General features: G+C 41.8%; 2 protein-coding genes across 3 annotated transcripts; one reads left to right on the top strand and one right to left on the bottom strand.

Annotated features, from left to right (window-relative positions):
* Positions 1–9,135: 9,135 nt before the first annotated feature.
* On the bottom strand, positions 9,136–71,714 carry STIL (STIL, centriolar assembly protein). The gene is made up of 18 exons (XM_025394708.1): positions 71,497–71,714; positions 67,736–67,822; positions 64,068–64,175; positions 61,409–61,521; positions 60,736–60,923; positions 59,332–59,374; positions 59,127–59,190; positions 54,999–55,082; positions 52,380–52,466; positions 48,048–48,198; positions 46,155–46,264; positions 41,457–41,571; positions 39,096–40,064; positions 30,304–30,469; positions 27,896–28,127; positions 21,059–21,272; positions 18,453–18,703; positions 9,136–10,251 (listed from the first exon to the last, which is right to left on the bottom strand). The coding sequence occupies exons 2-18, from the start codon at positions 67,777–67,779 to the stop codon at positions 9,465–9,467; spliced, it is 3,726 nt and encodes a 1,241-aa protein (XP_025250493.1). The 5' UTR covers positions 67,780–67,822; positions 71,497–71,714; the 3' UTR covers positions 9,136–9,464.
* A 16,756-nt stretch (positions 71,715–88,470) lies between these two features.
* On the top strand, positions 88,471–132,198 carry CMPK1 (cytidine/uridine monophosphate kinase 1). Of its 2 annotated transcripts, XM_025389129.1 has the most exons (6): positions 88,471–88,784; positions 120,599–120,745; positions 126,255–126,407; positions 128,314–128,390; positions 128,598–128,694; positions 130,062–132,198. In XM_025389129.1, exons 1-6 carry the CDS (start codon positions 88,614–88,616, stop codon positions 130,101–130,103), a joined length of 687 nt encoding a protein of 228 aa, XP_025244914.1. In that variant the 5' UTR covers positions 88,471–88,613; the 3' UTR covers positions 130,104–132,198. The 2 variants fall into 2 exon arrangements, with proteins under 2 accessions (XP_025244914.1, XP_025244921.1); XM_025389136.1 differs by lacking the exon at positions 120,599–120,745.
* Positions 132,199–144,179: the final 11,981 nt, after the last annotated feature.

The following is a 144,179-nucleotide window of genomic DNA, read 5'->3' on the forward strand; positions in this document are numbered from 1 at the left end:
AAAAACTGGGACCACGTCTATGGTTTGTCTATACCCCAGCATATCATGGAGGCAGAGTAGGAGCAAATATATGTATGTTTTAAAAATAAGAGGAGCAGAGACAGAGCTGGAGAAAGAAATTGAGAGAAAGGGAAATCACCCAGCAGGAACCTGGGCCATGAACTTGAAGGAAGCGGGACTGGCTAGCCCTCCTGGCCCTAGAAACCAGCCACAGGGAAATGTGAAAGTATATCCTGTATGTCCTTGTGAGGAGAGATAAATATTTCCATGATTGCATGAACTGTGAGTCCCAGCCCCTTCCTGGGACAGCCCAGGAAATGCAGGCCTTAATGGGGGTTTGGGGATGGGTAGACTCTCCGTATCTCCACAGAGGGTCTCTGTGCTGGGTGGGGAGGTGAGGGCAAGCAGAGGTCTTGGAGAGTCACAGCACAGGCCCCTCCATGGTGGTTTTGGGGGTTTGGAGCAAGTCACTCACAGGAGTGACTCAGCTATGAAACATGAACCTGCTCCCCTTCCAACCAACATCTAAGACCTAGTGTCACTTTATCAAGGTAGGACCAACAGTTTTAGGGAACTGAAGCACATGCTTATTTCAACCTGCTGCTCCCAAGGGATAAGGAGGAGAAAAAGAAGGAGAACATAGGCTCTGAAGCCATACATACCAGAGTTCAAATCCTGACTTCACCACTTACTTCATCTGTGTGGCTTGGGCACGTCATTTTACGTTTGAGTCTCCATTTCCTCAAAGGGATAATCCCAATCTGATGGTCAGGTTAAGAGCATGAGATCTGGGCCGGGTGTGGGGGCCCACACCTGTAATCCTAGCACTTTGGGAGTCTGAGGTGGGCGGATCACTTGAACCCAGTAGTTCAAGACCAACCTGGGCAACATGGCGAAACCCCGTCTCTATCAAAAAAAAAAAGAGCGTGAGATCTGGAACCAGACTGCCAAGATTTGAATCCTTATATTGGCTGTGTGAACTTGGGCCACATTACTTAACCTGTCTGTTCCTATTTCTAGCCTGCTAAATGGGAGATTAGAATAGTATCGACTTCATGCAGTTGTAAGGAATAAATGAGTTAACAAATGTAACAGACTTAAGACATAGCAGATGTGTTCAGTAAAGGTTAAATACTGTTATTACTGCACCAAATTGTGATGATTAGATGAAGGAATATGTGTAATAATGCTTTCCTTTAAACCCTACTGATCCCCAATGTGGCAAGCAAATAGTATTGGTTCCGTAGCAGGCAGTTTCTGGTCTTTAAAAAGATCTCTAAGAATAGTTTCATTTTCCTTCCCTCAATCTCATTCTTATTCCACCATCCTGAACCAGGAGTTTGTCTCTTGTTGCAGGTGGTTTCTTCTGATTTGTCCCAATTCTTGGTAATTCTGAATACTTCTGAGTGTCTGCATGTGAAGCTGCATGTCTGCTTCCTCTTACCAGGAAAGGCTATTGTGAGGTCTAAATGAGATACTGAGTAGGACTCTGATCAGTGTTAGACGAAGGTGATTCTGCATATATGTGTCCGAGCATGCATACATGCACACCTACAACAGTAGGATCTAACAGCACCTTCTCTTTCTTTGTTATGCTCCCCAGAGTCTAGCACAAGGCCCCTGACATAGCAGGAGCATTTGGCAGATCTTTTCCATGTAGCTCTTCCTTGGACAAGGGAATCACACACAGTCCCTGCTCTTGAGGAGCTTCCAAGCTGGTTGTAATGAATTTTGTGAGAGGACAAGAAAAGGACCAGAGAAAGGGCTATGGAATTTCTTTTCTTTTCTTTCTTTCTTTCGTTTTTTTTTTTTTTTTTTCAGCCTTGATCTCCTGGACTCAAGTGCCTCAGTCTCTCGAGCAGCTGGGACTACAGGTGCATGTGGCATCATACTCAGCTAATTATTTTGTTTTTATTTTTTTGTAGAGACGGAGCCTCCCTATGGTGCCCAGGATGGTCTCAAACTCCTGAGCTTAAGTGACCCTCCCTCTCAGAATGTTGGGATTATAAGGCATGAGCCACCGTGCCTGGCCTGCTATGAAATCTCAAAGAGGGATAATATCACTTCCACATGAGGATTACAGGAAGATTCTTTTAGGATGGGAGGGGAGGCAGAGATTTTCAGGGGTCCACAGGACTTTGAACCTGTAGAGAGTTTGGAGGCATAGGAGAAATGTAAGCAAAGGTAAGAAAGCTGAAGAGTGTCTGTGCGCGTGGGGGATGCCTTCCTTTTCTGTCCTTTGTGCTATGTCCAGGAGAACAGAGAGGCCTGGGTTTGATTGCTCAGTACCTAACTTTCTGACTTACATGCCATGGTATATGGTAGTAAAACCTGGAAGGCTGGAGTCCTGAATTCCAGCCCCAGCTCTTGCTTACAACACGGTGTGAAGTTGAGCAGGTCCCATCTCTTCTTTGGACCCCGGGGTCCTCACGCATAGGAGGACTAAGTGATTGCTTAAGGCCCTCAGGCTCTCACACTCTTGGATACCTGATGTCATCTTCCCATTGTGTTTGTGATTAGCCCCTCCCTCACCCCTTTGTGGCCCCAGACCTCCCATGAAGAGGCAGGACACAGAGCTCTCCCCAAATCCATCCTTTTCCTGGAGTTCAGCCTCTGACCAGGAAGTGGGAAAACAGGATTTCCTCTGAGGATGTTCTCTGTGACCCAGACAGTTCCGGTATGGGGAGTGGGGAGGAAGAGATAGGGAGCATCGTCCAGGATTCCAAACCTTGAAGCACCTTTTCATGGGCTTTATGTTTTGAGCTCCTTAGAAACTGAATGCTTAATGCAGAGCTGAAGAAAGACATGTTGGTACTTTGAACAGATATTACTTAACATTGTTGTGGGGAATTACAGAATTTCCTTTTAAATTATGAAATATATTAAACACTATATTAAATAAAAAGTGAGGAAATCTCACTTCTGCCTGTGGAAATCCTTCAAAATCTTTCAAAGCCCAACCCCAGTGCTTTCTCTTGCAGGAAGCCTTTCTCTCCTCTGGATTTTCAAATAACTGCTCACATACGATTTCCACACCATCATTTCATGCAATCACAGCATATCAGAGACACTCAGGGTTAACCGCTTCATCTCAAAAACTGGGAAACTAAAAACCAGTGCCTTGTCCATTGTCACAGAGTTTGGGGCAGAGCAACAGGAACCCAATTGTTGCTGACTCCTAATTTGGTGTTTTATCTACTTGTGTGTCTTTTCTTTCCTATGTTTGGTTCCCTTCCCCAGATCCCCTGTTCCAAATGCTATACCTATTTATAGCTCCCTGCTTTTGCAGAAGTGGTTCCCTCCATCAGAAATATCCCTGACTCCTCTTTTCTTTCCTATTGCTCCTGATTCTAGGAAAATGTCACCGCCCCTCTAGAATATTCTCAAAATAACCTCCCAGCTTCTCTCATATTCTCACATGTTGTGTAGTTTCATTATAAGCACTTATCTAATGGTATTGCGAATGTTTGCATGTCTCTCCCTCATTAGACTGAATTCCTATAGGATACATTTTGTTCATCATCTTATGCTCAGCTTCTAGCTCACTGTCCAGCAGGATCAACATTATTTATCTGTTGAGTGACTAGGTGCAAAAATGATACTTGTGTGGAGAGGAAAGGTGGAGGGAGTGGCTGCATTGGGCTAGATGCTGTGGAGGGACACTAGGCTGGTGTCCTGGTTAACTATAAGTGTATGATTTTACCCTGTTATACTTTGTGTCTGTCTCATCATTGGTAAAAAGGGATCAATTTTGCCTGTCATACATATTTCAGTAGGGTTTTGTTGTGAGAATTCTGTGTAAAAAATATGTGGAAAAGCACTTTGCAAAGTGTGAAGGAATTTGCAAACGCCAGACATTATCAGGAAATTTATATTGCTGGTATAAGGGCCTCTCAGTTAATCTAGGAGGCTAGGAAAGGTTCTGCCTTCATGAGCAATGCCTAGAAAACAAGGGCACAGAAGGAACTTTTTGTTCCTTCAATTTCCTAGAGCCCTTATAGTACAGACTCAGTACTAGTTTATCACATTGTAAAATCAATGGAAGTGAACACTTTAACATTAACAGAGCTGGGGTTGCTTACTTCAGAACACATGAGTAAAAAATGATTGTCTCTGGTCTTGGCTAACAGGCAAGAGACTCCTTCCTGAAGAAAATGAAAGTGGGGCAGCTTGGAGGACAGCACAGTATTTAAAGACAGCATTGGCTGTAGTATTTGAAATAATTTATTCAGCTTAAGATCTATTTCTTGCAGAAAGCTCTTCCTGAATTCCTCAGGCCTGAGAGGTTGTATTTCTCAATGGCTTAGTAAGACCTTGAGCTCTAGAGTTATACTGAAACTTGAATCTCTGGTAGCAACTTACTTGGGTGAATTACTTCCCTGAAGCTCTTCCCTCAACTATGAAGATAACAATCACTGTCTTAGTCTGTTTTTATTGCCTATAACAAAAATATCTGAAACTGAGTAATTTATAAAAAGGAATTTATTCTTACAGTGATGGAGGCTGAGAAGTTGAAAGTTGAGGGGCTGCATCTTGTGAGGGTCTTCTTGCTGGTGGGGACTCTGCAGAATCCCAAGGTGGCACAGGGCATCCAAGGTGAGGGATGCATCCAAGAGCATGCTAGCTCGGGTCTCTCTACCTTTCTTTTTTTTTTTTTTTTTTTTTTTTTTTTGTGAGACAGGGTCTCACTCTGTTGCCAGGCTGCAGTGCAGTGGCGCAATCTGGACTCACTGCAACCTCCGCCTCTGAGGTTCAAGTGATTCTCCTGCCTCAGTTTCCCGAGTTGCTGGGACTATAGGTACGCACCACCATGCCCATTCACCATGTTGGCCAGGATGGTTTCAATCTCTTGACCTCGTGATCCGCCCGCCTCAGCCTCCCAAAGTGCTGGGATTACAGGCATGAGCCACCAGGCCTGGCCTTCCTTTTCTTATAAAGCCACCATTAATCTATGAATCTATGAACGGATTAACCCATTTAAGAGGGCAGAAGGCTCATCACCCAATCGCCTCTTAAAGTCCCCACATCTCAACACTGCCACATTGAAGATTAAGTTTCAACATGAGGTTTAGAGGGGACAGATATTCAAACCATAGCTATCACCAACTGGGGTCAGCCAGGAGGCTTAAATGAACTAATGCATGTGAAGTGCTCTGCACAATGACCCGTGAGCACACAGTAAGTCTTAAAAAGACGGACATGATCACCAGTACATTGTTGTGGCTCCTTAGAGTCTAGATCACTCATGCTGGCTTTTCGTCACACTCTCATAACTCTTGTGACTATTTCCTGGGTATATCTGTTTTCCGTGGAATCTTTACAGCTGGTAAAGGTAAAGATTTAAACAGTATCCTTGCTGTTACTGTTTAAAATGTCTACATTTTAAAGGATACTGTTTAAAATTTCTACATCCACTTCTGGGGGGCTTAGCACAGGGCAGGATAAGGCAGAGGACAAAAGTGGAGCATGGAGTAGTTATTGATTTAAACTAATCGGCAAGGGGATTAGAGGTTGAGTGAGGAGACTTTTGGCGAAGTGGGATAAGAGTGGTTGCCAACTGGCCAGGACTCGCACTAATGGGTTTGTTACCCAGAAGTTAGGTAATATAAGTTCCATCATTTTCCTATGCCATTTTGAAGTAGCATCCATGTTATCTTATAAACAGTATGTTGCAGGACTGGAGGAAAGAAATTCAGAGATATGTCACTTGAGAGGCAAGTATCTCCAAAGTTTTTTTTTTTTTTTTCTTTTTTGAGAACAGAGTCTAACTCTGTTGCCCAGGCTGGAGTGCAGTGGCACAATCTCGACTCACGGCAATCTCTGCCTCCCAGGTTCTAGTGATTCTCCTGCCTCAGCCTCCCAAGTAGCTGGGACTATAGGGGTGTGGCACCACACCTAGCTAATTTTTGTATTTTTAGTAGAGGCAGGGTTTCACCATGTTGGCCAGGCAGGTCTTGAACTCCTGACCTGGGGTGATCCACCCACCTTGGCCTCCCAAAGTGTTGGTATTACAGGCGTGAGCCACCGCGCCCAGCCTAAAATTTTAAAATCCAATTTTCGCAGTACTAATGCTTTCTCTAAAGATGCCTAAAAGTTATCATAGCAACTAATTTACCAAATAACTTGTGTTAGGCCATTTTTGCATTGCTCTAAAGAAACATCTGAGACTGGGTAATTTATAAAGAAAGGAGGTTTGAAGTGGTGGGGAGGGGGGTAGGCGCCATACACTTTTTAAGCTTTTAAACGACTAGATCTCACCTGAACTCACTATCTTGAAGATAACACCAAACCATGAGGGACCCGCCCCTGTGACCCAAACACCTCCCACCAGGCCCCACCTCCAGCATTAGGGATTACAATTCAACATGAGATTTGGGTGGGAACAAACATCCAAACTCTATCAACCTTCTCATAGTAGAACACCTTCTAGAGTAGGCTTTCGTAATGGTTCCTCTTCTCTTGGCACATGTTTAGTAGAAAGAGACATTGTTTTGTTGAATTAATCTGCAGTCTAAATTCAGGCTCCAAAACTCCTTAGACATTTTAATTAGATGTGGCCTTGGCCAGGTGCAGTGGCTCACGCCTGTAATCCCAGCACTTTGGGAGGTCAAGGTTGGTGGATCACCTGAGGTCAGGAGTTCGAGACCAGCCTGGCCAACACAGTGAAACCGTGTCTCTACTAAAAATACAAAAATTAGCTGGGCGTGGTGCCACACCCCTGTAGTCCCAGCTACTCAGGAGGCTGAGGCAGGAGAATCACTTGAACCCGGGAGGTGGAGGTCGCAGTGAGCCGAGATCATGCCACTGCATTCCAGCCAGGGTGAAAAAGTAAGACTCTGTCTCAAAAAAAATTAGATATGGCCTTAAATTAGATGTGGTAATAAGTGATCAAATTAGACTTTGCCTAAAAAGCTTAGGCTCCATTTTTTAAGATAGCTTCTTGTTTGGTATAAACATTACAGGACTCCCAGTGATAAAGGTACTTGATGAGGCTGTCAGTTAATTCACTTTCTCTGCTTCAATAGTGTGCAATATAAATCGTACCTACATTCGTTGAGTGAAACTGAGGGCTAAACAGAAGACACTTGAAGTGGCATTGACAATTCCATTATGTAAACTTACCCCAATAAAACATGTAAGCGAATTTTTATGCTATTTATTAAAATAACTAAAACCCCAAACAATGTGCATGGAAACACAGGGCAAGACATTGCCATTTACATGTCTTAATTTTAATCATCATTGCCATTTACATGTCTTAATTTTAACTTGAAAGAGCAATGATGTAGGGAAAGATGCACTAACTGGTCCGTGGCTCCAGTGGGGAACAGTAGGGAGCCACCATGTTGCTATACTTGGGCTTGCTACTATAAAGCGGTATCAGGTTGTCTTGGAAAGCCACAGCTGGGTTGAAAATGGATCCAAAGTCTATGTATTTCCAGTTTACATATCAACTTTGATATGAAACGACATCTCAATTTAACTTCATCAGAAAAGCTTTATCTTTCAAGTCAATGAAGACTCTTTCATCTATATTCAAATATAACAATTTAAGACCTTTTAAAAAAGGTTGCGGGGGATGCACCAGGAAAGAACTGATACACTCAACGACTTGGATGTATCTTAGGACATCATGCCAAGTGAAAACAGCCAATTTTAAAAAGGTACACACTGTATGATTCCTTTTATATAAAACATTCTTAAAATGCCAACATTCTAGTGGTGGAGAACAGATCACTGGCTGTTGGAGGTTAGGGTTGGAGAGACCGTGTTTCAAAAGGCTAGCACTAGGGAGTTTGTGGTGATGGAATAGTTCTGTATGCTGACTATGGTAGTAGTTATGTGATTCTATAAAAGACAAAATTTCAGCCAGGCGCAGTGGCTCACGCCTATAACCAGCACTTTGGGAGGCTGAGGTGGGCAGATCACGAGGTCAGGAGTTAGAGACCAGTCTGGCCAACAAGGTGAAACCCCGTCTCTACTAAAACTACAAAAATTAGCCAGGCGTGGTGGTGTATGCCTGTAATCCAAGCTACTCGGGAGGCTGAGGCAGAAGAATCACTTGAACCCAGGAGACAGAGGCTGCCGTAAGCCAAGATCACGCCACTGTACTGCATCCCGGGAAACAGAGCAAGATTCCATCTTGAAAAAAAAAAAAGGTAAAATTTCATACGGCTATACACCAAAAAGTAAATAAATGAGTGCGTGTAAACACTTGTGAAACCTGAGAGGTCTGTGGTTCAGTTATTAGCATTATAGCCAATGTCAATTGCTTGCTTTTGTTCATTTACTATGCTTATGCATGATATTATCACTGGAGGACACTGGAAGACGAGTATATGGGAACTCTGTATTATTTTTGTAATTTGGGGGCAGGCTAAGAGTTTTTTAAAAAGTGGGGAATAAACTATAACAGAGAACAAAGGAAAATAGTCAATCTAGACATTTTTATTAAGTTCTATTAAAAAATATTAAGACATTTGAAAAACTCAGAAAGTTTATAAAACATACTCATACTCAATAATTTTCTTATTCTTTGATAGCCAGCGTGACATGTTGAAGATGTTACACTAAAACCAACCCACCACACTGCAAAAAGTTGTATCTCCAGAGTTTACTAAACATGTATCCTAATTAAGAGGAAATACTCTTGTATAAAAGAGTGTTATTTTTATTATTTTCAAAAATAACTTTTCCCTTAAACTCAGAAAGGGCTGATTTCGCTAATTTACCCAATACCATGATAACTTATGTTCTTGTAGTGATATGGGATAAATGCAGAGATGAAACTTGCTAGAACTTCTTAAAATGTACAGTATAGCTGGGCGCAGTAGCTCATACCTGTAATCCCAGCACTCTGGGAGGCCGAGGCGGGCAGATCACCTGAGGTCGGGAGTTTGAGACCAGCCTGACCAACATGGAGAAAATCCGTCTCTACTAAAAATACAAAATTAGCCAGGCGTTGTGGCACATGCCTATAATCCCAGCTACTTGGGAGGCTGAGGCAGGAAAATCACTTGAACCTAGGAGGCAGAGGTTGCAGTGAGCCGAGATCGTGCCACTGCACTCCAACCTGGGCTACAAGAGCAAAACTCCATCTCAAAAAAAAAAAAAAAAAAAAAGAAAAAAAAAAGTAAAAAAAGTACAGTATAAAAGAGCAGTTGAGACTCAGAGCTGGATAGTATTTATCTACTTAAATTTGTAGGAATAACTGATCTCAGGGTTTGTTTTTCTTAAAGGTTTCAGTGATGTTGAACAACTCTATTTGAATAATGAGAACTTAGTCCTATCACTAGTCAGCCATCTCACAGAAAAAGTCACTCTTCCCAGTTGGCTGCTACCAAGAAACAGACTGACTCCAAAATGATCAGGAAATCCCAAAACTACCACAAGGCTCTCTGGCTTCCCTAAGTATCTTCAGGAGACACCCTGTCCCTGTATTAAAAGAGCAGGGAGTTAAAAGGTTAAAATAATTTTGGTAACTGTCTGAGATGTTTTACATCTAAGAAGGTGCCTACTGAATTCATGCTATTCATCTGCTTTAGAGTTTCAGAAGGTTGCAGACTTTCAGGAAAAATTGCAATGTCCCTTTCATTTTCTTTCTCAAGATGTTGAGTGAACTCTGCTTTCCCGGTTCGAAGGTTCACTGCAGGACTTGGTTTAAGGTTCTTTAATAAGAAAGCTGGCTTTTCAGTCAACTGCTGTTTTGCTTTTGTCTGCAAAACTTCATTTGTAATATTTCTTAATACTGGCATATCTGCGTTGGTGCCCACAGATTCACAGTTAGAACAATTAATTATTTCATGGTCATTCTTAGAAGGCTCTTTCTGACCACCAAGCTGTTCAGGTATGGACGTATGGTTCTGATTCAATAAATGTTCACTCTTGCTATCTGCATTGTCGGGAGGCTCCTCTTCATCTTCACTATTGTCACTGCTTTGTAGGAGTCCATATCTCTTCATATATTTTTTGGTTGCAAATGACATGTTGTTTGGTGAAATTAAACTAAGCCCTACTGTGCTTCTGTCTGTATTAATATGGAGAAGGCTGAATGGGTCACAATTATTTTGGTTTGATCGAGTGACAGACAGTTGTGACAGCTGTTTTTCATTTAAATATTTCAGAGCTATAGCATTTGCCTCCATGCTCAAATCCACACCATTGGGGCTTAAGCCACTCATGCCAACATTAGCAAATGACATGCAGTTTAATCCAGAGATCACTGCTTCTGGGCTGATGCATGCCAACACACTGAAAGACACAAAGCAGTAAACCATCATTTACCATATTCTAAGTAATACCTAGTTCTCAATGTGTTCCATTCTATACAAGCAACAAAAGATCTTCAGCTTTAAGTTCATGGTCCTTTTATCTAAGCACTCAGACATCTAAGTCTTGATGATCCAGATACACAAAGGATAGATATGGGCTGGGTACTGTGGCCCAAGCCTGTAATCCCAGCAGACTGGGACACTGAGGTGGGAGGATTGCTTAAAGCCAGGAGTTCAAGATCAGCCTAGGCAATATAGCCAGATCTTGTCTCTACAAAAAAATTTAAAAATTGGCCAGGCATGGTGGTGCACATTTATAGTCCCAACTACTCAAGAAGCTGGAGGATTGTGTGAGCTCAAGAGTTCAAAGTTACAGTGAGCCATGATCATGCCACTGTACTCCAGCCTGGGCAACCGAACAAGACTCTGTCTCTTAAAAAATAAAAAATAAATAAAAAATTTAAAAAGGGATAAAAATAATAGCCTAGAAGGTAATCCATGATTTACAGGTAGAAAGTGGAATACAAATTAATTTTCCTAAATCTGTATATCAGTCATGGTTTTAACAACAAATACAAGGCCTCAAATGTAAAAGTCATTCAACATAGCTATGAGTCATTTAATTTATGACTATTAACCCAAACAGCACAAGAGATCAGCTAATGTTTAATGTAAAGTAAAACATAAAAATAAAATCAAACACAAAACACATTTGATTATATAACAGTACAAGCTTTGGTAAGTAGCTCAGAAAATTAAATTGTTCATAGTTGAGGAGATTCCATTTGCAATGAATAAAAAACATAAACCAGTCTCTGGATATGGGCTTATACACACACACATACACGAATACTTTTTTCATTAGTCATAATCTTCAACTTACTTTGATTAGTGTTAAGTCAACTGACTTACCTTTTCCTTAGTATCACATATATAATAAATAGCTGCTATTTTTTTTTTTTTGAGACAGGGTCTTGCTCTGTTGCCCAGTCTGGAGTGCAGTGGCAACTGCATGTCATTTGCTAATGCTGGCACAATTACAGACTCAGGCTGGTCTCAAACTCCTGAGGTCAAGCGAGCCTCCCTCCTCAAACTCCCAAAAGTGATGGGATTATAGGCATGAGCCACTGCACCCAGCCTGCTAATTATTGAGTCCTTATATATGCCAGGTACTCTGCTAAATGCTTTACATGCATTATTCATATACATTCCTCACAGTAACCTTTCTCAGGGAGGTATTCCCTATTGAATATTTCTATTTTATTCTCCATTTCAACACCTTACATTCCCTTTCCACTACTTTTGTTTTCTTTTTGGCACTTATCACAGTCTATACATTGAATACACATATCTACATATTCAATCAATGCTTGATTCTTATTTACTGTCTAGCACCCTCATGAAAGCCAATGAGGGCAGAGTTTTGTCTGCTCCCCCGGCCCCCACTGCAGTATCTTTGATGCCTGGGACACGTAGTAGGCACTCAGTAAGTACTTGTTGAATGAATAAAAGAAGTAGGTACTATTGTTATATTTATTCTCAGTTGAGAAAGCTGAGGAATAGAGATTTGAGCTAATTTTCTCAAGCTAAATAGTACATAGCAAGCTGAGATAAACCATGACTGCCTTACTCTCTGGGGCTCTGTAACCACTGTTTTACTGTACTATATTCAGTAACTTGGATTTTTTCCATCAGAGTCCTTTGTGCACTATTTGTTGTGGTGAACATTATATTCTAGTCAAATATGCTATGGCTTTCTACATTATCCCATGAAGAAATTCAGCTGTTTTATATGTGCTAGCCACTGCTTGCATTCACAGACCCACAAAAATCAAACAACCATTATGTATTTTCATTCTTATAAGCACCTGAAATTTGCAAAAAAACTGTTTCCAACCATTAATAATCCCTGAAACCAGGCTGGGCATGGTGGCTTATGCCTGTAATCCCAGCACTTTGGGAGGCCGAGGTGGGCAGATCACCTGAGGTCAGGAGTTCGAGACCAGCTTGGCCAACATGGCGAAACCCCATTCTACCAAAAATACAAAAAAATTAGCCAGGTGTGGTGGCGGGCGCTGTAATCCAGCTACTCTGTAGCCTGAGACAGGAGAATCGGTTGAAGCCAGGAGGTGGAGGCTGCAGTGAGCCGAGACTGCGCCACTGCACTCCAGCCTAGGCGACAGTGAGACTCTGTCTCAAAAAAAAAAAAAAATTCCCTGAAACCAGTGATGCCATCACCAAACAATGGAACAGTGTGCTCAATAATGCTGGTCTTTATAACCTTGAAATTCTTCCTTAACCTTCTTGGCATTTAATGCTTTGAAGACTATTTTAATAAGATTAAAGAGATACTACTAATTTATCCAGACATTATTCTTTCATTCATAGTGACAATACTTTTGGAAGTCTTTTTCTACTTTGCCTGTTTCCTCAGTCTATAGATAATATTAATGTAAATAATATGATAAAAGCAAAGAAAACTTCTAATTCAAAATGTTAAATATTTAAAGAAAGCAGATCTAATTTGGGTGTTTTTTTTTAAATTAATTAATTTTTTTTTTTTGAGATAAGGTCTCACTCTGCCACTAAGGCTGGAGTGCAGTGTCGCAATAATGGCTCACTGTGGCATCGACCTCCCAGACTCAAGTGACCCTCCTACTAAAGCCTCGCAAGTAGCTGGGACTATAGGGGCATACCACCATGCCCAGCTAATCAAAAATTTTTCTTTTTGTAAAGATGGGGTCTCACTATGTTGTTCAGGCTGGTCTTGAACTCCTGAGCTCCAGTGATCCTCCCAAAGTGCTAGGATTACAGGCGTGAGCCACCATGCCCAGCCTCTAATTTTAAGTAGAGCTTCTTTTATAGAATGGTTAAAAGATCCATAAAGTAGTTAATATCAGTTTAGAAGGCTATTCAAGTTTCGATGCCTGACACAAGCTAGCCAATTTCAATTTGGAGGGTGGGGCAGGGGCAATGAGATATCATTACTTTAATAGCAAAACAAATCAAGACAGGCACAGTGGTATGCACACCTGTAGTCCTAGCTTCTCAGGAGCCTGAGGCAGGAGGATTGCTTGAGCCCAGGAGTTCAAGGGGCCAGCCTAGGCAAAATAGAGACCACATCGCTAAAAAAACAAATCAATAATACTCAGAACCAAAGCATATAAACACTAGGGTAATTAAGACGAAAAGCAAAAAGGAATCCGCTCCACTAATCAAATCCTAAAAGCCTAAGCACAAATATATTCCTATGTTAAAATCTCATTAGATGTGCAGCTACAAGGAATGATGAAAGTCCATGAATAAATCTGAGTAAGAGAGCCACATGCCAACAATTTATGGGAAGCTCTAAAATTATTCCAACTCAGATGAAAATCAAGACTGCCATCTCTACAAATAAAAATAAGCCGGGTGTGCTGCTGCACACCTGTAGTCCCAGTTACTCAGGAAGCTAAGGTGGGAGGATCACTTGAGCCCAGGAGATTGAGGCTGCAGTGAGCCATGATTGTGCCACTGCACTCCAGCCTGGGCAATAGAGCGAGACCCTGTCTCTCAAAAAAAAAAAAAAAAAAAAAAAAAAAATCAACTTTGATACATGATCCTATTTGAATCCAGATTAGTTATCTACTACTTATCCTAAACAGAGTTTTTCAACTACTAACCAGATAGCCAGGAAGCAAGGAAAAGAAGCAACTAGAGAGACTGCTTGAGACAGGTTTTGAATTCAAAAAGTCGCTCCAATTGGGAACCTATGTGTAGAGGTTGCTTCTAGACCTCGAACCCACAATCTCCATTCCCTGCACAATTTCTAGGTTTGTCTGGCACCCTCTTTCCCTGCCTTCCTGCCTTTAGACTCTCTTAATCTCTGCGGGATTCTATTAACAGGAAAATAGAAAGCAGGTCTTCTTTCCCCTGCCTTAGCCACTCTTCTGGTGGAATGATGTGCTCCTGGAGTCCAGAATTGGAACATGAAATGAGTTTTCACATCAATAGAATGATGAAAGATGTCTGGTTTACAGAGCTAGAGGAACAGTATGGATTATAAGGATTAGTTTCCTAGAATATTTAACCTATAATTTGTAATAGTTTCTATAGAAAAATGTGTCTTAAATTCTAAACAACTGCCTTATAAACTTTTAGTATACCAGTTATATTATACCTACACACGTTAAAAAGATAACAATATAAGGTCTTAAATACTGACAGTAAATACTACAAAGACACTAAAAATGAACCTTCACTGTACGCTTCAGTGATGACCTGAGTAGGAGGAATGTTGTTTGTTCAGCAAATGACTCATTGAAGGCCCACTAAGTTAGTGGTAGAGGCAATGAGGATTTAGAACTATGCAAAATCTTCGCCGGATGTGGTGGCTCATGCCTGTAATCCCAGCACTTTGGGAGGCTGAGGCTGGCAGATCACAAGGTCAGGAGTTCGAGACCAGCCTGGCCAATATAGTGAAATCCCATCTCTACTAAAAATACAAAAATTAGCCGGGCGTGGTGGTGCGCACCTGTAGTCCCAGCTACTCGGGAGGAAGGCTAAGGCAGAAGAACTGCTTGAACCTGGGAGGCAGAGGTTGCAGTGAGCCAAGATCATGCCACTGCACTCCAGCCTGGGCGACAGAGTGAGACTCTGCTCAAAAAAAACAAAAAAAACAAAAAAAACTTGCTGAAAATGCTGTCACAAGTACATGCTACAATTTACTGAGAACAAGGTAATTTAAGAGTACAAAACATCGGCCAGGTGCAGTGGCTCACACACGTAATCCCAGCACTTTCGGAGGCCGAGGCAGGTGGATCATCTGAGGTTGGGAGTTCAAGACCAGCCTGACCAACATGGAGAAACCCTGTCTCGACTAAAAGTACAAAATTAGCCGAGCATGGTGGCGCATGCCTGTAATCCCAGCTACTCAGGAAGGCTGAGGAAGAAGAATTGCTTGAACCCGGGAGGCGAAGGTTGTGGTGAGCCGAGATCACGCCATTGCACTCCAGCCTGGGCAATACAAAAGAAACTCCATCTCAAAAAAAAAAAAAGAGTACAAAACATCAATACACTCTGAGAGGTCCAAAGAGGTGACATCTGAGTTCAGCTTTGAAAGATAAGAAGGATTTTGGCAAGGAGAAAGGTAAAAAAGAGCATCTCAGATAAAAGTAACATCAAGGAGTCTTGCAAGTGCCAATGGCAAGTAGGCTGGAACTTGGTAGAGAGTGGTAGGCCATTATACTCAAAAACTAAGTTTAAGTCAAACTGAAACAATGCGAATTAATCAGGTAGGCCTCAGATAGGCTGGGAGGACATTCCAGACGTAAGCCTAAGATAACTGGGAAACAAAATTTGACTCTTATGTTGGAGAAACTATTGCAGTACAGTTTCATATTTAATCAAAATGACATAGAGATGATGGCACATGCCTCTGGTCCCAGTTACTCAAAACGCTGAGGCAGGAGGATTGGCTTGAGCCCAGGAGTTTGAGGTTATCTAAATTATGATTGTACCATTGTATTCCATTGTATTCCAGGGTGACAGGCCTGGGTGACAGAGCAAGATCCTATTTTTAAAAACTAAAAAAAAAAAAAATTTAAATATACAGAAATTGCATCAATAATAAAATATAACTTTTAAAACTTTAAGGTATTTTTGGTCTTAATTAGTACAGATCTTTAAAAGGGACCATTTTGATGTAATTACAACACAGTATGAAAATACTCTTAAAGTTAGCTACCTCTCCTATGTGATTCCATGGCATTCTCTATCCTTCCATTTCACAGCAGGTATAAAAGATATTGACTATCTGTGTCTTCCCCACTGAACTGTAAACTCTATGAGAACAAAGATGTCTTTCTTTACCAGGTTATTTTGTGTATTATGATATCTCTTATAAGCTGGCTCACAGTAGAAACTCAGTATGCATTTGTTGAAGTTAATGTATTGGTGAAATGGTAGCTGGCATACATGTATACATGTAGCTGGTAATAATACTTACTCTTTCAGAAAGCAACTTAGCAACGGCTTTAAAATTTTTGTATCATTTTACCTTAGTCTTTCCATTTCCAAGATTCTATTCTAAAACTGAAAAGCAATATTTGCAAAAGATCATCATAGCAACATTTAAAATAGTAAGAAACTGCAACTAACGTGACAAGTTCGTTCGCAGTTCTGACAAGAGGGGAAGGGTTAGGATACATAGCCTCTATCTTACAACATGGATAAAAAACTCCAAAAATGCTAGCCTCGCTCTTCTACACTATTGGCAGGAATATAAACTGGTACAACTATTTGGTGAGCAATGGTACTAGTATCTACTAAGACTATTCAGGAATTTATCTTACAAAGATACTTGTACCTGTAGAATGATGTTCACTTAGGATTGTTTGAAATAACAAATAAGAGATTTGGCTTAAAGGTCCATTAATAGAGCACTGGGATTCAATATATTCTAGTACAAGGGTACAAAAGAATATTATGCATCTGTTTAAATACATGAGAAAGAACTGTATATCCCTATAAGGAAAAGTATCCAAGATATTATAATACCATGTTTAAAACAAAAACAAAAACAAAAAAACAGACCAGGTGCAGTGGCTCACGGCTATAATCCTAGCACTTTGGGAGGCCAAGGTGGGAACATTGCTTGAGTCTAGGAGTTTGAGACCAGACTGGGCAAAACAGCAAGACTCCATCTCTGCAAAATATAAAAAATTAGCCAAGTAGTGGTGTATGCCTGTAGTGCCAGCTACTCAAAAGGCTGAGATGGGAGGATCACTTGAGTCCAGGAGGTTGAGGCTGAAGTGAGCTGTGATCACGCCACTGCACTCCAGTCTGGGTGACACAGCGAGACTGTCTCAAAATTAAAACAAAAAAATCAAATCACAAAGTTTATCACATACACATATACGTGAACATGCATGGAACATTTCTACAATACAAAAGAAATGGTTAAGAGAAGTAACTTTTTAAAAATTTTTGTGAGACAGTCTTGCTCTGTCGCCCAGGCTGGGTGCAGTGGCGCAGTCTTGACTCACTGCAAGCTCCGCCTCCGGGGTTCATGCCATTCTCCTGCCTCAGCCTCCCAAGTAGCTGGGACTACAGGTGCCTGGCACCCAGCTTGGCTATGTGTTTTTAGTAGAGACAGGGTTTCACTGTGTTAGCCAGGATGGTCTCGATCTCCTGACCTCGTGATCTGCCCACTTCGGCCTCCCAAAGTGCTGGGGATTACAGGTGTGAGCCACCGAGCCCGGCCTTTTTTTTTTTTTTTTTTTGAGACTGAGTCTTGCTCTGTCGTCCAGACTAGAGTACAGTGGCGCGATCTCGGCTCACTGCAACCTCCACCTCCCAGGTTCAGGCGATTCTCCTGCCTCAGTCTCCTGAGTAGCTGGGATCACAGGCTCCTGCCACCGCGCCCAGCTAATTTTTGTATTTTTAGTAGAGACAGGGTTTCACCATCTTGGCCAGGCTGGTCTCAAACTCCTGACCTCGTGATCCACCTGCCTGGCCTAAGAGAAGTAACTTTGGAATAGTCAGGCAGGAATGTGAGGAGTTGTGGCTTTTGCATTTTATCTTACACTCTCTTCTGTATTGTTTGTTTTTTAAAACCATCAATTTTTATTACTTTTTAAATTAGAAAACAAAAAATAATTAACAGAAAATATGCTAGCCTTAATAATGTAATCTCCAGACTTTATTTTTTTTTAAATAAGTTATGTGCTGAGGTCATCTTTGGTAGAAAGGAATCTGAACAGAAGGACATGACCAGTTGGGCACATTCCTAGAAAAAAGAAATGGTTTTGTTTTTTAGACAGCACGATTGTGTAACTGTACATCCAGTAGCTGGCACAGACCTTATCACCTCCAGAAAGACTTTTCAGATGCTACGAAGCGAAACTCCTTTCTCTTTCCTCAAGTCTCCTATTTTGTTGGCCTATCCAGCCAGGAGTCATCCCATAATATCTCTCAAATTACTTATGTATGTAACCCTCTCTCCCACAAAAATGAAGAATCTCTTATTCATCATGCATATGGTAGGCCCTGAATAAATGGTGAATCAACTGAATTGAGGCACAAACATAACTTTTCTGATGAGATTGCCACAATACATCTAGCCAATGATGGGCAAAAATAAATAAACATTTTTTAAAAATAAAATTTATTCTCCCTTTAAAACAAAATTGTAAAAGTTACCTGGCGTGATCCACGTTATGTGCATTTTTCTTCACTTTAGTGGGAGAATCAATTTTTACTCCAAGGCTTCTTAGTTGCTTAAGAGTTGCATTAAGAACACAATCTTTGTCCACCAGTCTTGAATGATGTGTGTTTTTCTTTGTATGGTAAACGTTTTGGGTTCTGGTGCATTCATGACTGATAATTACTGCTTTGGTAGATGGCTGCTCAGTTTCCTTGGAGGAACTACTCAATAGGTGGTTTACTTGACCCTGACAAAAAGAAAAAAAAATTTTTTTTGAAAAATCACTATTAACAATGTTAGGGCTGGGTGTGGTAGTTCACGCCTATAATCCCAGCACTTTGGGAAGCCGAGGCAGGAGGATCGCTTGAGCCCAGGAGTTCAAGACCCTGGGCAACACAGTGAGATCCTGTCTCTACAAAAAACTAAAAATTAGCTGGGCATGCTGGCACATGCCTGTAGTTCCAGCTACTAAGGAGGTTGAAGTAGGAGGACCACTTGAGTCACAAGGCTGAGGCTGCAGTTAGCCGTGATTGTGCCACTATATGCTGCGTGACAAAGTAAGACTCTGTCTCTAAAAAAAAGAAAAATTTAAAAAAAGTTAAAAAACAATTTTACAATAAGACCTTAATGATACAATAAGGCCAGGGAAAATCAGTATCTTGTCAAATTCCACAAAGTATCAAGTAGGCAGGTATTATGTATTATTTGCAGGTATTACGGAGTTTTTATAGAAGCACATCCTAATGAACAATTTCATCAGACCCTAGAGAAAACAGAATGTTTGTTCAGACTTCATTCACTCAAAAACCAACGTAGGCTGGGCACGGTGGCTCACACCTGTAATCCCAGTCCTTTGGGAGGCCAAGGTGGGCAGATCACTTTAGGTCAGGAGTTCAAGACCAGCCTAGCCAACATGGTGAAACCCTGTCTCTAACAAAAATACAAAAATTAGCCAGGTGTGGTGGCATGTGCCTGCGGTCCCAGCTATTCGGGAGGCTGAGGCATGGGAATCACTTGAACTCAGAAGGCCCAGGTTGCAGAGAGCTGAGATGGCGCCACTGCCATTGTACTCCAGCCTGGGTGACAGACAGACTTTGTTTTTTTAAAAAAAAAAAAAAAAGAAAATAAATAAATAAAAATAAAAACCATCATATTTAAAAATCATTTGAGTACAGGCGCATGGCTCAAACCTGTAATCCCAGCACTTTGGGAGGCCAAGGCGGGCCAGGAGTTCAAGACCAGCCTGACCAACATAGTGAAACCCTGTCTCTGCTAAAAATACAAAAATTAGCCGGGTGTGGTAGCGTGCACCTGTGGTCCCAGCCTCTTGAAAGGCCGAGGCAGGAGAATCACTTGAACCTGGGAGGGATAAGCTGCAGTGAGCTGAGATCATGTCACTGTACTCCAGCCTGGGCAACAGAGTGAGACTCTGTCTCAAAAGAAAAAAAAAAAAAAAAGCCAGGTGTGGTAGCAGGTGCCTGTTAGTTCCAGCTACCTGGAAGGCACGAGAATCGCTTGAACCCGGGAGGCAGAGGTTACAGTGAGCTGAGATCATGTCACTGCACTCCAGCCTGGGCGACACAGCAAGACCCTGTCTCAAAAAACAAACAAACAAAAAAACCTCTTTTGAGTAATTCTCCAAGTATTTTCGAAGATTTATGCTAAATTTTTTATAAAGAACTTTTAAATAATGCTTTCATTTGAAAAGTGATAATATGTTTCAGTTATAAATTAGGCCTTTATGATATTCACAGAATTAGGCTCCTTTTCTTCTCACTTTCTAAAAGTAAGAACAACCTGTGATACTATTTCTGCATATTTCATTCCCTGAGCATACAAGCTGCTAGCACCAGTCTAGGACCTAGCAAGCAAATAACAAATAAGTGTTCATTGATGAATACATAGGGCCCTGGGCAGTATGTTTAATTAGCCTTCTCACAAATGGACAAATCAAATGTTCTACAATTTGGATGAAAGTAACAGTCAGGGTTTCTCTATCTTTTAAGTCCCAGATCACATTTTAAGTTTTATAAGACTAGTTCCTCCAATCAGAATTATCCCTTTTATTCTGTGTTCTTTGCTTTACACTACTACTCCTCAACAGCCTGTCTTATAATTGTTTACTAGTCTGCATGTGCTGTTGTTTCCCCCAGGCTCTCAAGGGCACAGAGTGTCATATTCACCTTTATATTATCGATTTCACTGAGCCTACTGTCTTAGACTAAGCTAAGTATTTAATAAACATTGGCTTACCTAAACTAAAATCAGTAAATATTATCATAAATATCCCACTACTTTCCAATTTTCAAATTTCCAAGAAACTTGCTTATTTTCTAATACTAATTTTGGTTTGAATTAAGCATATCAATATTTATACTTTAAAAATAAAGCTGTGTTTTTCTAAGTACTTAAGTATGTTTACCGTAAATTACTGAATTTAAGTTATAATTTATGAAAAGCTAAAAGAAATGCTACATTGTTAATTAGGCAAAAATCTTTTTATGTTAAGGTCTCCATCAGTTTAAACCTAGGAAAAGCTTAACTAGTATATCCTATACTAAATAACCTTCTCAAAAAGATGAAATGATCTACATTTTCTTACCAATAAATCCTGGTAAATTTTCTGGTTATCTGATGGTTGATGAGGCAAGGGTTGCATTACTTGCTCAATTTTTGGTTCCTCTGATGTTTCAGAATTGTTACTGGCACCCCCTGTTGGTCCAGTCTGTAAACACATGCTTATACTTTCTGCCAGCTGGCCATTTGGAAAGAACACAGGTACATCAGGTTCTTTTCTCACAACTAGAGAAGAGCTGCTGGGAAGGATATATAATGTGTTAGTCACTGAGGTACCTTTAACATATAATTGAAAGGTAGTAACTTTACAAGAAAGGGTTAAGACTCAAGCAGCATCTGGTTTGTATTTTTAGCTCTTAGTTATGCTACATAAACATCCCATCTTAGCCAGGTGCAGTGGCTCATGCCTGTAATCTGTGTTTTGGGAGAGCAAGGCAAGAGACGTTTGAGGTGAGAAGTTCAAGATCAGACTGGGAAACACATGGAGACCCCACTTTCACAAAAACTTTGTTTTAATTAGCTGAGTGTGGCACCATGCACCTGCAATCCTAGCTGCTCAGGAGGCTGAGCAAGAGAATCACTTAGCCCAGGAATTCGAGGCTGCAGTGAGCTATGATTGTACCATGTACTCGGCCTATGCATCAGAGCAAGGTCCTGTTTCTATAAGAAACAAAAATGAAAACACTCCATTTTAACAGGCTGCATATAAACGAAACCATGGTACTTTTTAACTTGTGTTACTTATATTTAAGACAACTTTCTTTGAAGCCTGGAAAACAAGCTGTTGACTTCTCCTGAACTTGATGGCAGTGGAAATTTTTAGAGCATTTAAGTATTTTAGATATGTTATTTGTTCATTTCAAGTTTTTTATTTTTATTTTTATTTTTTTTGAGACGGAGTCTCACCGTGTCAACCAGGCTGGAGTGTAGTGGCGTGATCTCGGCTCACCGTAACCTCCGCCTCCCAGGTTCAGGCGATTCTCCTGCCTCAGCCTCCTGAGTAGCTGGGATTACAGGCATGTGCCATCATGGCTGGCTAGTTTTTGTATTTTTAGTAGAGATGGGGTTTCACCATGTTGGACAGGCTGGTCTCAAACTCCTGACCTCAGGTGATCTGCCTGCCTTGACCTCCCCAAGTGCTGGAATTACAGGCGTGAGCCACTGCACCTGGCCTCAAGGATTTAAAAATATCTGTCTTGGTGTCTAACCTAGGAAGCGAAAACCAAAACTGAAAAAGAACAAATCCAAAACATTAAAGATTACAAGGGTCCTTAATAAAATAACACCAAGCGCTAGATAGCTCCTTTCACCATGTGAGGACACAACGAAGAGGCATCAACTATGAACCAGGAAATGGGCCCTTACAAGACATTACATCTGCTGGTGTCTCAATCTTGGAGTTTCCAGCCCTCAGAACAATAAGAAATAAATTTCTGTTGTTTATAAGTCAAAATAAATAAATAAATGTCTACGCTCTTTAGGGGGAAGAAAAAGAAATAAATAAAAATGCCAAATCTCAACAAAAGATTAAATAAAAAATTTAAAATGCTTCTAATATGCCAAGTATTATTAGGTATGTCCAAAGCACAGCTTCTAAAGAAAAATATGGATCATTTTAAAAGAAAGTCTCTATAAATACTACATACCACTACTCACTGCTGGGAAAAGGTAATCAATAACCAATTAAGCTGCAAGGCAAATAAATTTATCTTTCACAGACTGCTTCAACATCAGAAACACTGATCCAACAAGACATCTAAGGGGGACTGGAAGCCCCAGAGTTGGGTTTCATCTGTGAATACTCAGCAGTGGGAACCAGAGCACGAATCAGACCAAATGTGCGAGAAGGATCCCAGAGAAGCACCAAAACCACCATAGATAACACTGGAGAAAGTATTTATTCCAAATCAACAACCCAAATCGATGCTGAACAAAGATTAGATTTACATCTAGTTATGTGGTGGGATCAGTTAATTAATTGCTCTGAAAAAGCAATTAACTTCATTCTATCCATTAACTCAGATCTGTTTCTAAAGTTAAAAAAAAAAAAAAAAAAAAAGGGCAGAACAAGGGCATGGTGGCTCACACCTGTAATTCCAGCACTTTGGGAGGCCGAGGCAAGTGGATAACTTGAGGTCAGGAGTTCGAGACCAGCCTGGTCAATATGGTGAAACACCATGTTCACTAAAAATACAAAAATTAGCTGGGTGTGGTGGCATACACTTGTAATCCCAGCTCCTTGAGAGGCTGAGGCAGAAGGATCTCTGGAACCCAGGAGGTGGAGGTTGCAGTGAACCAAGATCACACCACGGCACTCCAGCCTGAGTGACAGAGCAACACTCTATCTCAAAAACAAAACAAAACACCGCAACAGATTGGATATTTTTAAAAATTCCAATCTGAAAACCCCCATTATTCTAGGAAGTAGTCTGAGTTTACAGAGTTAAGTCAAGGAGAATAAGTAAAGATCCCATGGTTTGCTCCTCTTTGTCCTCAGTTTCTATAATTATTCTAAATAAACTGCAGACCTAGTTTGGGGCTCACCCCATGGGGAACCAGATACTGAGTCAAACTGTAGTTTTTTTAAATTAATTATTATTTTTTGAAACAGAGTTGGCCGGGGATGGTGGCTCACACCTTTAATCCCAGCACTTTGGGAGGCTGAGGCGGGCGGATCATTTGGGGTCAGGAGTTGGAAACCAGCCTGGCCAACATGCAGAAACCCTGTCTCTACTAAAAATACAAAAATTAGTCGGGCGTGGTAGCAGGTGTCTGTAATCCTAGCTACTTGGCAGGCTGAGGCAGGAGAATCGCTTGTACCCAGGAGGCGGAGGGTGCAGTGAGTCGAGATTGCACCACTGCACTCCAGCCTGGATGACAGAGCAAGACTCTGTTTCAAAAAAAAAAAAAAAAAAAAAACAGTCTCTCTCTGTCACCCAGGCTGGAGTGCAGTGGCGTGATCACAGCTCACTACAGATTCAACTTCCGAGGCTCCAGCAATCCTCCCACCTTAGCCTCCGGAATAGCTGGGACCAAGGGCTAATTTTCGTAATCTTGGTAGAGACAGGGTTTTGCCATGTTACCCAGGCTGGTCTCAAATATCTTAGCTCAAGCAATTGGTTCACTTTGGCCTCCTAAAGTGCTAAGATTACAGGCATGAGCCACCAAGCCCAGCAAATTCTAAAAATATGGAAATTACTATGATCCTTACCCTGTAGGAACTCAATCTAACATACACAAAAGAGCTTTTCTGTATACTGTGGCACATACAATGAGTGCTTAATTGAATCTTATAATTAAAACATATACTATACTAAAAGGAGATGTTTCTCTGTAGTTTTCTGAAGGGACATGTTTACTATTTTAACCATGATTGTAATAACAATGATTTAAAATGTCAAATATCACAAGGCTTATAATCTCTAAAAAGTAATCTACTGCCCGCCCCATGCCACCTCACCAGTTCACCTTTTTTTTTTAAGAAATGGAGTCTCACTCTGTTATTTAAGCCGGAGTACAATGGCACTTATCATAGATCACTGCAACCTCAAACTTCTGGCCTCAAACCCTCCTGTTTCAGCCTCCTGAGTAGGTGGAACTACTATAGGCACATACCACCACACCCAGCTAAGTTAAAATATTTTTTTATAGACAGGGTCTCACTATTTTGCCTAGCCTGGTCTCAAATTCCAAATTAATCTCTTTAAACTGTTTCATGTGCTATTATCCTGGGATGTTTTATACCTACATTTTTCTTTTACCTTCAAAATTTATCCTACACCTGATCCCTTCCACGAATTCCACAAGTCCAAGGCACCTTCATCTCACTTTGTCTTTAGTCTATTAACCAGTTAGTATCCTCGCTTCCACTCTTAACATCCTTCGGTTCTCCAAGAAACAATTAGAATGGCCTTCGAAAATGAAAATCAGATCATAACACTCCCTTATCTAAAATCCTCCACTGGCTTTAATGAGCATGGAATAAATTCAAAATTCTTTTCTATATCGTACAAAGCCCCACATAATTTGGCTTCTATCTGTATCTCAGACTTCATTTCCTGTACTCTCCCTCTCAATCACTATGTCCAGCCACACTGGCTTTCATGCTTACTTCTGTAACTTTTAAGCTCACACTTGCCATTACACTTGCTGTTTCGTCCACCTGGAATACTCATCCCCAGATATTATCATGACTGGCCTTTTCTCATCATTCAGGTCACTACTCAAATGTCACCCCCTCAGAGATGGTTTCTTTCAGCACTCTACTTAATATAGCACCTTGTACCCAGGCTACCATCCCAGTTACACTGCACTTGATCGTTCCAGTTTACTTTGTCAGAGCAGTTGTCACTATATGAAATTATGTTATTTGCAGCTCATGTGGTTAAATTCCATAAAGTGAGGAGCTTTGCCTAACCTAGTATTTGATATTTAGTGTCTAGTTTTGTGGTAGCACATACCAGAAACTCAAATAATATTTGCTGAGTTTGTTTCCAAATTTGCTGAGGATATAAACCACTTTAGGCCGGGTGCAGTGGCTCACACCAGTAATCCCAACAATTTGAAAGGCTAAGGCAGGTGGCTCACCTGAGGTCAGGAGTTCAAGACCACCCTGGCTAACGTGGCGAAACCCTGTCTCTACTAAAAATACAGAAATAAGCCAGGTGTAGTGGCCTGCGTCTGTAGTCCCAGCTACTTGGGAGGCTGAGATTGCAGTGAGCCGAGATTGCGCCACTGTATTCTAGCCTGGGAGACAGAGTATAAAAAAAAAAAAAATTACTTTAGAATCCGTTTTTTGTTTTGTTTTGAGACTTAGTATTGCTCTGTCACCCAGGCTGGAGTGCAGTGGTGCAGTCTCGGTTCACTGCAACCTCCACCTCCTGGGTTCCAGTGATTCTCCTGCCTCAGCCTACCAAGTACTTGGGACTACATGTGTGCACCACCATGCCCAGTTAATGTTTGTGTTTTTAGTAGAGATGGGGTTTCCCATGTTGGCCAGGCTGGTCTCAAACTCCTGACCTCAGGTGATCCGCCTGCCTCAGCTTCCCAAAGTGCTGGGATTACAAGCATGAGTCATTGAGCCTGGTCTAGAATACTTATTTAATGGAAAATTTCATAATGAAAAATTTCAAACACGAGAGAATTATTTTACAAATCACCACATACAATCAACTTCAAAAATTACCAACAAATAGTCTATCTTATTTCATTTATACTCCTAGCCATTTCGTTCTCTCACAGAATTAATTTGAAGCAAATCTCAGATAGCATTTCATATACAAATATTCAGGTTCTATCTCTCAAAAATAGACTCTTTTATATATAATTGCAATATGGAGAATCTTTAGAAATTTCCCCATCTCACAGTGGCTCATGCCTGTAATCCCAGCACTTTGGAAGGCTGAGGCAGGTGGATCACCTGAGGTCAGGAGTTCGAGATCAGCCTGGCCAATATGGGAAGCCCCATCTCTACCAAAAATACAAAAACTAGCTGGGTGTGGTGGCATACGCCTGTAATCCCAGCTGTTTGGGAGGCTGAGGCTCAAGAATGGCTTGAACCTGGGAGGCAGAGGTTGCAGTGAGCCAAGACAGTGCCATTGCACTCCAGCTTGGGTGACTCTGTCTCAAAAAATAAATAAAATAAAATAGGCCGGGCACAGTGGCTCATGCCTGTAATCCCAGCACTTTAGGAGGCCAAGGTTAGTGGATCACCTGAGGTCAGGAGTTCACGACCAGCCTGGCCAACATGGGAAACTCCATCTCTACTAAAAATACAAACAAAATTAGCCCAGTGTGGTGGCAGGCACCTGTAATCCCAGCTACTCAGGAGGTTGAGGCAGAAAAATCACTTGAACCCAGGAGGCGGGGATTGCAGTGAGCCAAGATCGCACCATTGCACTCCAGCCTGAGCAACAAGAGCGAAACTCCATCTCAAAAATAAATACCTAAATAAAATAAAATAAAGAAAAGAAATTTCTTGGCTGGGTGTGGTGGCTCACGCCTGTAATCCCAGCACTTTGGGAGGCCGAGGTGGGCAGATCACGAGGTCAGGAGATCGAGACCATACTGGCTAACACAGTGAAACCCCGTATCTACTAAAAATACAAAAACAAAATTAGCTGGGCTTGGTGGCGGGCACCGGTAGTCCCAGCTACTCGGGAGGCTGAGGCAGGAGAATGGTGTGAACCTGGGAGGCGGAGCTTGCAGTGAGCCAAGATCGCGCCACTGCACTCCAGCCTGGGCAACAGAGAGAGCCTCCATCAAAAAAAAAAAATTTCTCCATCTCTATCTGGAACCTAATATTATCAGAAACTCTAGGGTGAGGACTGAGCTTGTGTATTTTTTTTTTTTTTTTGAGACGGAGTCTCGCTCTGTCACCCAGGCTGGAGTCCAATTTTGTGTATTTTTGAAGTTTTCTTCCGATTTCTGATTGATCCAGACTGTTAATATACCCAATGACTGACATCTGGAAATGGTTCTAGAAGGCTCACAGTTGACAGTTACATAGAAATCATATCAAGTAAAGACATAAATGAAAACATCAGTTAGAAAATAAATCATTTCTGAGTTAGAAGACTTCAAAGAAATTAGAATTAAAAACAAAAAAAAACCTGAACAGAACGGCAACTGTAATGAATAATAATGCATTGTATATTTCAAAATTGCTAATAGTAGATTTTAAATGTTTTTACCACAGAAACAGTTAAGTATGTGAAGTGACAGATTTGTTGGTCTGATTTAATCATTCCACACTGTAAACATGCATCTAAACATTGTGCCCCACAAATATATACAATTATTATTTGTCTATTAAAATTTTTTTTTCAAAGTAGGATGAAAGACTAAATCAAAGAGACCTTACTTGGATACAGAAAGTGGCTGGTTAAATTCTTCTTCCACAGCAATGTTGCTCTCTTCAAAACTGGGAATATCAACTGCTTTTAATGAAGATGCACTACCTGGAAGACTTGTGACTTCATTATTAATATCAACAGAAAAATTCATGTCCTCACTGGAAATTTTGGTATCATCTTGCTTCAGTTGAGAGTCAGGCTCTTGATCCTCACGAGCTGCATTCCAAAACAAGCTAGCACCTGGAGGTTAAATAATTTAAGATACTGAAACAAACATTCAACTTTAAAAATAATACTCTGCCAAACCTTTGTTAAGAATAGCCATATTGGCCAGGTGCAATGGCTCATGCCTGCAATTTCAACACTTTGAGAGGCAGAGGCGGGAGGATCACTTGAGCTCAGGAGTTCGAGACCAGCCTGGGCAACATGGAGAAATCCTGTCTCTACAAAAAAAAAATACAAAAAAATTAGCCAGGTGTGGTGGTGTGCCTATAGTCCCATCTACTTGGAGGCAGAGGTGGAAGATCACTTGAGCCTAGGAGGTCGATGCTGCAATGAGCTGTGATTGTGCTACTGCATTCCAGCCTGGGCAACACAGTGAGACTTTGCTTCAAAAAAAAAAATGTATATATACACACACACACACACACACACAATTACTTAGAACTAAGTTTTTAGATTATATTTCTTCAGAAATGCCAGGAAGAGGTAGGTGGAAGACAGAAAGACAAAAAACTGGGGGATGGGTGGGATGGAAGGGCACATTCTGGGTTCTGCTTTTTCAAGGAGGGTGGCTCTGAAATGATTTGTTTTACATATAAAGGTTCTGAATATGATCTGTGGGGTGGGGTGTGTATGTTGAAAACTGCTGCTCTGAATAATATGAGATAATATATAAAATACAAATCCCTAGGTTCTCTGATTTTGATACTTAAATGCAATATTTAAGAGACTATATTGGTGATGCATCAGACATGTTTAATATCTATAATATCAGGCAGGTATTTAAAAAAAAATCAAGTATTTCCCAATCTTTTTTTTTCTTTTGAGACAGAGTGTCATTTTGTTGCACAGGCTGGAGTACAGTGACACAATCATGGCTCACTGCAGCCTCAACGTCCCTGGGCTCAGGTGATCCTCCCACCTCAGCTTCCTGAGTAGCTGGGACTACGGGTGTGCACCACCATATGTGGCTAATTTTTGTATTTTTTTTTAAAGATGGGGCTTCATCATGTTGACCAGGCTGGTCTCAAACTCCTGGCATCAAGCAGTCCACCTGCCTTGACCTCCCAAAGTGCAGACATTATAGGCGTGAGCCACTTTGCCCAGCCTATTTCTCAATCTTTATGAACCACTTACACCTATCTTCAGAGCTACTTGCACGTAATATTGTTTACTTACTCTCTTTCTTTAAATTAACTAGTTTTTTTTACTGAGCCTCATTATTTCTGTAAAATCACAGATTTGATATACTTATTGTATTTATACCTATAAGTATTGGAAAAGATGTATTTACAAAATATAAATATTAATTTGTACAATACCCTAAATCATCTTTTGTACCACGAGCCATAGGCATTCTATAATTTGAGGAATATTGCTAATACATAAGGGTTTAAATACATGGTTAAAACCAAAAAGTAGCCTGGGCACAGTGGCTCACGCCTATAATCCCAGCACTTTGGGAGGCTGAGGCGGGCGGATCACGAGGTCAGGAATTAGAGACCAGCCTGGCCAACAAAGTGAAACCCCATCTCTACTAAAAATACAAAAATTAGCTGGGTGTGGTGGCACGCGACTGTAGTCCCAGCTACTCAGGAGAATCACTTGAACCCAGGAGGTGGAGGCTGCAGTGAGCCAAGACTATGCTATCGCACTCCAGCCTGTGTGACGGAGTAAGACTCCGTCTCAAAAAAAAAAAAAAAAAAAAAATCCTAGTCAAAATGGTTTCTACGCTGAGGATGTACTTGGGTGATTTTATGAAAATAAATTAATACAACCAAGACTGGTTGGACACAGTGGCTCACGCCTGTAATCCCAACACTTTGGGAGGCTGAGACAGGAGGACTGCTTGAACCTAGGATGTGGAGGTTGCAGTGAGCTGAGAGTGCACCACACTGCACTCTCACTTGGGGAACAGAGGGAGACTCTGTCTCAAAAAAAAAAAAAAAAAAAAAAAAAAGAATTCGGTCCAGTCTAGAAAAGTAGCAAAACCAAACAATACATCATGTTTGCATGTTTGCAGGTGTAGTTTTATTTCACAAAAACTAAAATTACACAAAAACTTAAGTCATACTCTCATCACCTTGGCTTTGGTCCTATTGCACTGTGCACCAATTTGAACATAAAATTCAAAAACCGGATATGAAAAGCATTTTTTAAAATTTCCTTACAAATTAAAAAAAACTGAAATCACCTGTGCTCACAGCAATGCTTACACTTTTTCTCATGTGCAAGCCAGGGGAAGACTGTGCTTCCATGGAAACCAACTCCATTTGTCTTCCAGTTTGCACTGTGTCTTCAACGGTGGTTGTCTTAGGGGAACAGGGCGTCAGAGACTGTGCTTCCAACAAACGCTGAATCTGTATCAATTAAAAACATACTTTAAACTGACAGGGAAGTAATCAACAAAATTGGCTGCAGTTTAATAATGAATTACAAAGCACCCTAGTTATAAGAAACTGACTTTCAAGTCTATTTTCTCACATTTCAACTAGACCATACCATGAAACCTATTCAATATAGAAAGCCATTATCACTAGTAATTAAGAAGCACTTTAAGTATACTTTTTTTTTTTTGAGACAGGGTCTTGCTCTGTCACCCAGCCATGCTGCAATCATGACTTACTGCAGCCTCAACCTCCCGGGCTCAATCGATCCTCCCACCTCAGCCTCCTGGGTAGCTGGGACTACAGGCATGCACCACCATGCCTGGCTAATTTTCGCATGTTTTGTAGAGACGGAGTTTTGCCATGATGCCCAGGCTGGTTTCGAACTCCTGGCCTCAAGCAATCCGTCCACCTCAGCCTTTTAAATATACATTTAAAAGCAAAACATAAAGGTGTTTAGCTTAGTATTCATAAGTAGATACTCATGTAAAAAAGTGTGAATCGTTAATATTTCAAACAAACATTCTATTCCTATTTCACTTATAAATCAAAAGTTAGATTGGAGGTATACTCTGATTCCATATACCAAATACTGAACATATCACACAAGATTATTATAAAGGTAAATCAGAATTGCCCAGGTTTGGCCATGTTGAAATTGGATATATTAATAACAATGGCTAACAGTTACTGAGCGCCTGTTGTTTGCAAGACCCTATTACTACAGGCATTTATGCATGATTTTTTACAACAATCCTCTGAAGAGTATACTACAATTAAACCTTTTTTTACAAGTAAGAAAATCTGAGGCAAGGAAAAAGTTAAGTTACTTGTACAGGTCATATAACAAGTAGCAAATCTGAAAGCTGAGGTTCAAACACCAAAAGCCTCCCCTCTTCCTTTTTAAATAGAGATATAATTCACGTACTATGAAATTAGCTGCTTTAAAGTGTACAATTCAGTGGTTTTTGGTATACTCACAGTGTGCAACAATCACCACTATCTGATTCTAGAACACCTTCATCAAACCCCCAAAACTCTGTACCCATTAGCAGCCACTCCCTATTGCCCTTCTTCCCAGCCCCTGATGGTCTAACATGATTTCTATCTCTGAATTTGCCTGTTCTGGACATTTTATATAAACAGTACCATACTGTGGCCTTGTATCTGGCTTCTTTCACCACTTGGCATAATGTTTTGAAGGTTCAACCATGTTGTAGCATTTACTAACACTTTATTGCTTCTGATTGCTGAATAACATTCCCTCATATGGATATGTCACATTGTGCCTTTCCACTCATCAGTTGACAGACATTTAGGTTGTTTTCATTTTGGGCTATTAGGAATAACGCTACTATGGACATTCATATACAGCTTTTTGTGAGGACATATTTTTTTCACTTCTGTTGGTTATGTAACTAGGAGTGGAAGAGCCTCCCTTTGTAAACACTATGATTTTCTGCTTCTCTACAAATGGCACTACTGTGCTCAATATAATTAATTTTAGTGGATTAACCTTATTAATATAGGAAAATCAGTATCATCAATCAATTATTAAGGTCAGTAGAAATATAAACTGCGCTAATAGTATAAAATGGCATGTGTATTTATAGTGGTTTGGAGTACGGGCTTTGGTATCATATGGTTATAAGTTTAAATCCTACCCTGCTACCTTTTGGAAAAGTTAATCACTATGAGCTTCAATATCACCTAAAACTAAGGTTGTTAAAAGAGATAAATGAAAGTTATAATTTGTTGTGTACTTACTATAGCTAGATCCCATACTAAGCACTTTCCATACATACATACACACACACATACACTCATTTAACCCTTAAATCTGCAGATAATACTGATAATTTTTCCTATTTTATAGATGAGAAAAGTGAGGTGTAGAGAAATCACATAGGAAATGCACAATAAAAGACATTACACACACTCAGGTCCTAAAATTGATCACCCAGTGTTTTTAAAACATTAATCACTAGAATTCTGTAGTACATTTTAACATTTGAAATAGCTAATATTCTTTCTTTCTCAAAACTTTTCTTTTTTGTTTTTTTGAGATGGAGTCTCACCCTGTTGCCCAGGCTGGAGTGCAGTGGCACATCTCGGCTCACTGTAAGCTACGCCTCCCGGGTTCACGCCATTCTCCTGCCTCAGCCTCCCAAGTAGCTGGGACTACAGGCACCAGCCATCACGTCCGGCTAATTTTTTCTATTTTTTTAGTAAAGACCGGGTTTCACCATGTTAGCCAGGATGGTCTCGATCTCCTGACCTGGTGATCCGCCCACCTTGGCCTCCCACAAGTGCTGGATTACAGGCGTGAGCCACCACGCCTGGCCTCTTTCTCAGAACTTTTAAGGATCATCTGGCAGGACTTCAGTGTTATTTTTCAAAGTTTCTCTCCTCAAGCTGCATCTTCTCCATTAGAAAAAAAAAAGCCATTGAAGTTGGAATATTAAAATATAAAGCTGTGGGTGATTAAATCAAATGGTAACTAGTAGTGGTAGGGCAGGCAGATCAGTGGAGAAGAATATAGTTCAGAAATAGATGCAAACATATGATACTTTCATCATACAATAAAAAATGCATCTCTCGCTGGGTGCGGTGGCTCATGCCTGTAATCTCAGCACTTTGGGAGGCCAAGGCAGGTGGACTACCTGAGGTCAGGAGTTCAAGACCAGTCTAGCCAACATGGTGAAACCCTGTCTCTACTAAAAACACAAAAATTAGCTGGGCGTGGGGGCGCATGGCTGCAATCCCAGCTACTCAGGTGGTAAAGGCAAGAGAAGCACTTGCACCCAGGAGGCGGAGGTTGCAGTGAACCCAGATCACACCAGTGCCCTCCAGCCTGGGCGACAGAGCAAGACCCTGTCTCAACAACAACAACAAAAAGCATCTCTAAATCATTCATAAAAAGATATGTATTTACTAAATAAATATATGAGGCCAGTCATCTGATTTAAAAAAAAAAAACTTACTAAATAAAAAAGAAGCAACAAATATAATCCTGGAGGGAGAGGGAGAATTTCTTAAAAAGATTTTTTTGCCAGGTGCAGTGGCTCACGCCTGTAATCCCAGCACTTTGGGAGGCTGAAGCGGGCGGATCACGAGGTCAGGAGATTGAGACCATCCTGGCCAACACGGTGAAACCCTGTCTCTACTAAAAATACAAAAAATTAGCCAGGTGTGGTGGCGGGCGCCTGTGGTCCCAGCTACTCGGGAGGCTGAGGCAGGAGAATGGAGTGAACCCGGGAGGTGGAGCTTGCAGTGAGCTGAGATTGCACCATTGCACTCCAGCCTGGGCAACACAGTGAGACTCCATCTCAAAAATAAATAAATAAATAATATATATATATTTTTTGAGACAGGATCTCAATCTGTTGCCTAGGCCAGAGTACAGTGGCACGGTCTTGGCTCACTGCAGCCTCAGCTTCCTGGGCTCAAGCAATCCTCCTGCTTCAGTCTCCCAAGGAGCTGGAATTACAGGTGCACAACACCATGGTCAGTTATTTTTTTATTTTTAATTTTTTGTAGAGATGGAGTCTCACTATGTTGCCCTGGCTGGTCTCATATTCCTGGGCTCAAGTGATCCAACCACCTTGGCCTTCCAAAGTTCTGGGATTACAGGCATGAGCCACTGTGCCCAGCCAAGAATAAATTTTTTATAATCTTGAAAGGAAGAAGGCTTTTCTAAACATAAAACCCAGAAAGAGAATGACTGATACTTTTTTTTTTTTTTTTTGAGACAGAGTCTCGCTCTGTCGCCCAGGCTGGAGTGTAGTGGTGCAATCTCAGCTCACTGCAACTTCCGCCTCCCAGGTTCAAGCAATTCTCCTGCCTCAGCCTCCTGAGTAGTGGGATTATAGGCGCTCGCTACTACGCCCAGGTAAATTTTGTATTTTTAGTAGAGACGGGGTTTCACCACTTTGACCAGGCTGGTCTCAAACTCCTGACCTCAGGTGATCCAACTGCCTCAGCCTCCCAAAGTGCTGAGACTACAGGTGTGAGCCACAGCACCTGGCCTACATTATTTAACTGTATCTAAACTGGAATATTCTATACAAAACAAATGGTTAAAATGCAAAACACTTAAGACTAAGAAATACCACATACATATACATATATATGATAAAGGACCAATTTCCTTCATATACAATGAACTCTTATAAATAATAAAATAATCAATTACATATTCTTTTTTTTTTTTTTTTTTTTTTTTTGAGACGGAGTCTCGCTCTGTCGCCCAGGCTGGAGTGCAGTGGCCGGATCTCAGCTCGCTGCAAGCTCCGCCTCCCGGGTTTACGCCATTCTCCTGCCTCAGCCTCCCGAGTAGCTGGCACTACAGGCGCCCGCCACCTCGCCCGGTTAGTTTTTTGTGTTTATTTAGTAGAGACAGGGTTTCACCGCGTTAGCCAGGATGATCTCGATCTCCTGACCTCGTGATCCGCCCGTCTCGGCCTGCCAAAGTGCTAGGATTACAGGCTTGAGCCACCGCGCCTGGCCACATATGTTAATATAATGTAAATTAAAACAACTTCTAGGCCAGGTATGGTGGCTCACACCTGTAATCATAGCACTCTGGGAGGCCAAGGCAGGTGGATCACCTGAGGTCAGGAGTTCGAGACCAGCTTGGACAACATGGTGAAACCCCTGTCTCTATTAAAAATACAAAAATTAACCAAGTGTGGTGGTGGGTGCCCATAATCCCAGCTACTGGGGAGGCTGAGGCAGGAGAATCACTTGAATCCCGGGGGGCAGGTGGTGGTTGCAGTGAGTGCAGACTGCGCCATATCACTCCAGCCTGGGTGAAAGAGTGAAACTCTAACTCAAAAACAAAAAAACAAACAAAAAAAACACCTTCTAAGACTGGTAATAATTTAAGTTTGCCTAATGTTGCAGATGTGGATGTGGAAAAATGGTTTGGGTATATTAGATTGGTATAATCCGGCATCATTCATCTCATCTAGAAAAATAAATAAATAAATAGATATAGCCTTTCCAGCAGCCATTTTCACTCATTCAGGTAACAAACTATGTATTAAGCAACAATTACACATCAAGTACTATTCAAGGTGCTAAGAAAACAGTGATGAATGTGAGCTCCTTCCCTGGAGCTGACTTTCTATCACAAATAGAACAGAAAAACGTGATTAAGGACCTGAATGATGAGAAGGAAATAGCCATTAGAAGGGCCCCAGGAGGATTACTTCAGGCAAAGGGAACCAAAAGCTGAAGAACCTAAAGTATAAACATGTTCTGGCATTTTTAAAGAATAAAAAGTTAAAGAAAAAAGCACTAGTGCATAGCTAAAGGGTAGTGAACACAGAAGACAGTGATAAGAGATGAGTTTGCAGAGAAAGACAAGCCAAGTCACAAAGGGCTTTAAGGGCCAAAGTAAAGCATCTGGATTTTATTCAAATTGCAACGGAAATCCACTGGAGGATTTTAAGCAAGAGTGCTACAATCTTACCTGGGCTTTAAAGATGGTGTGGGAGGCCGGGCGCGGTGGCTCAAGCCTGTAATCCTAGCACTTTGGGAGGCCGAGACGGGCGGATCACGAGGTCAGGAGTTCGAGACCATCCTGGCTAACACGGTGAAACCCCATCTCTACTAAAAAATACAAAAAACTAGCCGGGCGAGGTGGTGGGCGCCTGTAGTCCCAGCTACTCGGGAGGCTGAGGCAGGAGAATGGCATAAAAACCCGGGAGGCGGAGCTTGCAATGAGCTGAGATCCGGCCACTGCACTCCAGCCTGGGCGACACAGCGAGACTCCGTCTCAAAAAAAAAAAAAAAGATGGTGTGGGAAAAACAAACAAACAAAGATGGTGTGGTGTTTCCAAGTATAGAGAACATGAGGGGATAGTACTGGATGGAAGTGGTATGTAAGGGTGTCATCAGACAGTAGTTTGAATTAGGTTAGTAGTGGAAAAGATAGTAAAGAGTAGTTAAGTTCAGGATATATCCACAAAGTAGAGCTGGGTTTGTGACTCCTGAGAATTTTCCCTGAGTGACGAGATGAGAGGTGATACCATTAACTAAGATAATAATAATGTAATAATAGTAATAGTTAACATATATTGAGTACTAACTATATGTCAGCAATACTTTACACCTTTATCTGGTAATTCATTCAAATCCTTAGAACTCCATACAACTTTGCCATATATGTTAAACAACTGAAAAAAATAAATTAAAAAAAAAAAGAACTCGATACAACTTATGTATATCCCTATTTTGTATGTGAGAAAACTGAAGTCAATGAGGTAAGGTAACTTATCCAAGATCATATAACTTACACTACCCACAAACTAGATTAGAATCCAAGGAGTCTGGTACCACAGCCCACTCTCTTAACCCTTATACCAAAATGAGATTTGCAATACTAGAACAGGAACAAATTTGGGTATCTTTGAACATTTAAAATGTTTATGCCCTTTGGCTTCACAGTTTTACTTCTAGATACTTGCACATAGGTAGTAAGATGCAAATATAGGAATGTTCAGTGCTGAACTGTTTGCAATAGCAGAAGCTTTAAATGGTTGAAATAATAGGAGAACAATTAGAAAATGTATTATATATCATTATAATAGAAACCCATGCAGGGCAAGGGAGTTCAATATATACTTATACAGAAAATGTATAAGATACTTTTAAAAAAGCAGTACCTAACAAAAATGTAAGTTCATATATATATATATACACACACATAAGGAAAATACTATGTGTATTTACACACAGAAGCATTTTCCATATATTTCATATTTTCTAAATATAATGATTCAGATAGTCTAGACCAGGGCCTGTGATCTGTAATATTACATTTTAAGTATACAAATTCCAAGTAACTAAGATTTCTAAATAGCATAATGGGTCCTTTTAGCCTCTGATTAGCCTTTTTTTGGACACGACAGGAAATAAGTGACAAATAATTATTTTCAACGTAAAAATATTTAGGTATATTCAAATTTTTGCTAAGTGTTTATAATGTTAAAATCCAATTTATATTTTACATTATCTGGGAGTGGTGACTCACACCTATAATCCCAGCACTCTGGGAGGTCAAAGCAGAAAGATCGCTTGAGCCAAGGAGTTCAAGACCAGTCTGGGCAATATAGTAAGACCTCTTCTCTAAAAAAAAAAATTAAAATTAAAAAAAAATTATACTTTACAATTTCAAATTTACCTATGTTTAAAAAAACAGCAGAGCTAAATTCTTCTCAGGTGTTCCTATCCAAAGCGTTTTCACTGATTTGAAAAATGTCATTGTCTTTTTTTTTGATAAAATGCAATTTTATCAAATTTTATGAAACAAAGATTTTTTTTTAAAATCATGTATGGCCGGGCGCGGTGGCTCACGCCTGTAATCCCAGCACTTTGGGAGGCTGAGGCAGGTGGGTCATGAGGTCAGATGATTGAGACCATCCTGGCTAACATAGTGAAACCCCCTCTTTACTAAAAATATAAAACATTAGCTGGGCGTGGTAGCAGGCCCCTGTAGTCCCAGTTACTCGGGAGGCTGAGGCAGGAGAATGGCGTGAACCCCAGAAGTGGAGCTTGCAGTGAGCTGAGATTGCGCCACTGCACTCCAGCCTGGGCGACAGCACGAGACTTCATCCAAAAAATAAATAAATAAATAAATAAAATCATATGTATATATGCACATTATACATGTATTTGCATAGTTATAGGAGCAAGAAAAAAATTAAAACTACATTTCAGGTTGTTCCCACTGGTGCTGGGGAGAAAGAAAAGAACAACTGTTTTGGGGTAGGTATGTGGAGGAAGGATGTCAGTGAGGAAAGAAGAAAAAAAGACAACACTAACACACTAAACACTGTGCAAGGATATAATTAAGACAAAGAACTCCGTCGAGACTAGCCTGACCAAGATGGCAAAACCCCATCTCTACTAAAAATACAAAAACTAGCCAGGCATGGTGGCGCGTGCCTGTAATCCCAGCTCCTAGTGGGGCTGAGGCAGGAGGATCGCTTGAACCTGGGAGGCAGAGGTTGCAGTGAGCTGAGATCATGCCACTGCACTCCAGCCTGGGCAACAGAAGAGACTCTGTCTCAAAAAAAAAAAAAAAAAAAGACTAAGAACTCTGCAAGAGAGGTTCTGAAGAAAGGGAACGTTTCAGAATACAAGAAGTAGAGTAAGTCCAGTATAGATATACAGAAAGGTTCCAACTATTTGTTTAAGGGCAGACTGGCTAAGAGTTATATAGGGTTGACAAACTAGAGATGAAGCAGAAGCCACTGTCCAGACTTTATATTCAGCTGTATATAAAGGTTTAATTATAAGAGACTTTTCATTAGAGGCAAAAAATAAAAGAAAAATACAATTCTATTGTAGGTTAGGATATGCGTAAGATGGTTCTACTACTAACTAGCAATGTGGCATTGGGTTAAATTATTCTCTCTAATCCTCATTTTACTTACCTGTAAAACAAGAGGGCCTAGAATTCAGTTTCCAAGGTCCTTTCTAATTCTGACATTCTATAATTCTATAAAACGTCATTATGGAGGAGAGGTGCCAGTTTTTAAGAAATCATAATACCAATAATTTAATAGAACTAGGAAAGCACCAAGCAAACCTGTGCCTGAAGTAGTCTCAGCTGTCTGTCTTGTTCTGTGAGAAACCGATATGCATCTGGAGATAGTCCCATCATTCCATTATCTGATTCAGTCTTGGGTGTGTGCATGCACACTGTGCAAAGCTGTGGGTTACATGAGTCCATATGTGAAGGTAGTCTTGCCACAGGCGATGGTTCTATATTGCTGTGGGGAGAACAACTGTCCATACCTCCCTGAGGTCTCAAGGTTATAGGACTACTTGAAGAACAGAATGCATTACAGTTCAGAGCTGGACATTCACTTGGGTGAAATAATGAATGCTTTTGAAGGGCTCCAGACTGGACATCTTGAATGGATCCAACTGTGTTTGCTCCTTGCCAAGAATTTAGCGGACTATACTGAATATGACTATAATGCTGACAACACCTGCAAACGCTTGTGGAACAGTAAGATGGCGGTGGGGGAGTAGGTATCTGAAGTTCCATTGGTCTTCCTGAATTATGGGGTGAAAAAACAAAATTGGGTGGTTGGGACTGCGGGGCAAGAGAAGACTGCCTAGAATTAAGTTTGGAGGGTCTTATAGGATACTCTTCATTTTGTACATTTCCAGCAGAAACTGTTTGGAGCTTTTCAAATATATCAGGAGATGTTCCATTATGAGAAGATGGTTTAACAGTGTTCCTACTATGGGGGTTCCCTTTCTTACAGGCAGGTGGCTGTCTTACTTTGCACTGTCTCAAAAGAGCTGGTTTATCCTGGTTTAACTGATTTGGTATTCCTCTCAAGGAAGGCTTTCCAGCTTCAACTTCTGGACTGTGTTTCTCATCATAAAGCTGGGGTTGCAAAGGCTTCAAGTGTTCCGAGTGGTTAATCAAAGGAGGATTTTCATTATTCACCATTTCCAATGGAGTAGGCAGAGGGTTTGATTCTATGAAATTGCCATCCAACACAAGTGAAAGTTCAGGAACTGATGGTTGGATCTTAGAAATCTACAAATAAGAAAGAAATAGAAAAAAAAGGTTTTAGGAGAAAATGTATACTTTACTTTCCTCAGACCAGTATTTCCCAAATTATATCTAATTACATATTAACAAGTGTTCATTCTTTTTTTTTTTTTTTTTTTTTTTGTGCAGTGGCGCAATATCGGCTCACTGCAAGCTCCGCCTCCCGGGTTCACGCCATTCTCCTGCCTCAGCCTCCTGAGTAGCTGGGACTACAGGCGCCCGCCACCGCGCCCGGCTAATTTTTTGTATTTTTTTTAGTAGAAACGGGGTTTCACCGTGGTCTCGATCTCCTGACCTTGTGATCCGCCTGCCTCGGCCTCCCAAAGTGCTGGGATTACAGGCGTGAGCCACCGCGACCGGCAACAAGTGTTCATTCTTTATTTAGACCATCAGCAATTTTTTTCTGGGCATGTTTTATGTGCTAAGCACTAGGAATACAATTGTAAGCAAAATAAACAAGGTCCTTGCCCTAAAAAAACAAAACTAAACACTTCCCAAACTTACTTAATGGAACTCTTTTTATTAAAACACTAACACTGCTAAGATCACAGAACATAATATGAGAAACTGTTTTATACAACTTTTTAAATCCTCTCTACAAAAAATTGTCACAGCAGAATGTCTTCACAGATCTAGTAGCAAATGTTTATGTACCTTAAATAGTAAAATCTTCCAATAAATATGTCAGAATATTTCTCCACTAAGAAGTCACTCACTGTTATCCCTTCTATTGATATCAACTAAGAGTAAACAAAATACTCGCTGTGATGATTTTGGTTATAATTTGATATTAACTTTAAAAAATCCTTCCCATTACTTTTTCTTCTAAAATAAGTAATTACACCAATTAAACAACAATTCTAAAATAACCCACAGGTTGGTAGCAATCAAAAAATTATGACAAGAATTTTAGCAATTAACCTCTGAAATCAAGTATAATGTTTTCTCAGAATATAGTGATAAAATCCAACGTCAAGCTCTAGTGATAGTATACAATGTTGAGTCTATATGGTTATTAAAAGCACCAGATTCTAAAACCAAACCTCCTGAATTAGAATCCCAGCTTTACTACTTACTAGTTGTGTGATCTTGGGTAGGCAACTTAACTAATCTATGTCTCAGTTTACTCTAGGAAGAAATACATGCTTATTACATAGATATTACACATATGTATATATCATTACATATAACACAAATTATTATATATAACTGTGAAATACTTATATCTCTATATATAGATATAACCATAGAGACAGAAATAGCTAGATATATCTAAGAATGATACTTAGGTTTCAGGTAGTATTATTTAGTGTTTTAACCATGAAGAGACTTAGGTCTCTAACCACAAAAGTGAATGCATTTTAAAATCAGTAATACCTTCTGACTCACTGGATGAGGACTAGGAATTGGTCTTGGAGAAAAATCTTCATCTTCAACACCAGAGTTGTGATCACGTATTGGCATTTTCCCAGGAGATAACTTTTGGGAAGACCTAAAGAATAGAAGGGGAGACCAGAAAAGGCTTCGGTAATCCAGTATTCTTTCTTCTTCTAAAAATTGAATAAAGTCCTTTAATAAGTTGCAGTAGTACTCAGATCATTTAATTTAGTATCTGACAACCACAAATTATTTTATATTTCAGGCCAGTGTTAGTTGACTAGGGAAGCTGGCCCAGCCAGCCTTAATAAACTACCCTATTTACCTGATCATGGCAAGTTTAACCTTGTATTGTTAATGTCACAATAAATCAAGTCATTGGGCACCCTCTAGTTGATCACTTTGATAAATATAGAAACAAATAAGACATAGTACTTGCTGTCAAAAAATTTATAATCTAGTATTAAAGGTATTAAACACACTATATTACAAACCCTCTGTATTACAAAGGAAAACCAAATAAGGAATTATATTTTCCTATGTACTTATATCTGTGATGGGAAAATACTTTGAGAAATCAATGTACTACCCTCCCATTGAGTCAGGAATACTCATTGTATCACAGATGGCATGCCCTGGCAAAACAAAAAGTTTCTGAGTGCTGGTACCGAGTTTTAAAAGCTGAAATTAGTGTTTAAGACTAAAGATTTGGAATACTATATGCATCAGGCTTTTTCACATCCTACACTAGACAAAGTCTCAATAGGATGCGTTAGGGAAAAGAAAAGCCAGAATGAAGCTAACAGCACTCAGGATTAATGGGATCTCTAAAAAAGCATCCTGCATTCTGTTTCATACAAGTTGAATCCTACCTAGCAGGAAGAACAACAGAAACTCCAAGGCAGATTTGAAAATCAAACAGCAGAAGAGACCTTTTGCCCTAAACTCTGATTGTCTGAAGAGGCAGATCTTCACAGAGTTCTTTCTGTACAAGGTATTACAATGAAGCAGTCAGAATGTCTGCATGATTATGTCTAAGCAGAAATGTGTCTCCGACAGCCCCACAAAGCTCTTCTCCGACACCCAAGACAGCTTGAGATATATAATGATATTCCAAAGCGCTCAGTGCAGCATGGACAGGAAACAAGAAATCCAGTGGCCTGAATAGGGTCAAAAGTTGCAGCAGGAACTTGCACAAATCTGACAAAGACCAGATGCAAATGAAAACACCTCAGCAGATTTTAGCCAGATGGATGAGAATCATGTCACCCCATATCACCAGTACTGGCATACCACTGGTCCCCTCTATATTACATATAACCCCAGAGACAAGGAAATAAAGAAACCTTGAATTAGGTGAAATTTGGTGTCTATAATCCAGTAGAATAAATAGGGGCTTAAATAGATATTAATTTCAATTACTAATTTTTTTAAGTTACATTCTTTTGTACACCTGAGTTGTGGCATGGAATTAATATCTGTTTTGTACTTAAGATGAGCACACACACAAAACTGTTGACACTGAGCAATAAAATCCATTTCTTAGCTTTTTTTTTTTTGCAGGGGATTGGGGGCGGGGTGGATACCGTCTCGCTCTGTCACTCAAGGCTGGACTACAGTGCCACGACTTCAGCTCACAGCAACCTGCGCCTCCAAAGTTCAAGGATTCTTGAGCCTCAGCGTCCCAGTAGCTCGGACTACAGGCACGTGCCAGTATGCCCAACTAATTTTTGTATTTTTAGTAGACACGGGGTTTCACCACATTGGTCAGGATGGTCTCAAACTCCTGACCTCAGGTGATCCACCCACTCTGCCTCCCAAAGCGCTGGGATTACAAGCGTGAGCCACTGTGCCTGGCCTATTTCTTAGCTTTTTTAGTACCCAAGGCAAAAAGGAAAAACTTCAGGTTGTATAGTTATAACAACAGTATTTTAGGAGAGACAAACATTTTGATAAAATTTAAAATGACTGTTCCTCATTAAAGCTTTGGCCAGAGTGGAAAATAAACAAGGTTTTTTAACGTTATTTTTTTTGAGGCAGGGTTTCACTCTATTACTTAGGCTGGAGAGCAGTTGGCGTAGCATGATCATGGCTTCCCACCTTGACTTCTTGAGCCCAAGTGATCCTCCCACCTCAGCCTCCTAAGTAGCTTTTAATAATAATCTTAAAGAAAGTGCTATTGTCTCCTTAGTTTGGCTACTTCTTCCATAATTATTCAATAAATGTTGAATAAGGTCTTACAATTTAAGACAGCAAAGATGTTCCTGGCTGGGTGAGGTGGCTCAAGCCTGTAATCCTAGCACTTTGGGGGTCCAAGGCGGGTGGATCATTTGAGGTCAGGAGCTTGAGGCCAGCCTGGCTGGCCAACGTGGTGAAAACCCATCTTCACTAAAAATACAAAAGTTAGCCGGGCGTGGTGATGCACACCTGTAATCCCAGCTACTCGGGAGGCTGAGGCACGAGAATTCCTTGAACCTGTGAGGTGGAGGTTGCAGTGAGCTGAGATCACACCACTGCACTCCAGCCTGGTAACAGAGTGAGACCCTATCTCAAAAAAAAAAAAAAAAAGATAAAGACTGACTTCCTGGAGGGAAAAGGAATTCTGCCAGCAGACTGCCTTTAGACTGAAACTGCAATTCTTCCCTGGGTGTCCACCCTACCAGCCTACCTGTAGACATTTTTTGTTTGTTTTTGTTTTTTCTTTGAGACAGGGTCTCATTTTGTCACCCAGGCTGCAGTGCAGTGCCATGAACATGGCTCACTGAAGCTTTGACTTCCTGGGCAAATGATCCTCCCACCTCAGCCCTACAAGTAGCTGGGACTACAGGCATGTGCCACCACACCCAGCTAATTTCTGTACTTCTTTTTTGTTTTTGTAGAGGCAGGGTTTCGCCACATTGCCCAGGCTGGTCTCGAACTCCTGAGCTCAAGCAATCCTCCCGCCTCAGCCTCCCAAAGTACTGGGATTAAAGGGGTGAGCCACTGTGCTTAGCCCCTACCTGTAGACTTTAGATATGCCAAACCTTCACAAATACAGAAGTCAGTTCCTTAAAACAAATATCTCTACATACACACATCTTGTTGTTTCTGTTAATGTGGAGAACCCTAATACAAGATAGTATCTTTTTTTTTTTTTTTTTTTTGAGATGGAGTCTCACTGTGTCACCCAGGATGGAGTGTAGTGGCATGCTCTCGCCTCACTACAACCTGTGCCTCTTGGGTTCAAGTGATTCTCTTGCTTCAGCCTCCTGGGTAGCTGGGATTACAGTGATACACCACCAGGCCTGGCTAATTTTTGTATTTTTAGTAGAGACGGGGTTTCACAACATTGGCCAGGCTGGTCTCGAACTCCTGACCTCAGGTGATCTGCCTGCCTCTGCCTCCCAAAGTGCTGGATTACAGGCATGAGCCACCAGGCCCGGCCAGGAATGTCTTCTTTACCACAAAAGGTAGAATATACTGACCCAAGAAGTCACAAGACGGCCGGGTGCGGTGGCTCAAGCCTGTAATCCTAGCACTTTGGGAGGCCGAGACGGGCGGATCACGAGGTCAGGAGATCGAGACCATCCTGGCTAACACGGTGAAACCCCGTCTCTACTAAAAAATACAAAAAACTAGCCGGGCGAGGTGGCTGGCGCCTGTAGTCCCAGCTACTCGGGAGGCTGAGGCAGGAGAATAGCGTAAACCCGGGAGGCGGAGCTTGCAGTGAGCTGAGATCCGGCCACTGCACTCCAGTCTGGGCGACAGAGCGAGACTCCGTCTCAAAAAAAAAAAAAAAATTGTGAAAAGGCAAAAAAATAATTTTATTTAATTATTATACTCCAAGTGTGTTTTAGAAGTTTTAAAACAATTTTTTTTTTTTTTTTAGGTAGGAGTTACTTTTTTTTGAGACAGGGTCTCACTCTGTTGCCGAGGCTGAAGTGCAGTCGTGCAATCTCAGCTCACTGCAACCTCCACCTCCCGTGTTCAAGCGATTCTGCCACCTCAGCCTACCGAGTAGCTGGGATTACAGGCACACTCCACTGTGTCTGGCTAATTTTTGTATTTTTAGTCGAGATGGGGTTTCACCATGTTGGCCAGGCTGGTCTCAAACTCCTGACCTCAAGTGATCTGCCCGCCTTGAACTCCGAAAGTGCTGGGATTATAGGTGTGAGCCATCACACAGCAGCTAGTAGTTACTTTTACAGTAGTTTATCTGATAGGTCCAGATTTAAAACTATAAGGAAGCACTGGGGACGATGGTTCACACATGTAATCCCAGCACTTTGGGAGGCCAAGGCAGAAGGATCACTTGAGACTAGGAGCTCAAGACCAACCTGGCCAATACAGTGAGACCCCACCTTTGATTTAAATATTAAAATAAGAAACTTATAAGGAAGGAAGAACAAATGGAAAGCACTAAACAAAACAGGAAGCAGATTCTTTCTAAGCAAGATAATTTTTAACAAATACTTTTGTGTTTTTCCTATATAATACATCAACCCAAATGAAAACCATATTAGAGTTGCCATTTCATTAAAATTACTATCCAACTTCCTAATGAATATGAAGGAATGCATTTAAAGCAAAGACATTTATGGTACATAAGATTTAAAAATCGTTTCATCAGAAATAATTTAGTTATTTTAATTACTCGCCAAAAACTAATAAATGTAATTTTCAAAAAAACATACACATAATAATAAAAAGATCTTTTACCTCTTAATTGAAAAATTCTTGGAAGCCTTACTGAAAAACTCTGTTTCTACATTTTGGCTTTCAGCACTCAGTTCACAACGGATTGGATTTTTGTCAGGAGGTTCAACATTCTGAAATGAAGTAGGTCATATTTTGAGATCTGACTTAAATAAGAACACCAGAGAATTCTATTTAGATGAAAAGTAGCTCTGAAACACTAGATGATGGAGTGGCAGACTTCTGATTTCTGTAACTGTAACCTTCTTTTGTAAACTGTCCAGTTCCCTGCTACATAAGTGAAAAAGTTAATCACTTGTGTTATAATCACAGATTCAGTGAATATAACTATGAAATGAGAATACCATCTAAAGAATAAAATGATAAATGATATGTCTCTAAAACAGAAATAAAGTATTAGATCTCAATTAAAATGATTATATGTATAATTAAAATACAAAAACTTCATAGCTTACATAACCTATATATAAAATGTACATAGATATATTATATAAGTATATTTTATATATAACATATATGTAATATAATGTATATATTATATCATATTAAAATATATATTTATATAAAATATATAGATTTATAACCTATACCTGATCTCAAAGAAGGTACTAAATAAGATCAGAGTGGACACACGTGGTTATTTAAAAGTATTCAGTATTTTTCTAATAAAGAATGTACTTTTATTAGTCTGAGACCTAAAATAACCAATAATTTTATTGAAAGGTAGCCTTTGAATATTTTCGTATAATGACACGTAGTTTCAAAGATCTACTTCCTCTTTTTTTTTTGATACAGAGTTTCACTCTTGTTGCCCAGGTTAGAGTGCAACAGTGCGATCTCAGTTCACTGCAACCTCCACCTCCCAGGTTCAAGCGATTCCCCTGCCTCAGTCTCCCAAGTAGCTAGGATTACAGGCACCTGGCACCATAGCCGGCTAATTTTTTTATTTTTAGTAGAGACAGGGTTTCACCATGTTATCCAGGCTGGTCTCAAACTCCTGACCTCTGGTGATCCGCCCGCCTCGGCCTCCCAAAGTGCTGGGATTGGAGGTGTGAGCCACCATGCCTGGCCTAAAGATCTACTTTTCCTACGATCATCATCTAGTTGTGTTTCTAGGTATTTTATTAGATGATATAGTAACAACCTATTCTGATTCCTTAGATACATAATATAAATAATGGCCTTTAAGTATAAAAAACCATTTGTTATTCCCATACATTTTAAAAATAATAAAGTCATGGTCAGATGCAGTGGCTCACACCTATAATCCCAGCACTTTGGGAGGCTGAGGCAGGTGGATCACCTAAGGTCAGGAGTTCGAGACCAGAATGGCCAACATGGTGAAACCCCGTCTCTAATGAAAAAAAAAAAATTAGCCATGCATGATGGTGGGCTCCTGTAATCCCAGCTATTCTGGAGGCTGAGGCAGGAGAATTACTTGAACCTGGGAGGCGGAGGTTGCAGTGAGCCGAGATCACACCACTGCACTCCAGCCTGGGCAACAGAGTGAAACTCCATCTCAAAAAAAAAAAAAAAAAAAAAAAAAATACAGTCAGGACAAAGAAAAGTACTGAGATCCCACAAAGTTAACCTTCACAAGTATAAAATGATATATGAACTGATAATATTCTTCAAAGATTTTAGAAAAACATGGGCAAGTTATTTTGTGGGGAACCTCTGGGTTCTCTATTGTAATTTGGTTGAAGATATGATCTAAGATTTACTTAAAACATTTAACCATAAATGAATAAAGTTAACATTTAGTAAGATTATTTGTAAGTAAACAAAGCAAAATAGCTTGGATTACTATTTTAAAGGCTAAAATCTGTTGGGTTTAAACTGCCAAAGAGCAAAACCTAAACAGTCACTAATGTGCTAGGTAATCAAATCACTTACTTTGAAAAGATGTAATGTTTCCTTACTGGTTAGCAACTGAAACCGAAAGTCAGGTATCTTGCCATCACAAGGGAAGCATTCATAAAACTCAGGCTTCTTATGTGTCACAGAATAGAGAACTATGATGAAATTTCCAGATTCTGAAAAAACCCTGCACCAAAAAAATGCCATTTAATTAAAATTTAATGAGGATAACATGATTACACTCAAATAACTTCATGCGAGTCTCCCAATCTAGTTAACAAAATGACTAAAGGGTCCAATTTTTGTTCAAAAACTGGGGCCCACCACTTAGGAAGGCAAAAGGTGGGAGGATCGCTTGAGGCCAGGAGTTTGAGACCAGCCTGGTCAACATAGCAAGACCCCTCCTCTCTACAAAAAAAAAAAAATTCTTTTACTCGGGAGGCTGAGGCAGGAGAATGGTGTGAACCTGGGAGGTGGAGTTTAGAGGGAGCTAAGATCGCGCCATTGCACTCCAGCCTGGGCGACAGAGCGAGACTCCGTCTCAAAAAAAAAAAAAGGCTGGGTATGGTGGCTCATGCCTATAATCCCAGCACTTTGGGAGGCTGAAGCAGGCAGATCACAAAGTCAAGAGATGGAGACCATCCTGGCTAACATGGTGAAACCCCATCTCTACTAAAAATACAAAAATTAGCTGGGTGTGGTGGCACATGCCTGTAGTCCCAGCTACTTGGGAGGCTGAGGCAGGAGAATCACTTGAACCTGGGAGGCGGAGGTTGCAGTGAGCCGAGATTACGCCACTGCACTCTAGCCTGGCGACACAGCGAGACTCTGTCTCAATAAAAAATAAAAATAAAAAGAGAAAGTAGGCCAGTGGCTATTTAAAATAGGTGGCTCACACCTGTAATCCCAACACTTTGGTAGGCCAAGGTAGGTGGATCACCTGAGGTCAGGAGTTTGAGACCAGCCTGACCAACACGGCAAAACTCCATCTCTACTAAAAACACAAAAATTAGCCAGGTGTGATGGTAGGCGCCTGTAATCCTAGCTACTTGGGAGGCTGAGGCAGGGAGAACTGCTTGAACCCAGGAGGCAGAGGTTTCAGTGAGCCAAGATCACGCCATTGCACTCCAGCCTGGGCGACAGAGCGAAACTCTGACTAAAAAAAAAAAAAGAAAGAAAGAATAAGAGAGCAATTCAAAATTAATTTTATTGAGGATTTACTGTCAATATGAACTTAAAGCATGATCAGTAATTGATAATAAAACTTAATTGTACTAAATCATAGCAAAGGACCTAAAACTAACATTTAATTTCTGCTATCTAAATATAACTAATTATCTTGAAAAGTTAAAATAAAATGTTAAAAGTAGAACTCCAAAAGCATCTGAAGAAAATACGAATGATTTTTTTTTACTTCAGTAAATATACGTGGAGTGGGTGAATCTTTTCTAAGCATGATAGAAAACAGATTAATAAATATGACTAAAAAACGGTAAGTCTGTTGGGAAAAATACTGTTAAATGACAGTCTAGGGGGGAACTGTTGCTATATATTATAAATATATATTTCTCTATGTATTTTATATTATATATAGAGAGAGAGCTTGCTAGCACAAGCAATATGAAAAGATGCACAATCTAAGAGAAAAATGGCCAAAGACATGACTAGGCAGTTCCTGGAAGATGAGGTACTGGAAAAGATTATTTTTCATCTATCAGGTTAGCAGAGGTCAAAAGTTTAACGACAGCCCTCTACTTACCTCTCTGAGCTCATCTCCAGCTACTTTCCCCTTCCTTCACTCCTCTCTAGCTACAGTGGCCTCTTTGCTGTTCCTTTGTAACGTGATCTTTCACCCAGAGCCCTTACACTTAACACATCCTTTGCCTAGGACAGTGCCCCAGACAGCCACAAGGCTTACTCCCTCACCTCAAGTCGGCCTCCCTGACCACCCATTTAAATTGCAACTCTTGGCTGGGCGCGGTGGCTCACGCCTGTAATCCCAGCACTTTGAGAGGCCGAGGCAGGCGGATCACCTGAGGTCAGGAGTTCAAGACCAGCCTGACCAATATGGAGAAACCCCCGTCTCTACTGAAAAAATACAAAATTAGAAGGGCGTGGTGGCACATGCCTGTAATCCCAGCTACTCAGGAGGCTGAGACAGGAGAATTGCTTGAACCCGGGAGGTGGAGGTTTCTGTGAGCTGAGATTGAACCATTGCACTCCAGCCTGGCCGACAGAGCGAGACTCCATCTCAAAAAAAATAAATAAAATAAAATAAATAAATATACAAATTTTAAAAATTAAAAAATAAATAAATAAATGGCAACTCTTTACCTGCCACTATCATTCAGACACACAACATCCTCCTCTCAGGCTTTATTTTTCTCCATAGTACTCATCGTCTTTTAACATACTATTTATTTTACTTATTCTGTTTATTGCCTGTCTCGCAGGACTATTTTATTTTATATTTATTCATTTATTCATTTATTTATTTTTTTGGTCACCCAGGCTGGAGTGTAGTGGTGCGATCTCAGCTCACTGTAACCTCTGCCTCCTAGGTTCAAGTGATTCTCCTGCCTCAACCTCCCAAGTAGCTGGGATTACATGCATGCTCTACCACACCAGGCTAATTTTTGCATTTTTAGTAGAGACGGGTTTTCACCATGTTGGCCAAGCTGGTCTCTAATTCCTGTCCTCAAGTGATTCACCCGCCTTGGCCTCCCAAAGTGTTGGGATTACAGGTGTGAGCCACCATGCCCGGCCTATTTTATTTTTTTAAGATAGGGTCTGTATTGTTCAGGCTGGAGTACAGTGGCACAATCATGGCTCACTGCAGCCTGAACTCCTGGGCTCAAGCAATCTTCCCATATCAGCCTCCTGCTGGGACTACAGGCATGTGTCATTACACCCAGCTAACTTTTTTTCTTTTTTTTGGTGGAGACAAAGTCTTGCTATGGTACCCAGGCTGGTCTGGAACTCCTGGCCTCAAGTGATCCTCCTGTCTCAGCCTTCCAAAGTCCCAAAGTGCTGGGCTTACAGACATGAGACACCATGCCTGGTCTGGGGACCTTTATTTTGTTTGCTCTCATCCCCAATATCGTAAACATAATAGATATAATAGGTGCTCAATAAATAAATAAATAAATAAATAAATATTTCTTTCACAGTGTTAGCGCAGGTAGAGAGAAAAAGGCACTCTCGTGTACTGCTGGAAAAATTATAATCTGGTACAGTCTTTTTGAAGGGCAATTTGGCAATATCTACCAAATTTTAAATTACACACTCTTTGGCCTAGAAAAAAACACTTTTAGAAATTTATCCTACAAATATACTAGCATATGCACACAAAGATGCATGCATAAAATGTTCAGTCAACCACTATCTGCAAGACAAAAGGGCCAGTTGTTTTTAAAATACAGTATGTACTATATACTCTTTAGCTGTAAAATATGTATATTAAATATGTATATGCCAAGAGGTAGTGATCTCCAAGGTATAATTTATACAGAAAAAAGCAACATAAAGAAAAGAAAGGATGCTATGGTTTAATTTTTACAGGCCAGGAAAAGGTGATACTTGTCTATGATGAATATTGAAATATTGACTATTTCAGGAAGGAAGCACAAGATATCACTTAACAGTGATTGTCTCTGAGAAGGGGGTCTAGGGAAATGGGGAGGAAGAGAGATCTATTCTATTGTAGATATTTACGTACGTCAATTTATTACTATGTGCTTGTATTGCCTTTTCAATATAGTTTTTTAAAGTCCTTTACAGCCACCTAAGGTAGATAAAAACAGACCTCCTCATTTAATAGATAAAGAAGGTGACAGACAAATACTGACATTTGTCTCTCACCTTCTTTATCTATTAAGAGTTGAGGTTAAAAGTAAAGTTTCCCTAACTATTAATTCCAATGTTTAGGCTTCAGTTCCAGGAAGAAATTAAAAATCTTGTCTCAAGTATTTCTTTGTGTATTAGTAGTAACACTGTGTAACTTAATAAAACACCTGTAAGGTAACAAATTCAAACTCATTTGCAGTAATTTCACTGAAAGTTAACTTCCTTAATTACAAAATAGGATGCTACAGTAGACAATCTCTATGGTTTTTTTCCACCCCTAAAAGGTTTGTGTTTTGTGGTTAGGCAAGTGAATTCCTTCGTATTTCCAGGTATACTGCAACCTCATCTTTTTTTAATCTGGTTTTATTCTCATTTAATATAAGGTTTGTTTTTTCTTAATGTACATGTTTATTTATAAGTATTGTAAAAGGTTAAGGCATTACGTGAATTTTAAATGGGACCATAAACTATGAATGGGGGAAAGGATCAAAATAAAGTACTACAGAATAAAATATCACTTGCCTTTCTTGAACAGAAGAATTGAATATGTATCGCAAACAGCAAGCCCATACCTGAGGACTATAGATATGTATAATTCCAGACAGCCAACTAAAAGAAAAAACTAGAAATTAAAAACCATAGTCACTTACATATATAGCATACTTTACATTCTTCCTAAGATAATAAGGTAGATGTATGGCTTTTATCTGCCATACATTAAAGAGTCTTACTAATAAGAAATCTAAAAACGTGCCAATAATTAAGAGGAAGAATATATAGACATCTGTATCTATATAACTATATCGATGTATATAGACAGACATATAGATATATATTGAGAGAGAGAGGACAGAGAGCAAGCACATGTATCTCTGTCCTCTTCTACCTGAGATGTGGGAAAGAAAATGGTTAACAGACATGAAAGCAGTATACTAGAATGAATTAGCTTGGACTGGAAAGAATGGGCTGAAGTAGTACAGACTAGTTTGTAGCCTAAAACTACTTCACGGCCGGGCGCGGTGGCTCATGCCTGTAATCCTAGCACTTTGGGAGGCCGAGGCAGGGGGATCACCTGAGGTCAGGAGTTCAAGACTGGCCTGGCCAAGATGGAGAAACCCCATCTCTAATAAAAATACAAAATTAGCCAGGCGTGGTGGTACATGCCTGTAATCCCAGCTACTCGGGAGGCTGAGGTAGGAGAATCGCTTGAACCCAGGAGGTATAGGTTGCAGTGAGCCGAGATCCTGCCATTGCACTCTAGTCTGGGCAACAAGAGTGAAACTTTGTCTCAAAAAAAAAAAAAAAAAAAACAAACCAAAAAACTACTTCACAGAGTTGCTGAGGATTAAATGCTGTAACATATACAGGTAATCAGAAACAGAGAAGGCTCTTAATATTTACTTAAGCATCAACAATCCATTGCCTATACTAGGACTGTAGCAAACTATAAGTAGATTTCGTGATCCAGAGAACATCTGTGCATTCTCATTCACTTTGCATGTGCCATTCTCTCACATGGGTTCCCTTCCCCATCAATCTTCCCTTCTACTATCCAAACAATTAAAAGTCTAGTTCAAGTTTGTCTTCTCTAGGAAAATGCTCCCTATCATATCTTTCTTACAAATACTAAGTGTGCACTTTCTATACTGGTCATTTTATAGTAAATCATATTCTTTATTTTTCTGTGTATGAATATTTGAATGTTTTATCACCTCACTTTGATTTTAAATTAAGAAGCTTTAAACCTCAACACATTATCAAGCATAACACTGTATATAGTAAGTACTCAATACTGAAAGAATATAAATTTCTAAATATTCTGTCTAGATATCAACTCAGATGGCTTGAGCCCAGGAGTTCCAGACCAGCCTGGGTAACGTGGTGAAAGTCCGCCTCTACAAAGTATACAAAACCTAGCCAGACGTGGTAGCTGGTGCCTGTGGTCCTAGCTATTCAGGAGGCTGAAGTAGGAGGATCACCTGAACCCCAGAGATTGAGGCTGCAGTGAGTCATGATTGTGCCACTGCACTCCAGCCTGTGTATATATATATATACACACACACAGGTCTATATATATATACACACACACACATATATATATAAATTAAACACATAAATATCATTAACTACTAAAGAGAAGACCGTTAACACTAAAGGAGTTTCTGCAAGATTGCCTGACAGTAGATTTTAAATGGTATTATTATGAGCCGTGAGTTCTTTAGGGTGACTTAAGGATGAGTGGTAGTGAGAGAATATTGAAGAAATAGGGCTCTAAGGCTTCACCTTCAACTAGGAGAATTCAGCTTTTATTTTTTATATTTTTTGAGATACAGTTTCACTCTTGTTGCCCAAGCTGGAGTGCAATGGCACAATCTCAGCTCATTGCAACCTCCACCTCCCGGGTTCAAGTGATTCTCCTGCCTCAGCCTCCCGAGTAGCTAGCATTACAGGCACACACCACCATGCCCGGCTAATTTTTTGTATTTTTAGCAGAAACGGGGTTTCACCATGTTATCCAGGCTGGCCTTGAACTCCTGACCTCAGGTGATCCGCCCACCTTGGCCTCCAAAAGTGCTGGGATTATAGGCGTGAGCCACTGTGCCCGGCCATAGAATTAAACTTTTATCTGTTTTATATATTAGAGTTCCTCCTAGGGTTGGGCAAAATCTGGCCAAGCACAATAGTTCACGCCTGTAATCCAAGCACTTTGGGAGGCTGAGGCGGGTAAATCACTTGAGGCCAGGGGTTTGAGACCAGCCTGGCCAACATGGTAAAACCCCGTCTCTACTAAAAAAACAAAAATTAGCCAGGCACAGTGATGCATGCCTGTAATCCCAGCTACTTGGGAGGGTGAGGCATGAGAATCACTTGAACCTGGGGGATGGAGACTGCAGTGTGCCAAGATCTCTCCACTGCACTCCAGTCTGGGCACACAGTGAGACTCCATCTCAAAAAAAAAAAAAGATTGGGCAAAATCTTATTTTAGCTGATTCTACTAGTAAAATAAGAAAACCTGACAACCACTTATCTTTGTGGCTTTATAAAATGATCTAAATAGTTATAGTACAACTGAGTCACACGCTTATCATATACATTTGAACATTTGGCTGATAAGGTTTTCATAAATAATGTAATACTTACATTCCCACTAATGGTAGAGAATAAACCTTGGGATCAGATTCCAACAAAAGTAACAATTTGCGTGTTTCATCCATGGTAAGATATCTAAACAGAAGACATTCATGTGAAAATAACTGAAATTATGTACTTTTTACCTAAAAGACATAATCTAGATGCTGAAGCATACTTTAGAAAGTGGAGATAATTCAAATGAACATTGTCTTGCACACACAAAAGAAACACAACAGAAACTTTGTACTGACTCAGTAAAAAGACTCTGGTAAGAGGAAGAGATTAAAGAGATTTAATACCTTAAAACTTCCATCTATCAATTAAAAGACATTAAAGATTACACAACTTTTTAAAAAAGTTTTGCTCTATAACTTTACTTACAATTTACTTTAATCAAGAGTGTTAACATTAAGGCAGACAATTTCAGAACCAAATAGGTTTCCTTGGAAGAACTGAATTCCCTATTACTGGAAAATGTTCATGCATCCAAGTGATTTGACAAGACTGCAACAGATGTGACTTCTAAGTGAAGGAGGCTGAATTACGAGAGGTATAATCAACCCTCCATGTGCCACATTCCTCCAACCACTGTCAAAGGACTTTGGAACCATCATGATAAAACCCAAAAGCTCACTCTTCCCTAAAAGGACATTATACTATATTTATATTTTATTTATTATTGACAGTAAGTTATAAGAATACAAAAAAACCAAAATAGAATTGTTTATTTTATTGTTATATCTTTCTTCGAAAACAATGCCATTAGTGGGCCAGAAGTGGTGGCTCATGCCTGTAATCCCAGCACTTTGGGAGGCTGAGGCGGGCAGATCACTTGAGGTCAGGAGTTCAAGACCAGCATGGCCAACATGGCAAAACCCCCATCTCTACTGAAAATACAAAAAAAAATTAGCTGGTCATTGTAGCACACGCCTGTAATCCCAGCTACTTGGGGAGGCTGAGGCAGGAGAATGAATCACTTGAACCCAGGAAGTGGAGGTTGCAGTGAGCTGAGATCGCACCACTGCATTTCAGCCTGGGCGACACAGTGAGACTCCGTCTCAAAAACAGAAAACAAAATGCTATTATTGATATAAAGCCTTGGTATTACCACTGATGATATATTTTATTGCTCTAATAACACTAAAACACAAAGACAATACATTTGTCAGGTCTTGTGACAAGAATATTAAGCCTGAGTTGGCCTAAGATTTACATATCAACAATGACACAGCTGCTTTGAAAGTTCTCCCGCATGTCTTGCTCATCTGATAAATTTCTACTCCTTAAAAGAATTAGTTCAGGCTGGCCGGGCACGGTGGCTCACGTCTGTAATCCCAGCACTTTGGAAGGCTGAGGCAGGTGGATCACGAGGTCAGGAGTTCAAGACAAGTCTGGCCAAGATGGTGAAACCCCATCTCTACTAAAAATACAAAAATTAGCCAGGTGTGGTGGCGGGCGCCTATAATCCCAGCTACTTGGGAGGCTGAGGCAAGAGAATCGATTGAACCCGGGAGGCGGAGGTTGCAGTGAGCCGAAATCACGCCACTGCACTCCAGTCTAGTGACAGAGCGAGACTCCGTCTCAAAAAAAAAAAAAAAAAAAAAATTAGTTCAAGCTTTCTATGATTTCCCCAGGAAATTTGGACATCCCTCCCCCTACTTTCCCAGCACTGTATATAAACCTCCATTATAACACATCATGTTTAGATGTCAACATATTCAATGGATAGTAAGTATAGTTTCTAATCTATTTGTTTCCAATGTCTAACATAATACCTATTCCATAATGGGCCCCAGTAAATATTAGAATATATAAAGGGCAAATGTCAATTTTTTTTTTTAAATGATGGGGTCTCACTATATTGTCCTAGCTGGAGAGCAGTGGCTATTCACAGGCACTATTGTAGCTTACAGCAGCCTTGAAACTCTAAGCTCAAGCCATCCTCCTGCTTCAGTCTCCCAAGCAGCTAGGATTACAGGTGTGTGCCAATGCACCTGGCATGGCAAATGTCACCATAGACGATTCTAGATAGGAAGGGGCAAGGGGAATAGGTGATTGACAGAATACTGAACATTCTGGTTATTACCAGCATGCCCAGCAGTCACAGATGGATAATTCCAAGAAAGGTAAATTCATGCTATTCAAGTAAATGGGCATGGGTACTAAGGAAAACAAATTAATTTTTTTGTTAATTTAAATAAAAATCCCATGCTCCACTTGAGAAGTACTTTATTAATTCAAGAGAATTAAATGTTTCGTTTAACTCAAACAAGTTTTGCTCACTTTTGACCACTCCATGATTTTGGAATATACCAACAATTTTTCCTTTGGGCCACCAGAAAGCACAGCTCTGGTCAGAATCTGGTTCTGAAAAGGTATTTTTAGAGAATAAGACTTGGAATTGAGTGTACTTTGGCAAACATTTTTAGATTGAAAGGCCTAACAGGAACTAGGGTGGAGTCACTGGGAAAGGAAGCCAGAAGTGTAATATTTGGAGCAGTCTCTGGTCAAACTTTAAAGTAGAGAGTGCTTATATTGTCTAACCTAGTTTTGTAGATAATAGATAAAGAAAATAGATGAAGATTCAGGGAAGTAGCCCTGCTGAGGATTAGAAAGCATGCATTTTGGCTTATATTTCCTAAGAAATTAAGAGTGGAGATAGGAAGCTGGAGAGGATTCTACTCCAGCTCTGTAAGGAAACTCCACCCTCAAGTAGTTGGCAATTTGGTAAGCAAGAGTACTGTAACTTTTTATTTAATTATCTCCTTTCTCTATCTGCAATGCTCATTATTCACAGTTAAAACTGCATACTATAAATAAATTATCTAGCCTCCCTTGGGTTCATAATTAGTCAGGTTATAGTTAAGAAAAAAAATGGCCTAAAACCTAAATAAAATATGAACAATAACACAGAATATGTAATATAGAACATAATTTCTCCTTACATTTTCAAATAATAAATTACCAACCAATTTTTTTGTTTGTTCTTTTTTTTTGAAATAGAGTCTCGCTCTGCCGCCCACACTGGAGTGCAATGGTGTGATCTCAGCTCACTGCAACCTCCGCCTTCCAGGTTCAAGCAATTCTCCTGTCTCAGTCTCCTGAGTAGCTGGGATTACACAGGCATGCGCCACCACACCCAGTTAATCTTTTTTTCTTTTTTTTTTTGGTATTTTTAGTAGAGATGGCGTTTCACCATGTTGGTCAGGCTAGTCTCGAACTACTGACCTCGTGATCTGCCCGCCTTGGCCTCCAATTTTAATATATTTAACACCAACTTTTTTTTTTTTTTTTAGAACTGAGGTCTCCGGGACTGGGCATGGTGGCTCACCCCTGTAATCTCAGCACTTTGGGAGGCTGAGGCAGGAGCATCACCTGAGGTCTGGAGTTCAAGTCCAGCCTGGCCAACATGGTGAAACCTTATTTCTACTAAAAATACAAAAATTAGCTGGTATAGTGGCGTGCACCTGTAATCACAGCTACTCGGGAGGCTGAGGTGGGAGGATTGCTTGAACCAGGGAGGTAGAGGTGGAAGTGAGCCAAGATCCCACCACTGCACGCCAGTCTGGGTGACAGAACAAGACACCATCTCAAAAAAAGAACTGAGTTGTCCAGACATTATACTTTATGGCCACTCAGTTTTGTCTTTTTTGTTTGAAATGGAGTCTCTGCTGCCCAGGCTGGAGTGCAGTGGTGCGATCTCAGCTCACTGCAACCTCGACCTCCCAGGTTCAAGTGATCCTCCCTCCTCAACCTCCCGAGTAGCTGGGACTACAGGCTTGCACCACCACGCTCAGTTAATTTTTATATTTTTAGTACAGACAGGGTTCCGCCATGTTGGCCAGACTGATCTTGAACTCCTGACCTCAGGTGATCCGCCCACCTGGGCCTCCCCAAGTACAGGTGTGAGCCACCGCGCCAGGCCCTACCACCAATTTTTTGTAGGTGGTGGCACAACTTAAAGAAAACTTTATATTCAACAAAAATAAACCACTTCATTTTTTACTTTCCCTTGTTATTAACCAAGCCACCATATCTCTGGCATGTAAACTGACTGCACAATTCTTTCATATTACACGGACATTCTGAAAATATACTAATGCAACTAATGTTTAGATTAATGTATCTTTTACTTACCCATATTTATAAGTCCCTTGAACTTGAGAAATATTCAGATTACTGCTCAAGTTTCTTGCCAGAGCTGTTGGAATAATGGGGATGGGCTTCACAGGTGTGCATTTGAAGTTATTTGCTAGAGTTACTGCTGCCCAATGCAAGTCAAATTCCACACTGTCCAAAGTCTCCCTGGAAGTGATATGAGCTCTTAGGGAAAGCAGCTTACCACAGTCCAAGGAATCTTTGCTACATATATGGCACTGTAGAGCCTGAGAAATCAATATTAAATAATTATTTTACAACTTCGAAACGTGCAAAGTTTATTTTATACTGATACATATACATATATAATATCTTGCACTAATAAAATTAAATGAGTTCTGACTTACATTTCAGTTCTCATTTCTTCCATGTGACCAAAAGATTATGTGAATAATTATATCAAAGCAAGTAAGATTCACTGTCCCAAGCTCCACTACACATTTCCAATGCAAATATCCTAGCAGCACTTCAGTCATATTGGGAAGTCACCCCCAATAAATACTTACTACATGGGAAAAAATGGACATAAAATAAGTCTTATTTTTTTTTTGAGGAGTCTCGTTTTTTTGCCCAGGCTGGAGTGCAGTGGCGCAATCTCAGCTCACCACAAACTCCACCTCCCAGTTCAAGCGATTCTCCTGCCTCAGCCTCCCAAGTAGCTGGGATTACAGGTATGTGCCACCACACCCAGCTAATTTTTTGTATTTTTAGTAGAGATGGGGTTTTACCATGTTGGCCAGGTTGGTCTTGAACTCCTCTTGATCAGCCCGCCTCAGCCTCCCAAAGTGCTGGGATTATAGGCGTGAGCCACCGTGCCTGGCCTCATAAAATAATTCTGATTGAGTCTCAGAGAATCTAAAGTCCATTCCTCTTTGATTCCTTTCTTGCTACCACAAACTGTCAAGTTAGTTCTCCCTCTGTATTTGCCCATGCCCACTGTGTCCTTCCTAGTTTCACTGCTACCATTGTACTATAGGTTAATACATCCCTCTGTAATACACACCAGCCCAACTACCACAATGGCTACTCTCTATAACTTCAGTCAGCCTACCCTACCAGATTAACTTATTTCTGATTTGACACTGTTTCCTTTTCTCAAGAACCTTCAATTACTACATGGCCCGTATGACAAAGTTCAAATTCCTAAGGCTGGCAGACAAGGCTCTTTTTTCTTGAGAAAGGATCTTGCTCCCACCAAGGCTGGAGTGTCGGGCTCAAGCAATCCACCTGCCTCAGCCTTCCAAAGTGTTGGGATTACAGACACAAGCCACCATGCCCAGGCAAGCCTCTCTATAATCTGACCAAATTAATACTCCAGTCCGACTGCCCACAAATTCAGCAAAAATGTATACCCCGAACACTACCCTAAGTACATCTTGAACTTTCTTATCTTGGTTACACTGCTTCTTCTGAAAGCCTTACCTAGAATTTTTGCCCTCAGAAACACATTTAGTTGGATTTTAGGTTCACAATAATTCAATCAAATTATTGTGAATAATTCTCAAATATGGTTTTACTAAAATACAGCATACTAAACATAGTTTGATTCTTGTGTTGAATTAACTATCAAGTTGTCAATGAATCGCACCTTTAAAGCTGAACTGAAGTCATCTACACTGTGAACTATCATTTCTCTTGAACAAAGTTCTTGAACATGAACTTTGCATGGAATCAAAAAGTCCCCAGGAAGAGAAGCAGTAGGGGTTATTTCTAGACATTCAGGTACTTCTCGACCAGGATCAAAGCGATCTACTGTCAATGTCACACCTTCTTCATCTGTAGAACAAAAATAACAGCTATTATATAGTATACTGATTAAAAACATAAAATCAACCCAGCAAGACTACATTATAGCAAAGCACTTTGTTCATATCAATAATACACTAAACTCTTAAATACTAAACTAAAATCTTACAGTAAACTAAACTTTTACAAGAGTATACTAAACTCTTACTTGCTTATATACATTCATCCATCTGACCAGATAGTGAAGTCTGTAATTGATGGTTTTACTCATCTTCATATCCTTGGTACACAGCAAAGAAAATTAGCACAAAGCAAATACAATAGTTGACCGAATCAATAAATTCTATTGCAGTCATACAAGTAATTTTTAAAAAGGTTTTCTTGTACTGATGGGGTCTCACTATGTTATGCAAGCTGGTCTTAAACTCTCAGGTTCAAGCAATCCTCCCACTCCAGCCTCCCAAAGTGCAGGGATTACAGATGTGAGCACTGGTCAATTTTTAAAAGTGTATTACCTTCGTCTACTGTCAGAGAACCAAGTAAAAAGCACGATGAATTTTTTTTATTCTGCTTAGCATGACGATAAGCAAGTCGGATGGTCCTTTTAGTCACTACAAGCTTTGGATTTCTGAAAAACAACAAGTCTTTTATGAACATGGTAGATCTCATATCTTAAAAAAACCTCCTGCCATAAAATGCTGTCTAAATTATAACACACATTTTTAAAAATGTACAGAAAGATCATTGTCAGGAAATCCCAGGGTCAAAGGCAGGGGATAGGGAGGGCCACCTGGAAACTAGAACGGCAATAAACAGACACTGAGACTACAGTTGTTCTCCAGGCATTTTGTTAACTTGATGAACCTCAGCAGGTAGGTCTCCTGTTTTTGTAAGTTAAAACAATCACATCTATTTCTTTACATACTGTGGATGGGCTTCAGATATAATTAGCATTACAGTGGTGCCCCCTTATCTCTGGGAGACATGTTCCAGACCCCCAAGTGGATGTCTGAAACCGCAGATAGTAACAAATCCTATATATACTATGTTTTTTCCTATACATACATATCTATGATAAAGTTTAAATTATAAATTAGGCACAGTAAGTGATTAACAACAATAATAATACAATAGAATAATTTTAACAGTATACTCTAATAAAAGTTGTATGAATATAGTCTGTCTCTCAAAATACCTTATTGTACTATACTGTGGGTAACTGAAACCACGGAAAGTGAAACCATGTATAAAGGGGGGAAACTACTGTATTGAATACAAAATATAGTATGATTTAAATGTTTTAAAAAATGTAAAAGGAAAACCAAAATATGAGCCAGGAATAAGATACTATGAAAACAGACCAGGCAAATTTGAATAAAAAAGCCATATGGAACTTAAAGAAATAAAAAATATAATTTGCAAAAATTCAATGAGTTATATAATTAACTGGGGATAGGTACACAAATGTGTATTTTTATTCTATTAACTATGCATATATACTATAAGTATCCTTTCATATATATGGTACACTGCCACATTTAAAAAACCTAAATGAGGGCCGGGCGCAGTGGCACACGCCTGTAACCCCAGCACTTTGGGAGGCCGAGGCAGGTATCACCTGAGGTCAGGAGTTCGTGACCAGCCTGACTAACATGGTGAAACCCCATCTCTACTAAATATAAAAAAATTAGCCAGGCATGGTGGCACATGCCTGTAATTCAAGCTACTTGGGAGGCTGAGACAGGAGAATTGCTTATACCTGGGAGGTGGAGGTTGCAGTGAGCCTACATCACGCCACTGCACTCCAGCCTGGACAACAAGAGCAAAACTCCATCTCAAAAACAAAAACAAAAAAACCCAACCAAACCTAAATGAACAGGTTAGATGGCAGCTAAGCACAGCTAAAGAGAAAATAAGTAGACTTGAAAAACAAAGGAAACTACTCAAAATGTACAGAAAGATAACAATAAAAAAAAAAAAAACAGGACTAACCATTATTTAGTTGAACTTCCGTAAGACTCTCCCTATTTTTCAATAGTATCACCCTTCTCTGCCAACCAGTGTTGAACCTGAATACTTTCTGACTTGTATCTTTCCTTCATTCCTCTAGTCAGTCAATCATCAAATACTACAAACTATTTCTTCAAAACACCTTGTTTCATTCTTTCCTCTTGATCTGAATACTGCTACATTGCTCTAAGTCCTTATAATATATAATAGATGCCATTTATGAAATACTTTCTATTCCAGGCACTGTGACAATTGCTCTACAGAGTCTTATTTAACCCCTAGAAGAGAACTGTGAAACTGGTATTATAGTCATTTTATAAAAAAGGAACCTGATCCTTGGCTACTTTACTGAGGTCGCATAAATAAGCAGTAGAATCAGGATTTGATTTCCTAGGCAGTCTTCCTCCAGTTATTGCACTTTTTTTTTTCTTATTTTGTTTTTTTTACTTTTTATTTTAATTTTTTATTGAGACAAAGTCTCACTTTGTTGCCCAGGCTGCTTTCAAACTCCTGACTTCAAGCAATCCTCCTGCCTCAACCTCCCAAAGTGCTGGGGTTACAGGTGTGAGCCACCACACCCAGCCCAGTTACAGAACCTTAAACCATTACAGTATACACCTGTGTGATTACAGAAAAGCATCTTGAAGCTAAGCTGACTCAAGGCTCTCCCCACCACAATCTATCTTTCTTAGAATACTACTTTTAACAAGTAACTCTTAGGTACAAAACCTCAATAGATCTATTTTCTATTACTTTACACCTAAACTTCTTTCTTGTCTTTCTGTCAAGGTCCTGGAGGTAACCACAAGGTTTTATACTCCTTCTAATCTGATCCACTCAAAAATCGGTTCAAGCTTCTCAATGTTCTACAAAGACACCATGCTGATATGATAAAAGACACTTTCAGTTTTTATTATATTTCACCTCTTTTGAATTCCTACAATATGCAGAATTTGCAAAAAACTGGGAAATTAAGATTATCTCTCAAAAGTACAAGGAACAGATGTTAAGAAGCAGCAGAAGGAAGATTTTGCCTGAGGGGAGCTTCTAAAAGAAAAGTAAAGAAAAATTAATAATTGGTCATAGTAATCAACTTTGCCTTACACATCTTTGTATTACTCTTGTTTATACTGGTTTGATTTGAAAAAAAGAAACATGTTATACCTGTAGTAACTGAGATGTAAGTAGATGAAATCTCCAGTTGGCGTTGGGTTCCAAAGTGCACATTTTGATGGAGGAAAGTGGAAAGGTACCATCCTGCTTGAAGGAAACCTTTCAAAAAACAATTTAAAATTAAAGCACAAGGATTAGCAAACTTGGTAGACATTTGGTAGGAAACAATTAACTATCTTTAAGGTGATGGTATTTTCAGATTACTTTTGTAATCTGCAAAGAGTATATATACATATATATATATATATATTTTTTGAGACGCAGTCTCACTCCATCACCCAGGCTGGAGTGCAGTAGCATGATCTCAGCTTACTGCAACCTCTGCCTCCCGGGTTCACGCAATTCCCCTGCCTTAGCTTCCTGAGTACCTGGGATTACAGGTATGAACCACCACATCCAGCTAATTTTTGTATTTTTAGTAGAGACGGGGTTTCGCTATGTGGGCCAAGCTGGTCTCGAACTCCTGACCTCAAGTCATCCACCTGCCTCGGCCTCCCAAAGTGCTAGGATTATAGGCATTAGCCACTGTGCCCGGCCAAAAAATACTCTTTTTTTTTTTTGAAACAGATTCTCGCTCTGTCACCCAGGCTGGAGTGTTGTGGCGCAATCTCGGCTTACTGCAACCTCCACCTCCAAGGTTGAAGTGATTCTCCAGCCTCAGCCTCCCAAGTAGCTGGGACTACAGGCGCATACCATCATGCCTGGCTAATTTTTTGTATTTTTAGTAGAGACAGGGTTTCACCATGTTAGTCAGGATGGTCTCGATCTCCTGACCTCATGATCTGCCCATTTCACCCTCCCAAAGTGCTGGGATTACAGGCGTGAGCCACCACGCCCAGCCTTTTTTTTTTTTTCAGACGGAATCTCACCCTGTTGCCCAGGCTGGAGTGCAATGGCGTGATCTCAGCTTACTGCAACCTCTGCCTCTGGGTTCAAGTGATCCTCCCACTTCAGCCTCCCAAGTAACTAGGATTACGGGGGTGCACTACCACATGCAGGTAATTTTTTGTATCTTTAGTAGAGACGGGGTTTCACCATGTTGGCCAAGCTGGTCTCAAACTCCTGACCTCATGATCCACCGCTTCAGCCTCCCAAAGTGCTGGGATTACAGGGGTGAGCCACCGCGCCTGGCCCAAAATATATTTTTTAAAAAAGAAAACTCACTTGTAACTCTACTACCAGGAGAACAGACACTCAAAATTTGGCTTATTTGTCCTTTTTATCTATGCATATGTAAATTTATATATACACAAGCTTTTAAAAAAGAACAAGACAATCTTATAAAGTCCCTTTTAAGTAACAGAAAAACGAGTATAAATCATAAATTTACATTTAAATTTAAACTAAAATCTTTCTTTTCTTTTCTTTTTTTTTTTTTTTTTTAAAGAGCAGGGCCTTGCTCTGCTGCCCAAGCTGGAGTGCAGGGGCACAATCGTAGCTCACTGTAGCCTTAAACTCCTGGGCTCAAGGGAGCCTCTAGAGCAGCTAGGACCACAAATGTGCACCACCACATGAGGTTCACTTTCATATTTTTTGTAGACACAGGGTCCCACTATGTTCCCCAGACTGGTCTTGAACTCATGGTTTCAAGCAATCTTCCTACCTTGGCCTCCCAAAACACTGGGATTATAGGCATTAGCCATGGCTCCTGGACTAAAATCTGTCTTTCTGAACTAATTTCAGATAATTGCTAGACAATACCCAATAGTTATGAAAAGCAAAAAACCTTAATAGATTCTTAATTATTTTCCAGTGTTTCCAAAGTTGGTATTTTGGAATAACAAAATACTGCATAAGTTTAATTACTGAAGCATCAAAAGGACATAATTATAAATAATTCCTCAACAAAGATGGCAGGGGCAGTGTAAAGCAAGGTTTCAATATTAAATCATATAGGCTACCATAAAAAACTTTTCATTTTACATGAATGAATAATACAGGAAAACCACAATAAGAAAAAGACCACTAAAGGGGCCAGGCCCAGTTGCTCACACCTATAATGTCAGCATTTTGGGAGGCCAAGGGAGGTGGATCACTTGAGGCCAGGAGTTCGAGACCAGCCTGGCCAACAGGGCGAAACCAGCATGGGCGACAAAGTGAGACTCTGTCTCCAAAAAATAAAAAATAAAAAATAAAAAAATAGTAACTAAGTGTACAGTTGGATTGTCTGTAACACAAAAGATAAATGCTTAAGGGGATGGATACCCTATTTCCCATATATGATTATTACACATTGCATGCCTTATAAAAAATGTCATATACCCCATAAATATATATACCACGTACCCACAAAAATTTAAATTTTTAAAATTAGAAACAAAATATACTGAACTTGTTACACAACTGTACCCTTCTAAGAACAGAAGTTAAGAAAATTTTTCTGTCTACACGGGGTTTCCCAGGTTGCCCAGGCTGATTTTGAACTCCTGAGCTCAAGCAATCTGCCCACCTCACCCTCCCAAAGTGCTGGGATTACAGGCATGAACCACCTGGCCCACTGACAAATTTCTTTTTTTTTTTTTTTTTTTGAGACGGAGTCTGGCTCTGTTGCCCAGACTGGAGTGCAGTGGCACCATCTCGGCTCACTGCAAGCTCCGCCTCCCGGGTTCACACCATTCTCCTGCCTCAGCCTCCCAAGTAGCTGGGACTACAGGTGCCCGCCACTACGCCCGGCTAATTTTTTGTATTTGTTTTTAGTAGAGACGGGGTTTCATCGTGTTAGCTAGGATGGTCTCGATCTCCTGACCTCATAATCCGCCCATCTCGGCCTCTCAAAGTGCTGGGATTACAGGCTTGAGCCACCGCGCCGACAAATTTTGAAATAAGAGATGGCAGGGGGGTAGAACACAAGAGCCAAAATTAAAGCAAAAGGAATGTATGATAGCCTCCTTGGGTCATGTTTCCCATTATGTTCATCAAGAACATCTGGCACAAAGAAAGACATTACAGAGAATAAAGGGGACCCATGAATGTAATTCTAGTTTGGAAGAAAAAAAAATGCACATGTCAGCATTAATTGTTGTTCCCTAGGGGGAAAAAGAGCAATAAATGATCCAAAGAGCCAAACAATACAAGTTGATTTGCCCAGTCCCCATAGTAACTAGGGACAGAGAAAACTGGAAGACAGGTGGCAAGCTCCTACTTCACATGACAAAGGCTTAGGAACATCTGAGGAAATTTGGTATACCTAATGTGAAATTATTCGCATCAAGGAATTAGTATTTGTAAGAGGGAAGGAACCCGACCACTTTCCCACTTGTCTAGAAAGTAAACAAACACCGAGGTAATTTTTAGCCTCTTAAGTTCAGGTACTATTTCCCGTCAATAAAGATCTGTGTTATGAAAATAACTGAAGGAGGGGACGGAACTAGTATTTACTGAGTGCCTATTACGTACCAGACCCTTTAGTTTAGTAATCTTATTTAACCCTTCACAATAATCTTCTGTGAGACAGAGATTACCATCCTCATTTTACAGATGAGGAACTGAGGCTTAGTTAATTAACTTGATCAAGGTAACCTACCTAACAAGTGGTAGAGCTGGGATATGAACCCAGAATTTCCTGATTCTAAAGATTATGTTCTTTTTTCTCTTCCAACCTACCTTCCCAAGTTATGTGAACAGCTGTAAGACAAATATTTGTAAAAATATTTCTATACCTGGTATTCATCTGGGGCCATGCAAGAGGATATATAGGCTCCATGATGTCTGGTGAATGATTTCTTTAATTTCAAATCCTCAGTATCCTAAAGAATTAAAGAGAATATTACTAATGAATGATAAAAACAAAGAAGAAAAATATGATTTAACGACATATTAAAATTACAGGCAAAATTAGATTACTTCTTATATGAAGTGTGACTATAGATTAATAAGATTAAATGCTTATAGATTCTGCCAATCATTTTCATATGTTACAGTCATTCTGCCAATAAATTACTGTGAATATTTATTCTAGGCAGCAAAATCTACCAATATACCTATCCCTTAAGGAAAGCTCAGATTCTGCCCCAAAACCTTGGTATCAACTTAGTGAGCTTGATAGGGCAGGTCGTATTAAATGTATGAGATTTTGACCAAAAGCCTTACAATCCTCATAAAACCATGAAGCAGCAGAAAAGAATGATTTGGGTTAGATATTTATTGGGCCTACAATGAAGTAATTAAAGAATCTTCAGTGGAAAAAAAAAAAAAAGTACTGCATTCCCACAAACTGACTTGTGTCACTAAAAAATCAGTGTACTTTTTTTCTTTTTTTTTGAGACGCAGTCTCGTTCTGTCGTTAGGCTGGAATGCAGCAGCGCAATCTCAGCTCACTGCAACCTCTGCCTCCTGAGTTCAAGTGATTCTCCTGCCTCAGCCTTCTGAGTAGCTGGGACTACAGGTGCGTGCCACCACACCCAGCTAATTTTTGTATTTTTAGTAGAGATGGGGTTTCACCATGTTGGTCGGGATGGTCCCGATTTGACCTCATGATCCGCCCACCTCGGCCTCCCAAAGTGCTGGGATTATAGGCATGAGCCACTGCACCCAGCCCAGTATTCTTTTTTTAACTCCAGATGCTCTCTCTGGGTACTCTCCTCCACTCCTATTGCTTCTACACTCACCTATCTATAGCAAATCTTTAGCTCCACCTCTCTTCTGAGTTTCAAATCCATTTTCTTTTCTTTTTTTCTTTTGAGACAGGGTCTCACTCTGTAGCCCAGGCTGAAGTAGTACAGTGATGCAATCTCAGCTCACTGCAACCTCCACCACCTGAGCTCAGGTGATCCTCCCACCTCAGCCTCCCGAATAGCTGGGACCACAGGCATTCACTGCCGCACCTGGCTAATTTTTTTGTATTTTTTGTAGAGACAGGGTTTTGTCATGTTGCCCAGGCTGGTCTCGAACTCTTGGACTAAAGCAATCCATCCGCCTTAGCCTTGAAAAGTGCTGGGATTATAGGCATAAGCCGCCATGCCTGGATGTTTCAAATCCATATTTCTAACTGCCCACTGGATAGTTCCATCTAAGACCTCATAGTCCTTTCTTTAGAGTTTAGTATGTCCTATATTCTTTCAAGTCTTAGAGTTCTTTAGGTCCTGAACATTCTGCATCAATTCTAGGAAAAAGAAACTGTCTAAGGCCGGGTGTGGTGGCTCATTCCTGTAATTCCAGCACTTTGGGAGGCTGAGGCAGGTGGATCACCTGAGGTCAGGAGTCTGAGACTATCCTGGCCAACATGGTGAAACCCCTTCTCTACTAAAAACACAAAAATTAGCTGGGCATGGTGGTGCACACCTGTAATCCCAGCTAGCCAGGAGGCTGGGGCAGGAGAATCGTCTGAACCTGGGAGGCAGAGGTTGCAGTGAGCCGAGATTGTCCCACTGCACTCCAGCCTGGGCAAGAGAGTGAGTCTCTGTCTCACTCTGTGAAGCAAGATAAAGGAGAAAAGGATAATTAATCCAGGTGCAGAGATTATTTAGAAGAGACTTTTTAGATAAAGTCAGAGGCTGAAAATCCTATTGAAAGTGCTCTTATACCTTGTTCAAGGCAGAGAAAAATGTGTTCTTAATAAAGTTGACTAGGCCAGGCACAGTGGCTCATGCCTGTAATCCCAACACTTTGGGAGGCCGAAGCAGGCAGATCACGAGGTCAGGAGATTGAGACCATCCAGGCTAACATGGTGAAACCCCGTCTCTACTAAAAATACAAAAAATTAGTGGGGCGTGGTGGCGGTCACCTGTAGTCCCAGCTACTCGGGAGGCTGAGGCAGGAGAATGGCGTGAACCCAGGAGGCGGAGCTTGCAGTGAGTGGAGATTGCACCACTGAACTCTAGCCTGGGTGACAGAGCGAGACTCTGTCTCAAAAAAAAAAAGTTGACTAAAAAGTCCTTCTTAGAAATATCTGGACTTAAAAGGTTTAATGCAGCTTCCATGGAATGCAGGCTTTAAATCCTAAAACCCTTCCTTAGTACTTGGTTGTCATGGATAACAGTATTCACGTGGATAACTATAACTCTACAAAGTATAAAAAGTGCCAATTTTTTCTTCATTAAACAGAAGTATCTTAAAATGTGCTATTTGTGTCTTCTTTATTCATTGGAGTGAAAAGATGGATAATGTTGATTTCTCATTTTAAAACAATATACATAAGGTAGTTTCACTGTCAGTGTTGTACAAGCAATTAAAGCTAATGAAACTAAAACCACACAACATCTATACCTAGCAAAACATATTATCAGGTGAAGGCATCATCGTATACAATAGAAACCTTCAAATCATCCTCACCCCTTCTTCCATACAAATCATCTTTCCATACCCACCAACTCAGTTGCTAACTTCATCAACTCTCAGGGTACTTACGGAAAAGTCCCCACAGTGCTGCTAGAAGGGTATTTCCATATAAATCTGATCAAATTATTCTCCTGCTTTAAAAGTCAATGGCTCATGTCCGGCGCGGTGGCTCACGCCTGTAATCTCAACATTTTGGGAGGCCGAGGTGGGTGGATCACCTGAAGTCAGGAGTTCGAGACCAGCCCGGCAAATATGGTGAAACCCTGTCTCCAGTAAAAATACAAAAAACTGCTGAGCGTGGTGGCATGTGCCCATAATCCCAGCTACTAGGGAGGCTGAGGCAGGAGAATCGCTTGAACCCGGGGGACAGAGGTTGCTGTGAGCCAAGATCATGCCACTTCACTCCAGCCTGGGCCAAAGAGTGAAACTGCGTCTCAAAAATAAAAATAAAAATAATTTTTTTTAAAAAGCCGATGGCTCTTCTTTACACACAGAATAAAGGATCTTCACAATCCAGCCCCACTCTATTATTCCAACCTTAACCCCCATCCACTCATCCTACATTCGTCAAACTGAACTACTTGCAGTGCCCCGGTTTCAGTATCTGCACAGGCTGCCCCCCTTAACTTGGAATGCCCTGGTAAACCCCCGCATCCCTCACAATCCAACTCGAATGTCACTTCCTCTGTGAAACCTTCTCCCAAACACCCTGGTGATGGTACTATACTGTCTCTGTACTCACACGCATAGCATTCTCGCACTTTGCGGCTTACACTTTACTTCCAGTAGTCCACGAACTTCAAACATTAACTGATCCCTTTACTACGTAGCAGAGCGTAAGCCAGAAATTGTGAGGAATGCAAGAGGGAGCATTCAAGGTTTCAGGCCTCAAGAAATTCCCACCGTAAAAACAACTTTAAATGGCACGTTATCGACTGCAAACCTCTTTCGCATATCTTAGCTCAGATCATACCCAAGGATTTCATGGAATGCTTAATTTCTCCCACTAGCTCCCCTTCTCGTCATCCGCTCCAGGCTCCTGGAGGGCGGAACCCACTACAAGGCTTTGAATGTTCCCACCAACCTTCCCCGGGCCCCGCTGCCGCCCCTCAAGGGGGAACCAGGAGCACAAAGCTCCACTTACCGCAACTTCCGCGGAGCTGAGGTCTGTTTGCAGGGTAGAAGCAGGAGCCGGCTCCAGGGAGCACCACCGCCTCACCACCAACTCCGGTACCGCCTCTGGGACGTTGGGGTCGCGGGAACCTAGGCGGCAAACACAGGCTCGCGAAACCGAAGGCCGCGCCGCGCCTGCTGACTGGTCAGAAACCCCGCCAGTCAGGGAGCGGGGGTGGTGCTAGAGCGCCGCGCACGGTCGCCGTTACGTACTGGCGTGCCAACCAATCAGCGCCCCGCGCTGGTTCTGCGCTCGACCAATCCCAAGTCTTCTTGGAGAACTGCGGGCGCCATCGGCGCTCCAGGATCGAGGTTCCCAGGATTTAAACCTTTCATTTCGTCAACGGTTAAGTTCCGGGGCGGGGTAGGCTTTCCGCTAGCGCAATGGAAAGCCCAGCTAGGTAGACGGAGGAGCGAGTGGCAGATGAAGCCGGAAGTGCTCTATAAGACGGTCATCGGTCGGCTACTGGAAGCGGACACCTGAAGAACAGTTTCCAAACTATTTACCCGAAAGCACAAAAGACAAAGTTAGAGTTCTTCCAGTTTCTTACTTTTTAATTTTTATTCTAAAATTTACATTTTAATTTTTCCTTTTTCTGATCACTTATCCTCAAGTTCTAGATTTCTTCCAGTTTATTTCCTAGGAAGCCATCTGTGTTACTGATATTATTTATTTATTTATTTATTTTTGAGGTGGAATCTCACTCTGTCGCCCAGGCTGGAGTGCGATGGCGCGATCTCGGCTCACCGCAACCTCCCCCTCCCGAGTTCAAGCCATTCTCCTGTCTCAGGCTTCCAAGTAGCTGAGATCTACCACCCACCACCACGCCCGGCTAATTTTTGTGTTTTTTAGTAGAGACGGGGTTTTACCACGTTGGCTAGGCTGGTCTTGAACTCTTGACCTCAGGTGATCCACCCGCCTTGGCCTCCCAAAGTGCTGGGATTACAGGCGTGAGCCACCACGCTGGGCCCAAATTTTTATTTATTAATTTATTGATTGATTGAGACGGGGTCTTGCTCTGTCGCCCAGGCTGGAGTGCAGTGGCACTATCTTGGCTCACTGCAACTCACTGCACACTGCCTTCCAGGTTCAAGCAATTCTCCTGCCTCAGCCTCCCGAATAGCTGGGGTTACAGGCAAGCACTACCACGACCGGCTAGTTTTTGTATTTTTAGTAGAGACCAGGTTTCACCATGTTGGCCGCCAGGCTGATCTGGAATTCCTGACCTTAAGTGATCTGCCCACCTCGGCCTCTGAAACTGCTGGGATTACAGGAGTGAGCCACCGCCCCCAGCAAAGTAACATAAAAATTTTAAATTCTCGTTGAATAGAAGAAAAGAATGTGACTTAAATTTATAAACCATATATGCCTATCTCTACAACTATTGATATTATATATAGTATTGATATTTTATGTATTTATGTACAGTCAGCCGTCTATCAGTGGGTTCCATATCCACGGATTCAGCCAACCACAAATGGAAATATTCAGAGGGGAAAAAACCAAAATAACAACAATAAAAATAATACAAATCCAGTCTGGGCAACATGGCAAAACCCTATCTCTACAAAAAATACAAAAAATTCACCAGGCATGGTGGCATGTGCCTGTAGTCCTACTACTTGGGAGGCTGAGGTGGGAGGATGGCTTGAACTGGGGAGGCAGAGGTTGCAGTGAACTGAGATTGTGCCACTGCACTCCAGCCTGGGTGACAGATCAAGACCCTGCCTCAAAAATAATAATACAAATAAGACACACATATTGGGTGCGGTAACTCCTACATGTAATCCCAACACTTTGCAAGGCTGAGATGGGAGGATCGCTTGAGACCAACAGTTCAAGACCAGCCTGGGCAATATAGCAGCATCCTGTTTCTACAGAAAATTTAAGAATTAGTGGGATGTGGTAGTACAGGCCTGTAGCCCTAGCTACTGGGAAGGCTTAGGTGGGAGGATTGCTTGTGCCCAGGAGTTTGAGGCTGCAGTGAGCTATGATTGTACCACTGCACTCCAGCCTGGGTGACAGAGTGAGACCCTATCTCGCAAATAATTTAAAACCATAACCACTTTGACCAGGCGCAGTGGCTCATGCCTGTAATCCCAGCACTTTGGGAGGCTGAGGTGGGCGGATCACCTGAGGTCGGGAGTTCGAGACCAGCCTGACTAACATGGAGAAACCCCATCTCTACTAAAAACACAAAATCAGCCACGTGTGGTGGCACATGCCTGTAATTCCAGCTACTAGGGAGGCTGAGGCAGGAGAATCGCTTGAACCCGGGAGGCGGAGGTTGCAGTGAGCCAAGATCGCGCCATTGCACTCCAGCCTGGGTGACAAGAGTGAAACTCTGTCTCAAAAAAAACAAAAACAAAAACCTATAACCACTTTTTACATAGCATGTACACTGTATTAGGTATTATACAATGTGCTAGGTATTATACAATTAGTTTATACAATTAGTTATTATAAGTAGTCTAGAGACGATTTTTAATTTTAATTTTTTTTTTTGAGACAGGGTCTCGCTCTGTCACCACAGACTCAACTTCTGGCTGAAGTGATCCTCCACTTCAGCCTCCCCAGAAACTGAGACTACAGGCACATGCCACCATGCCCAACTAATTTTTGTTTTAAGATAATTTAAAGTATAAGGATGACTGTACACTGGTTATATGCAAATACTACGGCATTTTATATAAAAGACTTGAGTATCTGTGAGCCAAATTGGTATCCCTGGGGTTCCTGGAACCAATCCCCCATGGATACAGAGGGAAGACTGTATATATTGTATTAATATTCCTTTGATAATTTATAATTATTTCCACAGCTAATGTGGTATTAGTGCTTTCTCCACCAGTATCTGATATTATTCTCCTAACAGCCAAAGTACAGAAGTGTTATCCCTATTTAACAAGAGATGAAATGTGTTACGATCCCACAGCTAGTTAGTGCAGAGTCAGGATTTGAAATGTCACTTACTTTGCTCAACACTCCACTTTTGTTAGTTTCCTGAGCAATATGGAAATATCTTAAAGTCTGAGCTGTATTTGTAGGCTGCCCTGGTCAGAATAAGCATCTACCCTTTTAAGAGAGTGAAAACACTATTCTGAAAAATGTATCAAACTAGCAAAGAAATATGTACTCTAAGGCCAGGTGCAGTGGCTCACGCCTGTAATCCCAGCACTTTGGGAGGCTAAAGCAGGTGGATCACCTGAAGTCAGGAGTTCAAGACCAGCCTGCCCAACATGGTGAAACACCATCTCTGCTAAAAATACAAAAATTAGCTGGGCATAGGGGTGGGCACTTGTAATCTCAACTACTAGGGAGGCTGAGGCAGGAGAATCGCTTGAATCTGGGAGGCAGAGTTTGCAGTGAGCTGAAATCACAACACCGCACTCCAGCCTAGGCAACAGAGTGAGACTACATCTCCAGGAAAAAAAAAAAAAAAAAAAAAAAAGAAATATATGCTCTATAGAGCATCATTCTCTGCTTTCCTGAAAAAATTCTTGGCATCTAGGGCACACATTTTAAGGGGAATGATGGTCAGTTCCTGAGCTCTAGTGTGAGAACAGGAAGGGCCTCAGACAGCCATGCATGTCTGACAAACTGCTGGCCAGCCCAATGAGGAGCTCCAGAGCAAAGATTGTCCATTAGAGGAGTCCCACATTAGGCAGAAATGGCTAGGCCCTAGAATACTTGCTGTGCCTAGTCATTGCCTGAGGCTTCCAAGAAAGAACAAGCACCAAAGCTAAGGCAGATTCCAAAGGCCACAGCGGGAGGCTGTCAGGCAACTGCAGTCTTTGCAGCTGACTGAAAAGTTCTTTCTGGAAAGAAAAGTTACACATCTCAATGATTGCCATTAGGCACATGAAGTGCAAAGGCCCTGAGTTACATGGGACGCCTTTGGATGATTTTTTTTGAGACGGAGTCTCACTCTGGCGCCAGGCCTGGAGTATGGTGGTGTGATCTCAGCTCACTGCAACCTACGACTAGCAGGTTCAAGCGATGAACCCTGCCTCAGCCTCCCGAGTAGCTGGGATTACAGGCGCCCGCCACTATGCCCAGCTAATTTTTTTTATTTTTAGTAGAGACAGGGTTTCACCATGTTGGCCAGGCTCGTCTTGAACTTCTGACCTCGTGATTTGTCTGCCTCAGCCTCCCAAAGTGCTGGGATTACAGGCGTGAGCCACCACCCCCGGCCTGGAAGATTTTATATACAGGACTGACATAATCTAATTTTAGGTTTTTGTTTGTTTTGTTTTTTGAGATGGAGTCTTGCTCTGTTGCCCAGGCTGGAGTGCAGTGGCACCATCTAGGCTCACTGCAACCTCCACCTCCCAGGTTCAAGCATTTCTTGTGCCTCAGCCTCCCGCAGCTGGGAATACAGGTCCCCGCCACCACGCCCAGCTAATTTTTGTATTTTTGGTAGGGAGGGATTTTCACCATATAGGCCTGGCTGGTCTCAAACTCCTGACCTCAGGCAACCCGCCTGCCGCGGCCTCCCAAAGTGCTGGAATTACAGGCGTGAGCCACTGCACCTGGCTGAGGCTATGATTTTAGGTTTTAAAAGGACCATTGATTGCTATATTGAGAATAAACTGTATGGGGCAAGGGCAGAGATGCAAGGAGACCAGTTCAAAAACTGCTGCAATAACTTAGGAGATAGATGGTGACTTGGACCAGAATGGTAGCAATGGAGGTGGTGAGAGGTTATTGTATTCTGGATATATTTTGAAGGAATAATCAATATGATTTGATTCCAGATTGAATTTAGCATGTAAAAGAAAGGAATTCTGTGTCAGCTTCTCATGATTTATGATTTTCTTTAAAAGTACTTTGATATTAGAAAGAGAAATGTAGTATGAGTTAGACAAAAGGGAAGGGGTGAGCATAACACATAACCCCCACTCCTTAGGTGTGGGCTGCACGTAATGACATTTCTTCAAAGTGTATAATATTGGGTTGACGGAGAAAGGCAGAGGGAGGAGAGTGACTTTACAACGGGAAAACCTGACAAACACTACTTCTGATGGGTCATCAAGCCAACCTCAATAGTCAAGGTGATAGTAGGTACACCTCCTTCTTTCCTTTTTTTGTTTTTTAGAGACAGTGCCTTGCTCTGTTGCCCAGGCTGGAGTGCAGTGGCACAATCATAGCTTACTGCAACCTCAACCTCCTGGTCTCAAATAATTCACCCACCTCAGCCTCCAAGTAGCTGGGACTACAGGAGGGTGCCACCATGCCCAGCTTTTTTTTTTTTTTTTTTTTTTTTCCAGTAGAGAAGTACTCTCTCTATATTGCCCAGTCTGGTATTGAACTCCTAGCCTCAAGTACTGGGCCTCCAAAGTGCTCGGATTTCCAAAGTGCTGGGATTGCAGGCGTGAGCCATAGCACCCATACTACTATGTACACTTGATATGATGTGATTAAAATGGCACTTTAGGCTGGGCGCAGTGGCTCACGCCTGTAATCGCAACACTTTGGGAGGCCGAGGTGGGCGGATCACCTGAGGTTGGGAGTTCGAGATCAGCCTGACCAACATGGAGAAACCCCGTTTCTACTAAAAATACAAAAAATTAGCCGGGCGTGGTGGCACATGCCTGTAATTTCTACTCGGGAGGCTGAGGCAGAAGAATTGCTTGAACCCAGGAGGCTGCAGTTGCGGTGAGCCAAGATCGTGCCACTACGCTCCAGCCTGGCGACAGAGCGAGACTCCATCTCAAAAAAAAAAAGGAAGAGAATAAGTTTAATGGAATAAAATCTACAAATGCTATACCAAGGACCTACTATACACTAAGTTTTGTGCTAGCTGGTATGGAGAGTTGAAAGGACATGATAAGCATAGAACAGGGAAGGCATAATTTTATAGGCTGTGTAATAAGAGGTAATTATCCAAAGCAAATATGAATAATTGTTAGATGACAGGCCTGTTTAAATAGACTGAAGATATACCATGCTAGTCTTTGATCCCTGTTTATATATATTTATGTGTCATTTCTTTTTTTTTTTTTTTTTTTTTGAGATGGAGTCTTGCTCTGTCACCCAGGCTAGAATGCATTGACGTCATCTTGGCTCACTGCAACGTTCACCTCCCGGGTTCAAGCAGTTCTCCTGCCTCAGCCTCCTGAGTAGCTGGGATTATAGGCACCCACCACCATGCCTAGCTAATTTTTGTATTTTCAGTAGAGACGGGGTTTCACCATGTTGGTCAGGCTGGTCCCCTGACCTCAGGTGATCCACCCGCCTTGGCCTCCCAAAGTGCTGGGATTACAGGCGTGAGCCACACCGCACCTGGCCATTTATGTATCATTTCAAGACACTGTGGAATTGCTAATACTTTTGGTCCTTACAGAGAAAAGCTACTGGTTTTATTTTTAAAATTTCCAAGTTCTTTTTTTTTTTTTTTTTTTTTTTTTTGAGACGGAGTCTCGCTCTGTCGCCCAGGCTGGAGTGCAGTGGCCGGATCTCAGCTCACTGCAAGCTCCGCCTCCCGGGTTCACGCCATTCTCCTGCCTCAGCCTCCCGAGTAGCTGGGACTACAGGCGCCCGCCACCTCGCCCGGCTAGTTTTTTGTATTTCTTAATAGAGACGGTGTTTCACCGTGTTAGCCAGGATGGTCTCGATCTCCTGACCTCGTGATCCGCCCGTCTCGGCCTCCCAAAGTGCTGGGATTACAGGCTTGAGCCACCGCGCCCGGCCTCCAAGTTCTTTAGTTTGCTTTACAGATAACCATTTCCAGTGTGTCATTTTTTTTAAGTATAAATTTGTTGCATAAACAATGTTATAAGAAAAAAATTATAAAAGGAAAAATTCATCCAGAATTCTATATTCTAACTGCTGTAGACTGAATATTTGTGTTCCCCACAAAATTCATATGTTGAAATCCTAACCCCTAATATGATAGTAAGTAGGGGGAGCCTTTGGGAGTTGATGAAGTCATGATGGCAGAGCCTTCATCAATGGGATTAGTACCTTATAAAAGAAACCTCCAGAGAGCTCCCTTGCTCCTTTCTGCCCTGTGAAGTCACATGGAGAAAATGGCTGTCTATGAACCAAGACAGCAGGCCCTCCCTAGATACCAAATATGCCAGGTCCTTGATCTCTAACTTCCTAGCTTCGAGAGCTGTGAAAAATAAATTTCTGCTGTTTATAAGCTACCTGTTTATGGTATTCCGTCATAGCAACCCAAAGACATCAATTGTTTTTCCTTATTCCTTTTCAGTCCCTGTCCACATGACATGGTCTTTATGATTAGACCAAGTAAATTTTCAGTGCTATAAACCCTGATGGTGCCTGCTAACAGACTGGCTGTGGGGATTAAAGAACTATTGTTATCACCAGGAACAGGGAAGCTGGAATCGGTTATTTCTCCTCTTCCTGGTTCTGTTACTTATTACTGTACTAAGTTTCTCCAAACACCCAACTTTCCCTTTCTCAACTTACACTTTTAAGCTAAATTGTACTACTGATTTTTAAAACAACTACAGGTTTGCTTTTAAGAAACATATTTTTATGTCTATTTTTTTAAAAAGACGGGGTCTCTGTCACCCAGGTGGGAGTGCAGTGGCAAGATCTCAGCTCACTGCAGCTTCAACCTCCTGGGCTCAAGTGATCCTCTCACTTCAGCCCCCTCTCCACCCCAAGTAGCTGGGACTACAGGCATGCGCCACCACACCAGGCTAATTTTTGTGGTTTTTGTAGAGATGGGGTTTCACCATGTTGCCCAAGCTAGTCTCAAACTCCTGAGTTCAGGAGATCTACCTGCCTTGGCCTCCCAAGGAGTGCTGGGATTACAGGTATGAGCCACTGCGCCCAGCCTTAAGAAACGTATTTTTAAAGAAGATTGCTAATCTGTCAACTTATGCAAAATTCCTTTTAGACACTTAAAAATCTTAGGAGAGGCAACAATTACAATTTATGTCTCAAGTCACATTGACTTATTTTACTTATTTTTTAAAGCTTGGATTATTTGGAATGAATACTGGAATGATCAAATATCACATACTGGTAAATTCTCTAAAAGTATTTACTAAACTGAGCTAATGTACCATCATCCTGATTTTGCAGACAAAGAAATTGCAGGTATAACCAACCTACCTAAGCTTGCGAAGTTAGCAAAGATGTTGCAAATTTAGCTAAAGAGAGTCAGTCTCCCTTCACTGGTCTGCCTGCAGTTCTGCAGTATAGAGCTAAGCTCAGCTGAGAAAGTCACTCCCAGGAGAGCAGTTATATTGTCTGCTGCCAGATCTGTCACATCACTTTTTTTTTTTTGAGATGGGCCGGGCGCAGTGGCTCAGAGATGGAGTCTCACTCTGTCACCCAGGCTGGAGAGCAGTGGCACGATCTCGTCTCGCTGCAACCTCCACATCCCAGGTTCAAGCGATTCTCCTGTCTCAGCCTCCCAAGTGGCTGAGATTACAGGTGTGTAGCACCACTCCCAGTTAATGTTTGTATTTTTAGTAGAGATGGGGTTTCACCATGTTGGCCAGGCTGGTCTTGAACTCCTGACCTAAGGTGATCCAACCACCTCGGCCTCCCAAAGTGATGTGATGTGAGCCGGGTGCGGTGGCTCACGCCTATAATCCCAGCACTTTGGCAGGCCGAGGCGGGTGGATCACTAAGTCAGGAGTTCAAGACCAGCCTGGCAAGCATGGTGAGACCCTGTCTCTACAAAAAAAATACAAAAAATTAGCCAGGCATCGTGTCATGTGCCTGTAATCTCAGCTACTTAGGAGGCTGAGGCAGGAGAATTGCTTGAACCCAGGAGGCAGAGGTTGCAGTGAGCCGAGATCATGCCACTGCACTCCAGTCTGGGCGACAGAGCCAGATTCTGTCTTAATCAATCAATCAATCAATTTTTCAAAAGAGATGGGGTCTCACCATTTTGCCCAGGCTTGTCTTGAACACCTGGGCTCAAGTGATCCTCCTGCCTTGGCCTCCTAAAGTGCTGGGATTACAATGAGCCAACATGCCCAACTTTTTTTCATTTTTTTTTGAGACAAGGTCTCTCTCTGTCAACCATGCTGGAGCAGCATGATCACAGTTCACTGCAGCCTCAACCTCCCGGGCTCAAGCAATCCTCCTGCTTCAGCTTCCTGAGTAGCTGGGCTCACAGGCAATCCTCCTGCTTCAGCTTCCTGAGTAGCTGGGCTCACAGGCACGGGCCACCACATCTGTCTAACTTTTCTAATTTTTTGTAAAGACAGGGTCTCACTAGGTTGCCCAGGCTCAAGCTGAATTCTGAAACATGAATATTAACATAGGCAGCCAAGGGAAGTAGTCAAGGCTGGGAAAATGAAAGTATGGGAACAGATATCTATCTCTAAGGGGCAATTATGATAAATAGGATTGATGAATGGTGACAAAGCCTATTTCCTAATCCCCTACAAAGGGCACTAGGAACATAGATATACCCTGAGAATAGTATGCAGGTACTGAATGTATGTGAAAAGACCTAATGTACTCCATGATAAACACCTACAGGTAAGGGTGGGTTTTAAGGATAGCCCTTGCTATACATCTTTCTGAGATCAGTCTTCTGGTCTGTAATGCAACATATTTTGACAGGATTTTTGTGAGTATGGAACTTTTCATGGAGTCAGTGTTGTATAGAAATGCACATTTTAAAGTCATACATGCTGAATTTGAATTTGACTTTGTCATCTATTTGCCTTGTGGGGTTTTTTTGTTGGTGTTTTTTTTCGTTGTTTTGTTTTGTTTTTGTTTGAGATAGAGTTTCACTCTTGATGCCCAGGCTGAAGTGTAATGGCACGATCTTGGCTCACCGCAACCTCCACCTCCCAGGTTCAGGTGGTTCTCCTGCCTTAGCCTCCCGAGTAGCTGGGATTACAGGCACCCAGCACCACACCTGGCTAATTTTGTATTTTTAGTAAAGATGAGGTTTCTCCAAGTTGGTCAGGCTGGTCTCAAACTCCCGACCTCAGGTGATCCGCCCACTTCAGCCTCCCAAAGTGCTGGGATTACAGGCGTGAGCCACCGTGCCCAGCATTGCCTTGTGGTCTTGAGCAAAGTACTTCTACTTCCTGGCTCTATTTCTCCATCTGTAAAATGATAGTACTAACTTCACAGCATTATAAGAATTTCATAGGCAAGGCAAGGCTGATATTTAGCTAATACCCAACTGGAAAGGCTATATTGGTGATTAAAATATTGAAACACGCTGGGCGCGGTGGCTCATGCCTGAAATCCTAGCACTCTAGGAGGCTGAGCTGGGTGGGTCACTTGAGCCCAAGAGTTTGAGACCAGCCTGGGCAACATGGCAAAATCCTGTCTCTACAAAGAATAGAAAAATAAGGAAGGCATGGTGGTACACACCTGTAGTCCCAGCTACTCAGGAGGTCAAGGCTAAAGTGAGCTGTGATGTGTCACTGCACTCTAGCCTGGGCAACAGAGACCCTGTTTCAAAAATAAGCAAACAACAAAAATATTGAAACATTTACATATGAGTTGGCATATAGCTACTTCCCTAAGCACTTCCAATGTCCTCTAACTCTCCCCTGGGACACACTGGACCTCCTCACAATCTAGCAATTAGAATATATCTGAGGCCAGGTGTGATAGCTCACGCCTGTAATCCTAGCACTTTGTGAGGCCAAGGAGGGCAGATCACTTGAGGTCAGGAGTTCAAGACCAGCCTGACCAACATGGCAAAACCCTGTCTCTACTAAAAATGCAAAATTAGCCAGGTGTGGTGGTGCATGCCTGTAATCCCGGCTACTCAGGAGGCTGAGGCAGGAGAATTGCTTGAACCCAGGAGGTGGAGGTTGCAGTGAGCCAAGATTGCGCATTGCACTCCAGTCTGGGCAACAAGAGTGAAAGTACGTCTCAAAAAAAAAAAAAAAAAGTGGCACAGAAATCTTCATAGGTATTCTGATTGATTTATTTTAAAAGTCGATTATCCAAAAAATGCCTGGCACATAGACGTTTTTTTCTTTTCTGAGATGGAGTCTCGCTCTGTCGCCCAGGCTGGAGTGCAGTGGTGTGATCTCGGCTCACTGCAACTCCACCTCCCAGGTTCAAGTGATTCTCCTGCCTCAGCCTCCCAAGCAGCTGCGATTATAGGCACCCGCCACTATGCCCAGCTAATTTGTATTTTAGTAGAGAGGGGTTTCATCATGTTGGCCAGGCTGGTCTCAAACTCCTGAGGTCAGGTGAGCCACCCATCTTGGCTTCCCAAAGTGCTGGGATTACAGGCGTGAGCCACCATAGTAGACATTTAATAGATATAATCAAATTTATTTAGCCTACAGATTCAGTCTATAGATATAGTTAGGAAATGCCCCTTTACTGGGTGACATACACTTCTATATACATTTATTGGGGCATACTATTATTGCATATCTGGTGGTTTACCCCTAGGTGGAATTCAATACTTCTCTGCCACCTCCAAGGAGCAATAATATATGGCTAAGACAAAATGGATTCCTTGGAGACAAATTAGGATCAAGATGCTAAGCGGTAGACCTTTCACTGTGGACAAGCAGCAGGGTTGAATTTTCAAGCATCAGTGTAGTATTGTGTCTTTTATTAATTCCATGTCCTCGGCTTGGCTCCATGTGACTGCCAGTGTGATAAAAGAGGCCCAAAGCTACTTGGAGATCCTAACTTCCTTGGCTTATTTCTCTTTTTGAGTGCTCCTGTTGATCTGGTCTAGCTTGCCAGGGAGAAGTCTAAGAGAAGGAAGGTCATCTAGGCCTGTCTTGATTATACAAGAGTTTTCTCTAAGCTCTGTAAAATCCATCTCAGCTTACTAAATCTAAGGTTCCATAGAGGGCTTTTGGACCCTGTAGCAACTTTAAAACATGGCACCAAAATTCTCTGACACTCCTCTTATTGAGAAGTAGGGCTTGTGTACCCTCTCCTTGAATCTGGGCTGTGTGTGTGGTTGACTGAAAGAATATGGTGAAAGAAGAGGTGCTGTGGCAGTTTCTAAACCCAGGTTTTAAAAACTGGCAGTTTCTCCTCCCCATCTCCTGGAATGTTTACTCTTGAAGAGTAACATTCAGCCATCATGCTGTAAAAAGAAACCTAAGCAACTAGTGGTAAACCCCATGGTCTTTAGGGAAAGAGGGTTTCCACAATGTTAGGGGGAGCCAAGTAAAATTTAAATAGTGTATTTTCCAGCTTCCCGTCTCTACACCAAAATTAAGTATTGACACTCACAAGAGGAAAAAAAAATATCCTCTGTCAGCCATGTGAATGAGCCTTCTTGGATATGGATTCTCCAGCCCTCAGTTGAGCTGCCCCAGCTGATGCCATGTGGGATGAAGGTGAGCTGTCCCCACTGGGCCCAGCCCAATTTTCAGGTCATAAGGAAAATAAATGTTTCTTGTTTTGGCCGGGCACCGTGGCTCACGCCTGTAACCCCAGCACTTGGGAGGCTGAGGCAGGCGGATTGCTTGAGGTCAGGAGTTTGAGACCAGCCTGGCCAACATGGTGAAACCCCGTCTCTATTAAAAATACAAAAATAAGACAGGCATGGTGGCAGGTGCCTGTAATCCCAGCTACCCAGGAGGCTGAGGCAGGAGAATTGCTTGAACCTGGGAGGTGGAAGTTGCAGTGAGCTGAGATTGTGCCACTGCAATGCCAGCCCAGGAGACAGAGCAAGACTCCATCTCAGTTAACAACAACAAAACAACAACAAAAAGGCAGGGCTTGGTGGCTCATGCCTGTAATCCCAGCACTTTGCGAGGCCAAGGCAGGCGGATGACCTGAGGTCGGGAGTTTGAGACCAGTCTGATTAACATGAAGAAACCCTGTCTCTACTAAAAATACGAAAAAATTAGCCAGGAGTGGTGGTGTATGCCTGTAATCCCAGCTACTTGGGAGGCTAAGGCAAGAGAATTGCTTGAACCCAGAAGGCAGAGGTTGTGGTAAGCCGAGATTGTGCCATTGCACTCCAGCCTGGGCAACAAGAGTGAAACTGTCTCAAAACAAACAAACAAACAAACAAAAGAATGTTTCTTGTTTTAAGCCATTGTTTTGGGAATGGCTGTTTTGTAGCAACAGATAACCGGAACAAACTCAAAGGGCCAACTAGTCATAAAGTGGTATTTTTTTTTTTTTTTGGTTTTTTTTTTTTTAGATGGAGTTTTGCTCTGTAGCTCAGACTAGAGTGCAGTGGCGCAATCTTGGCTCACTGCAAACTCCGCCTCCCGAGTTCACACCATTCTCCTGCCTCAGCCTCCCGAGTAGCTGGGACTACAGGCACGTGCCACCACGCCCGGCTAATTTTTTTGTATTTTCAGTAGAGATGGGGTTTCACCGTGTTAGCCAGGATGGTCTTTATCTCTGGACCTTGTGATCCACCCACCTCAGCCTCCCAAAATGCTGAGATTACAGGTGTGAACCACCTCGCCCAGCCCATAAAGTGTTTTTTTGCCTCACCTTGTCATTCCTGGAAATGATTCCCTGGAAAACCCTTGGCAGGGATGGGTGTCTGGGTTTCAGTTTTTAGAAATCTTTCCACATTAATATTTTCCTTAGTTGCCTAACATAACTGGCAGAAGGAGACAGGCAAGGAACAGGACATTAAGTACCCAACCACCTGTGGTCATAATTATCCAGAAAGATTGTTTTCTCTGTGAAAAAAAATCACTACATATTGCTTTAAGTAGGCATACAAGGAAGTTTCAGACCCAAACCCCTGTGTGGAATCCATAGTTCTGGTGTTCCGTCATGGAAACAACAAAGATTGTCCTTTTGTTTCTGTCCTAAGGCTTTCACTAAAAGTATGCCAAGTATGGTGTCTCACAGACACCATATCCTTAAGATCTTTTAACTCTAACTGTGTGAACAAAGGAAAAGAAGGCACATTTGTTTTGATATGGCTTTTTTCATACTCCTGCTACTCATTCCCAATATGACCAATTGTCCTTGTTCTTGGCTGCCCATGTCCTAGCTCCTCCTCTCCAGAAGTTGAAGGGTTTGGAGCCTTCTTGTTTTTTTTTGAGACAGTGTCTCGCTCTGTCACCACGCTGGAGTGCAGTGGTGCGATCTCAGCTCACTGCAACCTCCGCCTCCCGGTCTCGGCTCACTGCAACCTCCGCCTCCTGGGTTCAAGCGATTCTCCTGCCTCGGCCCCCCAAGTAGCTGGGATTACAGGCGCACACCACCACACCCAGCTAATTTTGTATTTTTAGTAGAACGGGGTTTCACCATGTTAACCAGGCTGGTTTCGAACTTCCAACCTCAGGTGATCTGCCCGCCTCGGCCTCCCAAAGTGCTGGAATTACAGGCATGAGCCACAGCGCCCGGCCATGTTTTTTTAACGTGAAAATTCACATATCTAAATGTGGGTCCCTGTTTTTGTATAGCCTTCAAGCTCAAAATAATTTTCACATTTTAAAATGGATTTTAAAAATAAAAGAAATAATATTTTGGGACACATGCAAATTATATAAATTCAAATTTCAGTATCCATAGAAAAATGTTTTTGTTTTGAGACAGGGTCTGGCTCTGTTGCCCAGGCTAGAATGCAGTAGCACGATCTTGGCTCACTGGAGTTTGCACCTCCTGGGCTCAATGGCTCCTCCCACCTCAGCCTCCACCTCCTGGGCTCAAGAGATCCTCCCACCTCATCCTCCACCTCCTGGGCTCAAGGGATCCCCCATCTCAGTCTTCCATCTCAGCCTTTCGAGCAGCTGGGACTACAGGTGCACACCACCACCTGTAGTGTAGTGTAGGCCTGGTTGGGCACGGTGGCTCATGCCTGTAATCTCAGCACTTAGGGAGGCTGAGGCAGGAGGATCGCTTGAGCCCAGGAGTACAAGACAAGCCTGGACAACATGGTAAAACCCCGTCTCTACTAAAAATACAAAAATTAACCAGGTGTGGTGGCAGGTGCCTGTAATCCTAGCTACTTGGGAGGCTGAGGCAGAAGAATCACTTGAACCTGGGAGGTGGAGGTTGCAGTGAGCCAAGATCACAGTACTGCACTCCAGCTTGGGCAACAGAGTGAGACTCTCCATCCCAAAAAAAAAAATATTTTTTTCCAGCTGTGATAATCCAAAATATCCCATAAATATCCCATTTTCCTTTCTATGGTAGGAAGGAAAAGGTAGAAGTTGTGGAGAGGAAACAGGTAAAAATTAAAGGGAGAACGGAAAAGAAGGGCAAACAAAGGCAAGTAGGTGAGGAGAAGGACAGGAAAAGAGACAGGGAGAAGGGAGGGACTTATAAATGGGAAAAGAAGGGCAGGAAGGATGGGAATAAGTAAAAACAACAACAACAAAAAGAAAGCAAGGAGAGACAGTGGAGATGGGGAAGAGTCAGAAACCACTGAGTGAGCTAAGAAAGGAGCACCAAAAGAAAAAGAAGAATGGGGGTGCTCAGACAGAGGGCTACACCACCATCTTCCTCTCCTGTTTGCTTTCATTTACTAACATCCTGGTCACTTTGCTCTCAATAGCTTAGTTCCTTTTCCATAGTCTCTGTTCACTCCAGTACTATCTGACTTGAATTTGTACCTGTACGACAAATCTAATACCCTGGACTCTTAGTTCTATAAACAGGGCATGCATTCTGCCTCAGCCTTCCATTCCCACGGTCTCACCCTGGACCTTGGCATCATCAGAAACTCACAAGTTGGGACATTTCAATTCCAAATATCCCACTCAGACCAGCAGCATCTATACTGCCAGCGTACTTGCTCATATAACCCACCGCAACCTTTCTTGGGTCAATGCTCTAAGACCTTGGTCCCTTTCCCCACCACCCTCCAACCCCTCCACTACCAGGCTTCATGTGCCATTATTTGCTTTCCTGTACGGTTTTGATTCTACAGACAGCATCATAAACATTATCTTGCAAACACTCTCATCACTTGGCCCTCTCTCTCTGTTGTACTTGCCAGGAAAAACCCCAACCCTCAATAAATGCAACAAGCTGCCTTCTCTGCCTGTGCCTGAAATGGCCAAACATCTTCAATTATTTTAAATCCATTACCTCAAATATCAAATGAGCTCTTAACGTTGGCCAGAAGGCCTTTTAAAGGCCTGTATTCACCAAGGCTCAGTTCTTGAACTTCTCCTTTTCTTCTCCCTTAAGATTTTTCCCTAATGAAGGGAGCAGGCGAACGGAGTTAAAGGGCTTCCACTGCAGTTAGAATACAGCCCAAATTCCTTTCCATAACCAAAAGTCCTGATCTGCCACCGACCTCACTTTCTCAACTTTTCACCTTCCATTCTCCCCTCATTTAACTCAGCCCTGGTCTCACTGTCACTGGCCTTTTTTCTTTTTCTTTTTTTGAAGCAGTCTCACTGTCACCTAGTGCAGTGGTGCGATCACAGGCACGGGTCACGGAGTCCGGCTTTTAAATTTTTGGTCGAGACGGGGGTCTCGTCATTTTGTCCAGGCTGGTCTCGAACTCCTGGGCTCAAGCGATCCTTCCTGCCTCAGCCTCCCGACGTGCTGGGATTACAGGAGTGAGCCACCGCGCCCTGCCAGGCCTTCCTTCAGTTGCTCTAACATGCCAAGCCAACTTAGATTTTTTGCACATGCTTTTCTCTGTCGGACACTCTATCCTGGTGTTTGCCTGGTTTCGCTCTTTTCTATCCTTTTGTCTTGGCTTGAATGTCACCTCTTCTGAAGCCTTCTCTGGCGACACTGGCCATCTTATGTCCTACTTGTTATTTCTTCAAAATCGTACTGCCGTTTGTATGTACTGGTGTTTACTCATTCACACCGGCTACCTCCGCGTACCTCACTGGCTGGAATGGAAACTCCTTGCGAGCAGAGACAATGGGTTTTGCTCTCCCGCCGATCACGTCCCAGCCTCCAGGTCAGCACCAGACACTTGGGGGCGCAGGATAAAATATCTGCCGTCAGATAGCGCTAATAACCACCTAACGGGTGGAGGAAAGCTGGCGCGGACTGTAAGAGTGTCTCCGAGACGCAGCCGCTGCGCGAAGCTCCTCCCCTTCCGACCGCGCAGCGGACGCCTGGGCAGCCACGGCGGCTGGGCCGCGGCGGGCGCCGGCTCAGCCCGCCCCTTTCTCCCACCGCCTCCCTGCCCCGCCCCGCGTCTCGCCGGCCGCTGTCAGCTCCCTCAGCGTCCGGCCCAGCAGCTGTGTATGCTGAGCCGCTGCCGCAGCCGACTGCTCCACGTCCTGGGCCTTAGCTTCCTGCTGCAGACCCGCCGGCCGATTCTCTTCTGCCCTCCCCGTCTCATGAAGCCGCTGGTAGTGTTCGTCCTCGGCGGCCCCGGCGCCGGCAAGGGGACCCAGTGCGCCCGCATCGTCGAGGTGAGGCTCGGGCAGCCGGCTGGCTCCTTGGGGCTTGACGAGACGCGGGCCGGCCTGTCCCGCCGCCCCTGGTCCGCCCCCCGGAGTCGCCGGGCCGCAGACTACGAGTCCCGGCGGCCACCGCGCCGCCCGCGTGGCGGTGGCCGAGGGCCGCCGGCGCGCGGCATGCCGGGACTCGTAGTCCGCGCCCGCTCGCCTTGGGGGGCACCGTTTGGGGTCGCTTTGTTCCCGCGCCCCTTCTTTTCTTACATTTTGGGGACCAGATTCGTCTCTAGAGTGGACTGGGAGAGGGATCCCGGAGGCCAACCTTTGGGGGTCCCCCAGCGCGCAGAGGTTAGCACGTAGCTGATCGTGTGGTGGGTGAAGGCAGCAGGAGCGCGGATTTGGGTTAGAGGCCGTGTGCGCCCGCAGTTGCCGGAAGGGGAGACCTATTTTTCTTCTCCGTGCCTTCCCTCTGGTTCTCTAAACTCCGCACTGTCACCTAACCTGTCTTTACCGTAGAAAGGAGCCCAGTGGGGCGGGGTGTTATTTTAGGCGTGCTGTGGGCTGCGGCTGGCGCTCTCGAGCCCAGTCCCCGCAAGCTTTAGGGCGGGGCCAGCCCTGAGGCTCGGCCCGGGACGGGGATGGGGAAAGCCGGGAGTGCAGTTCTGAGATCAAGCTTAAACCTTTGGCCCTGCTGCCAGCTCACGCTCGGCCCTCGGTCACTTCCTCTCTCCCAGCCTCATTTAGCCCTTATAATACAGTAAAAAGAGTCTCTGAACCCAGATTTTCTCAGGATATAAAACACCTCCCAACTGTAAAATCCTGTTACTTTTTTTCCTTTTGCTTTAAGACAGGTTACCAGTTCAATTCTTTTAACAATTTTTGGGCTTGATGTATGGTTGGTTAGCTGCACTGACACTGTGAAAAATAAAGGCTTCATGGACAATCTGGGGAATGCTTGGGAAAGAAGGAAAACAAGATATCTAGAAACAGAAGAGGCGACCATTGGTGGCCTCTAGTGAAATCGCCCTGAAACTCTGTAACCAACAAAAGTTTTTTTGACCTAGAACTTCTAATTTTCTCCGCTTCTAGGATATGGCCAATATTAGCATTGGGCTTTTGCTTCTCTCCTTATATGTTCATAACAAGCAACCTGTATTTTGTTCCCTAAATAGCATCCAGAGAAGGTTAGATGAGTTCAACAAGTCATTATGTGTTGTACAGATGTATTTATAAATATTGATCATTTTGCCGGGCGCGGTGACTCACTTCTGTAATTCCAGCACTTTGGGAGGCCGAGGCTGGCGGATCATGAGGTCAGGAGTTCGAGACCAGCCTGGCTAACATGGCGAAACCTCATCTCTACTAAAAATACAAAAATTAGCCTGGCGTGGTGGCGGGCGCGTGTAATCCCATCTACTCCTTAGACTGAGGCAGGAGAATCGCTTGAAACTGGAAGGTGGAGGTTGCAGTAAGCAGAGATCGGGCCACTGAACTCCAATCTGGGCGACAAAGCGAAACTCCGTCTCAAAAAAAAAAAAAAAAAAAAAAAAAAAAAATTTATCATTTTTAGGTGTCAAAGTGGAACTAGTCCAACTAAAAAAATACGTGACATTTACATCCTCTTTAAAAAATTTTTTTTTGTTGGTTCTCTTTACTTTCTTTTGTTGTTTTTTCTGTTTTGTTATGTTTTTGTTTTTGAGACAGTCTCACCCTGTCACCAGGCTGGAGTGCAGTAGTGAGATCTCGGCTCACTGCAACCTCTGCCTCCCAGGTTCAAGCGATTTTCCTGCCTCAGCCTCCTAAGTAGCTGGGATTATAGGCACAGGCTACCATGCCCTGCTAATATTTTTTTGCATTTTTAGTAGAGACAAGGTTTCACCATGTTGGTCAGGCTGGTCTCGAACTCCTGACCTCAGGTGATCCTCCCACCTCGGTCTCCCAAAGTGCTGGGATTACAGGCTTGAGCCACCATGCCCGGCCTTCTCAGTTGTCTTTTAAAAATTAAAGAGCCTGGCCACTGCACTCCAGCCTGGGTGACAGAGCGAGACTCCGTCTTAGAAATAAATAAATAAATGAAGTGAAAAATGGGAGTGATTTCAAATTTTTGTTTAATATATGTGATCTCTCTTAAATAGCATGATAGGGGAAGGGGCAAAGACTTTAGCATCAACGAGATATGGATTCAAACCCTGAGTCTGCCATTTACTGTTTCTCTAGGCCCAGAGATGTTGTTACCTTTAGTTTGAGTTCTTCTGTGAAAAGGGAAAAAATAGAAATGCCTATTTTGTGTGGTATATGTGAATATTAAATGAGGTAAAATATTTGGCACACAGAGACAGATGCAAATATTTTTTTTTCTCCATTAAACTTCTGATCTTATTACCTCCACTTAAACTTCCTGATCTTATTATATTGGTTATTTTTATTGGTGGGTTTTGTTGTTGTTGTTTGTTTTGAGATCGAGTCTCTCTCTGTCACCCAGGCTGGAGTGCGGTGGCGCCATCTTGACCCACTCCAACCTCTGCCTCCTGGGCTCAAGCCATCCTCTCACCTCAGTCTCCCGAGTAGCTGGGATGACAGGTGTGCACCACCACTCTCTGCTAACTTTTTTTTTAGGGTGTTGTAGAAACGAGGTCTCACTATATTGCCCAGGCCGGTCTCGAACTCCCGGACTCAAGGGATCCTACTGCCTTGGCTTCCAAAGTGTTGGCATTATAGGCATGAGGCACTATGCCTGGACTGGTTATTTTTTATTGCAAAGTAGTATTTTTCTTTTAAATTACTTTATGCATGTTATATTTGAATGCATTTAAATACAGTATGCTATTTGTGAATCATAATATGCCTTTAAAATGTCTATACCTAAATGAGTAATACTCATACTACTACACCGGTTAAAAAAATAATCTACACATTCTGGGCCAGGCGTGGTGACTCACGCCTGTAATCTCAGCACTTTGGGAGGCTGAGGCAGGCGGATCACGGGGTCAGGAGATCGAGACCATCCTGGCTAACAAGGTGAAACCCCGTCTCTACTGAAAATACAAAAATTAGCCTGGCGTGGTGGGGGGCACCTGTAGTCCCAGCTACTCGGGAGGCTGAGGCAGAAGAATGACCTGAACCCAGGAGGCGGAGCTTGCAGTGAGCCCAGATCGTACCGCTGCACTCCAGCCTAGGCGAAAGAGTGAGACTCTGTCTCAAAATAATAATAATAATAATGATAATAATCTATACATTCTACAATTATTCTTTATTCTGTTCGGTAATGGCAAATAATATTTTTAACTTGTTAATTATCAGTTACAAGATTCCATGATGAGATATGTTCTGTAATGTGTTATATTATTAAGATTTCAACAATTATATGACCTTAAACTGTTTTCAACCGTTATCTTCTTTAATGAAAATGTCTTCTCTTGAGTCTAGTTGCCATAAACTTTATTAAGCTGTCAATCAACTAATTCCAAATAGTTTATAATTTAGCAGTTGCTATTCTCTAGCTGGCTAGACAGACACTGGAATATCTATTGTTAGTGAAGTCAGCGGTATGTTGTTTTTTTCTTTGTGAATCTCTTTGTTTTGACTCAATATTTTATTATTACGGGCAATTATAAACTAAATTCCAAAATAATGCAATTTTTGGAGCTTTTTTCCTGTAGGGAAAAAATTATATAAATCCACGTTAAATTCTCCAATTAATCTGTTCGAAGCTAATGTAGCTCACAGGGCACCTGAAATTGTTACTTTAGTATGTTGATTTCCAACTCAGCCTGCCATAAGTACATATTTGAGTCCTAGCTACAGAATCTTAGGATATTCAGTTAACAGAAAGAGAAGAAAAAGAGAAAACCAAAAACCCTTAGGATATCTTGCTCTCTAAGGTACTGAAATTAGTGAAGTGGGTGTTGTTAGAGGGAATCTGGTATTTTTTCTCTGGAGGTGAATTCTGCTCTGCAGATTGCTCCTGGAGACCTAGAGAAGGTAAAGGCAAGTCTGATACAGTATCTTCTGAAAGTGTTCTGTACTGGGAAGGAAAGATTGGAGGGAGGTTTTGGGATTGATTTTGCACATTTATTTGTACTGATATTTTTCAGTTTTGTTTGCCTGCCTGCCTGCCTGCCTTCCTTCCTTCCTTCCTTCCTTCCTTCCTTCCCTCCCTCCCTCCCTCCCTCCCGTTCTTTTTCTTTTTTTTTAACCAAATACCCAGACTTGAAGGAGAATTTATTTTCTAATTGTTTGTAAATCTGTATCCTCTAATACCTAATTTGTTTTTGAAAATGAGCTATTTTCTAAATCAGTGTGATACTTACAGTTAAGTTTCCAGAGTGGAATTATTGTGCAGTAGTTTATTTATAAAATCATGATGGGAATACTGTGTTATTCTTGAATTTTTTTTTTTTTTTTTTTTGAGACAGAGTCTTGCTCTGTTGCCCAGGCTGGAGTGCAGTGGTCGGATCTCGGCTCACTGCAAGCTCCGCCTCCCGGGTTTACGCCATTCTCCTGCCTCAGCCTCCCAAGTAGCTGGGACTACAGGCGCCCGCCACCTCGCCCGGCTAGTTTTTTGTATTTTTTTTTAGTAGAGACGGGGTTTCACCGTGTTAGCCAGGATGGTCTCGATCTCCTGACCTCGTGATCCGCCCGTCTCGGCCTCCCAAAGTGCTGGGATTACAGGCTTGAGCCACCGCGCCCGGCCTATTCTTGAATTTTTAAAATTAAGCTTTATTTATATTTGTTGTTTTGGCCCAAATGAAATTATGTCAATGTAACCTAAATTTATATTTGAAAATAACCACAATTTTACGTGCATTAGTTGGAAGAAATATTTAAACCTCTCTTTTAAAGATTGTGAACATTTTGCTTACATAAACAAATTATGACTAAAGCTTATAACCATGCCAAATTGCTTTCTGTAGCACCCAGAAAAAAAAATTTTTTTTTTTGAGAGAGGGTCTCACTCTGTTGCCCAGACTGAAGTACAGTGGCGTGACCCCGGCTCACTGTAACCTCTGCCTCCTAGGTTCAAGAGATTCTCCTGCCTCAGCCTGCAGAGTAGCTGGGACTACAGACACATGCCACCATGCCAGGCTAATTTTTGTATTTTTAGTAGAGACAGGGTTTCGCCATGTTAGCCAGGCTGGCCTCGATCTTCTGACCTCAGGTGATCTACGTGCCTCAGCTTCCTAAAGTGCTGAGATTACGGGCAGGAGCCGTTGCGCCTGGCCTCACCTAGAAAGCATTTTATCATCTGTGTCAACTTCCTCCAAGGCCTGTGTGGGTAACTCTTACTTTTCCTGGCCATCCTACTTACTGCACTTAGAAAAAGTTTTGGATGATAATTGACTTTAAGCATATATAAATCAGAAACTTGATTTCATTTATCTTTGTGTCCCCAGTGTTGAACATTGTGCCTGACACATAGTAACTGCCTATCAAGCACTTACTGAATTATAAGTTGAATAGGTTGAATTCATAGAGTGTATTTTTTGTCCTGAAGATGTAAAATTTTTAAAAATTCAATCCCCAGAGGGCGCTCCAGTGGCAGTTGGCTCTCCCATTTTCAGGACCAGAAGTGTTTGAATGTCTTCCTCTGATTTTTCTTTCTTCCTTTCCTTTTTCTTTTTCTTTTCTTTTTTTTTTTTTTAGACGGAGCATTACTCTGTCGCCTAGACTGGAGTGCAGTGGCGTGATCTTGGCTCACTGCAACCTCCGCCTCCCCGGTTCAAGCGATTCTCCTGCCTCAGCCTCCTGAGTAGCTGGAATTACAGGCGCCCACCACAATGCCAGGATAATTTTTGTATTTTTAGTGGAGATGGGGTTTCACCATAATGGCCAGGCTGGTCTCAAACTCCTGACCTCAGGTAATCCGCCTGCCTCGGCCTCCCAAAGTGCTGGGATTACAAGCGTGAGCCACCGCACCTGGCTGATTTCCTTCCTTCCTTCCTTCCTTCCTTCCTTCCTTCCTTCCTTCCTTCCTTCCTTCCTTCCTTCCTTCCTTCCTTCCTTCCTTCCGTCCCTCCCTCCCTCCCTCCCTCCCTCCCTCCCTCCTTCCTTCCTTCCTTCCTTTCTTCCTTCCTTCCTTCTTTCTTTCTTGTTTGCGACTAGCTCTCCCTCTGTTGCCCAGGCTGCAGTGCAGTGGCACAATCGCGGCTCATTCTTACTGCAGCCTCCACCTCCCAGGCTCAACTGATCTTTCCACCTCAGCCTCCCAAGTTACTAGGTCTACAGGTGCATGCCACCATGCCTAGCTAATTTTTTTTTTTATTTTGTAGAGATGGGGTCTCCCTATGTTGCACAGGCTAGTCTCAAACTCCTGGGTTCAAACGATCCTCCCACCTCAGTCTGCAAAGTACTGGGATTGCAGGCGTGAGCCACCATACCCAGCCTGTTTTCCTCGTATTTCTCATGTATCACTTCTGTTTACTCTCAATGAATGAATAAATGATATGGTTGTGAAAATCTGCTGAGATTTCCAAACTCCTCATTACAAATTCTCAAACAGAGCAGCATTTAGAAGAAACTAGTAGATAGGAAAATCCACTGGATATTAAGGTCCAGTGTTTAAGAATAGGCTTCTTTCCTTTTGGTGGAATAATAATTTTTTTCTTTTTTTTTTTTTTTTTTGAGACGGAGTCTCGCTTTGTCACCCAGGCTAGAGTGCAGTGGCCGGATCTCAGCTCACTGCAAGCTTCGCCTCCCAGGTTCACGCCATTCTCCTGCCTCAGCCTCCCACGTGGCTGGGACTACAGGCGCCCGCCACCTCGCCCGGCTAGTTTTTTGTATGTTTTAGTAGAGACAGCGTTTCACCGTGTTAGCCATGATGGTCTCGATCTCCTGACCTCGTGATCCGCCCGTCTCGGCCTCCCAAAGTGCTGGGATTACAGGCTTGAGCCACCGCGCCCGGCCAATAATTTTTTTCTTTTGAGGCGGCGTTTCACTCACTCTTGTTGCCCGGGCTAGAGTGCAGTGGCATGATCTTGGCTCACCTCAACCTCCGCCTCCTGGGTTCAAGCGGTTCTCCTGCCTCAGCCTCCCGAGTAGTTTGGGTTATAGGCATGTGCCACCATGCCTGGCTAATTTTTTATTTTTAGTAGAGACGAGGTTTCTTCATGTTGGTCAGGCTGGTCTCGAACTCCTGACCTCAGATGATCCACCTTCCTCAGCCTCCCAAAGTGTTGGGATTACAGGCGTGAGCCACCGTGCCCAGCAAATTTTTTCTTTTTTAAGAAAGTTTATCTGTAAAAGAGGTGGTCCACGGGATACTTGACTCTTCAGAAGCACCACTGTTTCATTAAGGGTGCTTGTGACATGGGATTTTTGTTAACAACTTGGAGGAGGGGAGAAAATCTTCAGATTATTTACTGCCCTTAATTTTGAAAACTTTTGTTTTTTGCCTTTCCATTTTAAGTTATAAGAGTAATACATGCCCACTGGGAAAAGTTACATCTTTTCTAATCCCGAGGTCACCAGTAGTAACTGCTTGTTATGAACTGCTTCCCCATCTCTTTCTCAATGTTCTTGTGAACAAAATGCAAATATTTATATTTTTTACCTTCAAGTGAGATTATTGTATTTTTTGCCGACTGTATCATGGATATCCTTTCAGTTCTTTACCTATAGATTTAATTCCTTTGTGTTTTTGTTTGTTCGTTTTTTTGAGACGGAGGCTCACTCAGTCTGTCACCCAGGCTAGAAAACCTTGGCACGATCTTGTCTCACTGCAACCTCTGTCTTCCAGGTTCAAGAGATTCTCCTGCCTCAGCTTCCTAAGTAGCTGAGATTACAGGTGTGTGCTACCACACCTGGCTAATTTTTGTGTTTTTAGTAGAGACAGTGTTTTATTAGGTATTTCTTTATAGCAGTGTGAGGATGGACCAATACAGTCTACTTTAAGATTTTTTTTTTTTTTTTTTTTTTGAGATGGAGTCTCGCTCTGTCGCCCAGGCTGGAGTGCAGTGGCCGGATCTCAGCTCACTGCAAGCTCCGCCTCCCGGGTTCACGCCATTCTCCTGCCTCAGCCTCCCAAGTAGCTGGGACTACAGGCGCCCGCCACCTCGCCCGGCTAGTTTTTTTTATTTTTTAGTAGAGACGGGGTTTCACCGTGTTAGCCAGGATGGTCTCGATCTCCTGACCTCGTGATCCGCCCGTCTCGGCCTCCCAAAGTGCTGGGATTACAGGCTTGAGCCACCACGCCTGGCCTAAGATTTTTATTTTTATTTATTATTATTTATTTATTTATTTAGCTAGAGCCTTGCTGTGTCGCCCGGGTTGGAGTGCACTGGTGTGATCTCAGCTCACTGCAACCTTTGCCTCCCAGGTTCAAGCGATTCTCATGCCTCAGCTTCCCGAGTAGCTGGGATTATGCCCAGCTAATTTTTTTGTATTTTTAGTAGAGACAGGGTTTCACCGTGTTAGCCAGGATGGTCTCGATCTCCTGACCTCGTGATCCACCCACCTCAGTCTCCCGAAGTGCTGGGATTACAGGCGTGAACAACTGATCCTGGCCAATTTTTATTTTTTTGGGACAGTCCCCCAGGCTGGAGTATAGTGGCTCCATCACCACTTACTGCAGCCACTTGGCTCAAGCAATCTTCCTGCCTTATCCTTCAGAGTAGCTGGGATTACAGGCTGACACCACCAGACCTGGCTAATTATTTTTTATTTTATTTTTTTGAGATGGAGTCTTGCTCTGCCACCCAGGCTAGAGCACAGTGGTGTGATCTCGGCTCACTGCAACCTCCACCTCCCAGGTTTAAGCGATTCTGCTGTCTCAGCCTCCCAAGTAGCTGGGATTATAGGCACCCACCACCACACCTGGCTAATTTTTGTATTTTTAGTAGAGACAGGGTTTCACCATGTTGGCCAGGCTGGTCTTGAACTCTTGACCTCAGGTGATCTGCCCGCCTCGACCTCCCAATTAGCCTGGCCTAGCTAATTATTTTTTGTAAAGACAAGGTCTCACTGTGTTGCCCAGGCTGGTACTCACTCAACTGCTTCAAATGCTAATCTCTTCCAGAAACACCCTCACAGATGATAATGTTTACTAGCTATCTGGGTATCCCTTAATCCAGTCCAGTTGGCACCAAAAATTAACCATCACAAACATTATACTTACTATATTTCTATCAGAAGTATATGAATATCAGCTTGGATGATTATTTTAATTTTTACAAATTTGTTAATCTGTTTTCTAAGGTTTTTGAGAATAAATTCTTTTCTTTTTTCCTATTTTTCTTTTTTTTTTTCTTTCTTTTTTTTCGAGATAGGATCTCACTGTGTTGCCCAGGCTGGAGTGCAGTGGTACCATCTCGGCTCACTGCAGCCTCCGCCTCCCAGGTTCAAGAAATTCTCCTGCCTCAGCCTCCCAAGTAGCTGGGATTACTGGCACTCACCACCATGCCCAGCTAATTTTTGTATTTTTAGTAGAGACAGGGTTTCACCATGTTGGTCAGGTTGGTCTCGAACTCCCGGCTTTGTGATTCACCCGCCTGAGCCTCTCAAAGTGCTAGGATTACAGGCATGAGCCACTGTGCCTGGCAATTCTTTTCTTTAAAGTGAAATGGCATAATTAGCTGTGTGTATTTTTTTTTTTTTTTTTTTTTTTTGAGACAGAGTCTCGCTCTGTCACCCAGGCTGGAGTGCAATGTCGTGATCTCGGCCCACTACAACCTCCGCCTCCCAGATTCAGAAGATTCCTGTGCCTCCACTTCCCAAGTAGCTGAGATTACAGGCGCATGCCACCACACCCAGTTAATTTTTGTATTTTTAGTAGAGATGGGGTTTCACCATGTTGGCCAGGCTAGTCTTGAACTCCAGACCTCAAGTGATCCGCCTGCCTCGGCCTTCCAAAGTGCTGGGATTACAGGTGTGAGCCACCATGCCCGACCCTGTGTATATTTAAAAAAAATATTTTCCTGACTTGGCATGGTGGCTCACGCCTGTAATCCCAGCACTTTGGGAGGCCAAGGCGGGTGGATCAGGAGGCTGTAATCCCAGCTACTCTGGAGGCTGAGGCAGGAGAATCACTTGAACCTGGGAGGAGGATGTTGTAGTGAGCTGAGGCCACACCATTGCACTCCAGCCTGGGCAACAGTGAGACTCCGTCTCAAAAAAAAAAGTGTGTGTGTGTGTGTGTGTGTATATATGTGTGTGTATATATATATATAAACTTCCCTGTACTTGTCATTTATTCAGAAAACCAGGCACTGTGATATTGGTTGTTGAACCGAGTAAGAAGACACAGACTGACCAGGTGCAGTGGCTCACGCCTGTAATCCCAGCACTTTGGGAAGCCAAGGTGCAAAAATCACTTGAGCCAAGGAGTTCAAGACCAGCCTGGGAAACATATGAAAAGCCCATCTCTACAAAAAATTAACAGGCCTGGTGGTGCGTGCCTGTGGTCCCAGTTACTTGGGAGGCTTAGGTGGGAGAATCACCTGAGCATGAGAAGTCAAGGCTGCAATAAGTCATGATCATGCCACTGTGCTTCAGCCTGGGCATGACCATGTCTTAAAAAAAAAAAAAAAAGACGACAGACCCTGCTGCCAAAAGTTTACAATGTAGTGAGGAAACAAGGAAATTAATTGGTGATGACTACAGGATAGAATGATAAATCCTATGATATAAATATACCAAATATACCGTTTAGGTAAGGGAGGGGACATCTACATTTCAGTTTAATGAGTCAGGGAGGGCTTCCCAGAGGAGGTGATGTGTATGAGCTCAATTTTGAAGGACAATGGGAAAGAAGCAGCTGGGAGATGGAAAACGCTCAAAGCAGTTATCCTTGTATAGGGTTATTGGAGGATTTAATTCTGAGTAAAGTGTGAGAGAGTAAACTGACATAAGTGAGGCTGACACAAAAAACACTCCCTTGAATGCAAACAGATATGAAAGAACTTTGCAGATATTAAAGTTTAACTGTAAATTATTTTTTTTCTTTTCTTTTCTTTTTTTTTTTTTTTTAAGATGGAGTCTCACTCTGTCATCTAGGCTGGAGTGCAGTGGCACAGTCACGGCTCACTGCAACCTCCACTTCCCGGGTTCAAGCGATTCTCCTGCCTCAGCCTCCCAAGTAGCTGAGATTACAGCCCACCACCACACCTGGCTAATTTTTGTATTTTTAGTAGAGATGGGGTTTTACCATGTTGGCGAGTCTGGTCTCAAACTCCTGACCTCAGGTGATCTACCCGCCTCAGCCTTCCAAAGTGCTGGGATTACAGGTGTGAACCACCATGCCCGGCCTAACTGTAAATTATTTTGAAACTGTTTATCTTTCAGTTTTGCCTCCCTAACTAGAGTGTAATGTCTTTAAGGGTGGGGACCCTGTCTTTTCCCTCTCATTTCACTACATGTTTTTCATTTATTTATTTGTTTTTTTTTTACACAGACTCTGGCTCTGTTGCTCAGGCTGGAGTGCAGTGGTATGATACCGGCTTATTGCAACCTTTGCCTCCCGGGTTCAAGCGATTCTTCTGCCTCAGCCTCCCGAGTAGCTGGATTTACAAGCGTGTACCACCATGCCCAGCTAATTTTTTGTATTTTTAGCAGAGATGGGGTTTCACCGTGTTGCCCAGGCTGGTCTTGAACTCCGACCTCAGGTGATCTGCCTGCCTCGGCCTCCCAAAGTGCTGGGATTACAGGCGTGAGCAACCACACCTGGCCTTCATTCTACTACATGGTTTTTGAAATGCCTAGTCATCCTTCAGATTTTAGCTTAAAGACTCCCAAATGTTCTCAGTTTATGATGCCCTTAGTGTCTCAGTTTTTTTTCCATGAAAACCCTAGTGCACAAAGAAATACCTAACAGCTATATTAAGTAAGTAATGAGTTCCAAACAATTCTTAATAAGTATTTTATAACAAGTTAGTAGCTGTTTGAAGAAATGATACATAGAAATTAGGAGAAAAAAAGTAGCAATTTAATTTCTTTTTTTTTTTTTTTTCTTTTGAGGTGGAGTTTTGCTCTTGTTGCCCAGGCTAGAGTGCAATGGCGTGATCTTGGCTCACTGCAACCTCCACCTCCCAGGTTCAAGCAATTCTTCTGCCTCAGCCTCCTGAGTAGCTGGGATTATAGGCATGTGCCACCATGCCGGCTAATTTTGTATTTTTAGTAGAAATGGGGATTCACCATGTTGGTCAGGCTGGTCTCAAATTCCTGACCTCAGGCGATCTGCCCACCTTGGCCTACCAAAGTGCGGGGATTAGAGGTGTGGAGGTGTGAGCCACCACACCCAGCCTTTTTTTTTTTTTTGAGACAGAGTCTTACTGTGTCGCCTAGGCTGGAACGCAGTGGCGCCATCTTGGCTCACTGCAACCTCCGCCTCCTGGGTTCAAGCAATTCTCGTGTCTCAGCCTCCGGAGTAGCTGGGACTGCAGGTGCCCACCACCACGCCCGGCTAATTTTTGTATTATTAGTAGAGATGGGATTTCACCATGTTGGCCAGGCTGGTCTGGAATTCCTGACCTCGTGATCTGCCAGCCTCGGCCTCCTAAAGTGCTGGGATTACAGGTATGAGCCACTGCGTCCGGCCTAATTTCATTCTTAAGTAACCACACTTACTAATGAAATGTATATGCCTGTTGGGCACTGTTTCTCATACATTGGAATCAGATTGCACACTTCCACCTGCATTTCTTACTAATTTTCTTTCTTTCTCTCTCCCTGTCTCTTTTCTTTCTCTTTTTTTTTTTTTTTTTTTTGAGTTGGAGTCTCACTCTGGCACCCAGGCTTGAGTGCAGTGGCACTATCTCAGCTCACTGCAACCTCCGTCTCCTGAGTTCAAGTGATTCTCCTGCCTCATTCTCCCAAATAACTGGCGCTACAGGTGCACGCCACCATGCCCAGCTACTTTTTATATTTTTAGTAGAGACAGAGTTTCACCATGTTGGCCAGGCTGCTCTTGAACCTCAGACCTCAGGTGATCCACCTGCCTTGGTCTCCCAAAATGCTTGGATTACAGGTGTGAGCCACCGTGCCCGGCCCCTGTTTGTTTGCCTCCCCCTCCCTTCCCCTCCCCTCCCCTCCCCTTCCCTTCACTTCACTTTCCCTCCCCAAGCGATTCTCATGCCTCAGCCTCCCAAATAACTGGGATTACAGGCGCCTGCCACCATACCCGGTTAATATTTGTATTTTTAGTAGAGACAGATTTCACCACGTTGGCCAGGCTGGTCTTGAACTCCTGACATCAGATGATCCACCTGCCTCAGCCTGCCAAAGTCTTGGAATTATAGGCATGAGCCACTATGCCCAGCCTATTTTATTTTTTTATTTTCTTTCTTTCCTTTCCTCCTTCCCTTCCTCCCTCCCTCCCTCCCTCCTTCCCTCCCTCCTTCCTTCCCTCCTTCCTTCCGTCCCTCCTTCCTTCCCTTCCTCCTTCCCTTCCTCCCTTCCTTCCTTCTTTCCTTTTTTCGTTCGTTCCATTCATTCATTCTCTCATTCATTCGCTCTATTGCCAAGGCTGGAGTGCAGTGGCACAATCATAGCTCATTGCAGCCTCCAACTCCTGGAGTCAGGCAATCCTCCCACCTCAGCCTCATGAGTAGCTGGGACTACAGGCACATCGCACCATACCTCTCGAGTGTTTAAAATTTCTGTAGGTATCTCATTATGTTGCCCAGGCTGGTCTTGAACTCCTGGCCTCAAGCAGTCCTCCTGTCTTGGCCTCCCCAAAGGCTGAGATTACAGGCATGAGCTGCTGTGCCTGTCCTACATTAATTTTCATGTGGTACTTGTTTTTATCACAGCAACAACCCATAAAAGAATCAGCCTCACAAAGATATGATGTCTTTGAAAGGAATGTACTATGATCTTTTTGTTGTTGTTGTTTTTGGGTTTTGTTGTTGTTGAAACAGAGTCTTACTCTGTCATCCAGGCTGGAGTGCAGTGGTGCAATCTCAGCTCACTGCAACCTCCATCTCCCAGGTTCAAGCAATTCTCCTGCCTCAGCCTCCCGAGTAGCTAGGACTACAGGCATGCGCCATCACCATTCCTGGCTAATTTTTGGATTATTAGTAGAGACGGCGTTTCACCATGTTGGCCAGGGTGATCTGTAGCACCTGACCTCAAGTGATCTGGCTGTCTCAGCCTCCCACAGTGCTGGGATTACAGGTGTAAGCCATCGTGCCCGGTCTGTGATCTTAAGTTGAAAATTAACTATCTTGAGCTGGTAGTTCACATAGTGTCACTTTGACTATTGCTGTGTTTCCCTTAAAAAATTAAACCCAGGGCACTATTGTGAATCTGCTGTACCACATTCCAGTTTAGATGCTAATGCAAAAGGATTGTAATCACTGAAGACCTCCAAAAGTCACATAGGAGTGCAGTATTTTAATGGGTAGCTTTCTGAATTGAAATTCAGAGGATTAGAGAAATCAATCTAGTAGTGGGACTTTTTGTCCAGGTTACAGAGAGAAAGGGTGGGGACTCTGCTGGGAGTATGGAGGCAGCACATATATTTTGATGTTCTATTTTTTGTGTCATGTTGGCCTAGTCACACTGATTCTTACTACCTTAAAGCTAATACTTTTAGCCCAATTGCTATATGAAAATGTGTTTGCTCTTACATTTTAGTTGCTTTAACCTGACAAATTAAGAACATTTTTACAGACTAAACATGTGATAAGAGCATTTAGAACTTTAATAGGGAACAGGTGTGACAGACATACTGTTAGTTGACAGTTTTCTGCTGCCTGGTGCGTAAAGTTAACAAACCATCACTTTGGTAAAGGAAAAAGCAGCAGTTGTTACTTACTAGTCTCAGAGGCCTTCACTTTGAGGGACTGGGTCCCGTGAAACATGTTCTTCCATGCCTGGTTTCCATCAGTCTTCTCCAGAAGACCTATAAGCTGGTTCCATTCTCCTTTGGAATGTATCCTATATCAACAAGCAATTGAATATGCCTAATTTGGGACTACACAAAAGTCTGTTTCTGTATCCATTTTCTGTTTGGAGCTTCCAGAATGTGTTAGTCATTGATTGGTATTGGAAAATGTTACATGTTTAATTTAACACACAAGCTTTACCTGTATAATTATGTATGATTTAGGTAGGTAATAACATGAATTTTCGTTTGTTTGTTTGAGACAGAGTCTCGCTTTGTTGCCCAGGCTGGAGTTCAGTGGCACAGGTCTCAGCTCACTGCAACCTCCGCCTCCCAGGTTCAAGTGATTCTGCCTCAGCCTCCCAAGTAGCTGGGACTACAGGCACATGCCACCACGCCTGGCTAAATTTTTGTATTTTTAGTAGAAAGGGGTTTCACTGTGTTAGCCAGGGTGGTCTCGATCTCCTGACCTTATGATCCACCTGCCTCGACCTCCCAAACTGCTGGGATTACAGGCGTGAGCCACTGCACCCAGCCCATAATGTCTTTAAGCTTCCTCCACGTTAGCATGTATCAGGACGTCCTTCCTTTTTATGGCTGAATAATGTTCCATGATACGTATGCAGCACATTGTGCTTAACCATTCAACTGCTGACGGACACTTAGGTTGTTTCCACCTTTGGTTACTGTGAATAATGCTGCAGTGAACATTGGTGTACAAGTATCTGGTTGAGTCTGTTTTCAGTTCTTTGGGATGTACATAGAAATGGAATTGCTGAGTCACATGGTAATTCTGTGTTTAACTTGTTAAGGAACCACTAAATTACTTTCCACAGCTGCACCATTTTACATACCCACCAGCAGTGTACAAAGGTTCCAGTTTCTCCACATCTTCGTCAATGCTCATTTTTTTGTTTTGGTTGTTGTTTTTTAAATTATAGCCATTCTAGTAGGTATGAAGGACTTTTTTTTCCCCCTCAGAATAGTGCATTTAAAAAATTGTCTTTGGCCGGGCATGGTGGCTTACACCTGTAATCCCAGCACTTTGGAAGGCCTAAGCAGGTGGATCATTTGAGATCAGGAGTTGATGACCAGCCTGACCAATGTGGTGAAACCCCCTCTTTACTAAAAATACAAAAAATTAGCTGGGCATGGTGTTGCACGCCTGTAATCCCAGCTACTAGGGAGGCTGAGGCAGGAGAATTGCTTGAACCCGGGAGGTGGAGGTTGCAGTGAACTGAGATTGCACCACTGCACTCCAGCCTGGGCAACAGAATGATATTTCATCTCAAAAAAGTAAGTAAATAAAAATAAAAAATCATCTTTTGATTGGATTATATATCTTATCAAGCTGTAAGAGTTTGTATATTTTAAAGATTTAAAGTCCCTTATCCAGATATATGATTTACAAATATTTTCTCACATCCTGTGGGTTGTCTTTTATTTTCTTGGTAGTGTCCTTTAAAATGTTTTGAATTTTGAGGAGATCTTACATCTTGTACAATAGAACAGATAGTATGCTTTCTGTTGCCTATGGTGTAGAGATTAAAAAGGCTGATAAGCTAGTCCAAAACTACAAAAATAAAGATGTAACTGGTATCTATATAGTGCCACGAGTTGGGAGTGGAAAAGAGGCGGTAGTGGTAAATGGAAAGGAAGGTGGGGAGGGATGGGGGAGTCACAGGTTCTCATTACTTCTTTGACCAGCTCCAGGGCATAATTGAGTTCAAGTTAATTAAATCAGATTAGTAGGATGCCCATTAAGCAAAAAGTCACCTATTTTGTAAATGGTTTTCAGTGCTTTTTCTATTGTGTAGTCGTGACAGGAAAGAAAATATGGAAAATTTTTCCATAAGATTACCACTTCTTAGGTCATTTTCCTTGATGAAGTTAGGCCCTAATCAAGAACCAAGAGGCTCATGTAGTCTGCTCTACATTATAGAAATGGGTACAGTTATTTATGGTCATCATTAAATCCCATGCTGGGCTGTGGTTTGATTGCAATATTGTTTAAAAATGTATATCACTAAACTGACTTTAATTGTAGATTGAGCAAAATATACTTATGAAGGTAAATTTTATACCAGAATTAAAAAAAAATACTACTTTTTAAAGCCAAATAATGATTTTTCTCACACTTCTATTAGCACAGATTATTGAAGTAACAATGAAGGTGATTCTTTGTTATCTAAGCAGTGCCTGATTTTTTTCTAAAAAGTCAATTAAGAGAGGTTACTTGGCACAATAAAGTTCTGAAAGTGCTCCAATGGGTTATTTTGGAGACTAAGGGTAGTATGCTTATATTGTCTATGCCATAGAAGTGGCATTTCCAGAATATCTTGCTTATAATTTTGAACTCTAATGTCTGGAGGAGAGCTTCATTGAAATATGTTTCCTTTTAAACTTTTGCTGCTATACCTTATGGATCCTCTCAACTGAGTATGTCTCTAAATTTCCATCTGTTTCTAGGCTATAAAACTGGACTGTTTTCTGTCTCCTTCTGTAACTCTTGACTTCATGCCCATGCAGTGTGTTTCTGTGTTACTATATTATACTTTTGTTTCTCCTTTGTTTAAGGAGTGGATCACTTTCCAGAAAAATTTTTATCTAAACACTTGAATTGATTTTTGGATTTAGAGCAGTTCACCAATATGTCTCCAGAGCTGCTATTCTCTATCATGACTTAGTTTTAAATTTTAAATAAGTTTTTGATTATGCAGGTCCTGTTCCCCTTTTTTCTTAATATCAAATGGTGGTTTTTATATTGGGATTCTTATCCTTACCTAATGTGAGACGACTGAATTTTATTTTGCTGTGCTCTTAGGATTTGATGTTAATAAAACATTTAAATTATCAATCTTTCCTTGTGATATTTACCTTTTTTTGTGTGAGATGGAGTCTCACTTTGTCACCCAGGCTGGAGTGCTGTGGCACGATCTTGGCTCACTTCAACCTCGGCCTCTAGGATCAAGCAATTCTCCTGCCTCAGCCTTCCAAGTAGCTGGGATTACAGGCACCCGCCCCCATGCCTGTCTAATTTTTGTATTTTTAGTAGAGATGGGGTTTCACCATGTTGTCCAGGCTGGTCTCAAATTCATGACCTCAAGTGATTCGCTCGCCTTCGCCTCCCAAAGTGCTGGGATTACAGACGTGAGCCACTGCGCCTGGCCTGATATTTACCTTTTAAAGAGGTATAGGTTGGGTGTGGTGGCTCAGTCTTGTAATCCCAGCACTTTGGAAGACTAAGGTGGAAGGATTGCTTGAGCCCAGAGTTTGAGACCAGCCTGGACAACATAGTGAACTCCATCTCTACAAAAAATAAAAAAGTAAAAAAATTAGCCAGGCATGATGGCATGCCCGTAGTCCCAGCTACGTGGGAGGCTGAGGCGGGAGGATCACTTGAGCCCAGGAGGTAAAAGCTGCAGTGAGCTGTGATTGTGCCACTGCATTCCAGCCTGGGCAGCAGAGCAAGACCCTGCCTCAATAAATAAATAAAGATGTATGGATAGTGCATGCTGTTTTAAAACTAAAATGTTAGAAGTTTATATGTATATGTGTATATTGTAAAAAAATTCAAACAATTTTGAAAGTACACAAAGTAAAACATGAAAGTTCTCTTTAATCTCATCCTACTCTCCTTCTGTAGTCACTTGTCAGGTTTTTGTGTGCGTGCCTTTCTGGTCCTTTTTGAATGTGTTTATACTCAGATATAATGTACACGTGTATGCACATACACATTGCTTATTGTTTTGTGACTTGCTTTTTTTTTTTTTTTTTTTTTTTTTTGCTTAACAGTATATCTTGGAGAGCATTCCATATCGGAACATACAGATTGTTCTACTTCATAATGTACACTATAGTTTATTTAGCCATTCCCATATTGGTGGAAGTTTAGATTTGTTTTGGTGGACATAGACATTTGTTTACAAATGACACTGCTGTAAGCATTCATGTACGTATGTCTTTGTGCACATGTGCAACAGTAGCATAACTCCTAAAGAAATGGAATTACTGAGTCAAAGTTTGAGCAAACTTAAACTTTGATTGAATGAACTTAAATAAATTGCCCTCTGAAAGACTGATTTATACTTCTATGAAGTATGAAGATACTGGTTTCTCCGTATTCTTACCATTGCTGAATATAACATTTTATTTTATATTAATTTTATGAACAATTAGTTTTAGAAAATTTTTACTTTTAATCCAGTGGAAAATGGAATCACATTGTCTTTTTTTTTTTTTTTTTTTGCGAGATGGAGTCTTTGTCGCCTAGCTGGAGTGCAATGGCATGATCTCGGCTCACTGCAACTTCCACCTGCCAGATTCAAGTGATTCTGCCGCCTCAGCCTCCCAAGTAGCTGGGATTACAGGCACACACCATCATGCTCAGCTAATGTTTGTATTTTTGTGGAGATGGGGTTTTGCTATGTTGGCCAGGCTGGTCTTGAACTCCTGACCTCAGGTGATCCGCCCACCTCGGCCTCCCAAAGTGTTGGGAGCATGAGCCACCATGCCCGGTGGCTCAAAGTGTTGGGAGCATGAGCCACCATGGCTGGCCTTTTTAAAAATTAATTAATTAATTATTATTATTATTATTTTTTTTTTTTGAGAGGGAGTCTCGCTCTGTCACCCAGGCTGGAGTCAGTGGTGCGACCTCGGCTCACCGCAACTTCTGCCTCCCGGGTTCAAGCGATTCTTCTGCCTCAGCCTCCCGAGTAGCTGGGACTACAGGCATGTGCTACTATGCCCAGCTAATTTTTGTATTTTTAGTGGAGACGGGGTTTTAGCATATTGGCCAGGCTGGTCTCAAACTCCTGACCTCGTAATCCACCCACTTTGGCCTCCCAAATTGCTGGGATTACAGGTGTGAGCCACTGTGCCCGGCCTTTTTTTTTTTTTTTGTGACGGAATCTCGCTCTGTTGCCCAGGCTGGAGTGCAGTGGTAATCCCAGCCTTTTAAAGTGCTGGGATTACAGACATGAGCCACGGCGCCCAGCCAGAATCTCTTTATATACAATATATAGTATCCCATCACCTTTGTCTAGTGAAAATATTTTCCTCCAGGCTGTTACTTATTATCTGATTATACTTGTGATGCCTTTCTTTGTTCAAAAGTTTTTATCATTAATGTGTTCAAACATAAATCCTAGCTGTTTTGGTTCTCGTTTAGTGCCAAGCAAGATGTCTTTTCCTGTCTCAGTTTATTTTCCTCTAGTACTGTCATAGGGTTTTTACTTGCTGTGTGTTTTAGAACTTTAATTCACCTGGAGTTTAGTTTTGTTATAGTGTAATGCAGAGATCTAATTTTATTTTTTCCCGGATGGATAGCCAGTTGCACAAGTATCATTTATTAAATAGTTCATTTTTCTCCACCTATTTTAGGTGCTTTTATTACTTGTTGAATTCTTATTTATACTTGGGTCTATTTCTGGACTCTCTTGAGTTTCATTGTTCTATTTGTCTATTTTTATACCAGTACCACCCTGTTCTACTTGCTGTAGTTTTATAAAATCTTATGTCACCTGGTGGGACAAGTCCTCATTTGTAGTTGTTAATATTATTTCAGTTTTGGCCATTCACTCACATTTACTCTTTCTGAAAAGTTTGAGAATCAACTTACCAAGTTTCATTGAATACAAGAAGACAAATCCCAATCAAAGTTTGCTTGAAGTTGCCATAAGTTTATCGATTAATTTGTGGAGAACTGAATAATTACAGTACGAATTTTTCTATCTAGTAATACAGAATGCCTTCTATTTATTTATTTATTTGAGACAGGTCACCCGGACTGAAGTGCAGTGGTGCAATCAAGGCTCCCAGCGGCCTCCACCTCCCAGGTTCAAGCAATTCTCGTGCCTCAGCCTCCTAATTAGCTGGGATTAGAGGTGTGTGCCACCATGTCAGGCTAATTCTTGTATTTTTAATAGAGATGGGGTTTCACCATGTTGGCCAGGCTGTTCTCTAACTCCTGGCCTCAAGTGATCCGCATGCCTTCACCTCCAAAAGTGCTGGGATTACAGGCATGAGCCACCGTGCCTGGTCTGCCTTCTTTTTATAATATTGATTTTATTTCTCCTACACTAAAGTGTTTTTAGTTTCTTCATATAATTCTTACACATTTAGTTTTACATTTATTCCTAAACACCACCAGCATCTGGTGAGGGCCTTCTCACTGTGTCATCCCATGATGGGAGCCAAACTCATCCTTTTACAGGGAACCCACTCTGTGATAATGGCATTAATGCATTCTTTGTTTTTCTTTTGAGACTGAGTTTCGCTCTGTCGCGGAGACTGAAGTGCAGTGGTGTGATCTCAGCTCACTGCAACCTCCGCCTCCCAGGTTCAAGTGATTCTTCTGCCTCAGTCTCCTGAATAGCCAGGACTACAGGCACCCGCCGCCATGCCTGGCTGATTTTTGTATTTTTATTAGAGACAGGGTTTTGCCATGTTCATCAGGCTGATCTTCAACTCCTGACCTCAGGTGATCCACCTGCCTCAGCTTCCCAAAGTGCTGGGATTAAAGGCATGAGCCACCGTGCCAGCCAATCCATTCTTGAGGGTGGAGCTTCCGTGATCCAAACACCTCTCATTAAGCCCCACGTCCCAACACTGCCACATTAGGGAGGAACTTGGGGCACATTCAAACCATAGCACATAATATTGATATTGAGCCAGTTTGGTATTTCTGTTCCTTTATTGGTGTGTGATTTGTAGTTAAACCACTGATTATTTTGGACTTTGGTCTAGGAGTAACCTGTATGAGTTTGTCTATCTCTTCTCTGACCTACCTTGAGTGCTGTCATAGTAGGTTTCCTTTTTTTTTTTTTTTTTTTAAGGGACAGAGTCTCATTCTGTTTCCCAGGCTAGAGTGCAGTGGCACAGTTATAGCTTACTGCCACCTCAAACTCCTGGGGCTCAAGCCACCCACCTGGCTGAGCCTTCCGAATAGCTAGGACTACAGGTGCGTGTCACCATGCCCGGCTAATTTTTTCATTTTTTGTAGAGATGACATCTTGCTATTTAGCCCAGGCTGATCTCAAACTCCTGGCCTCGAGCAACCCTCTCGTCTTGACCTTCCAAAGCGCTGAGATTACAGGCGTGAGCCATGGTGCCCAGTCACTCTTAGGAGGTCTTAAATCTAGTAGTGTAGTCCCTGTTTTTAGGAGTGTGTTCTTCAAGAGATGCTTCTAGTTGTGACATCTAATAATGATATTTTGCTGTGGCTGTTAGTATAGTATAGTATAGTATGGTATGGTATGGTATAGTATAGTATAGTATAGTATGTGTAGATGTCATTTTTGGTAGCATACATATTATTTCTGTTTTATAAACAAACAGATCTAAGAAAGATTAAATTACCCACTGTCACACTGGGTTGTGACAGAGTTATAAAACTTTAGTTTTAGTTATAAAGTCTTAAGCACTCTAGTTCAGTGTTCTGAGTGTGTGATTTCCTGTAAGGTTCAGGTTCTTGTGATCTTTGCTGAGTTCTTTGTTTTTCCCTAAATGTATTTCCCCATTTGGTTGATAATTTTGCAAATGCTCAAATGTTATGTTTGCTTAATACTATTATTTGGAATTTCGTCTCCTTTGTACATTTTTCTGGTGTTGATTCTTAAATTCAAATAAATTCTAGTTCCTAAAGAGCACCTGAGATACTAAAATGTGATTACTTCATGATGAGGTTCTTTACATGTTGCATTTTCAAGCAGTTGAATCTTTTTGGCCAACTTTCTTGCTTTTGAAATTCCCTAGGTGAATGATATCCTCATTTTAATGTTATTTACCTTTTTATAATAAGAAAGAAGTACAGGCTGGGTGCTGTGGCTCACGCCTGTAATCCCAGCACTTTGGGAGGCTGAGGCGGGCAGATCACAAGGTCAGGAGATCGAGACCATACTGGCTAACACAGTGAAACCCCGCTAAAAATACAGAAATTAGCCGGGCGTGGTAGTGGACACCTGTAGTCCCAGCTACTTGGGAGACTGAGGCAGGAGAATGGCGTGGAGGCAGGAGAATGGCGTGAACCCAGGAGGCAGAGCTTGCAGTGAGCTGAGATTGCGCCACCGCACTCCAGCCTGGGCGATAGAGTGAGACTCTGTCTCTAAATAATAAAAATAAAAAATAAGAAAGAAGTACAGTTTGGCCTGTTTAGTGGTTGTTAAGAAACCTTTCTTCCTTTTTTTTTTTTTTGAGATGAAGTCTTGCTCTATCACCCAGGCTGGAGTGCAAAGGCATGATCTCAGCTCACTGCAACCTCTGCCTCCTGGGTTCAAGTGATTCTCCTATCTCAGCCTCCTGAGTAGCTGGGATTACAGGCACCTGCCACCATGCCCAGCTAATTTTTTTGTATTTTTGTATGGATGGGGTTTCACCATGTTGACCAGCCTGGTCTCGAACTCCTGACCTCAAGTGATCCACCCGGCTCAGCCTCCCAAAGTGCTGGGATTATAGGCATGAGCCACCACACCCAGCCTGAAACCTTTCTTTTAGAAGGAGAAATAGGAGAGGTTGGTCTTGAACTCCTGACCTCAAGTGATCCACCCGCCTCAGCCCCCCAAAGTGCTGGGATTACAGGCATGAGCCACCACACCCAGCCTGAAACCTTTCTTTTATAAGGAGAAATAGAAGAGGTTAGGGCTTCATCTGAGTGATTTGATGTATACAAAGATTCATGTTACCTTTGCTGTGTGCCCTTCTCCAAGTATTCTCTTAAGAACTGAATTAACTGATTCCTAGGCTTTTAGACCACCTGCAACAATATCTGGGTTGTAGTGATACATGAGAGACTTAAGATATTGCTTCTTCCTAGAAATAAGATGAGTATGTAACTTGTATGTTCTACAGTGACATTAAGAATTTATCATTTAATTAACAAGACTAAGTGAGCATTTCCTAAGAGTAACAAGAACTCTGTGCCTATCCATTAAATCTGGAAGTTTCCAATTATTGTGTCTGAGCTCCTGGACTTCCTGAAGGTTTCTAAGCCTGGTCTTCATCTTTGATCATTTTCCATTCCTTCTATTGTAGGGAATGCAAATTGATTCAAAATGGCTGAGATGAATTAAAATAAATAAAAATACTGGAATTGACCAATTACAGAATAAAATTAGATGGTGAAAATTCCAGTGTACTTTTTCTATAGGGTCCATTTGGCATGTAAGTCAGATACTATAATCCTCTATTATCTGAGAAACCATCCGTAAAATGTTAGAGGGACATCCAGGCCTTACACAGATGAGGAAACAATCTCTTTAGTGACTTCTAACTCACTCTTAAGTTTTATTTATTCTATTTTCTTGCCATTGCTTCTGAAGAAGCAACTTCCCCAAGCAGACAGTCATCAAGTCATTAAAGACTTTAAGTTATGCAAATATAAAGAATTGCGTTTATTAATTAGTAGTGAGGCTCAAGTCATTTTATAGATGCAAGTCACTATTGCATTCTTTGTTAATATAACCATTTTACATCCTCTGTATCAGCACATTGCTTGGCACTTTGTAGACAGCAAATACTTATGGATTTACAGTAAGTTGAAGTGTTGCCTGAATTAAGGTTTTCTTACATGGATGTTGTCATCCAAAAGACCACCAGGATGGCTACATAGTAGAAAGAGGAGCTTTATTGGTGATATCAGTTTGCATACTGGGTAGAGAGTCTCTGGCATAGATTGTGCTCCATCTTTGAGGAGGAGACGGGCAGGTTGGGTTTTACGCTTCACGTGGTCTAATATATAGTAGTCTTAAATATGAAGCCGGTTTGGGAGAAAGGCTATACATATTTACGAGGGGAATTGGGCACATGTGCAATGGATAAACATATATGTAACATTCATCCCATGTTTACTTTGGGGTGGGCTTTTAGCGTTAAAATAAGGTGGAATTGCTGGGTGCGGTGGTTCACACCTGTAATCCCAGCACTTTAGGAGGCCAAGGCCGGCTGATCATGAGGTCAAGTGATCGAGACCATCCAGGCCAATATGGTGAGACCCTGTCTCTACTAAAAATATAAAACTTAGCTGGGCATGGTGGCGCATGCCTGTAATCCCAGCTACTCTGGAGGCTGAGGCAGGAGAATCGCTTGAACCCAGGAGGCGGAGGTTGCAGTGAGCCGAGATTACGCCACTGCACTCCAGCCTGGGCGACAGAGCAAGACTCCGTCTCAAAAATAAATACGTAAATAAAATAAGGTGGAATTTGGCTCTTTATATCAAAGGGTAAACTATAGGACACAAAGAGAAGTTTGTGTGCAACCTCTGTAAAGTGGCTGAAACTGGCTTAAGATCTGCAACTGCATATCAGAAAAGAATGTTTCTAAGGCTGGTCCTCTGTGCAATCACAGTTACAGTGGTCTGGGTTGTAAATCAGAGTTAGGAGGGGTCTGATAATTTGCAAGAGTGTGATTTTTTTCTTGTAGCTGTAGGCATTTAGAAATTTGCCTTGCCAGCCAGGCCCTGAATCCCGGACCTGTAAACAACTTTTGTTTCCTTAACCTTAGGGTCCATCTTAGTTGATAAAGGGATGTCTATTTTGGTCTTTCAGATTACAAGGGAAAAAACATTGAGGAAAATGAAATGAGGGAAATGTTGTAATTGTCTGCAGTTCAATGGATTATATCCTTCCTTTTTCTCCTTTCCAGGATATAAGCTTTTAAAATATTACTTTTTTTTTTTTTTTTTTTTTGACCGAATTTTGCCCTTGTTGCCCAGGCTGGAGTGCAATGGCGCGATCTTGGCTCACCGCAACCTCCGCCTCCCAGGTTTAAGCCATTCTCCTGCCTCAGCCTCCTGAGTGGCTGAGATTACAGGCATGCGCCACCATGCCCGGCTAATTTTGTATTTTTAGTAGAAACAGGGTTTCTCCATGTTGGTCAGGCTGATCTTAAACTCCTGACCTCAGGTGATTCACCTGCCTTGGCCTCCCAAGGTGCTGGGATTATGGGATTACAGGTGTGAGACACAGCACCCCGCCTTTTTTTTTTTTTTTGGAGACAGAGTTTCTCTCTTGTTGCCCAGGCTAGAGTGCAGTGGCTCAGTCTTGGCTCACTGTAACCTCTGCATCCCAGTTCAAGCGATTCTCCTGCCTTAGCTTTCAGAGTAGCTGGGATTGCAGGCACACACCACCACGCCCGGCTAATTTTTTGTATTTTTAGTAGAGACAAGGTTTGACCATGGCCAGGCTGGTCTTGAACTCCTGATCGTAGGTGATTCGCCCGCCTTGGCCTCCCAGAGTGTTGGGATTACAGGCGTGAACCACGGCATCTGGCCTGGAGATAGAGTTTCACTCTTGTTGCTCAAGCTGGAGTGCAGTGGCGCGATCTCGGCTCACTGCAAGCTCCATCTCCCGGGTTCAAGCCATTCTCCTGCCTCAGCCTCCCTAGTAGCTGAGATTACAGGTGCGTGCAACCACGCCTGGCTAATTTAAAATATTACTCTTTAATTAGAAAAAGAAACATGCTTCATGCTAATTTGGAGGTTTTCTGCAAAAGCTTTCTACTTAAGAAAATATTTAGCTTCATTGAGAACTTCCATACTTTAATATGTGGATTTGCGATGAAATATGCATGGTCAAATGCAATGCACACATTTACAGATACTGTGAGTGCAAACTAAAAATGAGATTAGGAATCCACTAGCGATTTAAGTCAGATGTTATACTCAGCTTTCTCCCGCTAGACATAATTTTTTTCTTAATGATAAGCTTCCTTTAAGAGTGATTACAGGAAAAACCCTTTTTTCTAACCTCTATAGGTGGGACTGGAAGAAATTCTAAAAAGTTGGCCAGTAAATATCTGGGCAGTGTATTCTTATAGTCAAAAGAAAGTAAATTCCCCAGGGATGGCAGGTATTTTTTTCTGGAAAATCCTTATCAGATGTCTTATTTACATTACAGATGTTCCTCAACTTAAAATGTGGTTGTGTAGTAAGTCAAAGTGTGTTTTAAACTTACAGTACAGTATTTTCAGTTTACGATGGATTTGGAGGTAACCCCCATCATAAATAAGGAGCGTACTGAATGTGTATGCTTTCACACCATTGTAAAGTCGAAAAATTGTAAATTGAACCATCTTCAGTCAGAGATTGTCTGTAATTGGTAAAAGTACTATTAGAGCTGTTTTGAGGTCGGGTGTGGTGCCTCAGGCCTGTAATGCCAGCACTTTGGGAGGCCAAGGCGGGCGGATCATTTGAGGTCAGGAGTTCAAGACCAGCCTGACCAACATGGTGAAACTCTGTCTCTACTAAACATATTAAAAAATTTGCTGGGCATGGTGGCGGGTGCAGTAGTGGGCACCTGTAGTACCAGCTACTTGGGAGGCTGAGGCAGGAGAATCGCTTGAACCCTGGAGGCGGAGGTTGCAGTGAGCCGAGATTGCGCCACTGCACTCCAGCTTGGGCAACAGAGTGAGACTCCACCTGAAAAACAAACAAAAAACCAGTCAGGTACGGTGGCTCACACCTGTAATCCCAACACTTTGGGAGGCCGAGGCTGGCAGATCATGAGGTCAGGAGTTCAAGACCAGCCTGGACAACATGATGAAACCCCGTCTCTACTAAAAATACAAATATTAGCTGGGCATGGTGGCGGGTGCCTATAGTCCCAGCTACTTGGGAGGCTGAGGCAGGAGAATCGCTTGAACCCAGGAGACAGAGGTTGCAGTGAGCCGAGATTGCACCACTGCACTCCAGCCTAGGTGATGGACCAAGATTCCGTCTAAAAAAAAAGAAATGTTTTGAAACAGATAATAGACTTACATAAAGTGTTGCTGGGATATTGTGGGCTCTAAAGCTGTTGTTTGCAGCAGGCACCAGACTGGTGCATCTGGATGACTGCCTCCCTGCCGCGCCATAGTACCTGCAGCATTTGGGGGTGTTTGGGTGAAGGTAGATTGTTGACAGCATGTAACCAGCATTTAGATTTTAAGGCTCTCTCTTTAGATATGGGTTCATGGCAAAAAAAAAAAAAAAAAAAAAAGATTTTAAGGTTTAGTAGTCTTATGGAGAATGCAACATAACCTTAGTCTTCAGTGCTTCACAGATGTAAATCTGAAGGACACCTAATAGTTTTATATATATATATAAAATAAATATAAAAATATATATATAAAATATAAATATATTTATATAAATAAATATATATAAAAAACTATAGATGTGTGTGTATAGTTTTATATATTCATATATTTATATATATTTAGAGACAGCAAGACTAAAAAACATGGAAGTTAATATAATGTATAATATATAAATTACATTTTCATATATTATACAGTTTATATCATATAACTTATGATATATAATATATAAAATGTGTGTGTAATATAGTATATAATTTATAATATATGTAATATAGTATAAAATTTATAATATATTATCATATATTAAAAATATAAATATATGGCTGGGTGTGGTGGCTCATGCCTGTAATCCCAGCACTTTGGGAGGCTGAGGTGGGCAAATTACCAGGTCAGGAGATCAAGACCATCCTGGCTAACATGGTGAAACCCTGTCTCTACTAAAAATAAAAAAATTAGCCGGGTGTGGTGGCGGGCGCCTGTAGTCCCAGCTACTTGGGAGGCTGAGGCAGGAGAATGTCGTGAACCCGGGAGGCGGAGCTTGCAGTGAGCTGACACTGCACGCTAGCCTGGGCGACAGTCTCAAACAAACTATACACACACATATGTATATATGTGGAGGTTATAGGGAGCTGAAATCGTGCCACTGCACGCCAACCTGGGTAACAGAGTGACACCCTGTCTCCAAAAACAAAACAAAAAAAAAGTGAGAGAAATTGAACAAGATGTAGTTTGAGATTTGACCCCATAAAGTTGTCAACATTTGCCTAGTTGGAGTAAAATAGAATGCCATTTTGTACTCGTTGTGAACATGGTGCTTTTTTCTCCCTCCAAATCTTAGTGCATGATCCGTAAAGGTTATTGAATTGTTTTTCAACTTCTTAAAGGAGAAATTTCAGTTAAAATTTTAGGCACTTATTCTAAGTGAATTGAGTGTATATATTTGTCACTAGAAAATTACTATCTTTAGGCCGGGCATGGTGGCTCATGCCTGTAATCCCAGCGCTTTGGGAGGCCAAGGTGGGCAGATCACCTGAGGTTAGGAGATGGAAACCAGCCTGGCCAACATGGTAAAACCCGTCTCTACTGAAAATACAAAAATTAGCCAGGCATGGTGGTACCTGTAATTCCAGCTACTCGGGAGGCTGAGGTACGAGAATTGCTTGAACCCGGGAAGCGGAGGTTGCAGTCAGCAGAGATGGTGCTCCAGCCTAGGCCACAGAGCAAGACCCTGTCTGAACAACAACAAAAAAAGTTACTATTTTTAGTTCAATAGTAGCTTATAATTGTAGCTACAGTATTTGTAAGTTGCTGTGGTTTTGAATGTTGCTCTTAAGACTGTTGTTAGTTACCCGCTAAGTTTTAATTGCAAGGAAATTTCAGAGAATGTGAAAAAGTTTTGGTTAAGGCTGGAAAATATCTATTCTTGCTTTCCTCAAAATTGGCTTCAGTGATTACTTAATGACAGCAGAATGCTTTGAAAATATGCTCTTTAAAGTCTAGCTATTATTAAAATGCCATAATAATTTATATGTAAGTGATAGTTGCTTTTTTGTTGTTGCTGTAACTGTGGTAAGAGGAAAGCATTATTAGCAAAATCCTTAAGAAAAATATAGTATAAAAAGCTGGTAAATAGATAATTTACAAAAATGGAATGTGAATGAGAACATGAGACACCTGTGTATAGGTTTGACATCTTTATATTCATTTGAATTCTTTGTTTCCTTGGACTTTGCAAGTAAGGTGGTTTTTTCTTTTTGACAAACCGTATAGTAATAATTATTATTATTATTTGAGATGGAGTCTCATTCTGTCGCCCAGGCTGGAGTACAGTGGCGTGATCTTGGCTCACTGCAACTTCTGCTGCCTGGGTTCAAGTGATTCTCCTGCCTCAGCCTCCTGAGTAGCTGGGATTACAGGCATGAGCCACCACGCCTGGCCCCTAATTATTGTTTGTAAATTAAACAAATTTTTTTTGTAGAGGCCGTGTGCTGTGGCTCTTGCCTATAATTCCAGCACTTTGGGAGGCAGAGGTTAAGGGATTGCTTGAGACCAGGAGTTAAGGGATTGCTTGAGACCATTCTGGGCAACATAGTGAGACCCCATCTCTATAAAAAAATTAAAATAAAAATTAGCCGGGTGTGGTGGCACATTCCTGTAGTCCCAGCTACTCAGGAGGCTGAAGTGGGAGGATCGCTTGAGCCCAGGAGGTTGAGATTGCAGTGAATGGTGATTGTGCTGCTGCACTCCACTCTGAGTGAAAGAGCAAGACCCCATCTCAGTCAATCAATCAGTAATAAAATACAACAAAAAATAAAATTTTTTGTAGAGACGAGGTCTTGCTGTGTTGCCCAGGCTGGTCTTGAACTCCTGGCCTCAAGCAGTCCTTCTGCCTTGGCCTTCCAAAGCACTAGGATTATAGGCATGAGCCACCATGCCAGCTAAATTATTTTTTAAAAGATTATTTGTATATATCTACAATTTCCAACTAGTTTCTCATTTATTTATTTATTTTTTTGAGACACAGTCTCACTCTGTTGCCTGGGCTGGAGTGCAGTGGTATGATCACGGCTCACTGCAGCCTGAATCTCCCAGGCTCAGGCAATCCTCCTGCCTCAGCCTTCTGAGTAGCTGGAACCATAGGCATGCACTACCACGCCCAGCTAATTTAAAAAAAATTATTCATAGAGATGGAGTCTCCCTGTGTTGCCCAGGCCGGACTTGAACTCCTGGTCTCAAGCAATCCTCCTTCCTTTGCTTCACGTGATCCTCACTCCTTGGCCTCACCAGCTGTTGGGATTACAGGCGTGAGCCATCACCTAAAGTGATACCAGACCCAACACCCATTTTAATGCAATATAAAGCTTGCAAAATTGAACTCTCCCATGTCAGGAAGCAAACTATGTTCTAATTTCTAAATTACTAACTGGGCTTCTAAATGTATCTGTTCATACAGTAGAGCATTACAGAGTGCTCTGTATATTGGTGTTTCACTGAGTGTTTGCCATTGTTTAGTACTGTTTGTCTTTCCATTTATTCAATATTACCATATGCTATAATCACTAGACCAGAGTAGAGCATTCGGCAAGCAAAGAGTTCCAAGTAGGAGTCAAAATAAACTGGGAAATAAAATTGCCATAAAATTTTGTGGATAGTAGTTGAAAAATGCTTTTCAAAAAGGGTCTATAGTAAGTGGGAAGGTAGGTCACACCTCATTTTTTATAAAGTTCTTTCTGCACCCAACTTTCAGAAGTTTGTGTATACTCAGTGATTAAAGTAGGCATTTATAAATGGTGTGGGAATAATTTTAAATTGAGTTTAAGGAGTTAAACAATTTTGTACTTATTTCTATTTTCTGTAAATGATGGGAATTTTTTTAAAAAACCTTTAATAAAATACACTTTTGATCATTTCTTCTTCTGTTTTTTTTTTTTTTGAAACGGGGTCTTGCTCTGTCACCCAGGGTGGAGTGCAGTGGTGCGATCTCGGCTCACTGCAAGCTCCGCCTCCCAGATTCAAGCCATTCTTCTCCCTCAGCCTCCCGAGTAGCTGGGATTACAGGCACCCGCAACCACACCTGGCTAATTTTTTGTATTTTTAACAGAGACAGGGTTTCACCATGTTGTTCAGGCTGGTCTCGAACTCCTGACCTCATGATCCACCCACCTCGTCCTCCCAAAATGTTGGGATTACAGGCATGAGCCACTGTGCCCAGCCAGGATATATTTACATGAACATTATAGCTATGAAGAATAAAGATACCCATTAAGAAACTGGATTATGTGAAATATCTTAAATTTTTCTTTATTATTTAACATACTAGCAAAACTTCTTTATTGTAGAAAAATTAGAATATAGAAATTGATACAAAAGAAAAAAGTATAATCCCACCACTGGGTTGAATGAATTCTGATATTTTTCTTATGTGTGCTTCTTCCAGAAATATGGCTACACACACCTTTCTGCAGGAGAGCTGCTTCGTGATGAAAGGAAGAACCCAGATTCACAGTATGGTGAACTTATTGAAAAGTACATTAAAGAAGGAAAGATTGTACCAGTTGAGATAACCATCAGTTTATTAAAGAGGGTAAGGAGTGTGAATGAATGCCAACCAGTTCAAACCAGCGAGGAAACAAGAAATTAAATTTACGTTTTGGCCAGGCAGTTGCTCATACTTGTAATCCCAGCACTTTGGGAAGCCAAGGCAAGAGGATCACTTGAGGCTGGGCATTCAAGACCAGCCTGGACAACCTAGTGAAACCCCATCTCTACAAAAAATTTTTTTTAAAAGCCAGGAGTGGTGGCATATGCCTGTAGTCCCAGCTGCTTGTGAGACTGAGGCAGAAGGATTGCTTGACCCCAGAAGTTCAAGTCCAGCCTGGGAAACATAGTGAGACCTCCTCTCAAAAATAAATAAACAAACAACATTAATAATAAAAATAAATCCACCTTTCATGTGTGTAATGAAAAATATCAAAAGTTTTGTTTTGTTTTGAGACAGTGTCTTTGTCACCCAGGCTGGTGTGTAGTGTCCTGATCATAGCTCACTGCAGCCTCAACCCTCCAGGCTTAAGCCATCTTCCCACCTCAGCCACCTGAATAGCTGGGACTACAGGTACATGCCACCACACCCAACTAATTTTTTTCTATTTTTTGTGGAGACAGGGTCTCACTATGTTGCCTAGGCTAGGCTGGAACTCCTGGGCTCAAGTGATCCTCTCACCTCGGCCTCCCAAAGTGCTGGGATTACAGGAGAAAGCCACCACATGTGGCTCCAAGTATTGAATTTCTTGCTTGTGGAAGGTGGTTATGCTTGAGAATGGCAGAACTAGAAACTTTGCTTTCACCTGGGAAGAAATCGGACCGTGGCAAGGATTCTCTACTTTGATTTAGGATCACCTGTAGCTCAACTTAACATCCATTTATGTGCACTTGGTCCTTTCTTCCCAACATTCAGACAGTTACTCTCTTCCATTTCTGTTTCTTCTTTTATCCTCCCTCCCCTGCTCCCTTTTCTTTTTTGCTTTCTTTTGTTCTTTTTTGTTTTGTTTTGTTTTGAGTTAGAGTCTCACTCTGTCGCCAGGCTGGAGTACAGTGGCGCGATCTTGGCTCACTGCAACCTTCGCCTCCCGGGTTCAGGAGATTCTCCTGTCTCAGCCTCCAGAGTAGCTGGGATTACAGGTGTGCACTACCACGCCCAGCTAATTTTTGTATTTTTAGTAGAGATGGGGTTTCACCATGTTGGCCAGGATGATCTCGATCTCTTGACCTGGTGATCTGCCCGCCTCAGCCTCCCAAAGTGCTGGGATTACAGGCGTGAGCCACCGTGCCTGGCCCCTAAACCTCTTTCTTTCTTCTTTCTCGTGTTTTTGTTTTTTGTTTTTTGTATTTTGGAGATGGAGTTTCGCTCTGTCGCCCAGGCTGGAGTGCAGTGGCGCAAACTCGAGTCACTGCAAGCTCCGTCTCCTGGGTTCACGCCATTCTCCTGCCTCAGCCTTCCGAGTAGCTGGGACTACAGGCGCCCACCAACATGCCCGGTGAATTTTTTTTTTAAATTTTTTAGTAGAGACAAGGTTTCACTGTGTTAGCCAGGATGGTCTCGCTCTCCTGACCTCATGATCCACCCTCCTCGGCCTCCCAAAGTGCTGGGATTACAGCGTGAGCCACTGCGCATGGCCCTTCCTCTTTTTTAACCCACGTCCTTCTCATCATTGATGTTCGCTCAGCCATGGTATCTACTTTTCTGGTGCATCACCAGCTTCAATGTGAAATGCTAAGACTTAATAGCTTTCAAAACTAAAATATGTCACATCTGAGGCTTGGTGCAGTGGCTGATGCCTGTAATCCTAGCACTTTGGGAGGCCGAGGCAGGGGGATCACTTGAGGTCAGGAGTTCGAGACCAGTCTGGCCAACATGGTGAAACCCCGTCTCTACCAAAAAATATAAAAAATTAGCCAAGTGTGGTGGCATACACCTGTAATCCCAGTTACTCGGGGGGCTGAGGCAGAAGAATGGCGTGAACCTGGGAGGCAGAGGTTTTGGTGAGCTGAGATCATGCTACTGCACGCCAAGCTGGGTGACAGAGTGAAACTCCATCTCTTAAAAAAAAAAAAAAAAAAGTCCGGGCATGGTGGCTCACACCTGTAATCCCAGCACTTTAGGAAGCCAAGGTGGGTGAATCACGAGGTCAGGAGTTCAAGACCAACCTGGCCAACATAGTGATACCCCATCTCTACTAAAAATACAAAAAAAAAAAAAAAATTTAGCCAGGAGTGGTGGCAGGCATCTGTAATCCCAGCTACTCAGGAGGCTGAGGCAGGAGAATCACTTGAACCCAGGAGTGGAGGTTGCAGTGAGCCGGGATCAAGCCACTGTACTCCAGCCTGGGCAACAGGGCGAGATTCCGTCTCGAATGAATGAATGAGTGAATGAATGAATGAATGTATGTCACATCTGAAAAACAGACACCTTGTATTTACTAGGTAACTTTTCATTCTAGATTCCTAAAACTATAATCATTAACAGGTATTTTCACATATAAGAACAGTGAGGAAGAAAAAGAAGTGCAATATTGGGAACAACAAGAAATAGCTGAAGCCTGATGGAAAAGAGCTATATAAGCATCTGGTTGGAACTAAAGACATTGGGGATGAAAAGTGGCTCATAAACACTTTCTTACATCTTGTCTCAGAGGTTGAAGTAACCTGCTTCTGTTGCAAAATAAACAAATCCTCTCTCCCCATTCCCTCTCTCTAATGTCCTTTCTCTGCTCTATAAAGCAGAGAAAGCATTGTGAAAGAGCAGACTATATGGTTTTTACTTTTTCACTCTCTACTTTTTAACCCTTTGCAGTCAGATTCTGTGTCCGTCTCCATTGCAGCTGCTCTTGCGTGTTACCAATGATGATCTCTATCAAATAATACTTTTAGTCATTATTTTTCTTGTAGTATTTAACTCTGATCAGTCTGTTTGAAAATCATTCCTCTTTTGTTCTTTATGACAGCATCTCTTTTTCTTCTCCCTACTGAGTGACTGCTATTTCTCAATCCTCTTTAATAGTTATTCTTTTGCAAGTTTCCAAAACCATGATGCTACTCAGGGTTTTATACTTGGTCTTCTTCGGCTCTCATTTTATGTGTTTCTTTCTGGATGGTTTTAGCCATACCCAAAGCTTTCACTATGCTAATGTTGCTAAAGTCTATAGCTCTAAAACAAAATGTTTGTTTTGAATTCTAGACATATATTTTTAATTACCTAACTACTAGGCCTCTATCTGAATGTCTCACAAGTGTCTCAAAATCAGCATGTCAGAGGCTGAGTGTATTGTCTAAAATGTGATCTTCCTTTGCTTCCTGTCTTGCTTAATGGTTCTACCATCTACCTAGCTATTCAAGGCAGAAATCTGGGAATCAATCTATATCTCCTGCCTTTTCCTTACTTTCCCAAATCCATTCAGTGAGCGTATCTTTCCAATTATCTTTCTTTTAATCCTCTTCTGTTAGTCTCTTCTCTATCATTACTATCACCTTAGTTCACATCCTCTTTTTTTCTTTTGTTTTTTTTTTTGAGGCAGAGTCTCGCTCTGTCACCCAGGCTGGAGTGCAGTGGCACAATCTCGGCTCACTGCAACCTGCACCTTCTGGGTTCAAGTAATTCTCTGCCTCAGCCTCTTGAGTAGCTGGGATTACAGGTACCAGCCACCATGCCCAGCTAATTTTTGTATTTTTAGTAGAGATGGGGTTTTACCGTCTTGGCCAGGCTGGTCTTGGACTCCTGACCTCATGATCCACCCACCTTGGCCTCTCAAAGTACTGGGATTACAGGTGTGAGCCACTGCACCCGGCCACATCCTCTTTTTTTCTTACCTGGACTATCAGTAGAGACTCCTAGTTAGTCTTTTTGCTTTTAATCCATCTTTATACTGACTCCTAGTTAGTCTTTTTGCTTTTAATCCATTTTTGTCCCTTTCTGATTAATCCTCTTCAGTGCAGTCAGAGTGATTTTTTTTCTAAAAGGCAATGTGAGCCTGTTATTTTACTGCCTAAAATTCTTAAATGTTCCTCTATTGCTTCCAGAATAACACTCAAACTCCTTGGTGTCCCATACAAAGTTCTTCATGAGTCTTACTCTTTGCTTACTTTCCAGTCATATCTCCCACCACTCTCCACACATATCCTAAGAGTCAGTTGTGCTGGCTAATAGATTCATTTAAGCGGTTTTGCTTTCTCATTTATATTTCCAGTTTCCACTATCTGGAGGACGCTGATCCCTATCTGCCTACACGTGCCATTTCATTATTCAGGATTCAGTTCCACTGCCACTTCTTTGGAAAAGCTTTCTTTGGCAGTTTCCTTGCAGTTTGTGCTGACTTCTTTGTTTTACTATAGCATCCTTTGCATACTTGATTATAGAACTTAGCACATGTGTGTATACATATTTGTCACGCACTCAACTGTGACTCCCCCCAGGGACAAGAGTCATGACCTTGCTCTTCATGTTCCCTGATGGTAGACCTCGAATGAGTGTATGCTGAATGAGTATGATATTGATGTGCGTTCTTCAGATATCTTCCACTACCATAATTGTGGTAGAAAGGCTATAGCAGAGGCCCAAAAGCATTCTGCTGAAGTTTTGCAAATATCAAAGAAGCTAGATGATAGGTTAAAACCAATTCTCAGATAAAGGGATCATGGACAAATCAAAGACATTTTTGATCATGACAATCAAAGACAGCCATTGTTCTTGAGGAACCAGAGAAGTTTGAACATGGAGAGTACTGAATGTCAGTTCGTTTTGGAATAGAGGCTCCTCTAAGGTTTATTACAGTCGTGTACTTGCGCTTATCCTGTGGTGATTGAAGTGGCAAGGATTTGGAGATTAGAGATTTCTGTCTCATATTTACATATTCCCACATTCTACCTAAATTCACACTTTGGAAGAGGATGGTGAAATGGGTTGTTCTTGCTATCTTTCTGAATGTGTTCTTTTGTTCCCTTTGTTTTGGGGCAGCCAGTGACATTTGGGTTTAATTAGCTTCCATTAAAAAGTATTTTATCCTACATTAATAATTAATGCTAATGGTCTTTTATATTTGTCCAAAGCTTTGTGTTGTTGGACTTGAATTACATGAATAGCAGAGTTGAGCACCTGTAGAAGTAATATACTTTCCACTACAGCAAAACGACTTGGGAAGAGCAAAGGGAACACAAGACAGGGTCTCTAGTTGCTGAAGCAAAGATAATGGTTAATGGTTATTTTCCTCTTATTGCTGCTTTTATTGCTTATTTATAACTTTGTGAATGTGTATGTGAAAGTAACATACACTTAACTGTAGAAAATTTGGAAACCATAGAAAAAAATTGTGTGTAAAAATGAGATGGTTGTGAGAGGAGCACATACCCATAACCACACCAGCTTGAGGCAACCATGTTAATACATTGATAGATTTCCTTCTAGTCTTTTTTTGCTATGTACCCTCCACCCTTTACTTAGGGTTTAAATAATAATAAAACAAACACCCATGTATACACTACCATGCTTGAGAAATTTCATTTTGTTAATGTAGTATTGAACCTAAATCTTCTTTTTCCTTTAGGAAATGGATCAGACAATGGCTGCCAATGCTCAGAAGAATAAATTCTTGATTGATGGGTTTCCAAGAAATCAAGACAACCTTCAAGGTTGGAACAAGACCATGGATGGGAAGGCAGATGTATCTTTCGTTCTGTTTTTTGACTGTAATAATGAGGTAATGAAAATCTTCATCTGCCCATGTAGGGTTTAAGCAACTGTTAGTCAACTATTGGAAAAAAACAAAGGAATTTTTTAGTTACATTTTATATTGGCAGCAGTGTTTTTTGAATTGGTGGATTGGATGGACAGAACAGCACTGTCTTGCTGTTGGAGTATTAAAAACTATTTGGCATTGGCAGCCTTGGGGAGCTAAATTTTCCTTTATTTTCAAAATAACAAGAATCAGTTTTGATTTTTAAAAAATAAGAACTGACATACATAATAATATTAGGTAAGAAGCTGAACTACTTTCTTAGGTAGACATTATTATCAAAGAGTATCTTGCCTTAGGGTGTTGTTTACTGGAAGAGAAACACGTTTCTGAGAAGTTGGGAAAACTTTCTGTTTTAAAGAAACATACAGGGACAGGTGTGGTGGCTCACGCCTGTAATCCTAGCACTTTGGGAAGCCAAGGCAGGCGATCACCTTAGGTCAGGAGTTCAAGACCAGCCTGGCCAACATGTGGAACCCTGTCTCTACTAAAAATACAAAAATTAGCCTGGCGTGGTGGCACACGCCTATAATCCCAGCTACGTGGGAGGCTGAGGCAGGAGAATTGCTTGAACTTGGGAGGCAGAGGTTGCAGTGAGCCAAGATTGCGCCACTGCACTCCAGCCTGGGCAACAGAGCAAGACTGTCTCAAAAAAAGAAAAAAAAAAAGAAATGTACAGGATAGCCTGATTTGTCTTAAGAGTGAAATGATCTTGAAAAAAGCAAAAAAATGTACTTTTCTTTCTGGTAGTTCTAATAACGAAGTCAGACATACTTTTGAATAACTAAATACATTTCTCAGAATCATTTAATTAAGAAGCCTGAAGTAGTTAGTACCTTGAAGGAAGTTGATTGTTCTTAGGTTGAACTGTAAATGTGCCTCTGGTGGAGCGACTTGCTACGGCCTTTGCGTTATTTTATTTTATTTTATTTTTATTTTATTTTATTTTATTTTATTTTATTTTATTTTCTTTTCTTTTATTTTCTTTTCTTTTCTTTTTTTTCTTTTCTTTTCTATTTTATTTTATTTGAGATGGAGTCTTACTTTCTTGCCCAGGCTGGAGTGCGGTGGCATGATCTCAGCTCACTGCAACCTCCCGATTTCAAGCAGTTCTCCTGCCTCAGCCTCCCAAGTAGCTGGAATTACAGGCGTGCACACCACGCCTAGTTAATTTTTGTATTTTTAGTAGAGACAGCGTTTTGCAATGTTGGCCGGGCTTGTCTCGAACTCCTGACCTCAGGTGATCCACCTGCCTTAGCCTCCCAGAGTGCAGAGCCTCCCAGGGATTGTAGGCATGAGCTACCATGCCTGGCCTTTTGCATTGTTTTAAAACGCAACTCTCGTCTTCCAACCCCCAAAAATATGTTTTCATTTACCCTTCAAAGTTAACTTTAGAATGTTACCACAGCTTTATAACTAAGGAATGTTTATTCACAATTAACAAGGGATGCTTTATTCAAATGCAAATATGTTGACTCAAATATTTGGAAATTTATGGAATTATCAAAAAGCAGGCAAAAATGAAACAAAATTTGAGGCATGTAATTCATACCTAATAAGTTAATAATAGATCTGAGATGGGACCGTACACATACAGATCTTTTTATTGCAGTTTGAAAAAAAATACACAGGAAAAACTGAGTCATGAATGAATTCTTATTATGCTCTGTACTTATTTAACCTAGTTTATATAAATTGAACCACATGTTTAATTTTAAAAGGACTTTGCATGTTGATTAATGAATTAGACACACTGGGTTTATTGCAGGGGTTTTTTTGGTCATCTCTTTAAACTCTTGTTTTCTTTTCAGGTTAAAAGAATGGCAAATTCATATCTTTATGTTTTTGATAACTTTATATCTCTTTTTAGATCTGTATTGAACGATGTCTTGAGAGGGGAAAGAGTAGTGGTAGGAGTGATGACAACAGAGAGAGCTTGGAAAAGAGGTACTTTGCAGTTTTTACATACAACCACTTCAATCCCAGACCTGCCCTATTTGGTATAGAAAAAAAGAGTCACATTTAAACATGTAAAATGGCTTGTTTAAGATGTTAAGTCAATCGGTCGGGGCAGATCCAGTGTTCTGTGAGCTCTTCTATAACATATAGAAGAAAGGATAGATACCTAGAACCTTGCAATATTTACTTTTGCAGAATTCAGACATACCTTCAGTCAACAAAGCCAATTATTGACTTATATGAAGAAATGGGGAAAGTCAAGAAAATAGATGCTTCTAAATCTGTTGATGAAGTAAGTGTTCCTAGCCTGTCTTTAAAAAAATATGTCAAATAAAAACGTGATTATTTGTTTTGGGGTAGGCAGGAGAAAAAGAAATACTATCACAGATTAGTTAGTTTTTCAAGACACTGGAAGCCGGGCATGGTGGCTCATGCCTGTAATCCCAGCACAGGAGTTCGAGACCAGCCTGGGCAACATACTGGGACTCTGTCTCTTAAAAAAAAAAAAAAAAATGAAAAGAAGACACTGGGGACTAAATGAAAAATTAGGGTTTTTTTCCTATCTGGGTGAAACCTAAAATGAGGTTTACAACTTCAAACTTGTTCTTCATGAGAAATGGGTGGTTTATGAATTCTGAACTTGCTCCCAAGCACTAGAAAACTGGTATTTTAAGAAATGTGAGTTGGATCACATGAATGGCAAGTCATCTAGCTCAAGAGCTCCAGGCTTCTTTCTTCTGCCACAGAACAAATAGCACCACAGGTGGAAGGTTTCCATGACTTACCACTTCTCTCTTTTTTCATAAATAGTGATCTCTGAATTGTGGTTTGCAAGCCCAACAAAATTTCTAGTGTCTCTTAATGAACCTAACCTCCCTTTCCCCGATTCCCTGGATCTTCATCCTCTTATAGTCATAAGATAAAAAAGAATGGCCCGGGGAAGAAGATTCAGGGAATCTTTTTTCAATCCATTCACACTTTGTATAGAGGTGATGTAATACATGAGAAAACTGTGTTTTAGAATCAGAACTAAGAAGCCACTTCAGTTTATATTTTATCAAATTATTGGTAGCCTATCAAGAATATTTTGTCCTAAAAGCACTAATTGAATGTAATATAGTCATAACTTTATGTATTATTTATATAATATTACTGTCTAAAGTAAAATAGATGAAACTAAGTATGTGATTTTAAAAAATGAATCATTTTGAAAATTAATGTAAATTTGATTTTTTTTATGTGAACTTGTTTGGAGATGGAGTCTATTTTTTATTTTATTTTATTTATATATATTTTTTGAGACAGTGTCTCGCTCTGTTGCCCAGGCTGGAGTGCAGTGGTGTGATCTCGGCTCACTGCAACCTCCATCTCCTGGGTTCAAGTAGTTCTCCTGCCTCAGCCCCCTGGGTAGCTGGACGCCTGCCACTACACCCGGCTGATTTTTGTATTTTTAGTAGAGAGGGGTTTCGCCATGTTGGCTAGGCTGGTCTTGAACTTCTGACCTCAAGTGATCTGCCCACCTCGACCTCCCAAAGTGCTGGGATTACAGATGTGAGCCACCACGCCCAGCCAAATTTGATTATTTTTAATAAGAACTTAACTGTATGGTATTTTAACAGTGCCTGCTTTTAAAATTATTATCATCTTTTTCCTTTACAGGTTTTTGATGAAGTTGTGCAGATTTTTGACAAGGAAGGCTAATTCTAAACCTGAAAGCATCCTTGAAATCATGCTTGAATATTGCTTTGATAGCTGCTATCATGACCCCTTTTTAAGGCAATTTTAATCTTTCATAACTACATCTCAATTAGTGGCTGGAAAGTACATGGTAAAACAAAGTTAATTTTTTATGTTCTTTTTTTTTGGTCACAGGAGTAGACAGTGAATTCAGGTTTAACTTCATCTTAGTTATGGTGCTCACTAAACAAAGAAGGGTATCAGCTAGTTTTTTTTTAATTCAAAAAGAATATCCCTTTTATAGTTTGTGCCTTCTGTGAGCAAAACTTTTTAGTACGCATATATATCCCTTTAGTAATCACAACATGTTAGGATTTAGGGATACCCGCTTCCTCTTTTTCTTGCAAGTTTTAAATTTCCAACCTTAAGTGAATTTGTGGACCAAATTTCAAAGGAACTTTTTATGTAGTCAGTTCTTGCACAATGTGTTTGGTAAACAAACTCAAAATGGATTCTTAGCAGCGTTTTAGTATTTATCAAATAACTGACCATTTACTATAGAAAGGTGAAAAAACTTAAGCTTTGTTTTACTACAACTTGTACAAAGTTGTATGACAGGGCATATTCTTTGCTTCCAAGATTTGGGCTGGGGGCACTAGGGGTTCAGAGCCTGACAGAATTGTCAGCTTTATTCTGACATAATCTAAGGGTATGGGGCAAGGATCACATCTAATGCTTGTGTTCCTTATACTCTGTTATATAGTATTATTCATGATTCAGCTGATCTTAACAAAATTCCTAGCAGTGGAACCTTGAAATGCATGTGGCTAGATTTATGCTAAAATGATTCAGTTAGCATTTTAGTAACACTTCAAAGTTTTTTTTCTTTGTTTTCTAGACTTAATAAAAGGTTAGAATTAATTAGAAGAAGCAATCTAGTTAAATTTCCCATTTGTGTTTTATTTTCTTGAATACTTTTTTCATAGTTATTTGTTTAAAAAGATATAAAAATCATTGCACTTTGGTCAGAAAATTAATAAATATATCTTATAAATGTTTGATTCCCTTCCTTGCTATTTTTATTCAGTAGATTCTTGTTTGGCATCATGTTGAAGCACCAAAAGATAAATGATTTTTGAAAGGCTATAGAGCCCAAAGGAATATTCTTTTACATCAATTCTTCCTTTAAAAATCTCTGAGAAATTTGTTTTCGCCTTACTTTTTTTTTCCTCTGTCACCTAAGTGGTATCCAAGATTCTTAATATGAGATTTAAAATCTTAAAATGTTTCTTATTTTCAGCACTTAGGTCATTTGGTACACAGGGTCAAATAGGGCAAATAATTTTGTCTTTGTATACTTAGATTTGATATTTAAAGTCACTGGAAATAGGACAAGTTAATGGATGTTTTTATATTTTAATAGAATCATTTCTATGTGTTATGAAATTCACTTATTAATGATAAATTTTTCAACATACTTGCCATTAGAAAACAAAGTATTGCTAAGTACTGTAACATACTGGCCACCAAAATTCGTATTGAGATTATCTTGGTTTCTTGTAAGAGATAGGAATGAGTTCTTACCTAGTGTTGCAGTCCAGCAAATACAGAGGTGGTTTAATCAAACAACTCTAGTGTGAAGCAAGAGTAAAGACTAAGGTTTTGAGAGCATTCCTACTCACATAAGTCAAGAAATCTGTCAGATAGGAATCTAAGTATTTATAGTGAGATTGTGAAAGCAACCTTAAAGTTTTGAAGGACTGTTGAGACTAGGTGCTTTGCTTCCTTTCCTCAGATATCTTTCTGTGGCATTTGAGAACAGAAACCAAGAAACACGGTAATTACTAAATTATGAGGCTTTGCTTTTTGTTTGCTTTTAAGTAGAAAAACATGTTGGCAACGTTGAGTTTTGGAGTTGATTGAGGTAATCAGACTTAACTAGTTTTGTCATTCCATTTGTTAAAGATACAGTCACCAAGAATTTTTTGAGTTTTTTGAAAGACCCCAATTTAAGCCTTGCTTATTTTTAAAAATTAAGTTATTTCCATTCAGTGATGTTGGATGTATATGAATTATTTAGTAAATAATCTCAATAAATTTTGTGCTGTGGCCTTTGCTATTTGTTGGTTCAGATGTCTGTTCTCTAAGCATATTGAAGATCAAGAAGTATCCTATTTAATATGTGGGTTCTCACACTACAAAAGCAGAGTTCAGGACTGTCGATGCAAAGAGTCAAATTCTGTAAAATATTTGAAGATATTTATTCTAAGCCAAATATGAGTGATGAGTGGCTTGTGACACAGTCCGCAGGAGATCCTGAGAACATGTGCATATGGTGGTCGGTGTGCAGCTTGTTTTTATACATTTTAGAGAGACATGAGACATCAGTCAATACAGGTAAGATGTATACATGGTTCAGTCCAGAAAGGTGGGACAACTGGAAGCAGGAGTGGGGAAAGCTTCCAAGCCTTAGGCAGATTCAAAGATTTTCTGATTGGCAATTGGTTGAAAGAGTTTATGTAAATAGAAAGGCATGTCTAGGTTGATACAGGGTTTGTTGGAGACCAAGGTTTTATCATGCAGATGAAGACTTCAGGTAGCAGGCTTCAGAGAAAATAGATTGTAAATGCTTCTTATTAAGAGTCTGTTCTAGGCCGGGCACGGTGGCTCAAGCCTGTAATCCCAGCACTTCGGGAGGCCGAGACGGGCAGATCACGAAGTCAGGAGGTCGAGACCATCCTGGCTAACCTGGTGAAACCCCATCTCTACTAAAAAAATACAAAAAACTAGCCGGGCGAGGTGGCAGGCGCCTGTAGTCCCAGCTACTCGGGAGGCTGAGGCAGGAGAATGGCCTAAACCCGGGAGGCGGAGCTTGCAGTGAGCCGAGATCGAGCCACTGCACTCCAGCCTGGGCGACAGAGCGAGACTCCATCTCAAAAAAAAAAAAAAAAGAGTCTGTTCTATCAGTAATTTCAAAAGGGAGGTGAGGTATAATGAGGCATGTCTGGCTCTCCCTTCCCATCATGGCCTGAAACTAGTTTTTCAGATGAACTCTGGAATGCCCTTGGCCTAGAGGAAGGGTCCATTCAGATGGTTGTAGGGGCGCTTAGAATTTTATTTTTGCTTTACAGGATCCAGGAAAATTTTTCATCCTGTTTTTGTGTTTTGGCTTAAGCAGAAAGCATGATTTTATCCCATTCCTTCAAGAAGTAATCTCCACTGAGACACAAGCAGCCTATTTCATTACCTACCAGCAGCATCAATCACTTATCTCTTTTGGGGGAAGATGACAGTAAACAATGTATATCAGGATGTGGGCTTTTTGTGGACTTTCGGCTTTACTCTTGTAATTTAAGTGGTTCACAAACATTCCAGTGGTCCCTGGAGATAATAGTGGCTGTAAGTACTGGGCAGATGAGGTTAGCATCTTCTCCCTGGAGGTTTAGTTGTCATCTTCAAACAACTACTAATTGCACACGCAAATAGTGCTAAAAACACTTTTTCTGGCCGGGCGTGGTGGCTCACGCCTGTAATCCCAGCACTTTGGGAGGCCGAGGCAGGTGGATCATAAGGTCAGGAGTTTGAGACCAGCCTGACCAACATGGTGAAACTTTGTCTCTACTAAAAATAAAAAAAATTAGCCAGGCATGGTGGCGGGCACTTGTAGTCCCAGCTACTCGGGAGGCTGAGGCAGGAGAATGGCGTGAACCCGGGAGGCGGAGCTTGCAGTGAGCCAAGATTGCGCCACTGCACGCCAGCATGGGTGACAGAATGAGACTCCGTCTCAAATAAACAAACAAACAAAAAATATTTTCTGCCTTCCAGGAGGTTTTGTTTTTTGTTTGTTTGTTTGTTTTCTAAAACATTTGATATAGATAGACCTTCCAATGTCTTCTGTTGGTTAACTTTAATCATTCTTAGGTATTCTATTTCAGTTCTCCCTAGCCCACCTGCATACTTCTGCTAAATTAAGTGTTCCTTAATTGTAAACATTTATTTTTAATGAAAGAAAGGAAGCTCATTAATTTTGTACCAAAGAGAAAGGAAAACAATGGTCCTAATCACTTACTCCTTTATTTCCTCATCCCTGAGGCCAATGTAAATACTCACTTGGATTCAGGTATGCTTTTCTTTGGCTGGGTGTAGTGACTGTGTTTGTGATGTTACTCTTGGACCTCAGATAAGCCTGGAAGGTCACTATCTTTCCTGTTGTGAGAGAGCTGAAGGACGAAGTTGAATTTCTGGCTGCTGCCATATACCTGATGTCAACTGTACCATATCTAGATTATCACTCAGGTTCACACCTTTATGGGAATGCCTTTATGGGAGTTTTTTTGTTTGTTTGTTTTTTGAGATGGAGTCTCGCTCTGTTGCCCAGGTTGGAGTGCAGTGGCGCGATCTCCACTCACTGCAAGCTCTGCCGCCTTCCGGGTTCACGCCATTCTCCTGCCTCAGCCTCCCTAGAAGCTGGGACTACAGGCACCCGCTACCACACCCGGCTAATTTTTTTTGTATTTTTAGTAGAGACGGGGTTTCACTGTGTTCGCCAGGATGGTCTCAATCTCCTGACCTCATGATCCACCTGCCTCAGCCTCCCAAAGCGCTGGGATTACAGGCGTGAGCCACCGCGCCCGGCCTATGGGAGTTCTTTAGAGCAGAACCTGCTTCTCTTAGGTTCCTCTTCTTCAATGAGGCTTTTCCTTCATGGCTTTGTCCTCCTGAAACAAAGAGGGTAAGAGAAGAGATTTTAATTATTTTGTCTTACTTAGGGAGACAAGGGTAATACATCAGAACATTTCTGTAGGTGAGGTTCTTTCAGCTACAGAATATAATTTTTTATTTATGATACATTTCGAAGTAACCTGTATGCAACTTGTGAACACTAGCCTTTGACACCATCCAGAGTAAACGCATCTGCAGAGACAGGTTACCAGACACTTTCCCACATCCCAGCCCTAATGTTAGATAAGCACAGATACACTCTAACAATTGTCTTCCACACAATGAAATCAAGCAGTTAAGCAGCATACCACATATGCATCCTCATTTAATTGAAGACCCACATATTAAAAGAGAAAGCAAAATTTTTAAAAAGCGATGAATGTGAGCTTTGGGAATGTTCTTACACTACTGTTTTGAAGGCTTTCTGGAAGAAATGTACTCTCAGTAGCTACTTCTATGACATTAAAAAAAAAAAAAAAAGTATGTGGTCTCAAGATGAGCTTCCAAAAAAAAAACCTGAACTGAGTAAGTTTCCTTGCTAGTGTCTAAGCCTTTGCAGCCCTTTGAGGACTGTGAGTTGAACTGTCTTTCTTATAGCTGCTTGGCTCCAAGAACTTCCAGAAGGGAAAGAAAATGAATAGGTTCATTAGTTGGTACTTAAAAGGACAAAGTGTGTGCATGGCTCACCCTAAGTTGTTTGTTAGTTTTATCAAAAAGGATTTTCACAAATGGCTCCAAAATAGCTGCCAACACTTGGCCAGTCTTGTAGGTATGATTGTGAAGAGACTGCATCAAAATGTCCTTGTCAAAATGTCACAGTTTTCTTTTTAATTACCAGGTGCACAATAAGCACTACCATTGTTCTGTCCTCAACTGGGATAACAGTCAAGTGATACATTATTTACATGATTTGGAGGGGGAAAATGCTGAAGTTTAAAGACTCATTTTTTAGGGGCTGGGTGTGGTGGCTCATGCCTGTAATCCCAGCACACTGAGGCCCGCAGATCACTTGAGGTCAGGAGTTTGAGACCAGCCTGGCCAGCATGGTGAAACCCTGTCTCTACTAAAAATATATAAAATTAGCCAGGCGTGGTAGTGTGCACCTGTAGTCCCAGCTACTCAGGAGGCTGAGGTAGGAGAATCACTTGAGCCTGGGAGGTGGAGGTTGCAGTGAGCTGAGATCATGCACCGCGCCGCAGCTTGGGCAACAGATCGAGACTCTGTCTCAAAATAAATAAATAAATAAATAAAAACTAATTTTTGATTGGGTCAAAATATTCCCACATTAAAATGAACAAGTTGAAACAGCTACATCAAAATCCCCCTAGTTCCAAAATAACTCAGAATGCCCATGTCATATTCAGTATCAAAGACGATTGAGCAGAGACTGTATCTATATTCCTTCCTTTCTCTGTTTAAGGCCTTTACTTAGGTCTGGATAAGTGATGTCTGGGGAAAGGATAACTCCTGGACTTGCAGCTGCTGCTACTGTGTGCAAATGGAAATTCTGAAACGCAGGGGATGTGATGGGATGAGAGTAAAACCATTTGTATAGAGAAGCAGGTTTTGTTCCATCTAGTTTTACTTTATACACGATGCTCCAGTTCTACTTTATACACGATGCTTCTTTTTTATTCTTTTCTTTTCTTTTTTTTTTTTTTAAATGGTGGCAGCGGAGGAGACACACAGCTCAGCCACCAGCCAGAGAGGACATGATGGTTCTTGCTGGAACTTTCTTATTCTATCAATAATCACTCCCAAAACACTGTGTCTTAATCTGTTCAAAAGTCTTCATGTTCACAGACCGCACTCGCACTTCTCTCCATGAGTATTTTGTGGATGAAAATGGAGTTCAGGAATGTGATTTCCTTCACACAATCTATCTTCATTTATCTTTAACTTGTGGTTTCAGTAATTTTGTGGCTATTTCTGAGTTTTGTTTATGTATTTGACTTAAGAAAGTAGCTGTTTATTGTCAGCAGCTAAATCATTGTTTTATACGACACAGATTATGGCTAGTTGGTGAAATAATAGCTAGGTACACATAGAAGGTATTACCACAGTCTGTAATCACATTCATGCAAGGATCTGTTATTTTAATTTAGCTAACTGGTCATTAGCAAGATAATTTTCAGAGATGCTGACCCCTGTGACTGGAATCAGATTTGTTGCAGGTAGTCCACATCTTCCTTAGGCCATGCGTCTGTCACCGGACCAAGGGATGACAATAGCACCAAAATAATCACATTACAAAAATTGGCTGGCCATCCATTCAAAATATGTTTGAGACATTGGGGATACAATAGTCAGTTAATACACCCCACTGCCCTCAACAGGCTTACTAGATAAGCTCAAATCCAGTGGTTTCTTAGCTGATTGTGTTCCTGTATAGTGCTTTTAATGCTGGCAAACTTTTTTACCTCTGTGATTTTGTTTTCTTTTCCCAGCAATTCTGAGGCAGGTTGGAATGGTGATTTTCCGGTTTCAAGGATGATTAAACTGAGGCCCAAAGAGTTCAAGTCAGTTGACACAATCTTTGTGCTAGAGAGTGGTGGGTTTGGGACTAGAACCCAGACCTCTGGGCCTGAAAGATCTGCCTCCCAGGCCGGGCACGGTATCTCACGCCTGTAGTCCTGCACTCCTGCCTGAGAGCGAGACTCTGTCTCAAAAAAAGAAAGAAAAAAAAAAGATCTGCCTCCTGTCTCTCTAGTAGCCCCTGCTACCTATCTGTAATAAGGCAACGTGACCTCTAGTACCCCGCCATGCTTCCCATCACTAGTCTATTACCCTTGTTTATTTTCTCATTGCATATATCACCATGTGAAGTTGCTTTTACTTATTGGTGATTTCCCCTCTAGATTTTAAGTGCTAGAAGAGCACTTACCTTGTTTATTCCTGTTTTCCAATACCTAGACCAGTGCCTGCACATAGTAGGCACTCAATAAATATTTGTTGAAAAAATAAACTGAAAAGGAAAGATGATTTTGGCAGTAGCTGTAGCTACAAGTTATATCACTGAACTTTGGATCCCAGTAGAGTCTGCTTCTGATCTCCTTAGGATTCTATTTTCGTTCCCCCGAAGATTGGGCGCTGATAATCATAAAGTACTGGGACCCCATCGGCTTCCCTCTTTTTTCAGTACAGAACTCATGAAAAGACTTAAAGTGTGACTATCTCAGAGGGAAAAAAGAAAGGGATAAGAAAACAATGGGCGAAAAATCTCACCCACCCATCCATAGTTCAATCTATGTTGATAGATTTTTTTGTCTATTGTACCTCTGTTTCACTATTACTATGTCAGGACATGGAAAATCTCTACTTTATGAAGGCTTTAGACAGTTTTTGTTCACGCCACAGATTTGAAATGACTTAATATAAATTTCTACTTGAAGCCTTTTAAGATGATAGTACATCCTAAGCACTCTGCTTATTAAATTCGAAAAGAATAAAGTTAGATGTTTTTAGCCTGCCTTCTCCTCTATAGCTGTGTGTTGTGGTTCTTAATCAATGGAGTCCATTCAAAAATGAGAAAGAGATTTCAGAAGTCTTAGCAGGATTTCTCTATTGTCTTACTAACCTGGCACAAAGTAGATAAATAAATGTTTGTATATTGAAAGAAGGAAAGTGTCTGCTTCAAAGCCCTCCAGACAGTTAGGAGCAGAACTAGGCCTAGAACCCAATTCTCCTTTCTCCCAGCTCTTACTCCTGAAAGCCAACATGTTTTGTTTTGTTTTGTTTTTTCCTTAAAAAAAAAAAAAAAAAGGACAGGGTGTGGCTCTGTTGCCCAACTGCAACCTCTGCCCTTGATCAGGCTCAAGCGACCCTCCCACCTCAGCTTTCCGAGTAGGTGGGACCACATGCATGTACCACCACACCCAGCTAATTAAAAAAAAAAAAATTATAGAGACATGTTGCCCGGGCTGGTCTTAAACTCCTGAACTCAAGTGATCTGCCTGCCTTGGCCTCCCAAAATGTTGGGATTACAAGTGTGAGCCACTGAGCCACCGTGCCTGGCAACCAACATGCTTTTACCTCAGTCATTCCTAACAAACACTTGGAAAAGCAAAATAGTATCCTGTGATACTCCAGAACCACTATGTTACTATGTAACAGGATTTCATTCAGTGTGCTGAGCATTTGTTGAAGGTCTTTTAAACTATATTTAAAACAAGAATCAATGCCTCAGGCCCTACCCCCAGAAACTCTAATTTAATTTATTTTATTTTATTTTAGTTTTGAGACAGAGTCACTCTGTCACTCAGGCTGGAGTGCAGTGGTGCAGTCTTGGTTCACTGCTACCTCTGCCTCCCGGGTTCAAGTGATTCTGCCTCAGCCTCCCCAGTAGCTGGGTCTACAGGCACATGCCACCACACCCAGATAAATTTTGTATTTTCAGTAGAGACGGGGTTTCACCATGTTGGCCAGGCTGGTCTCAAACTCCTGACTTCAAGTGATCCCACCGCCTTGGCCTCCCAAAGTGCTGGGATTGGAGGCATGAACCACTGCGCCTGGCCTCTTATTTATTTATTTATTTGAAACGGGGTCTTGCTCTGTTGCCAGGTTGGAGTGCAGTGGCACAATCTTGGCTCACTGCCGTCTGCCTCCTGGGTTCAAGTGATTCTCCTGCCTCAGCCTTCTGAGTAGCTGGGACTACAGGCATGCAGCACCACACCCAACTAATTTTTGTATTTTTAGTAGAGATGGGGTTTCACCATGTTAGCCAGGTTGGTCTTGATCTCTTGACCTCGTGATCCACCTGCCTCTGCCTCCTAAAGTGCTGAGATTATAGGCGTGAGCCACGCTCCGGCCCTGCATTTCTTTTATGTGTGAAGTGATACTGATATTGATACTTTGAGAACCACCGTAGTAAACAAAGTGATCAGAGCAGATAATGAAAACTCACAGCCTTGTATCTTTGTGGGCAAGGGATCAAGTCTTGGTCTTTTCGACACATTCACTCATAAGTTCATCACAGCATTATACACAATAGCAAAGACATGGAATCAAGTCAGGTGCCCTTCAGCAGTTGACTGCATAAAGAAAATGTGGTACATACACACCCCGGAATACTGTGCAGCCATAAAAAATCCCAAAAGTATGCCCTTTGCAGCAACATGAATACAGCTGGAGGCCATTATCCTAAGCGAATTAATACAGGAACAGAAAAGTAAGTACATGTTCTCACTTAAAAGTGGGAGCTAAGCATTGGGTACACATGGACACAAAGATGGGAACAATAGACACTGGGGGCTGCAAAAGAGTGAGAGGCAAAGGAAAAACTACCTATTGGGAATGATGCTCACTACCTGGGTGACAGGATCAGTTGTACCCCAAACCTCAGCATCATGCAATATAACCATTAACAGACCTGCACATGTACTCCCTGAATCTAAAATAAAAGTTGAAAAAAAAAAAAGTCTTGGTCTTTTTATCCACAGTGTCTAGTACAGAGGAGGTACTTAGTGTTTGCTGAATTGACAGTTGGTGACAAACCATAGTGAAAGGTCACAAATTAAACCGCTCCTTAGTCTGCTGCCATTCTTGAGCTCACAGAGTGAGAGGGAAGCACTGCAACAGTATCACAGATGTTCTCCCACTAAGGGAGTTGTCATATGGATGGCAGCTTGGCATAGGGGGCTTCCTATTAACTTACTTAGCAGCTGCCACTGTCTTTAAAGGTGAGGAGAGGCCAGGCACGGTGGCTCATGTCTGTAATCCCAGCACTTTGGGAGGCCGAGGCAGGTGGATCACTTGAGGTCAGGAGTTCGAGACCAACCTGACCAACATGGTGAAACCCTTTCTCCACTAAAAATACAAAACATTAACCAGGCGTGGTGGCTCGTGCCTGTAGTCCCAGCTACTTAGGAGGCTGAGGCGGAGAATTGCTTGAACCCAAGAGGTGGAAGCTGCAGTGAGCCAAAATTGCACCACTGTACTCCAGGCTGGTGACAGAGTGAGACTCCGTATCAAAAACAAAAACAAAATGGTGAGGAGAAGCCAGGGGACTACCACCACTGTCTGCAATCCTCTGAAGGGAGGTGGAGTAGATGTATTCAACGTGGGCTTGAGGGCAGAGCTAGGGCAGTGGAAACGACATAAGGAAGACCGTCTAAGGTTAGAGCTGCCCAACAATGAATTGGAGTGCCTGAGGACATGATGACTGTCGCTGGAAGTGTGCACGCAAATCCTGGATGCTTATTTGGCAGGATGCTTTACTCTTTCACTCTGGAGATTCTGTGGTTTGGGGATCATCTTCAAGTAGGTATCGAAGTCTGAAGTCCACCTGGAATTCCCGACATACTCTCTGACACATAAGAGTTCCCTGTATATACAAGTGGGGAGGAAAGGCTAAGGGGCATCATGAGGATCTGTGCCTTACCATAAGAACCCAAATGCTGAGAAGTTTCCCTAAGCCTCTGTTTCTGCCTCCCACCCCCTCCCTGGGTGTCCTCCCCAGTGCCTGGGATAGGTGCTTAACAAAGTTTACTGGCATTAATGCTGTTGGTGGGCAGGAGGTGCCCAATTTGCATTGGAAAAGAGAGAAACAGCAGTAGCAAAAAGATGGCAATGAGGGACAGGAGAGACCCACTTAGCTGGAGGGGGTGAGGGTCCATGCACCAAATAGGAGTATGCAAAGAAAGCGATAAACCTTTCATAACAGGTAAAGGAAGGTGAATTTTATCCAGTGTTGTGTTTAGCTGAGTTCAGACTAGAAAGCTGGGCTGGATGAGTCAGTTTGACAAGGCCTTTTTAGATTTAGGAGGCTGTTCCGTTTTTCTCCTCTTCCTCCTCTTCACTGTAAGCTATCCCTTGAGCTGTATTCTGAAACCCTTAATGGTTTTTCCATCTCACTAGGGACAGTTTGCAAACCCTCTCTGGCTTGGCCAGGGTTGGGGCTGGGCACAAGAGGAGGTGGCTCCCAGCAATAAGCAACCCACAGAATTGTGTCTGTTATTTAAGAAAAGTTTCTGGTTTTCGGCTAATTGCAAAAATACATAATGGATGCTTTTCGCATCTGCTAGTTATTCTGGTACAGGCCTGCATCCAAGAGCAAACTTTAAACAAACAATAAGATTATCGAGCTTAACTATTTCAATGTGTAACAGAAAGCCAAGCCCCATACACTTAAATTAGCACACATGCACTCAGACACAAGCACACAAGAGATCATATCAACAGATACACAAACATACACACATACAGATGCATGTTTTGGCACTAGTGCATGCCCAAATGCATACTTACACACTAGCACCTAGTACATACAAGCATGCACAACTTGCACATGTGCCCAGTCACCAGCACCGATAGACATATTCTCAGACACACAAATAAACATACATACACTCACACACAAGTATATACCAACGCATTTGGGCATCACAGACACACAGTCTCAGACACAGATGCATTTACACAAATCATTCTTACTGCAATGAGAGATAGACCTGGGTAGGTGTGTGTGTCCTCCCAGTGCAGAGTTAAAGGAAGCAGTCCATCAGCTGGGCACTGGCTGTCCGGGTGTTACCAGGTGTAGTTACCAGTATGGCCACCAAGAGGCGCCCAGGATCCATCCTGCATCCACTTTTCATGGCTTCTGCCAGCTGGTCAATTTTTTCTGTACCCACAAGCCTGCATCTCCCTGTTCTGGATCCCTGCACAGAACTAGGAGACTCCTTGATCCCAGCCCCAACCTTCCAGGATCCACTGTGCTCACTCTCATCTTTTCCCTGTCCCACACCACCAAAACAACCACAAGTCCCATCCCTCCTCCCTCCTAGCAGAACACATGCTTCAGAACTCCCTGCTTGTCCTGTGGCTGCTCCATGGAGAACTGGATCTGTCAGGTCTTGAACATGATGTGACTTCTACCTGGAACTTCTCCCACAGGAGCAGCTGTCAAAATCTCACCTGTATTACAGTCTATTTCAGAATCTCCCAGTGCAAGGCTGCCAGAGTCAAGAATACATGTTCAAGTAATTCAGTGAATGAATTAATGCCCCACTCGAATACCTGACTCTGCCTTCCCTGCTAACCCCAGCTGGAGAGGTCTCTCACCTTCTAGCACCTGCCTCCTGGTGTGTGTGTGTGTGTGTGTATATATATATATTTCAATAAAACAAATGCCAGGCTCGGTGCAGTGGCTCACGCCTGTAATCCCAGTTACTTGGGAGGCTGAGAAAGGAGAATCTCTTGAACCTGGGAGGTGGAGGTTGCAGTGATCTGAGATCATGCCACTGCACTCCAGCCTGGGTAACAGAGAGAGACTCTATCTAAAAAAAAAAAAAGAAAATCCCCCCCACCCCATGTCCGCCTCCAACACAAAATGCCAGCTTCAAAACACAAGCTAGAGGCAGACTCAAGATGTCATGAAGTCAACCCCTTCCAGCATCCCTGACAAGTAGCTACTCTAGCAACAGATAACTCACCCTTCCCTGAGCAGCCCTCTTCACTGGATAGCTCAGACTTCCAGAAAGTTCCACTTTGTTCTTCCACATTCTCAGAGCTCTTTCATCATGACAGGGGCTGTGGCAACTTCTGATAATGCAGTAGTAGAATAAGTGCAAAGTGCAGGGGAGAGTGTGTAAACTTTCCAGAGAAGTGGGGGCAGGGAATTGGGATCAATTACAGAGGGAGTACGAGTATAAAAACAATCATTCCACCTGCTGTTTAGTGAATGTTTACTGTGCTCATGACTGCAATCTTTATAGAGGAAAAGTTCTAACCCAGGTCTGCCTGTCTGCAGTCTAGTCTAAAACACCTCTTGGGACACAAACAAAATAAAGCGTTTTGGGAGCAGACCGGTAGAGGGACAGCCAGGTGTGTAAATTTTCTTTTGCTACATAATATATCACCATAAACTTAGTGACTTAAAACAACATCCATCACCAGGTGTGGTGGCTCACACCTGTAATCCCAGCACGTTGGGAGGCTGAGGTGGGCAAATCACAAGGTCAGGAGATCAAGACCATCCTGGCTAACATGGTGAAACCCCGTCTCTGCTGAAAATACAAAAAAAAAGTAGCACGTGGTGGCACCTGCCTGTAGTCTCAGCTACTTGGGAGGCTGAGGCAGGAGAATCGCTTGAACCCAGGAGGTAGAGGTTGCAGTGAGCCGAGATCGTGACCCTGCACTCCAGCCTGGGCAACAGAGCAAGAGTCTATCTCAAAAAACAAAAACAAAAAAACCATCATTTATTACCTCACAGTTCTGTAGGTCAGAAGTCTGCGCAGGCTTGACTGTGTTCTCTGCTCACGGTATGGCAACTCTGAAATCAAGGCTTCAGCTGGGCCTGGCTCTCATTCAGAGGCCCTGGGAAAGAATCACTTCCAAGCTCATTCACATTGTTGGCAGAATCCAGTTCCTAGCGAGTCCCCA

This window comes from Theropithecus gelada, chromosome 1, assembly GCF_003255815.1.
Source record: "Theropithecus gelada isolate Dixy chromosome 1, Tgel_1.0, whole genome shotgun sequence".
Lineage (NCBI taxonomy): Eukaryota > Metazoa > Chordata > Mammalia > Primates > Cercopithecidae > Theropithecus > Theropithecus gelada.

Bases quoted from the DNA above. Each gene is read 5' to 3' on its own strand.
- CMPK1 (XM_025389129.1), top strand. From the start codon at position 88,614: ATGCTGAGCCGCTGCCGCAGCCGACTGCTCCACGTCCTGGGCCTTAGC. The intron at 126,408-128,313 runs GTAATGAAAATC...ATCTCTTTTTAG, and splicing joins TTTTTGACTGTAATAATGAG to ATCTGTATTGAACGATGTCT. The intron at 128,695-130,061 runs GTAAGTGTTCCT...TTTCCTTTACAG, and splicing joins CTTCTAAATCTGTTGATGAA to GTTTTTGATGAAGTTGTGCA.
- STIL (XM_025394708.1), bottom strand. From the start codon at position 67,779: ATGGAGCCTATATATCCTCTTGCATGGCCCCAGATGAATACCAG. The intron at 59,375-60,735 runs GTGCGATTCATT...TTGATTTCTCAG, and splicing joins ACTTCAGTTCAGCTTTAAAG to GCTCTACAGTGCCATATATG. The intron at 30,470-39,095 runs GTTTGCTTGGTG...TAATTGATACAG, and splicing joins TGAGACTACTTCAGGCACAG to ATTCAGCGTTTGTTGGAAGC.